The sequence below is a fragment of the Triturus cristatus genome, chromosome 1_2, assembly GCF_964204655.1.
Source record: "Triturus cristatus chromosome 1_2, aTriCri1.1, whole genome shotgun sequence".
Taxonomy (NCBI): domain Eukaryota; kingdom Metazoa; phylum Chordata; class Amphibia; order Caudata; family Salamandridae; genus Triturus; species Triturus cristatus.
The window spans coordinates 740,963,131-741,107,309 of NC_140580.1; positions in this window are offsets into that span (position 1 = coordinate 740,963,131).

Genomic DNA, 144,179 nt, shown 5'->3' on the forward strand with positions numbered 1-144,179 from the left:
ACAGCATTATAATAACCATAATGAATCTTAGTTAACATAGAGATTATAAAAGAATAAATAAATACAAATGTTATAATAAATATGCTGTATGCAGAAGGGGAATACATTTAAAACAGAGAGGAAAAGGAGGTGGAGGGAAAAAAGGGTGAACAATATATTATGACTCTACAAAAACGAAATATGAACAGTACCTATATCTGATCCTAGATATAAACACAGTATCATGGTGGAGCCCAAGTCTCTCAGTTGCCAGCACTCAGTGATGCACCTGTACCAGCCACCATTCCATGTTTGATCCATTGTCACTTTGCTGGATCTTTACCGCCAAGGAGCTAGTTTGAATTGAAGACTCTGCAGCTGCGACCATCATTGGAAACATTTTCTCTGGTGGCGCCATGCCCCTGAGGTCAGGCTACAAAGAAACAATGAAGTCAAGTAAACTGGCAAAGGTTCAGGTACATAAGTGGGTAAGGAGAAAAGCCATGCATAGCTTGTATTATTAAACAAACTACTTATTGCCAGTAGCGGCCCGTGGAGGGAGTTCCGTGGGGCGTTGGGCGGGGGAGGGGCTGGGTGGGGGTAGTAAACACCGGAATATGGATGAACGGAGATAAGTAAACAATAAATAAATTAAATGAATTTTGTTGCACTCGCTGCATCGCAAAATGCGATGAAGCGCAAGCAACGAAATTCATTTTATTTATTTAATTGTTTACTTACCTCCATTCATCCATATTCCGGTGTTTACTACCCCCCACCCTGTCCCGCCTCACCGCCCCACGGAACTCCCTCCACGGGCCGCTACTGCTTATTGCATTACGTTTTTTATACAGCACATCTTCAATACATTTAATAAAACAGCTACCTAATCAGAAAACACGTACTGGAATATTACACGTAAAATCTATCTGCCTGATGACTCACCACCTTTCCTCTCATAAAATAATCTAGAACTGGAGTTAAGAGTATTAAACCATACATCTTGTGTCTTTAGGTTTATCACTTATAAGTACACAATTGCACGATACTCCACTTATCAGATAAACTATCTTGTGTCATGATCACCAGGTTTAGAGTCCTTTAGGAGCTCCCTCTGGAAATCCAGCAAGATCCAGAATTGCTCGCAAGGCCGAGGAGGTCCTGTGTCAGCCATTTTGTGAGTCAGTCTATAAATAGCTCAACACTCAATATGCTCAGAAATTCTCATGCTGAGATGTGAGATACAACAGATTTCTGATCCTGCAAGCCTGCAGGTCTGCTTCAGATCTCATCGGGGTTGAATCTTCTGACTTAAAGAACAGACCTCTTTTACATAAAGAAGCAGACTTAAAGGAAGCTGAGATCCTTTGCTGAAAAAGTCAAGGATTTTATTCTAGATTGTAAGAAAACATGGCTTTTCGTAGATGTTTGCCAACGTTTTGCCCCCATTTGGGCTACCAGATGCTCCTTTTTGGCTCTGACTGCGCACTGAAGCCTACCAACCAGGCTTCAGTGCCATTGCTCTATTCCTAAAACTGTTATGTGTGAATTGCCAATCCCAAATGACAAGAAATTTACCCCCTTATAAGTTCCTAGTATATGATACCAGTGGTACCCATTGCATGGGTGATAAAGGATTCCCCAGAGCTTGCAGCACTCTTTGTGCCACACTGAGTGACACAAATAAACCACTGACAGCAGGCCTGCCATTGCAGACTGAAGGAGCAGTGCAAACTCGACTGTGTACTCACCATGTGTGGCAAAGTCAATGCATTATCTCTGATATATGTCTGTCATTCCTAAGGAAGGCCTCCTAAAGACCAGGCGGCAGGATGCCTTATATTAAAGATGTGAACAAGTAAGTTCAAGCTTAAATGAGCCTATGGTGCCCTTTACAATTAAAGGACACTATAAGTGTCAGACTATATGGGTCTATAGGATAACATGAGCTGGCACTTGGACAAATTCTAGGTTCGCAGCTCCATTATGATACCACCTAAATATGTTGTGTTTATTATCAAACAATGTGCCTTCCCTCCTGAGGAGGAAACAACCCGGGCACATTTGCACCCAGACAGGTGGAAAATTAGTTAGTCAAGGAGGTGTACACCCCCAGAAAGCTAGCTATTCCTCCAGGGTGAGCAGTGTGCTCTGTACACTGAAATTACATTTCTGCCATCTTTAGGAGTGACAAAATGGAGGGTCCTGGGTAGAAAAGGTATCCTACACTCCCAGGATGTGGACACCTCAGGGTCGGACTAGTTTAAGGGACTAGCTGCCCATTAGCTGCTAGCTCCCATACCCCTAACTCTCATAAATCTAGGATTTAAGTGACACCCCTGTGACAAGAAGCTCAGTTCTGATCTAAATTGCATCAAAGAGGACACAAAACGGACCTGTGTCATCGACAAAAGGAATATGCACAAACAAAGAAGAAGCTACTCTGGACATGTGGCAACACTTCTTGGAACTGTATGAACGAGGCTCATCCTAGGCTAAAGGTCAGTTCCCCCAGACTGAGGGACCCCTAAGAGAGCTAGAAGCAAACTCAGACTCCTTTGGACTACTGGGAGTAGCTTCCTGCAAACTGCAGTTATAACATTGCTCAGGAAGTGAAGAATTGCAGGCCATCGGGCCCTCCGAGGGATCGTCCGAATCCAGATGGATTAGTGCATTGTGGGAACTGTGGTCCAGTCTTCCATAAAGTTTCAAGCCGCTACTGTCTTTCCCTGGGCCACCAATCATTGAAGAAGCTCTCAGCTGAGCTTACAGCTGCCAAGGCTTGTTGGTTGCCAGTCCAGTAATCGACCCCTCAACTCAATACTGCATCAAGAGGGCATTCAACAACACCTGTGAGAGACGTTGGCAATGACGCCGCTCTTGTGGTTATGAATCTTGTTTTCAGCAGCACCATGTAAAGAGGGAAAATCAGCTCTCACGCAGCTCCCATTCAGCAGCAGAGACAGCCAGGACAACTCTGCAGCCGGACTCCAGGGGCCAGGTAAAATTGAACAGACTGTTGTGGCTTGGTCTTGGGATCCGCATCACATTTATTCTGGAAGGACCAACACAACTCAACCTGCAAGTGACCGATTGTCACTAGTGGTTTTTCTCCTTGACCGCAATGTTAAATTTTCACTGTATTATTTTGCATTGGATTTCTATTACTGCTAAAATCTATAACTACATTTGTATGTATGCAAATCTGTTTATTTTGGTGTCTAAATTAAGATAAACATACACTTTATTTTTATAAATTTGTGATGGATTTCTCTTGAGCTGTGTCAATTACTTAGCGTCCATGTTGGTACTTTGAAATGTTTAACACATGTTCCTCTAGTAAAGCCTGACTGCTCTTTTCCACACTACCAGTACTGAGCTAAGGATTTATCAGTGTGAATCCAAGGACCATTTTTAGGGTATCGTGATAGTAATACATGGTGAGGACTAGCCCCCACACCACATAATACTCCACTTTCCTACATAGATGTAATGTCATCATTTTCCCAGTTGTAGAAACCACATATGGCCAGTACCAATATTTTTGACAGACATCAGTAGTCAAGTCAAGTCAAGTCAAAAGATACTTTATTCGGCCACTAAAAGCCATAAATGCAGACATTTAAAAAAAAAGACCCTTAATAGAAAATACAATGATTAAAAAAAAAAACACATGTACAATTAAATATCAAAATCACACAGGTAAATAAGCTAAGAACAACAGTGCAGACAAGTAAAGATAAAAGCTCATTATTAAAAACCATCACTGAATTCTATAATAAACAAATTACAACAGGTAAAGTGCTAAAGTAGTAAAACATTAACTCGGTAGATAGACTATGGAGTTGGCCTGGCGGGCACAGGGTGTAACATACAGTTCGCAAAACACAGTTAACAGACACAACCTGGCTACTGTTAAGACAACCTCTTCCTATGTCTTGAAGCCCCTATTAAAAAGCTCCCGACCTCAGGACAGACATCAGTAGTTGCATCGCTATATTAGAAGTTTGTGGCAACTCCTCTTAATGGGCTCAGGGACTACACCCCTGCCTCTCTCTCCCCCGTTTTCTTGGTCATTTGTTTTTATTATACTAAGAGTAAATGTTAATCTATTATTCAATCTAGGTGAAATTAAAATGACAATCTCCTTTGAGTCAGACAGCAGTCTCTGTCTCATAGCTGGCGCAGGCACACAAAGACAGCTGCATCAGCCTTCAGAGAGATATCACCAGAGCTTAAGAAGTCCCATTCCTGACTTTGGTGTCCTGGCACACGTCACAATAGAAGGTAGACATGGGCACTGCAGTCTTAAGCCCTGCAGTGCCTGTGGTTGCACACCAGCCTGTCTCCCCACCCATTACATAATTGTCACAGAGTTTGGAAAGGGTGTGGTGAAAGAGCAAGGACTAAAACCTCAAATCTGCGACTGCGCGGGTTTGAGGTTTCAGTTCATGCCCCAGCGCCGAAAGCTGAAAGGAGCAAGATTAAAGTGTGTGTGTTTATGGGTAAGAGTGTGTTTGTGAAAGAGAGCATGTGCATGTGGGGTGTTTTTTGTGTGTGTGTGTGTGCGCGCGCGTGTGTGTGTGTGTGTGAAGGAAAGTGACAGAATCAGTGGGGGAAGTCAGTGGGTGACAATGAGTGATAGAAAGAGTGAGTTTGAGTGTGAATGAATGATAGTGATGGAGAACGAGCGTGAGTGCTAGGGTGAGGAAAAATGCCATTGAGTGTAACTGTGAAGATGAATGACATTAAGTGTTAATGTGAGGGAGAATGACTGAGTATAACTGTGAGAGCGAATGACAGTGAGTGCCACTGTGAGGGAGAATGACTGAGTGTAACTGTGAGAGAGAATGAAAGTGAGTGTAACTGTGTGCAAGACTGAATGAGTCACAGTGTGAGTCTGTCTGAATGAGTGGGATGGAGTGAGAAACAGTGAGAAATATTTTGTCAGAGTGAGTCTGAATGAGTGGGACTGAGTAGGAATGAGTGACAATGACTGAGGCTAGGTGAGCAAGTGAGACTGAAGGAATCAGAGTAAGATTGACTGAGAATGAGTGAAAATGACTGAGTCAGAGAAAGAGTGAGACAGAGCGAGTGGAATGAGTGGGATTAAGTTGAAACAAGTGAGAGGGAGTCAGACTAGGGGAGCCAGAGTGAGATTGAGTGATAGGTGAGTCAGAGTAAGATTGATTGAATGAGAATGAGTGGGGCTGAGTGAGAATGAATGATATTGAAAAAACTCAGTTATACTAACTGAGAAAGAATGAGACTAAATTAATGAGTCAGAGTATGAATGAGACCATGTGTGACCAAGTGAGAGTGAATGAGTAAGAGTCGTACTGTGTGAGCCCTCCCCTAGCCCACTGAGAAGTCAGGCTCGTTCACGAGAATTTGCACCAAAGATTATGCCTCACCACTTTTAAAGGTCACCATCCACCACAGTTACAAGTACTGAAAATCAACTGCTAAGATGTGCAACTCAGAGAGCAATGAAAACTGCACATAAATTCTAAGGGGTCGATTACGATGGCGGGCGGACAAAGTCCGCCCGCCATCGCATTGGCAAAGGGACCGCCCGCAATAGGTGCAGCGGTCCTTCAATACCAATTACGATGCACCTGCCACACTGGCGGACGCATCCCATATTTTTACATTGCAGCGGGTGGTGCTACAAGCAGCCCACGCCGCAATGTAAAAATACATGTTGTGCATTTGAATGTACAACGTGACAGGCACCCTGCGGTGCCTGCCACCTTGTACATGCAAATGCAGGGGGGTACCCAAGGTACCCCCCACGTGCAACCCCCCACCCCCCCCGGGGACCCAATAGGCCCCCGAAGGCATTCACCGCCTGTCTTTTTGCGGCGGGATCTCCGCTGAAAAAGATAGGCATCGTAATTCCCATGGCGGTGCCTGCACGGCACCACTGCCATTGCCCCATTGTACCGTGTCCCGCAAGGACAATGAGAGGAGAAAGGTTTAAGGAAAATCCAACAAGCATAACAGACAACTAAAGACATCCAAAACATTTCTCTCTTTTTTTCTTTTTTTAGATTTTTTATTAGGATCCAGATGTTGCAATATCATAGATATAAATGACAGCTAAAGGTCTTCAATACAGATATAATTTCATATTATATAAATACAATAAATACACAGGGTGTAAAATCTTACGATGAGAAAATATCATCAAAGCAGAGAATATTATAAATACTATAAATGCAGTTGACTTAAAACCAGATTAAATAGAGGGAGAATAGCTCATATAGTACCTGCAATAGGGTAGGGGGAAGAGCTTAACTTATTTGATCCTCCTCCTTTTAAAGTACTCCTACGTCATCAGATTGGAAATATTGTCGCCAGAGTTTCTCGCATTTCCTGACTCCCCCGGTTCGTATTGCATATAGCTGTCTAATTTTTTTTAGCTAATCTTTCATTGAGGGGATTATCTGTGTTTGACAATTTTGGAGTAAGAGGGATCGAGCTACGGCTGTTGCAATATATACTAATTTTACCCACTTGTCGGACAAGCACGGTGCCCGAAGACTTTGAGCCAAGTAGTTGGAACCAGATTGACCCTCCAAACACCTACAAGATACTGAAATATTTCTGTCCAGAATCCCTGCATAGATGAGCAGTGGCTGATAACATGCGTCCAGTTTGCCGAAGAATGTCCTATACACCAGGGACAATTACCTGGGAGGGCAGGGTTAATATATGTCAAAAAGGCTGGGGTTCTATATAAAAGCCATTTAGAGCATCTGTCGCCATTTGGCCCCTCTTAACACACTAAAGTTTAATATATTAACTTCCTTCCACATTTTGTTTGTCATTTCAAGGCTTTCCTATTTGTCCCATTTTTTTATCACTTTTAGGGTGGATTCAGGGCCCTTACATACTAAAAGCATTCTTTTCCATTCCCCTGGCCTTTTCAAAGCACCATCATTATTTAAAGCAGACACCACCCCTCTGCTGCAGAGGATCTGACCAAGATCCAAATCAAATAGAACTTTATTGAGTATCCTAAATGAACCAGAGAGGAGAAAGTCATCCTGTATACACTGTCTTACTTCCTCTAAGTTTTGCCATCTATCTCCCCTGAGGAAGTCCGATATTTTCCAATATCCTGCTTTACCCCACTTTTGAACAATTTCAGGTGAAAGCTTCCCCCGGGCGCATATCAGCAGCAGCCAAGGATGTTGCTGCATTGATCTGGGAAATGGAATATCTCCTATAGAGATCCCCACACTTCCGGAAGAGCCACTTCAGGCTTTTATAGCGTACTCTTTTAGGTAGCTTAGTTGTCTTTAGTGCATCCCGAATATTAAACTCTTTAAAAATCAACTGCATAAAGGTATTTATAAAAAGATCCCTGAGTATCTCTGTGTTAAATCTAGACAAATATTGTGCAAAATAGACAGAGTAGTAATCTCTGAGATTGGGGAGCGCCAACCCTCCGTTCTCCCATGGTTCATATAAAGCGCTTCATACAATTCTAGGTGATTTTTTTTGCCAAATAAAAGATGAAAACATGAACTCTACAGCTTTAAAATATGAGGTGGTAAGGAAACACGGGATAGCCGAGAATAAGAAATTAAATAAAGGGAGGACTGACATTTTGATTAGGGAAACTCTCCCTAGAATAGTCAGAGGTAGAGAGATCCACCAGGAGAATACATTTTGTACCTTTATGAGAAGGGGAGAGAAGTTAAGGTCATACAAATCCTCAATTTTAGAAGAGAACCTTATGCCTAAGTATTGCTTCTGTTGGGAGTTAACACATACAGCCAAATCTGAAAGTACAACATCGGAAGTGCATCCACAAAGTATTATTTCTGTCTTTCTCTTATTGATTCTATACCCTCCCAATTTCTCATATTGAGCAAAAATCTCAAAGAGCATTTTTCGAGTCTCCTTCTGACTATCTAAAATTAGCATGAGGTCATCAGCACATAATTTTATCTTATCCATTTGTGGGAGTGGAGGCTGGATACTCTTATTTGCTTGGATCGCTCTAGCTAGTGGCTTAAAAAAAAAGGAAAAAAGGATAGGGGACAATGGGCACCCCTGCCTTGTGCCACGCAATACCTTTATTTGCTCCACTTCTACTGAGTTGATGATAACACTAGCATCGGCTTTACAATATATATTACATATAAGCCCCGTGATCGGGAAAGGAATACCAAATATGGTCAGGATATTAAATAAAGTTTCCCAGACCACGAGGTTGAAAGCCTTTTCTTCATCTAGCCGAAACACAAGTTCTTGTATATTAATCACAGCAAAGAAATCCAAAGCTTCTGCCAGATAGTGAGTGCTTGTCCCGAGCTGTCTACCTGCTCAAAAGCCGCTCTGATCTAAGTGAATCAAGCCCACGGCTATTGAGCTAAATCTATTAGCAAGCAGCTTTGTAACTATTTTATCATCTGTATTTAATAGTGTGATAGGGCAGTACGAATTAGGATCCTCAGCCTCCTTGTCGTTCTTCAGGAAGATTACAACATTTCCTTTAAAGAAAGAAGGTGGTATATCATCTTGCTGTAGCATTCTACAAAGATGGTTAACTAAAACGTCTGAAAAAAGTTTAAAAAAATTCTCCTGGAAATCCGTCCGGGCCACAGGCTTTCCCATTCGGAAGATTCATAAAGACCTCCATCAGTTCCTCTTTAGAGAAGGGTCGAGCCATATCAGCTCCCTCTTCTGTAGTTAAGACTAGAATATCACAATCTGTTAAAAATCTTTCTACTGAGATTCTATCAATTGACTGAATCAGTGAATAAATCTGTCTACAATAGTTTAACATGATTTCTCCCACTTTTTCTGAATCCCTACTTGTTATTCCAGTGATTGGACATTTCAGGGCATCTATCAGATTCTCGGCTACTTGTTCCCATGCCTGCCATGCTAATATTTTTACAGTAAACTTACTTTCTTCATACACTTTTTGAGATTGAATCCGGCTCAATGTGGCACATTTAGCATAGTATGCTCCACTCAATGCCTGTCTGGCAGCGTCAAACGCTTTTCTGTTAGCCCTAGATGAGTTTTTTAAAAACCTGTCATAGCTCTGTTGTACCTTTTGTTCTAAAATCTTATTTTGTTTTGTGGCTTTGAAGCTATTATTCTCTGCATCCTTGCTTATTATACTCCCTCTAATAAATGCTTTCATGGCATCCCAAACAATACCCTTTGTGCGGTCTTACCATTGATTACCAAGAATTCCCTAATTTCTTCTTTAAGGATTTGTGCCCATCCTTCCTCCTGCAGATATTGTTTATTTAACACCCATCGTCTAGGGCTCAGCAGAGATTTAATCACTTCGAACTCAAGCCTAAGCATTGCATGATCGAAGAACCCATTAGGGATAGGGGTTTGAGTTTTGTATTTAAGGCCTCGGGAAATAAAAAAATAGATATGCGAGAGGAGGTACAAAACCTCCCCGAGAAGCAAGCATATGCAGCTTTTGTGGGGCATGCTGCCCTCCAGGGGTCAATTAAAGCGAGGATATCCTTGAAGTTACTAATAATTCTCAGGGAATTTGGTTTTGCCTGCTTTTTTGTTTTGACCGAGGAATCCACTCTTGGGTCCTGCAGTAGATTGAAATCCCCGCCACTAATCAACTTTGCATAAGTGATTGAAGCAAATTCACATTCCGAGTAATGTTGTCTTCCACCGGAGCATACAAGCTAGCAAATGTTAAATGTTTTGCCCCTACTAGGCAGCTAACCCAGCCCCAGTGACCCTCTGTATTGCTAGCACTGTTAACCTCTTCTCCACCCACCCACTTTGACAAAAAAACAGCTGTGCTTCAATGAGAGTCTTGGGAGAATGAGAATCCTCTATATCCTGCCCAGTTTTTAAACATCAAAAATCCCAACAATTTGGCAGCCGGGATATGAGTCTCTTGGACTAAAATCACTGCAGGGTCCTTGGCTAAGATCCAGCTTTCTATTGCCCGAAGGTTCTTAACATTATTGAGCCCGTTTGCATTGTAGCACAGTACCTTCAGGGAGTTACTCACAATGATGTTTTATAAAAAAAATGGACTTAGAGAAAAAACAATATTCCCTATATTAGCTTCCTTCCCGCTGTCCGAGCTGCTTCAGTGAGATAGTATCCTTTCACAAAAAGAGAGAATACACCTCCCCCTTTTTCTCACCACCTTTATCTTGCAGTAAGCTAATAAAGGGGACAGATCCTCTAAGCTGATTGGAACCCCCCTTAGGCAAGGCTAACATTCTGTTCTACCTTCCTTACTGTATGAATTAAGTAATTGCAAATCTGGAGCCCTATTTATCATTCTTCCCACCTCTACCCCCCACCTAATACGTGCCCGTGATTCTCCCCCTCAACCCCCGCTTCTAAGCCGTGGTGAGTGGTACGCCATCCCACACACAGCTGACATGCTTCCCTCCCCCAAGTATCTGGCACCCTGGTCTTGTGCCCAGGTCAATCAGCCTACCCTTACCCCCCGCCATGCCAGAACAAATGATAGACCCCCCTTGAAAACATAGAAAACATAGACCCACCCTTACGCTGAGGTCCGCTGAATACCCCCTTTCCAATCAAAAATTATCTGAATAGGGCGCATCAACCTTTCCGCTATCCTTGTAAGATAATACAGTGCACCTCCACCTTAAAGGTCGACATTCAATCCATAGAGGGATGGGGATTCGCCTAGTATAACCATAATTCTCAGATTTGAATTACCAGAATGCCTTCTTGTCGCTTTCTGATCACTCACTCCTTACTTATGGCTTATCCGATATTTGCTGTAATAATTCCTGAGTCTCCAATACGTCATAGAATACATGGAACCCCAAGCAATCATTGCCTGTGCTCCTTGCGCCTTAAACAGATGAAGCATCTCTATGAATTCTTACCTCCTCCTAGCTGCTGTAGCAGACATATCAGAGAATATACGACAGAGAGGGATTTCAGAAGTACTAAACTGTTCTCTTTGATAGCTTTGGATAACACTAACTCCTTCAACCCTGTAGTCTCCGAAATTCACCAGGATTGTACGTGGATATTTTGAATTTGGAGGCAGCTGTGCAGGTACACGGTGGGCTCTTGTGAGTGTGAGATCACCAGAGTGTTTTGGGAGGACATTTTGTTTGATGAAAGTATTTGCCCATTGAAGCGTTTGCTGTCCCTCCAATCCTTCCGGGACCCCAACAATGCGCAGGTTAGCTTGTCTTGAATGATTTCCCAACTCCTCCAACTTATATTCTATCAAGGATTTCTGTTTCTGAAAGGCAGCTGTCTTCTCCTGTAGGCTTACTATTTGATCTTCTAATAGAGAGATCCTTGTTTCGGCCTCTCTTAACCTCTCTGGGATCTGGGCCACCATCTCCTCAATTTTCTTAAGACGTGTATGTAAGGCAGCGATCTCCATGGTCTGTGAAGCTTTCAGATCCCGTATTTCCTCCAGGATGAGATTTAGCATGGTCTTGACATCCCATTACCTCGTAGATGGGAGACCGCCCTGAAATGTGTAATTGTTTGGAAGAGGTGGATCATGTTGTGTCATTCCACCTCCTGAGTCTTCCTGCTCGGGAGCTAATGTTTCTGTGTTGTAGCTGGCTCAGTAGATGTTGTCAGTGGTTGGAATACCATCAGTTTGCCTCCGGAGGAGAAAGCCGGTAAATGTGACTGTGGCGACTGCGGGGACTGTAGAGGCTGCACCTTCTCGAGCTGATCAGTCACTGGAGCTGCATTTGATCCTGGACCTTTTTCCGTTGTCATGAAAATGGGGTATTATCTAACTTCTTTCAATTTTAAAGGAGCAGTCTCTAGTTTTAACATAGATTCACTTGATTCTTGAATTAAGATCTCAGTGGGAATAACTGATATAAAATCCGTGATGCTATCGCTCTGCCCGGGACTCATACTGATTGTCTCCACGCCCCCCTCCACTGGATGATGATCCTCACTAATATTTGCACCTTCTTCAAAGTCTCCAAGATCACTAGGGAGTGTGTAATTTTTCCGAGCCGAAGCTGTGCGAATAGCTCATGCTGTGGCTTGCCCCACTCTTTTCTTAGTCCGTTGGACAGGGGCAGGAATCTCAAAATGAGTTGTTGCAGAGCCAGAGGCCTTGGTGTGACTTCACATTTTCTAGTACACAATCCAGAACCCCCAAATGTAGTTCTTCTGAAAAATCCACTTTTTAAAGTATATCAGTAGTCCCCCCAAACAAGGCGCCGTCGTGGCCCTCCCCAGCGACCCTCTACCAGGTAGCACTGCCATCTTGCCAAAAATTAAGCAGAGCGCACGTCCTTACCCCCGATAAGAAACCTGGAGGCCGTCACAGGAGAAGATGAATCTTTTCTGCCTTCTAGGTTTGGATACTGCTGATATCCTGAAAAATGGCAGAAAAAAGTGAACCTCACTTCTCCATATAGCCTGATCAGCTTCATGTTCCTCACAGCCTTCACGAGCTGCTAAGAGCTCACGCCCACAGAGACTTTAATATTTGCTCAGCTGCAAGCCGTGGACTGACTCCCAGACCGTGGTTTTTCCCTGCCGCTTTGATCGCGGCCGACTTCAAAGCGTCACAAACTGAGAGCCGCAGGGGAGCCAGCAACCGCCATCCGGTGCAATCTCGGATTTTCAGCGTCCTGGCGTCCTGATGTGGTGGGGTGGAGTGTTAGCGCTTTAGCAGCCAACTGCCATTCCCCTGTCCGCTATTCCTCAGCATCCTTGTCCCAACATTTCTCTCTTGTAGATGCCCCATATATGTTTATGGACCTCTGTACAATCACGGAAAGGAAGTCACGCAGAAGCAACATAAAGGTGCTTTTTTGGATTAACAATGTAGTAGAAGATGTGAAAATGTATGGAATATTGTTGTTTTCTTCTACATTCCAAACACTAGACGTGCAGACTTTGCTCAATTTGTCTTCGACTTTATTTTCTCCCTGCTCTCTTATTGTCACTTGTTCCCCACAGGAATGTCCAGATTTTCCAAGTTACTGCCTGGTTTGTTGTACTAATATACTGTTGAGGTGTGCTTTTAAGTTCATGCCGTTATTGCAGGAATGACCAGAGCTCTAACAGTATTATTTGTGCAGAGGATGCTTTAAAGTGATATGGTCATTCTGAAAAAGAACATAAAGAAGACACTACATTAGTGGCATCAGAACATAAAGGTCTAGAAGGGCATAGCCTTTGGAGATAGCATTTGAAGCTGAGCTCTTGCTCATACCACAAATCAAAATGATGGTTAAAATAGTCTGCATGAAATGGTGTCCTCTCTCATTCAACCTGTCCACTGATTGAACCTCCCGGACTAATGGCTTTGGTACATATTGAAGGTTGTATTGTCATTTATACAGGGGGACTAAATAAACTCAGTAGCGTGGTCCCAATGTCACAGATCTGGGTAGCCAAATTACACATAAACCTAATAATTATTTAATTGATCATTAATTATGTAAATTGTGTAATTAAGATATTTTGTAAGTTATATGTCAGGTACGGATTGTTGGGTTTGTAGGGGTAAAGGGTGAGAAGGTAATTAGGTATGATTAATTTATTATTAATTAATTGTTATTAATTATTTAATTGATAATCAATTTTGTAAATCATGAAATTAGATATTTTTAAGTTATATATTAAATGCACGTTGTTGCATTTGAAGGGATTATGGGTGGGAAGTTAATTAAATATAACTTTATATTTGTTTCATTAATAATTAATTATGGAACATTTGAACATTTGAAATTATTATAATTTTTAAGATATATTTTAGATGTGTCTTGTTTAGCTTGTAGAGGTATAGAGTAGGAAGTTATTTAAGTTATAATAAATGCAAAAATAGTTATTTTTTAAAGTATGTTATTTATTATGTTTTGTGTTAATTGTGTTATGATTTTTCATTGTAAATATGATTATATTTGTTGGTTGTTACATTTGTGAGAATGTAGTGTGTTATTTTAATGATATTAATAATATTTGTTTTAATTAAAAAAATATTAAACATTGAAAGAAATAGGTTGTTTCATTGTTTTTCTTAATTTGATATATATTTTATATTTACATATTTATATTTTCTGTTATTTAATATTGCAAAAATATTTTATTTGTTTGAAGTGAACTGCTCTCTTTCCGCTGTTGTGTAGACAGGAGTGGGAATAGTAAGTTTTACCCCTCCACAATCCAGCATTTTCTGTACTGCTGTACAGACTGCAGTGGGAATAGTAAATTGGTACCCCTCCTGAGGCCAATGGTTTCCCTACTGTTGCACCGACTGGAGTGGGAATAGTAAATATACTATTGCTAAAATGTTATAGTTTTGTTCGAATTTATATTAAGTATATTTAAAATTATATTATTTTTTATTAGTAATGTTTGTAATATGTAATATATTTTTAATATAATGTAATATTTTATATTGTTTACTTATTATGTGAAATTCATTGTTAATTTTATGTATATATATATTTATTTATTTATTTATCACCCCGCAACGCACTGCTTATGACCTCACATATTACATCACTTAGTTCTTGGTCAGTGACATCACCAGTGACATCACTGATGGCATCTCAAATGACATCACTGATGACATCATCCGGCGAGTGTAAGTATTTTCTAACAGTTTATGATTGTTAAATATATATACTACCCTACTACAAAATTTAAATTACTATACTAGGTACACTACTACTGTGTGATACTGCTTCTAACATATATTATATGAATGGCTGTGTAAAGCTTACAAACTGTATTAAAAACAATTAATATAATATTACTAATTCCTAAAAATAATATAATAACTAACATATTAAATGAATTAAAAAAAAAATATTTATTAGAACCATATTTATATAAGCAATTTTGTTTACAACATTTAAAAAGCAATATTATATACCCCGTATGCACGTGCCGTACCCCCAGCGCGTACATACAGGGCTGGAGTGGGGGTACGGCACGTACATACGGGGCTGGGGTGGGGGTACGGCGCGTACATACGGGGCTGGGGGTACTGCACGTACATACGGGGCTGGGGGTACGGCGCGTACATACGAGGCTGGGGTGGGGGTACGGCGCGTACATACGTGGGTGGGGTGGGGGTACGGTCCGTACATACGGGGGGTGGGCGGTACGGTCCGTACATATGCAATGTTGGGGTACGCACCGTACATGATGACACGTACAATGTGGGTGATGGCATGTACGTCGCGTAGCGGGCCCCCTTTTCCTCGTGCATCGCGGCGTACTTAACTTTTCCGGCACTTTTTGGCTCCCGTAAAAATATAGCCGTGTGGAGTGCTGTGGGTACGAATCGCACTTGCTGGCCCGTAAAACGCTGCCTGACTCCGTGCGGACATCACGTACGCGCTGTCCAGGATCGGAATTGTATGTATTTTTTAGCCGTACGGTGTTTTTTACGATTCGTACGGAAATGGTATTTCTGTACGAATCGTACTTGCTGGTTTGTACGGTGGAATTCCCGGGTACGAGTCGTACAGAGAAAACGCTCCGTACGACCATTTGTACCCGGGTTTTACAGGATCGGAATCGGCAGCTAATTGTCATAGAAGCTATTTTGAGAGCAGTAGCGGAGAAATTACTCTTGGGTTTACCTAACAGTGAAGGAATGTTCTATGTTTTTTTAAAATATATATGGATGTAAACATTCTAAGACCCTATCCAGGAGAGATAGGATAGGAGACTCAAAACTGGCCATAGTTGATCTACATAAACATTTAAAAAGGCCAACTGCATGCCTCTTTCAAGAGTGACAATAATCCCCGTCAAATCAGGACAATCTATTTGCAATAGAGTATGGAAGCTGAAGAAAATCATTCTTAAATAAGATTAATAAACCACCAATAGCTCTCCCAGATTTCTCTGAGGGTTTAGCTTCCACACTCTGGTACCAATTACGATCCGGTAAAAACCGGGTACGAACCGTCGGTCGGAGCGTTTTCTCCGTCCGACTCGTACCCGGTCGTAAAACTTTACAAACATGGAATTACGATTTGCACGGAAACACCATTTCCGTACGAATCGTAAAAAACACCGACCGACGAAAATATACATACGAATGTGATCCTGGAATGCTGCGACGTGACGTCGGGACGCTTACAGGCAGCGTTTCACGACCCAGGAACCACGATTCGAACCGACAGCAGTCCGGACGGCAATATTTTCACGGCACCCAAAAAGTGCCGGAAAAGCGAAGTACGGCGTGAAACGACCAGAGTAGGTGGCCCGGTATGCGCCGTACCCCCCCCACCCCTGTACGTTCGAGTCGACCCCCCCCAGCCCCCGTATGTACGCACCGACCCCCCCCAGCCCCCGTATGTACGCGCCGACCCCCCCAGCCCTCGTACGTTCGAGTCGACCCCCCCCAGCCCCCGTATGTACGCACCGCCCCACCCCAGCCCCCGTATGTACGCGCCGACCCCCCCAGCCCCCGTACGTTCGAGTCGACCCCCCCCAGCCCCCGTATGTACACGCCAACCCCCCCACCCCCGTATGTACATGCCGACCCCCCCCAGCCCCCGTACATTCGAGTCGACCCCCCCAGCCCCCGTATGTACGCGCCGACCCCCCCCAGCCCCCGTACACTCGAGTCGACCTCCCCCCAGCCCCCGTATGTCTGCGCCGACCCCCCCCAGCCCCCGTATGTACGCGCCGACCCCCCCCAGCCCCCGTACGTTCAAGTCGACAGCCCCCGTATGTACGCGCCAACCCCCCCAGCCCCCGTATGTACGCGCTGACCCCCCCCAGCCCCCGTATGTACGCGCCGACCCCCCCAGCCCCCGTAAGTTCGAGTCGACCCCCCCCAGCCCTGTATGTACACGCCGACCCCCCCCAGCCCCCGTATGTATGCGCCGACCCCCCCAGCCCCCGTACATTCGAGTCGACCCCTCCAGCCCCGGTATGTACGCTCCGACCCCCCCGCGTATGTACACCCGTGTACGTGTCGAGCCCCCCGTGTATGTACACCCTTGTACGTGTCGAACCCCCCGTGTATGTACACCCGTGTATGTTTGAGTCGTACCCCCACCCGTGTATGTACGGTGCGTACCCCCAGCGCATAGCACGGGGGTACATACACGGGGGGTTCGACACGTACAAGGGTGTACATACACGCGGGGGGGTTCGACACGTACAAGGGTGTACATACACGGGTGGGGGTACGACTCGAACGTACACGGGTGTACATACACGGGGGTTCGACACGTACAAGGGTGTACATACACGCGGGGGGGTTCGACACGTACAAGGGTGTACATACACGGGTGGGGGTACGACTCGAACGTACACGGGTGTACATACACGGGGGGTGGGGGTGGGGGTACGACTCGAACGTACACGGGTGTACATACACGGGGGTTCGACACGTACAAGGGCGTACATACACGCGGGGGGGTTCGACACGTACAAGGGTGTACATACACGGGTGGGGGTACGACTCGAACGTACACAGGTGTACATACACGGGGGTTCGACACGTACAAGGGTGTACATACACGGGTGGGGGTACGACTCGAACGTACACGGGTGTACATACACGGGGGTTCGACACGTACAAGCGTGTACATACACGGGTGGGGGTACGACTCGAACGTACACGGGTGTACATACACGGGGGGTTCGACACGTACAAGGGTGTACATACACGGGGGTTCGACACGTACACGGGTGTACATACACGGGGGGTCGGCGCGTACATACGGGGGCTGGGGGGGTCGGCGCGTACGTGCGGGGGCTGGGGGGGTCAGCGAGTACATACGGGGGCTGGGGGGGTTGGCGCATACGTGCGGGGGCTGGGGGGGTCGGCGCGTACATACGGGGGCTGGGGGGTCGACTCGAACGTACGGGGGCTGGGGGGGTCGGCGCGTATGCGGGCACATGTCTCCATGGTTGATATGGGAGTTCGGTGCGGACGGTGTTTTTTCCATACGGTTGTAACATCGGACGCACGGGATGGATCGTAATTCTGCGGTCGGACTTCACTTTTCACATTTGTACGGTAAATCGTCCGTGGACATGTCGGACACATTTTCCGATCCGAGGACGTGTGGGGAATAATTCCCAATGCGATTCGTATGGACTGTTTACCATGCGAATCGTAATTGGCAGTTTGTACGGCACTTGTACGATTCGTACGGTAAAAAGACCGGATACGAGTCGTACGGGGAATTTTTTTACCGAATCGTAATCGGCACCTCTATGTGGTAAACCCATTTATACACATTTTTTCAGTGGCCCATGTCTCTTGGAACATGCACACGTCAAAGCTGCCAATATATAACATCCAATCAGAAACTATCAGCTTTTGCTTGATTCCAGCCAAGTTCCATGATATCATAGTAATACTTGCTTGGGAAACACTGTTGTCCTCGAGAATAAGTGTACTGGGGGAATTATGGATTAGCTCTAACATCATGGGGGTGGTGATACTATCATTCATGCCCTGAAAGTTAGCCCCAGAACAACTACAATTTATTTTTTTCAATATTACCAGTGAAAGAGGGAGATGTATTTTCTGGAGCAGGGCCATTCATCCTGCCACTTCTAGAAACATCTATATTCAGAGTGAAAATCTGCCAGAGGCAGTGTAGCAACACTGTGGTCATTATTGCCCAGCAGACTGACATTATAGCTATCACAGTTGATTGCTTCTACAGCATCCCTACTGGCTACACTAGTAGTAACTAAGGTGTTTTTCTAGTAGCAAAATGTTGCTCTGTTACATTAGGAAATCTCAGTCAATCCACTGTATTTAGGCTGGAAACATCGACAAGCACAGGACCAATAGTTCTGTGCCTGTCTGAACTAAGGGGGTGCATGTTAATGTCCATAGCTGAGGTAATGAATGGAGGAGATGCTTTCAGCCTCATTCCAGACATATTCCCCCTTTTAAGGGGTAAGGTTTGCAGTTCTAAATGAATACGATTTTTGACCAGCTGTTCTGAACGCAACATGACCAAGATATAATTGAATGCAGATGAATCAGACGAGCATTCCCTTACATGAATAATATTGGATCTAATCACTCAAAGACATTTACGCTTCACCCTTAACCAATGAATTACTTTATTTGTCAGTGCAACATTGTCCTGGAAAGATCCTGAATTTAGTTTAGGGACCTGGGTCATATAAATCGTTTGTCTGGAATTATCCGTGGAAGAGGCTGGCAGTAATTGCGTAGGAATATTCCAAAAGTGCTTGTTTGGCAGTTGATGCACTGATACATTCAGACTCGATCACATATGTATATTCCTCCAACCAGTATACTTCCCCAGGGCCATAGTATGATGAAAGGTCGATGTGTTGCAATTTGGAGGCAATAAATAGGGCTTTTTTAATAACCACTGAACTATTAAATGCACTGTTCGCTGGACACGGGTGGCGGGCCTGTAGTGGAAGATACAGAGTAGAGTCCCTTTTAAATTGGCTATTTACACGCTCCGATCGATAGGAAGACACTTCTTCCCCCAGAATTAGCCTTAATGTTAAATGAAGTGGCTCAGATGTGAGCTGAATCAAAATGACATGGTATGCACCAAAAATTAAATGCAATAACCATCTTGCTTCTACAAAGGCCCCTTCCTAAAGATGGCAGGGCAAATGTTATACTACTTCTGGCTGATGTTTGCGCTAAAATGACATTATATTTCTGCTAGCCATGAATCATCATAGGGGTGGGCGGAACTCGTGGAGTTTTACTCTGCGGAATTCCGCAGAGTTATGTAAAAATTCCTCGAGAATCCATGGAGTTCTGCCCACCTCTTATTTCGTTTGCATAGGACACACACAAGGGGCTGATAAGCCCATTGAGGGGCATGCATGGCAATAAGGGGCAAAAGGATAGCAAGTTGAGTATGCACTGATGGGTTTCTCACCTGTGATCCACAAATCACACACAACTGTGCATTAGCCTGCTGAGCAGCCGATGAGGGGGTTCATCCCGAGGGGTTTCTCAAGATGAGGTTCGCGTGTCTCATCTGGGTGCATGGTGAAGGGTTGCGAGGCTTGCACTTTCCTGTCTCGCGGAAACAGACAATGCAAAATCTAGCTGGCCTATGGAATGCCAATTTGGGATAACACATACATTGTCAGTCTGAAGAACCAGAACCTTTTGGACCTGGCGGCGCAGGGTACGCCTTAATCTCCTGGGTTCTCCTGCTCAGCTACACAGAGACACGGGACACTCTGTTAGGCGTTAGAAGATCAGATTTATTAGCTGCAGCTTGTACAGTTGTCCCAGAAGTACACAAGGTAGGTTCTCAGGAGACTGCCACTTTACTCTGTGGCGCACAAACTTTTATACCAGATAGATAATATATACATTAACCAAGTAGACACCCAGAGTATACAAGAAAGAGCCAATAAGGAAAGGTGGAAAATAGGACGGAACCAATAGGAGAGATTTTAAAACAAAAGTGTCAGATGACTCGAAGATACCTCTCCTCCAACTGTGTTTGTGACCCCTCCCTCAAACTAATTCATTAACAGATTTGTAACTAACTTGCAGGTGGCGAGATACGTTTGTGTGTGTTGGAGGACAGTTGTGAAACGAGAGAATGCTTGCAGAGGACAGTGAAGGCCAGACGATAAGATAAAGTCGGAAAAGAATAGTGTGAACCAACAGATAGTTGAGACGGGGATTAGAAAAACCAGACACGGATTAGTGTACTCGGCTAAACCTAACACCAGCTTTGCAAATAGAGGCAGAAAGACCATTGCGACACGAGACTGCAGAAAAAGCAGAATAGACTTTGTTCGCCGTGCTGCCTGAGTGATGGCAACACAAAATGGCGGCGGAGCACAAGATAGCGGGTCGATTCGATCGCGATCGGAAACGAAGTTCCTCAGACCCTCCTTTTGCCAGAACTCAGGCAAGGTAGACTCATGTTAATCTGAGTCAATGTCGATAGCCATGAGGTCATGGAGCTGTTGCTGTAACATCATTCTTATGTTTTCTGTTCTTGGCGATTTGGGCTTGGGGATGCACATAGTAGCACATAGCTCACAGATGGCGGGACCACAGTGCATACAAAGGCAGCAGGAGAAAATAATGGTCAAAATTATTCCGAGAAATGTCAATGCTTTCCAACCCCATTTGGACAGTAGTCCCCAAAACCACTCCGAAAAGGACCAATCTCCTTCGTCTTGGTGAATCGACTCAGAGATTATATGCAACTTGGAGATAGCTTGGTATACTGTTGGAGCGTCATTAGGTATGAAAATACAGCAACTTGACCCGATCAATTTACACACTCCACCACGATCTGCCTGAACAAAATCTAAGGCAACTCAATTTTGTAAGGTCATAAGACGGTCTGCCTGTAGTTCTGCCGTGATATTACTTAAGGCTCCTACAGTGATGTCTATTGTGGTCTCTACGACACGGACTAGTTGCCTTATATTTCTGCTGTTGGCCATTGGACCCCAAAAAGGAAGAAATCCTTTGAGGAAATCTCCTACCTCTTGTCCTGCTGTGTCTTTCAAATCAATAATCCCTCTGCCATAACTGTTTCGATGATAGTTTGTAGAAGCGGTGTATGTAGGGGGAAGAAGAAAAGCTATATAGCAGGTGCCAGAAAAACCCGTGGGTATCCATGTGTAAGCTCTATTGTGACAGATAAAATACGTGCCCTGAGACGGTACTAGAGGAGGCGAGTTCTGAGAGGAATAAATGTACGTGTGAGAACAGTTATTTCTTTGTATGGTGTCGGAAGAGCGATCATTAATTTGCAGACAGAAATTTCCCTGATGAGGAATCGTCCAGATTGGCGGAGATTTTCTTTGTTTGACTTTATCACTAAGACTAGTGATATAATGGGTAACGTTCCAATTTGTATACGCTTTACTTTCATCAATGGAAATCTTACTATTTTCCATGATTTTAGCCATAGCTACCATTCCCTTAACTAATGAGCTATGACTAAAGTCTGGACCACCAATATATGAATTAATGGAGCGTTTGAACTTACTTTGGTATGCATTAGAGAAAATAACAAAATAAGCCCAAGCGAAACCCTCGTAGGAGAACGGGAGAACTAAATATGGGATTCCTTTCTCTGTGGTATGTGGCATAAGTCCACACACCCAACAATCTGTCGTATTGACCACTAACTGGTGTTGATGTAACAACTGGACAAAGGAACATGGTGAAGGGTTGCGAGGCTTGCACTTTCCTGTCTCGCGGAAACAGACAATGCAAAATCTAGCTGGCCTATGGAATGCCAATTTGGGATAACACATACATTGTCAGTCTGAAGAACCAGAACCTTTTGGACCTGGCGGCGCAGGGTACGCCTTAATCTCCTGGGTTCTCCTGCTCAGCTACACAGAGACACGGAACACTCTGTTAGGCGTTAGAAGATCAGATTTATTAGCTGCAGCTTGTACAGTTGTCCCAGAAGTACACAAGGTAGGTTCTCAGGAGACTGCCACTTTACTCTGTGGTGCACAAACTTTTATACCAGATAGATAATATATACATTAACCAAGTAGACACCCAGAGTATACAAGAAAGAGCCAATAAGGAAAGGTGGAAAATAGGACGGAACCAATAGGAGAGATTTTAAAACAAAAGTGTCAGATGACTCGAAGATACCTCTCCTCCAACTGTGTTTGTGACCCCTCCCTCAAACTAATTCATTAACAGATTTGTAACTAACTTGCAGGTGGCGAGATACGTTTGTGTGTGTTGGAGGACAGTTGTGAAACGAGAGAATGCTTGCAGAGGACAGTGAAGGCCAGACGATAAGATAAAGTCGGAAAAGAATAGTGTGAACCAACAGATAGTTGAGACGGGGATTAGAAAAACCAGACACGGATTAGTGTACTCGGCTAAACCTAACACCAGCTTTGCAAATAGAGGCAGAAAGACCATTGCGACACGAGACTGCAGAAAAAGCAGAATAGACTTTGTTCGCCGTGCTGCCTGAGTGATGGCAACACAAAATGGCGGCGGAGCACAAGATAGCGGGTCGATTCGATCGCGATCGGAAACGAAGTTCCTCAGACCCTCCTTTTGCCAGAACTCAGGCAAGGTAGACTCATGTTAATCTGAGTCAATGTCGATAGCCATGAGGTCATGGAGCTGTTGCTGTAACATCATTCTTATGTTTTCTGTTCTTGGCGATTTGGGCTTGGGGATGCACATAGTAGCACATAGCTCACAGATGGCGGGACCACAGTGCATACAAAGGCAGCAGGAGAAAATAATGGTCAAAATTATTCCGAGAAATGTCAATGCTTTCCAACCCCATTTGGACAGTAGTCCCCAAAACCACTCCGAAAAGGACCAATCTCCTTCGTCTTGGTGAATCGACTCAGAGATTATATGCAACTTGGAGATAGCTTGGTATACTGTTGGAGCGTCATTAGGTATGAAAATACAGCAACTTGACCCGATCAATTTGCACACTCCACCACGATCTGCCTGAACAAAATCTAAGGCAACTCAATTTTGTAAGGTCATAAGACGGTCTGCCTGTAGTTCTGCCGTGATATTACTTAAGGCTCCTACAGTGATGTCTATTGTGGTCTCTACGACACGGACTAGTTGCCTTATATTTCTGCTGTTGGCCATTGGACCCCAAAAAGGAAGAAATCCTTTGAGGAAATCTCCTACCTCTTGTCCTGCTGTGTCTTTCAAATCAATAATCCCTCTGCCATAACTGTTTCGATGATAGTTTGTAGAAGCGGTGTATGTAGGGGGAAGAAGAAAAGCTATATAGCAGGTGGCAGAAAAACCCGTGGGTATCCATGTGTAAGCTCTATTGTGGCAGATAAAATACGTGCCCTGAGACGGTACTAGAGGAGGCGAGTTCTGAGAGGAATAAATGTACGTGTGAGAACAGTTATTTCTTTGTATGGTGTCGGAAGAGCGATCATTAATTTGCAGACAGAAATTTCCCTGATGAGGAATCGTCCAGATTGGCGGAGATTTTCTTTGTTTGACTTTATCACTAAGACTAGTGATATAATGGGTAACGTTCCAATTTGTATACGCTTTACTTTCATCAATGGAAATCTTACTATTTTCCATGATTTTAGCCATAGCTACCATTCCCTTAACTAATGAGCTATGACTAAAGTCTGGACCACCAATATATGAATTAATGGAGCGTTTGAACTTACTTTGGTATGCATTAGAGAAAATAACAAAATAAGCCCAAGCGAAACCCTCATAGGAGAACGGGAGAACTAAATATGGGATTCCTTTCTCTGTGGTATGTGGCATAAGTCCACACACCCAACAATCTGTCGTATTGACCACTAACTGGTGTTGATGTAACAACTGGACAAAGGAATTGTTGTAGTATTCAGTTCTTCTAATGAGTTCATGTTGAGGAAGGGTATGAAAGAGATGTGGGGAAACGGTAGAAGAAGACAAAGAGGAAGAAGGAGAGACAACTTTTTGCTGCAATGCATAAATAATCCAACCTATAAACGCCAAAACAATACACAATAATATAATAATACATAAGGTTATATTAAGACGACTGTACATTGATTTACAGGATTCTTTCTTCATTTCATTCTCTTTCTCTCTCTTTTGTCTTGTGTAGTTTCCATCTTTCTAATGGATGCTCACGGCAATCTTCCTCAATCACTCAATTATGATTATCTGCCATCCTATGACACTGCAAGTCCTGCAGGCCTATTGCCACTACTCAGGTCACAATTAAGACTCCCACCGTGACCCTGCAACCGGGACAGAATACTACACAACAGAGGAGAAAAAATCTTAAGAGTTCTTTTTTCTAGGTCTCAGATTATAATGTTCTCTTCCTGGAGTGTTCTGATTTTGGAACAATGTTCGTGGATTGGTTGTATCTAATCGACGATGCGATGGTATTGCTTCCTGCAAAATGTCGTCGTCCTCTTTCTCAGACAAAGTCCCATTCAGGTGTGCATCACTGAAAGGTATGAATCGTGGAACTTTTTCACTTTCTGCGTCACCAACACTCCTACGAACCCACTGATCAAAGGGTAGAGGCAAAGGTACTTTCTTGCAATGCACACCGTGAATCCAATTTTTCTTTCCCTCGACTTTAACTGCTGTTCTCGTGGTGAGCAGAACCATTCAGGGTTCTCTCCATCTGGGCTCCAAATGACCTGGGTCTGTGGAGGCCTCTGGCAAAGCACTTTGAACCTGTTGATGGAGAACACGCAATTTAGTTGTGAGATCATGCAGATAGTCAATCAACATTGGATATGGCAAGTCTGAGTATTTCTTAGGGCGAGGGACTCCCCATACGTTAGCCGGGCGTCCAAAAACTATTTTGTAAGGGCTAAGACCCAAATGAGAGTGTACTGCAGTTCTGGTGGACAGTAGAGCTAATGGCAAAGCATCTGGCCAATTGAGTCCTGTACTAGCCTGAACCTTTGCTAACTTCAACTTCAATGTACCGTTGTAGCATTCTACTAAACCCGCTGATTGTGGATGATTTGCCGCATGGAACTTTTGCTTGATACCAAGACCCGCACAAACTTTCTGCATGACTTGGCCAACAAATTCGCTCCCATTGTCACTCCAGACAATGCGTGGCAAACCAAACCTAGGGAAAAATTCTTTCAGTAGAATTTTAGCTGTGGATAAAGCTGTGTTGTCTTTTAGAGGGTATGCTTCTATCCATCTTGAAAAGGCACATACCACCACCAGAACATATTTGAGGTTGTTGCATCGTTCCATATGAATATAATCGATCTGCAACACCTCAAATGGATATGTTGGAGGAGCAAAGTGACCCGCTGGAGTTGGGGTTCCCTTTCCCGGATTGTACATCAAACAAACAAACAATACAATGTTTCACTACATTGTCTGCACATTTTGGGATTTGTCATTTTGCCACACTGGAGCAAGAAGTTTGCATATACCTTTCGCACTTAAGTGGGCTGGACCATGCGCCATAGTAACCACTGGAAGCACATAGGCATGTGGTAACAGCCAACGTTGGTGTTCAGATAATTCTACCCAACAACCCATCTCATCTAACATTCCTGTACTTTCTCTCCACGTGCTCAACTCTTTCTCCGAAGCCTCTAATCGGAATCGCTCGTACACTTTCCACTATATCCTCATACATTCCTCTCTCTCTAACCCAATTTGCAGGACCCGCCACATACATTCGACTTGTTGCATCTCTCGCTGTCTCATTCGCTACTTCGTCTGCAAATGCATTTCCTCGACCAATGTCATCTGTAATCTTTTTGTGTGGACTACACTTCACAATCGCTATTTGGGTGGGTAAGGCAAGTGATTCAAGGAGTTCAGTCACTAACTGACCATGTTGTATTTTGGTGCCATGTGAAGTGAGAAATCCCCTTTCCTTCCAAAGACGCCCAAAGCTGAACGCTACACCAAAGGCACATTGGCTGTCGGTATACACGTTCACTCTCTTCCTTTTTGACAAAACACATGCTCTTGTTAATGCTATCAATTCTGCTGCTTGAGCTGAATTATGCCTAATACGTGCTGTCTCCACAACTGTATGCAAAGTAGTTACAGCATAGGCTGAAGCTGTATCTCCATTAGGCATTTTAAAACAAGAACCATCTACCCATAGAGTTCCATCCGGATTCTCTAACGGTGTGTCTTTTAAGTCAATTCTTCCTTTCGTCTCTTCTTCAGTACGAAAGAAACAATCATGTTGCTCCTCAACACTTTTCTCATCTGGAAGGGGCAACAGAGTGGCTGGATTTAGGGTATTACATTGTTTGATGTGTACATGGCTAGCCAACAGCGTCAGCTCGTATCCAGTTAGACGAGCGCTCGTAAGATGCTGTGTTTTCGTTCTATTTAGTAAGGTATCCACTGCATGTGGTACCATGACAATGAGAGTGTTATCCAACACTACTCCAGCAGACTGTCGGATAGAAATTGCTGCTGCTGCTGTCGCTTTGAGGCAACTGGGCAATGCTTTAGCTACTGAGTCTAACGTAGCCGAAAAATAGGCACATGGCCGCTGTTTGTCTCCAAATCGCAGTGTTAAAACTGACAACGTACAATCTTCTCTCTCGTGAACATAAAGCGTAAAAGGCTTACTGTAATCAGGAGAACCCAATACAGGAGCGGAGCACAGAGCAGTACGTAAATCGGAAAAACTCTTTTGACACTCATCAGTCCATGGAAAGGGGTGAGGCGTATCTTTTAAAGTGAGGGCCAACAGAGGTTTGACTATCAGAGAGAAGTTAGGGATCCATTGCCTTCAATAAGAGGTGATACCCAGAAAGGCACGTACCTCCCTTTGTGTGGATGGCACAGACATTTGCGTAATCGCTTGAATTTGTTCTGACGTTAATCGTCGTCCCTCCTTTGATAGGAGATGACCCAAGTAGGTAACCTCTCTATGAACATATTGTAGTTTGGAGGGTAAAACCTTATGATTCAGATTAAACAAATGGCGTAATAATGCAATAGTGACATTTTTGCAAATCTCTTCTGAATCAGCAGCTATTAATAAGTCATCCATATACTGGATAAGAGCAGCACCAGTCGGCAAATGAAAAGTATCAAGATGACTTTTTAAAGCTTGGCTGTAAATAGAGGGACTTTCACAATAGCCCTGAGGTGCGCGCTTAAACCGGAAGCTTCGGCCTCCAAGAGAGAAGCCAAAAAGATCACTACATTCTTCTGCAATGGGAATACTAAAGAAGGTATTCTTTAGATCGATAACAGAAAACCAGGTCGCTGTAGAAGGTATCATTGTCAACAAAGCAGTGATATCTGATACTACGGGAAACTGTGGCACAACAATTTTGTTTACCTCCCGGAGATCAATCACAAAACGATATATAGGTGGCTGAGAAGGATCAGTGCGTTTAAGAACAGGAAGAATAGGACTATTGCATGTGTTACCTCTCGTTTCTTCAACTACACCTTTCCGAATCAAGTCATGAATGATTTCCAAAAGCGCTTTTTCACCTTCAGTAGAAATCCTGTACTGCGGAATGCGTGGCAATTCAACATTAGGCTTAAGAGTGACAACATAAGGTGGAATCTCAAGACAACCCACATCGTTCGGACCCGTGGCCCAAAGCGTTGATGGAAGAGAAAGCAATTCAGGTGGAAACTGATCCTTGGACAAATACATTGGAGAAGTCAGTTTCTGTCCTAAAGTAAGATGTACACCAGAAGGAGAACAATATATCGTAGTATGCATTCTTTTCAATAGATCTAGACCCAACAGATTCTCACCGCAACCATTCGTCAAAAGAAGTGGAGCTTCCAAATCATAGGGGCCAATTGTAATAGGCAGAGGGCAAGAAACTGGATTACGAACAGGGGCGCCAGAGAATCCTACAGAAACATTCGTTAAGCCAGACAAAGGTGCCCCAGGGAGTTTAGAATGAATGATAGAACTTCTCATCGCCCCAGTATCTAGAAGAAATGGCTCTGAAACACCCATCGTAGTGACGTTAACATAAGGTCCATTCTGATCTACTGGAACCGACACAACTCCCTTACTTTGTCCATGGCTGTCCTAGTTAGCATGAAGACCCTCATTTCCGTTTTCAACATAATAATCTTCATTATAATATTGCGTAGACCTAACATTTTGCTGATCAAAACAGTTCACAGAATTGGGAGAAGGAAGGGCACGTTGTTCTTGAGTCAACACACCTCGACCTCTACCTCTGTTTGCTGACTGGAGGCCAGCACGACCTCATGGAGCAGATAATGCTCCATTGCGTTGCAATAAAACCGGACAACTATTCTTAAAATGACCTTCTTCTCTACAATAGGCACATTGATTAGGTCCCAACAAAGGTCGCGGAACGTACGACTCAGGTTTTTGATACAACCTTTGAAACTGCGGAGGCTGTTGAAACTGAGGCTGAACATAGCGAGGAGGATAAGCTTGTTGCACGAGAACCTTCGTTTTTAATTCTTTCGTCTTTTTCTCTTGCTTTTCCTTCTCTTCTTTATCTCTGTTTTCATAATATTGTGCAGTAGCCAATATCTGGGCAGAAGAAGAAACAGCCCATGAACTTTCAGAGTCTTTCAATTTGTGTGACAGCTCGGGAAGCAAATTAAATACAAATTTGTCCACAAATAATCGCTGTCCACCTTCTGTAGCCATATCTTGACCACTGTGATCAATAAATGTCTCTTCGAAACGAGTGAAGAAGTCAGAGACACTTTCATCCTTCTTTTGTTTACATGCTGCTAATTTATCCCAGTTAACTCTCAATGCAGGCATCATAGTTTTCATTAATGTAATGATTCTACCAGGGAGTTCCGTAATCAAAGCTTCAGGCTTTGCACCACCCACTTGGTCTCTATCTGTGGTAGTTATAACATCCCAAGTGGCACCTAATTCCTGTACGTGATTCTCTTTGCAAATCTTAGCCCATATTGTCTGTGGAACTACATTTCCCATTAACATGTCGATATCAGCTAAATTCATGATGCAAGCATCAACTGTCTGTGATAATTCTTTGTAATAACCTGCAGGGTTCTTACGAGGATCTGGTAAAGTCTGCTTAAGAGCCAAGACTTCAGATAGTTTCCATGGAACATGTACCCATATACGCTGAAAATGAGCAGGAATAAGTGGTACGTTGCCTGCTGCTGGAACCTCTTCCTTCCATACTGGAGGAACCTCTCTCATGGGATAGTTTTTCAATGTCAGTCTAACCGACGGATAAGAATCAAGGAGAGCCTGAGAGAATAACAAGGATCTATAAGAAATAAGTGTCCTTATAGCTTTCTCAACCTTAGATCCCACAATAAGTCCTTTATCAAAATCTGCCTGAACATCTAACAGGTCTTGTGGGATCGGACTCGAATTCACATTTTCCCATTCCTTAATGAGAGTATCGCACATTGTATTAAAAACATATCTTTGCGTAGGCGCATTCCATTGTGAGAAAGTAGGCATAATGTCAGACACACTGTATTGAGGACCCTTCTTGATCCATTTACGTGCTAGAGAGTCTAACCTTTCTCGTTCTTCAAAATCTGGGAACTGACTACGAGACTGTCTTCGAACAAAAGCCGGAGACACACTTAAAGCTCCAAAGAAAGGAGATAGAATACCAGTAACAGTGTCTGTAAGACGTTTACGCACAGACGGAGAATTAGACATAAGAATTGGAGACAAAGTATTAGGAGAACTGACAGGAGAAGAACCGATAATTGCAGGAGGAGCAGATGGCAAAGGAGATCTAAAATCAGGAGATGAGGGCGAAGAAGTTGAGGTTAATGGTAACACTGGCAGAGGCGGTAATACTGAAGGAGGCAAATGCGGAAGAGCCGGAACAGGCGGAGGTACCGCTGGCTGCTGAACAGGCTGTAATAATTGGGGTACATTAGCACTTTGTGCATAGGGCGGAGGCAACCTCAATAAATGAGACATTAGGGGATCTTCTTCTATATCTTTCTTGTTTTCAGAAGGGGAAACAGGCAACACCGGATAGCATTTATCTATCGCCATGCGATGCTGTCTCTCTGAAATTTCAGTCGCATTATCAATTTCATCATCTTTGAATTGTTGAGCAGCCTGTATAATCGTCATACCCTGTACTTTCCTATCTCGTTTTGCTTGCTTAATTTCTTTCTGTTTGGCTTCCTTACGCCAAAGGCGAAGAGAGTCAAACATTGCCGGCCGGGCTTTTCTTCTGAATAGGGCTGCTTCCAAATTATCTAGCACATCGGGATCAAAGCTACCATTTTCTGGCCATTTTAGAACACCATCTTTCTTCGTGTATCGGGTCCATGCCTCGTTAAAGGAAATGGGGCCAATACTATGTTTCGAATAGAGCTTATATGTGGGAGTTCCAACCGAAGGAATCAGACAAGAGTCCTCAAGTCGGGAATCCCTATTACGACCAAAGCAACCAAATTTTCCAAACTTAGTCAGACCAGGCATCTCACGATTTTACCTGGCTGTTCACAAACTTCAAGGGAGTAAAACTCAGTTTACGCAGCACAAATGCACTTACCCTCGGTTTCGGCTATTGCAATAGTCGAAGACTAAGAACTACAAATACTAAGAAAACAAAGGACAAAAATTGTGGGCGCGACCCACGAAGATACTTAACTAAGGACGTCTTCTTACACCAACAGAGGCCCGTCTATCGTCTCGCCTTACCATACATCATCAAAGAAAGGGCCAAGGCAGGGCGGCAGTCAGGGCAGCGGTCGTTAGTAGCCGTCAGGAAGGAGTAACCGCGCTGCAAAAGACCTTCGCACCACTTTCGACATACAGGGGTCGTTTGATGTGGCTCGCGAACCCTCCGGAATTTTCTTGCGGGGTTCCTCACGACCTTCAGGCAGAACCGGTACCACTGAAACCGCCCCACGTTGGGCGCCAGTTGAAGAACCAGAACCTTTTGGACCTGGCGGCGCAGGGTACGCCTTAATCTCCTGGGTTCTCCTGCTCAGCTACACAGAGACACAGGACACTCTGTTAGGCGTTAGAAGATCAGATTTATTAGCTGCAGCTAGTACAGTTGTCCCAGAAGTACACAAGGTAGGTTCTCAGGAGACTGCCACTTCACTCTGTGGCGCACAAACTTTTATATCAGATAGATAATATATACATTAACCAAGTAGACACCCAGAGCATACAAGAAAGAGCCAATAAGGAAAGTTGGAAAATAGGACGGAACCAATAGGAGAGATTTGAAAACAAAAGTGTCAGATGACTCGAAGATACCTCTCCTCCAACTGTGTCTGTCACCCCTCCCTCAAACTAATTCATTAACAGATTTGTAACTAACTTGCAGGTGGCGAGATACGTTTGTGTGTGTTGGAGGACAGTTGTGAAATGAGAGAATGCTAGCAGAGGACAGTGAAGGCCAGACGATAAGATAAAGTCGGAAAAGAATAGTGTGAACCAACAGATAGTTGAGACGGGGATTAGAAAAACCAGACAGGGATTAGTGTACTCGGCTAAACCTAACACCAGCTTTGCAAATAGAGGCAGGAAGACCATTGCGACATGAGACTGCAGAAAAAGCAGAATAGACTTTGTTCGCCGTGCTGCCTGAGTGATGGCAACACAAAATGGCGGCGGAGCACAAGATGGCGGGTCGATTCGATCGCGATCGGAAATCGAAGTTCCTCAAGTCTGTATTTAGCCATAGGGCAGCACATAGTTAAACACCCCCCACCTCCCAGAGCCCCCTGAATCCCTGAAGTGACTGTCAGGAATATGGAGCCCACCTGGCGCTAAACAAGTGTCAGGCCATCAAGTATAATGGGGTTGAACTCTGTCCCTAAGAACCTGGGTGTATAGTTATGAACTTGACCCTTAAAAACTATGCTCAGTAAATAGCATTTTTTCACAATTCATGTCAGAATTGTGACATCCGACAGGACCACTTGTAGTTCAAAACAAGTATCAGGAGCTGATGGCACTCCTTGCACTCCTTCGGACTAACCCGTCCCTCACACAGATCTTGTTATTCAGTTCAGCGTTGCATGGACTGCACCCTAACCCAGAAATAACTAGGTTGAGTTGATAGGCAAAGGCCAGCTCTGATAGGGAAAGGCCAGTGCACTTTATACAGCGTGAGATGAAGGTATTTCAGAGAAGTGCAAGTGTAGCTGAATTTATCTAATTTAAGCAATCAGTCAAAATGTTTTTACAAACCTCAAGTATGGTGAATGATTCACTATGGTGATGTAATCACTTTGGAACTGAGAAAACACACATACATGTATCCCCCACAACCATAACACATATCGGCAGGCACAAGTCTCAGATCTTGAAGGCTGGACATTTTAGACATCACCAAATATAACAATCTTGAACTTTTACCAAAATGCCCTGAACATGTCACAAGTGTGCTATGTTGGGGGAATCTGGCAGGGCTGGGTTTATGAGTAAGCATTGGGTCATCACAGTCTTTATTGGTTAAAGTGAACATACAGGAAAGTAGAATGGGGCTGAAAGCATCCCTCTTGCACTCTGAAACATGCACTCTTGAAGAAATCCCCATAAGGAACATTTTTCACTACCAAACAGCCTCCCTCAACTCAGCGGCTAGGCTCATCATGGGCTCAAAAAGAAATTGTCATATTACCCCCGACCTTAGAGCTCTTAACTGGCTACCCTTTGAAGCTAGAATTCAACTAAAAATCGCCTGCATGAATCACAAAGCCCTACATCACAATACTCCAAGCTACTTGGCCCAGAAATTGGTGCTCTCCTGTGGCAACAGATCCTCCAGAAGTACCAGCAATCTTCTTCTGAAACCACAACGCTTTGCCAAAAAGAAGATATACAACCGTGCCTTCTCTGGAACCGCACCTAGGATTTGGAACGCACTTCCCCCGGAAACCAGACGGAATCCTTCTTTTACATCTTTTAAAAAAGAAGTCAAATCCTTACTTTTAAGGAAATTCTCATGAAACATTGCACATAGGGCCTACAACTGATGTTTGTATTACAAGATTTAATTATGTAATCATATGTTCTTTTTGTTTCCTACTTTCGACCCATGTAAAGCGCTCTGATACCCGCAATGGTCATGTTCGTGCTATATAAAACCTTCAAATAAATAAATAAATAAACATGTTTTAGGAAAGCACATCTATCTGCTACCCAGCCCAAAGCATTGTTCACTAAACGCTTCTAGCTCCGGAGTTCTGTCCGTTTAATCAATTCTCCATCTATATGGCACACACACAAGAATTGATATCTCACAAGCCTTGTGTCTCTGCAGCATATGACACACACCTGCAAAGTGATATCAAACAGACCTTGCACCCTGAAGTGTCTGGCACACAGCTGTGAACTGACCAGCCCTGGGATCCTGCAGCATCTGGCACACACCTGTGAAGTGATATCTTACCAGCCTTGGGCCCGTGAAGCATCTGGTACAAACCCGTAAAGTGATATCTCACGGCCTTGCATCTCTGCCACTACCCAGCATACACACGTGAAGTGATAACCACCAGCCTGGGTCTCTGGAGCCTATGGCACACACCTGAGAAGTGAGACCTTACTGCCCTTGGGTCAGTGCAGCATTTGCCACACACCTGTGAATTGATATTCAACAGACCTGGGGTCCTTGCAGCATCCAACACACACCTGTGAAGTGATATATTACTGCCATTGGGCCCCTGCATCATCTGGCACACACTTGGGAAGTGATATCGTGCCAGCATTCGGTGACTGCAGTGACTGAAAGTGATATCTCCCCAGCACGCCACAGAGTGCATTAAGGTTCACTTTTCTTCCATCAACGAAGCGTGACACAAATATCCAGATCCAAACCTTTAAAACGACATACTGGCTTACCTGAGACAAGCCAATGAGCCGGCTGCACCAAACAGGGCCTGTGGGTGGTAGGAAGGTGGGCTCTGCATCACAACTTAAGGAATGTACCTTTCTCAAGTAATCATCAGAGAAAATACAGCCGGTTCACAAGCCGAAAATGAACCGAAAGATGGAAAGTTGTCTTGATAATGGTGCTGAGACAGAATATCGAGTTGATCATGTCGAGAGTCTTCTCTTACCTCGCCGCCAAAACCTGGAACACCCTCCCAACCCACCTACGACAGACCCAAGACCTACTGGCCTTCAGAAGACTCCTCAAGACCTGGCTCTTCGAGCAGTAGCGGCACCCCCCCCCCCCCTTCCCCTCAGCGCATTGAGACCCTCACGGGTAAGTAGCGCGCTTTACAAGTACCCTGATTGATTGATTGATTGAAATATCAAGTTGGAAATATCGTGATTCAGAAATATCGACAGCAAGAATATCGTGGTCAAGAATATCGAATTTAAGGTAAGAAATATTGTTTTAAAAAATATAGAAGTCATTGATATTGTTTCCAAAAATATAGCTGTTAAAAATACTGATTTTTTAGTTAGTGTTATGTATTTTAGTTTATATTTTAAATGTATGTGATGTATGTTTTTTGTATAAGTATTTTTTAAATATAAGTGTTTAATTTGTAGTAGTTATGATTTTTATTTTAATGACATTTTACATTTTTTTGTTCCGTAGCCGGTTGTGGGTGTATTGGGGAATAGGGTGGGAAGTAATTTAATTATAATAAATTAATGATTAATTGGTCATTAATTATAGTAATTGTGTAATTTGTTTTAGGTGCAGGTTTTGGGGTTTATGAGGTAAAGCGTGGGAAGTCATTTATTTTTGAGTAATTGATATTTCAGTGTTAATTTATATTAATTCATTGATTGAAAATTAATTATGTAGATTGTTTTATTAATTTTAGGTGTGGGTTGTGGGGTGTATAGGGGTAAAGGGTGGGAAGTAATTTATGTTTAATTAATTATTATTTTGTTAATTTATATTAACTAATTAATTGGTAATTCATTATTAATTGTGTGATTTATTTTTAAGTGTGGGTTGTGGGGTTTATGGAGTAAAGGGAGGGAAGTAATTTATTTTTGATTGATTATTAATTAGTTGTTAATTGATATTAACTACTATGTTTAAAATTAATTATAGAAATTGTGTAATTACTTTTAGGCGAGGGTTGTGGGGTTTATAGGGGTAAAGGGTGTGAAGTAATTTATGTTGACTTAATTAATAATTAGTTGTTAATAAATATTAATTAAATAATTGTAAATTAACTATGGAAATGGTGTAATTAAATTTAGGTGAGGGTTGTGGGGTTTATAGGGGTAAAGGGCGGGAATTATTTATGTTCCATTAATTATTAATTAGTTGATGATTAATATTAATTATTTAATTGATATTTAATTAGGTAAATTGCTTATATTTTTTTATGTGTGAGTTTTACTTTTATAGGGGTAAAGGGTGGGGAGTAAATACATTTTACTTTATAATTAGTTCTTACATACTATTTATTTTTTAATTGATAATAACGTTTGAATTGTGTAATTAATTGTTTATCAGTTTAATTTTTTTATATGGTTTGGGGGAGTTATAGGTGTAAAGTGTGGGAAGTTTATTAATTTTTATGAGTTTTAATTAGTTTTTTATGTAATAATATTTATTTATTTGTAATTAATTATTTTAATTATATATGCACTTTATTTAAGTTTAGATGTGGGTTGAAAATTGTGTGGTGCTATAGGGTAGGAAACAAAAACAGTAAATGTATGTACTAACTAATGTTTATTTGTTTGAAAATTATTATTTATTTTATTTAATATAATATTTGTAGGTATGTGTCATATGCATTTAACATTATAATATGTTTCTTAAAAATTGTAATATTAAATATATTTGTATTTTAATTTTTAGCATATTTATATTTTTTATGTATTTTTAAATATTTTTGTTGTTAATATTTAGTTTTTTTATTTTGAACTGACTGGAGTGAGAATAATAATTGTTACCCCTCCGCAATCCAACAATTTCTGTTGCACTGATTTTAGTAGGAATAGTAAAGTTTACCCAACACTATCCAACACTTTCCCTATTGTTGCATTCACTCGAGTTGGAATAGTAATTTTTACCCCTCCACTATCCAACATTTTCCCAACTGTTGCACTCATTGGAGAGGGAATAGTAATTTTTACCCCTCCGCTATCCAACACTTTTCCTACTGTTATTGGAGTGGGAATAGTACATTTTATCTCTCCGCAATCCAACAATTTCTCTATTGTTGCACTCACTGGAGTGGGAATAGTAATTTTTACTTCTAATTTATAATAGAATGTTATTGGTATATATATATATTTCTTCTTGTGATCCTTCATCTTCAAGTATATATATATATATATATGTAATCTTTATATAATTTTAAAAATATAAAATCAATTACAAATAATAATTTACTGATTGTTTTAAAGTAAAAAAAATATATATATATATATAATATGTATGTGTGTTTAAATTTTTAAATTAAGTTTATTTGTTATATTTGTTAAAATGTATATTATGTAAAAAATATATATTATTTAATATATTTAATATTTTATTTTTGTTTTTTATATATATAGATATATAACAATCGATGATGTATTGTACAACTTTATTTTTAACAGCTATGCAGCTCTATGGCAGCTGCGTTTTGGTGTAAATATGAATTTGCTACATTTGCCACATAATCATGTATTATCTACAGCACAAATTGCAGATTTCAACAAAATATCTTTTTTCCTGGTTCAAATATATCAAAACCCGACACTTAGAAAACTTAACTGGTCACCTTTCAGATAATGATAACTGCACTTAGAGATTTAAGTGCAAATCAGATGGACCACATTAATTCTGTCAAGAACTTCTGATTCAAATTGTATAGAACATTTTCTTTGGAACTCCAAGTGAAAGTAGCGATGACAGCATGTTCCCTGCTGCTCAAAACTTTGTATAAAAAGACTGAAAGTAATCACCTAAGAACGCTAGTCGACCATGGTGGAGGCATATGCCAGCTAAAGGTTAGATTATGCAATTTTTTACGGTATTTGTTTAGCGCAAAATGCACCCTCGCGTAGAGTATGTAAGGGGGCCGAGGGCTGTGCACTGCTGAGCAATGTTTTGTAAACAGAGCCGGAAGAGGGAGCAGTCCCACTGTGTTTAAAAAACACTGCAGATTAAACTTTAACCTACATTTAACCCATAGAGGGACTGCTCCCTCTTCCAGCCCAGTTTAGAAACCAATCACTGCAGATTAATTCAGCCGACAAAGAGGCAGAATTTATGAGTATTTCTATGTTGCAAGAGTAATGTGGAATTACCAAATTCATAAGATTCCATTGATGGAATTGAAAATTGCACCCAGGCCTTGGTCTATGGTTGTCCTCCAATACAGGCTTGCCCATGTGGGAGGGAAAGCTTTTTCGTGTAGACTTCCCAACTTTGGAATTATCTTCTGGTGTTGCTTATGACCATCTAGAATTGGTAGTCATTTTGCAAAACGTTGACGTCCATTATGTTTATTTGACATTCGAATTGATGACAGTAACTGAATGTGGTTCTTTGCTCCTTTTTGTTTAATTTAAATTTTTAAATTTGTTATTGAGCAGAGCATCGAGAACATTTAAATAACATATGAACAAACATTAGCACAAATCAACCATGAGTTTAAATATTAAGTAAAATCAATTGATTCATCTTTCCAAACTGTGAACAATGGCAAAATAGAAGCAGAAAAAACGTTTTAAACATAGCTATCATATATATCTGTAGCTGAGTAATAAAGGATAATAAAGTGCCATAGTGCTAAAGTGCAAGTGCAAGAGTGCAAAACTACTAGGCTAAAGTGCTAGAAGAAGATATTTCTTATTCCTCCAAACATTTTAAAAATGATAGAACAACACCTAGGGACCTATTAGGATGGCGGGCGGACTGACGCCTGCCCGCCACCCTAGTGGTGCTGGGACCGGCCGCCAGTGGAGCGGCGGTCCTGCAACGTCAATTAGGATGCCACCGCCAATATATGCATGTCGCGCATTTGCCTTGCGGTGCCTGCCACCTTGTGCATGCAAATGCAGGGGGTACCATAGGTACCCCCCCCATGTGCACCCCCCACCCCCAACACCCTGGGGGGCCACAACGGGCCCCCAAAGAAAAGATTGCATGCCTTTCCATGGAAAAGCACTTCTCCTCCATTATAGTAATATGGATGGCGGTGCCTGCAAGGCACTGCCACCATATTGCTGTGCTTTTCTGCCCGGTAGGCAATCGGGCGGATTGCCTACCGGAGGTAAACTGGCAGACGGTCCTCCCGTCCACCAGGGTCCCCGCCGCCATCGTAATGTGGCGGGGGAAAAGTTATGCGGGCGGTACATTTTGGCGGGCAGATCGCCACCGCCATACGGGCAGTGGCGATCCGCCCGCTATACTAATCACCCCCCCTAGACTCTAATTTCAGAGTGGTACTACCCCTCTGTCAGATTTTCCAAATTACTTAAAAACTTCCAGTTCTTATTAAACTTCTTGGAGGCTCCCACCCAACTCGCATAGGCTTCTTCAAAAGCCTGCGCCCTTTTCATTTTATTAAACCATTTGTCGTAAGTGGGAACTTCCCTAGACCTCCAATTCTGGAGAATTAAGGAGCGGGCTACCAAGGGGGCAATAAAAAGAAAAATGTCTTCAGCTTTCCTTTAATTTGTCCTATCTTTACAAATTCCAAACAGGGCCTCCTCGACTTCCGTCAATATCCTCTTTTTAAATGCCCTATTTAGAGCTGAGAAGATCTCCCCAGAGAAAGGCCCCAATCTAGGACATGTAAAATAAATATGGAGCCAGTCCCCTTCCCCTTCCTCCCTGCATCAAAAGCATCTACCTAGGGTACCTTTTATAAAGTGCTTTTGGAGTGAAGTATGCCAGCCATCGAGATAAAAAAGCCATTCTTTTAAAATTGTCTGCTCTCAGGGCCTTACCCCCTCGCCAACATATAGCTTCCCATTCATTATTAGAAAAGGTACATTGTGTTTCACGGGTCACCCTTTCCAAATGGTTCTCTATCAATGGGAGTTGGCCCTGATTTCGTAGCAGACAATACCAATTACCTACGCCACTTAATTTTGCCCCGAAGAGGACTATCACGATTTATTTGGCGTATCAAAAACAAAATTGTTTTTTTAAGAAATGGATGATCTGCAAATATTTAAAAAAAGCTGGCTTCCTCTGATTTCCACTCCTCAACAACACCTCCTGCCACGTAATTACCCTATTCTGAATTAAAAAGTGTCTTAGCTCTCCTAGCTCACAGCCCTTCCAATTTTTCAAGTGGCATAACTGAATTTGAAGGTCGAATTTCTTGCATTCCCTCAATTTTAAGTAATGCAACCCAGAGAAGCCTGTCCCCTTGAAAAAGGATTGAAGTCCGGTGGAGTAGTCCTTCAGCGTCTTATATCTTGTTTTTTTCGGAAGTTTGGAGGTTTTTAAAAATATCGGAATCTGAGAACCGGTTTCCTGCACCATTTTATCCACAAAGAAGTTATCTTTTAACCCATTAGAGATCAATAAACCAGCTAGTAAATCTAAAAAAGCAGCTTCATAATATGTTTCTATATGCGGTATAGGCAGCCCTCCCTGTTCAATCATTAATTGTAGTGATGGGAGCTTGACCCTTGGTGCCTTTTCCCTCCAGACAAACTGTCTGATCAGAGTTTCCATCTCTTTGAAAAAGACCATAATAATTTTATTGGGTACGTTGATAAAAAGAAAAATGAGTAACGGAAGTATGGACATCCTAATAAGAGATACTCCTCCCACCAGGGTCAGAGGGAGTAAAAGCCACTGCTCTAACAAGCTCTTAATTTTACCTTGCATTCTTACATAGTTCAGATTATACATCTGTTGATATTGGTTAGTAACATAAATTCCCAAATATCTAATAGGGTCAGGCTTTACGGCTTGCACCTTGAGGTTGGCTGGGAGAAAGTTTATATCTGTATTCAAGACGAGAACTTCTGTTTTGTTTTGATTTATTTTATAGTCCCCAATTAATTTGAATTTACTAAATTCCCTCATCGCCAATTCCAAATTGTAATTGTTAGGCTTCAGATATAAAATAATATTGTCTGCAAAAAGCTTCAATTTGGCAATACCCAAGATTGGAGCCTTAATTGCTGCATTGTCTCGCATTCTAATGGCTGAAGATTCTATAAAAAAGGTAAAAAGCGATGGGAAGAGCGGACATCCTTGTCTTGTCCCCCGATTAATTTTTAATGTACCAGCCCATTTTGTATTAATTACCACCTGAGCCTGTGCCCCCTGATAAATGTTTCACAGCATTAAAATGACCTGGGGAGGGATACCGAATCTACAGTTCACCAGGTCGAACGTTTTTTCAGTATTGACTATCATAATACAGGCCGGGGTAAAGTTAGTATTACAATAGTCCAAAGCCTGAATTAAAAATTCAGTATTTGCTGCCATAGATCTTCCTGCTATGAAGCCGGCCTGGTCTTTGTGAATTATTAACTGTGCAGCAGGTAAAAAACGCTGCGCCCACACCTTGATTAAAATCTTATAATCTGAGTTGAGGAGGCCAATGGGCCTGTAAAAATTAATATCCTTCGGGCTCTTGTCCTTTTTAACAAAGCCGACAACAATTGCCTCTTTGAAAAACGAGGGAACTTGGCCACCGTTTTTAATTTAATTGAAGAGTTTTTTCAAAGGTGGAATCAATTCTTTTGAGAAAGCCTTATAGAATTCTATAGGAAACCCGTTCTCCCCACACGTTTTGGCTCCGGCTGTAGATTTAATGGTCGCCAAAATCTCTGAATTTTCTAAATCTGATTTCTAGCCGGTCTATCAGAGAATCAGATAGTCTAGGAATGTTAACTTTATCGAAGTACTCCTGTATAGTCTCTTCACCCACCAGATATTCCCTGGTGTAGTGCTGCTGGAAATGTTCCAAAAAGATCTGTGGAATCTCATCACTATTTGTTACTTTTACTCTGGTCTTGGGGTTGCTCACCTTCGAAACTAAAGCCGCTTCTTGTTTAGTTTATGTAGAGCTGGCTAGCAGTTTGCCAACCATCAGGCTATATTCGTAAACCTTTTGTTGGTAGGATCGGGAGCTGCTGATCTCATCTAAAACAAAAAAGTCTCTCAGGGCCTTTATAGCACTATCCAATTGGTGTGGATGTGACAGAATCCTCTGAGCCTGTGTTCTTTGCTCCTTGATCATTCTATAATTGATCTTTTTACTTTACTTATTAGCACCAAGATGCCACTTTAGCAAGTACTCTAGTTGTAAATCCCTGTTTATTTCCTTCACTCATTCTACTGATGAACTGTGGACGAGCTTTTGTCTGCAGAAGAGAGCAGAACTCCTTTATATGCATTTTGAACAAGATGGAAATAACTATTTCTTCTTTGCCATGAAAATGTTTACTCAGTAGTACTCATCTGCAAGGTTAAGTAACAGAAAGAGGTAACTACTGAGGCCCAATTATGTGATTACAGAGTAAACTGAAGAGTAAAGTCAAATTTGAAAGCAAAAGCTCAATGCACAGAATATAGGAGGCACAATTTATATTACAAGCAGTGTGCTTAAATAACTACTGCACTATTTGTATAGTAGATCTAACATTAAAAGAACAATATCAAACCAGGTAATCAAACATTTAATAAAATAGCTGAAATTATGATGATGGGGCTAACCCATTTGTGTTGCATTGTAGACATGTTTCATATTCTTGAGCACTAGGATTCCTTTTTGTAGGAAAACCAGTTAAAATGGAAATGTAGCTGGATGATAATACCTCAGCATAGATTTTAAATCAGAATATTAAGCATAGAATTTGCATTCTACATGAATATTGTGGCCAACATTTTTACAATCTATGTACTGTGAATGTAGGTACTGTAAGTATAGCTTTGCTGTTCTTATCTCCACATCCACAGAGGTGAAGTTAAGTACAATGGTGTAACAAAGCCCCCCTCTGCCCATTGCAGTACTGGGGGCCCGAGCTCCAGGGGGGCCCTCAGCACAGTACCCTGGCCAGAGCGCTCCTGAGTATGTCTAGAGGGGACACATCCATAAACTTTGCAGGGGCGCCCCCTCAAGTTTCGTTACACCACTGGTTAATTACAGTTAACTTATATTTAGCTATATAAACAACTTCATGAAATTGTGGTAGTTGATATTTTGGTCACTATAGTTTTGTTGGATGAAATTTCATCCATGATTTGCCAGTACTGATAAGACTAGACTCACTTCAGACATTAAACTGTGTGTAAACTAAGACTCTAGCTTAGCTCTACAAGGTTTTCTTTCAAGCCCACAGGTTTCATGAGCGAACTTAGTTCAATGCACCAGCAATTGAATGTGAAAAAACAGGTTGTTGTAACCCCACACAATCTCACTCAATACATAGTTGATGTGTCCGTGCTTTCTAGATTACTAACAGTCTCTAAACAGGGATTCAGAGATGCAGTGGTAATTTGAAAGCCCAATTGCGTTCTTTACGATGTCACACACAAGTAATGCACTAAGAAAAGGCACTTTGGGCCAGATTTATGTAGATGGCAGGCAAAGCAGCGCAACACCTAAAGATGCTGCTCCAGCATTGAGTGAAAATGATAGCAGTAGAGCACCATGACGATATGTTACTCTCCTCTCTCCCCAGTGCCTGCACACAATCAGACAGCAGTGCTCCTTGCACACACCTTTGCATCATAGTGCAAGGTGGTCTGCATGAGTCAAGTGTAGGTCTTGTACTGTAAGGGTACTCTTCTAGTACAAAATACAATGCTTAGACTAACTTTCAAACGTTTCTTACTTTATATGTGTGCTGTACTATGCACACATTCAACGTTGGAAAAGGAAGGAGAAATAAAAGTGTTTCTCTTTTTAACACCTGCCTTAAATTTGCATTTATTTGGTGCAAAATCCTGTCTACTATTGTTAGTATATAGGGTTTTGCGCTAAAGAACATGGGTGGTAGCAAGCAAACGCTCATGCACCACCCATGTAATGCCCCTCTGGTGAGTAAGGACCGTTTGGAAGTGGACTGGCGCAGACGGGCTTGCGTTTGACGCGCCTTCAGTATGCCGTCATCGCGTCCGCTCCCGGGCCATTAAGTAGGGGGCCGTGGCAAAGCGTAGCATAGAAGCTAGAACGCTGACTACAGAGAGCGTGAGGCACTAACAAAAATGGCCTCCTAACGTAAAGACCGTCAAATATTATATGTGTGCTAAATACAACCCCCAGCTTCGATTGAGACCACGATCAGGGCCACAATCAGAGCTAGAAAGAATAAAAAAACAGCGCCTACGCAAATGCGATTTCCTAAAAACTTAAAACATATAAAATTCAGTAATTCAAGATAAGGGCACCTTGCGTCACTCAAGGGCAATAAAAGCCCTGAGTAAATATAACCCTAGGTGTCTTATCAATGTGATTGGCTGTGCATCAGGTGTCCTGTCACCTGAGAGTCAGGTCAAAGGTGTGGCGGTGATCTGAAGCTATATCATTTCTTATTAATACATATGCCTAGAATTAGATGCAGATAGTTCATAGGCACTCATAGTCTTATCTATTTAGCTAACCACTTTAATTAGTTATGTCCATGTCATGCAGAAGTGATGAATCAGACTGGTGATCTTCGTGGCCTGTTTTCTCATTCTTACCCCATTCCCCTTACACTGGCTCTATTGATAACTAAGATAATGCAACTATGTTGGGTTGGTAGTGGATGCAGTGAAGTGTGGAAACATACATTACTCCCATTGGAATCCAAACTACAATGTGACTGCATTCTGACAGTTAACCCCCACTATGATCAGGGTAGCACTGGGCTTGACTACCGTGTGGTTATGAATGGAAGAACACCTCTAGGAGGCCTCCAGCTATGTCAAGTGATATAGGGCCCCTGGCTCCTGCTGGCTGCTTTCCAGCTATCAGGTATCATGAAGGTCCATATCTCACACACAGTCTCAGGCGAAGCTATCTGTTGGGTTAACATCAAAGTGTACTCCATTCCTTGTTGTGTGGTTTGATTGCTAACCACCTCACCTCCACATTGGAATATTTGTTTTGTATATTCGCTGATTGCTAACTATCATGTTGGTAGTACACAAAATACGTTAATGGGTTCATAGCTGATGACTCCTTCAGCCTACTAGCCAACAATTAGGTATTTTGAAAGTATTTATCTGATAAATCAACTATAGGATCAGGCTGTAGTCACTTCCTTGGTTATCATCAGCGTGTACTGCCTTACTGACTGGGTTCATGTTCTACTAACTTTCAGGGATAAAAGTAATTACAAACATTTTGCAGTGGAGACATCAGTAAATCAAGTCTCTTGTACTGTACTCTTAAGTTCTGCAACAATTATCAATATCCTTAATCTGCCAAAGGGACCTGTGTTAACCCATCCACGATCAAATCCAGGGGCCAGATTTACAAACATTTTGTGTTGTATTTGCGACACTTTTGTGGCACAACCATGACGCAAAATGCAAGTAGATATTTACAAAGCTATGCAAGCTGTTTGGGCTGCCTTGTGTTACATTTTGTTCTGGGAGGTGTTCAATTGGTGGAGCAGTAGCGTTCCTGTGCACCCACTCATGGATTTACCGAAATCCCAGATTTACAAATGTTTGTAAATATGAGATCACATGGAATCCCCCCGCCTCCCAGAGGAGGGCGTATCAAGGAGAAAAAATTATTTTCTTCTTGTTACTTCCTCTTTGTATGGTTCTGCATTCTGCAGCACACATAGAAAGAAGAAAATGGCTCAATGGAGTTTTTTGTGCAGGAAGGAGTCCTTTCCTCCCAAAAATAAATTTTGCTTGTAACGCAGGCACCCTACGTTGGCGCTAGACTGCCTGCAGTGCATCAGCGGTAGGAGAGAGCAGGAGTGTGCCATATCTTAGTATACACGGGACATATGTACTCTCTTTCTTTCACGAAATGCAGTGCAGCAAGTTGCTTTGCTGCAGAACTGGCATTTGTGCTGGTGGCCCCTGGTGTGACAATCATTTTAGGTGCCCTTCCCATGACCTCCCCCTTGGATTCCCTCAATACCACCCAGCAAAAGTGCCCATCATCACTCTATAGCCCCTCTCTCAAATACATTTAATTTGTTTTAAAGCCTGGTAAAGGCTGGCTTTACTAATCCACTGAGCTATCCACATAAAATACAGTTCTCTTCTTTGCAGCAGGTAAAATAACCCTCTGCACTACTTTATGGTGAGTCAAAATTGCCACTAGACAAAACTCTGATCTCTCTTTCTCTAGCAGGAACATTAATCACAAGAGTTATCTTCATATTTTTATTGCTTCCTGAAAGCTGGATGCACAAGGAACTCTACAGCAGGTGCTTTTAAATCACGGGTCCCACTGTTCTAAATCCGCCCCCCACTATGCAGCACTGTGTTGCATGAAAGGTTAGTGGCCCCCAATTTCAGATAACAGAAAGCAAAGCCTGATCTCTGATGTCCCGTTCCTCTTCCAGAGACTGGGTTTCAGGACCTGAGAGTTCTGGCTCTCGAGAGACAACAGTAATCCCGGCAGCCATGTGAAAACGTGCAAACAAGGCAAGTCAAACCAGGATTTATAGCTGAGAACTTGCCGCTCACTCCATTCCCTCCAGTTTCCAAGACCAGGAAGTAGTGAAAAAACTGAAACTAGTGAAAACCCAGTGGTGAGCTTTCAAAAGCAGGTACTTATTTGTAAATTTATCACCAGGAAAGTGCTTATATTCTTTCTAATTACCGTCTGGGTTGATACGGTAAAACCCCTAATTTTGCATGGTCTAAAGACAATAGCTTTTGAGTTTTAACATATGTACTCAAACCATCTTCAAATTAATCATTTAATTTGTTTTTTGTATGGATTAATGGTGATTTAACTTGAAATATTTCAGTTACATTTCTCTTGGCACAAAAAAAACTTCAGGTCTTTTGATTTAGCAGGAGTTATTTTTCATATCCTTACTAAACAGGTGAGGGAGGAGAGCTTTTGGAACAGATTGAGAAATAAAATGATGATGGTCCAGGGAGAAGTTAATGATAGGGGAAAGCCATTATAAATTGAAATCATAGAGGGCGTTGTGACAAGGCTAAACTTAGGAAGAAAAGATATCTTTTTTAATATGCAGATTCAGAAGAACAAAAAAGTATCGGGCCGAAAAGATATAAGATATTTTTGGCAACAGCTAGTCTGATTGGTGACAAGAGGAGAACAAGCATTGGTAAAGCCAATAGGTCTCGTCTATGCTAGAGCTATTGGCTTTACAAATATGTTTTAGCTATGTTGTACACTAGAATGGCTCCTGTTTAGCATGACTAAAAGATAGTGGGGTAAAGGAAAGTGGCGTTAAGTGGAGTAGAGTGAAGTTGTATGGGGTGGCATGGAGTGGCGTAGAGCAGAGTAGAATTGATTGAAGTGGAGTGTCATGGAATGTTGTGGAACGTTGTGTAGTGGAAGGGCCAGAGTGGGGTAGAGTTGAGTGGCATAGAACGTCGTGGAGTGATGTAGAATGAAGTGGAGTAGAGGGTGCTTTGTTGGGTGGAGTAGAGTGTTGTAAAGTCAAGCAGGTTAGATTGTCAGAGGGTGGAGTGACATAGAGTGGAGTAGTGTAGGGGAGTGGAATGGCATTGAGTGGAGAACAGTGTTGTAGAGTGGAGTGGCATAGAATGGAGTAGATTAGAGTGGAGTAGTTTGTTGTAGAATAGAGTGGGGTAAATTGGCATCGAGGGAGTTGCGTAGGGCATCACACAGCGGAGTAGTGTTGTAGAATGGAGTAGAATGTTGTAGATTGATGTGGCATTGAGTGGAGTAAAGTTTAATGGAATAGAGCAAAATAGAGTAGAGTATCATAGAGTGTAGTGTGCCAGAGTGGCCTAGATTGAAGTGGCATAAAGTATAGTGGTGCAGAGTAGCTTTGTGTAGAGTGCAGTGGCATGGAATGCATTGGTTTCTAGTAAAGTGGTGAAGAGTGCATTGGCATATAGTGCGGTGATATAGAGTAGAGTGGCATAGATAGCGGTGAAATAGGGGCTGATTGTTTCAGAGTAGAGTGAATGGGTGGAGAGTGGAAAGTTTCCGGGTAGAGAGGAGTGGTGCAGGGTAGAGTTCAGGGCTGTAGAGTAGAGCGGAGTAGAGTGCAGTGTTGCAGAATAGAATAGAGTGGTGTGATGCAGAGTGCACTGGCATAGAGTAGAGTAGTGCAGAGAGCAGTGGCACAGAGTACAGTGGGACAGAGTAGAATAAAGCGACATAGAGCGCAGTGACGTAGAGCATAATGGTGTAGAGTGGTGTACAGTGAAGTGGCATAGAGTACAGTAGTACAGAATAGAGTGGAGCAGAGTAGAGTACACAGAGTGGTGAGCACAGAGAGCAGTGGCACAGAGTACAGCGGTGCAGAGAAGAATAAAGTGGCTTAGCCTGCAGTTGCGTAAAGTGCAGTGGTGTAGAGTGTTGCAGAGTAGAGTATAGTGGCATAGAGTCCAGTGGTGCAGAGTAGTTGCCATAGTGCATTGGTTTAGAGTGCAGTGGTTTAGAGTAGAGTGGCATGGAGTAGAGTGGCATAGAGTGGCACCGTATAGATTGCAGTGGTGTAGAGTTCAGTGACAGAGAATGCAGTTTTGCAGGGTAGACTGTTGTAGAGTGCAGTGGTGTATAGTAGAGTGGTGTAGAGTGCATTGGCATGGAGTGCAGTGGTGTAGAGTGGTGCTGAGTAGAGTGGGGTACAACGCAGTTGGATTGAGTACAGTGCTGTAGAGTAGAATAGAGTGTTGTAGAGTGCAGTGGCGTAGAGTAGAATGAACTACAGTGCAGTGTTGTAAACTTTCACAGAGTAGATTATAGTGGTATAGAGTACAGTGTTGAAGGGTAGACTGGAATGGACTGGGTTGGTTTTGAATAGAGTGGTGTAGACTGCATTGGCATGAATTGCAGTGATTCAAAGTAGAGTGAAATGGCGCAGATTGGAGTGGCATTGAGTGCAATGACGCTTAGTTCAGTGGCGTAGAGCAGATGGTTTCAGAGTAGAGTATAGTGAATTAGAGTGGAGAGTAGATTAGAGTAGCATAGAGTGGATTGACATAGAGTGCACTGGCATAGAGTAGAGTGGTAGAGAGTAGAGTGCCATAGAGTGGAGAGCAGTGGTGTAGAGGTCAGTGGCGAGGAGGGCAGTGGTGAATAGCAGAGTAATGTAGAGTGCATTGGCATAAAGTAGTGTATAGTAGAGAAGCGTAGAGTGAAGTGGCATAGAGTGGAGCTATGCAGAATAGAGCGCAGTGATGCAGAGTGGAGTGAAGTGGCACAGAATATAGTGGTGCAGAGTAGAATGGAGTGGCGTAGAGTGGAATATGCATGGTGTGGTAGCAAACTGCTATTGCAGACAACACATCTTCAATTGAAATAACCATTACATTTGCACAGACACACAGTTTTATTGATAAAAGTATACAGCGCACAATGGTGCCAATTACGATCCTGGAAAAAACGGGTACGAACCGTCGGTCGGAGCGTTTTCTCCGTCCGACTCGTACCCGGTTGTAAAACTTTACAAACATGGAAGTACGATTCGCACGGAAACACCATTTCCGTACGAATCGTAAAAAACACCGACCGACGAAAATATACATACGAATGTGATCCGGGAATGCTCCGACGTGACGTCGGGACGCTTTCAGGCAGCGTTGCACGACCCAGGAAGTACGATTCGAACCGACAGCAGTCCGGACGGCAATATTTTCACGGCACCCAAAAAGTGCCGGAAAAGCGAAGTACGCCGCGAAACGACCATATTAGGGGGCCCGGTACGCACCGTACCCCCCCCTAGCCCCCGTAAGTACGCGCCGAACCCCCGTGTATGTACACCCGTGTACGAGTCGAACCCCCCGTGTATGTACACCCGTGTACGAGTCGAACCCCCCGTGTATGTACACCCGTGTACGAGTCGAACCCCCCTGTGTATGTACACCCGTGTACGAGTCGAACACCCCCGTGTATGTACACCCGTGTACGAGTCGAACCCCCGTGTATGTACACCCGTGTACGAGTCGAACCCCCCCGTGTATGTACACCCGTGTACGTACGAGTCGAACCCCCCGTGTATGTACACCCGTGTACGAGTCGAACCCCCCGTGTATGTACACCCGTGTACGTACAAGTCGAACCCCCGCTGGGGGTACGCACCGTACATACACGGGTGGGGGTTCGACTCGTACGTACATGGGTGTACAAACACGGGGGGGTTCGACTTGTACACGGGTGTACATACACGGGGGGGTTCGACTCATACACGGGTGTACATACACGGGGGGTTCGACTCGTACACGGGTGTACATACACGGGGGGTTTGGCGCGTACTCACGGGGGCTGGGGGGGTTCGGCGCGTATGCAGGCACATGTCTCCATGGTTGCTATGGGAGTTCGGTCCGTACGGTGCATTTTCCATACGGTTGTGACATCGGACGCACGGGATGGATCGTACTTGCGCGCTCGGACTTCACTTTTCACATTTGTACGTAAAATCGTCCGGGGATGTGTCGGACACTTTTTCCGACCCGAGCACGTGTGGGGAAATTTTCCGAATGCGATTCGTATGGTCTTTTCCCATCCGAATCATACTTGGCAGTTTGTACGCTACTTGTACGATTCGTACGGTAAAAAGACCGGATACGAGTCGTACGGGAATTTTTTTCCAGGATCGTAATTGGCACCTTAGTGTGGAAATGTCATCACCTAGTATATTGATTTGTTGTGAATGTATTAAAAATGTTTTTAAACCACACTTCAGAACTACCCAAAATTTGCTACATTTTTGCTGACATATTCTGAAATATCTGCACAGTTCAGTTATAGAAATTTACATTTTGTTGTGTGCAAGGAAAAAAAAAACTTTGTACAGCCTTCCTTGAGCACTCCCCAATTGCCAGCATGATTGTCATTGTCACAAAAATCCTCTCACTTTGAAGTCAGAGAAAGAAAAGTAAACACCAAGCTCCCTGGAAGGTAAAGACTGACATTTGAACTCTGTCTTTGCACACTGAATGAGACAAGATAAGAACAAGATTTAAAGGTCTGTTTACAAAAAGGAATACTATAAATAAGGTTTGGGCAAGGGAAAGGACAAAATCAATATGGACAAACTAAAACAAATAGAACCAACAATTAGAAAGCAAGCAAATGTGAGTTACAAACCACAAGCCAATGGTAAGCAATGAGCAGAAAGCAATCCCAAGGAAGCTTTCCGTATGTCCAAGATGTCAGTAGCAAACCAGACAGCTGTGCTGTATGGTAGGCTTCGACCTAAAAATAAGGACAATCCAAAACCATTCCTCTTTCTTCTATAGAGCTGTCACAACTTCTCTCTCTGTTTATGTCATTCCACTTGCTCTTCCCCCTTTGGGGTTTTATAGTCAATTTCAAGGAAAACAAACTGCAATTGTCTAGAGCTCTCAGAGGTCAAGGTGTGAATTAACTTCTGTTGGTGATTCCACTACAGTGGAGAAAGGCTAAACCTTTGACTATCTGAAATGATTCCGCTCTCTGGAGGTCCACAACCATTCAAGTCTTTATATCAGTTTCTTTTTTCCCTTGTTGTTTAAGTCACCTCAGGCAATACAAACAACAAACACATGGATGACACACGGATGATGGGCCTGATGATCAAGCACTAAGGTAGAAATCAAGCACATCATTAATTATTTCCCACTGGCCAACCTATTAAATTACAATCTATGATTTGCCAAAGCATAAGCCAGTGGCCACTATGAATTTGAAAACTGCATCTGAATGGGTTACCTGCATAGGGTTGTCACTTTTGAAAATATTCTCTCCTCCTCCCTCTCCTCCTGACACAACCTTGCTCTCCACCTGACACACCCTTGCCCAACCCCAGCCACCAGGAATAACACTACAAATGCGTTTAACAAGCACAGTTGACACGAAACGCAGATGAAGTCAAGTATTTAAGGGGGTGACACCATTATGGTGTGTGGGAAATTAATACTTTTTTAGAGGGTGAGAGAGGTTTGAAAAGTGAGTAATCCAATAAAGTCAATGGAGGCATTTTGTTAAGTGGGCGAATCCGCCAAACGCAGGTGAGTTGACAGGTATGCAGTCCTGACATCAAACACTTCCTATCTAGACAACGCACACATTTTCAATCACTCATACGGGTTCCAGCCAGCAGTTAAATGGGACAAAACATGCAAGCTGTGGTCTGCAGTTTATGGTGGTAGGTATATTGTGGATCTCTGACGAGGTCTAACTCAATAACATTTTATTTGATGTGATTTGGTGGTAGATACTAACTATCAAAATAACCCCAAATAATAATACTAAAGACTGGCTGCGTCAGTGAGGCATGGACCTGACTACCTCCCTGCACCCCCACTTATACAAACAAACATATTTGGGTTTAAGTAAAACTGAAAATAAAGTATAACTAATTGCCAATCGTGCTGCATGCCTGTTTCTTGATTCAGCTAATAGTATGAACTGGCTCATGGAGGATGCTTACTTCTGATGTGGGAACATTGTGCCCTGGGAAAGATGTAAACCTTCAGAGTACCCCTCAGAGCCTGTATTATTTTGATATGCCAGCTGCATTCACATTACCAGCTCACAGTTTTCTTTAGGACTGGAGACTTTCAACAACCTTAGCAGGTGCACAGACATAGGGTGACAACACGGAGAAAAAATGTTTAAAAAAAATAACATTAAGCAGTTACCTATGTGTGTTGAGAGATTTATTGGCCAGAGAAGCAATTATTGGCCGTGACCCTAGTCAATATTTACCTTACAGCTCAATAAATCCTCACCTTCTCTAAAACGTAAGTCAATATTTGGACAACATTTTTTCAGCATTTTAATTTTCTGTTAATTAGCATCTTTCATTTAGTGAAATATGTTTTTAAACAGGCGCTGAGGCGCATGGGATTTTAATAAAATAGGGTTTCATACTCGTGATGAAAAATACTGAAAATTGAATATCATCATTTTAGCAGCCCTGTTTCACAACGAATTGTTTATTATAGGGATATTTTGTTTTAGAAGGAATTTACGATATACAAGCCACAATATTTTACTATTTAGATTGTGTTAGGGATAATTAAATTATATTTGTATGAAAATAGCCTTATATTTCTTTAATATAACACAGCATTTTAAATATAGGCGATGCCGTAAATGCAAACAAGCATGGTTGGGCGGTGGGGGCACATCACACCGTGTTGAAGGGTACACAGATGTGTCACGTCAGTACTTCCTTTCGATTGAAATATATGCTAAGTTTACAGTTTTCGATGAATGCACAGGCAGGGTCGGACTGGCCTAGAGGGCAGTCTGGCAGTGCTCGAATGGTTTATCTGGCAGACCTGTACCTGGGCTGTGTGGTTTTTGTTGTTTATGAGTCTGTTTTATTATCTGGTGGGTCGGATTTTGTTGTTGATTTCTCTGCTATTACCGCAAGCATTGCATGAAGCAAGCACACATGCTTGCAGAATCTCATACCTTGCAAAATACCTGTACAGCTTGTTTAAAACTGTCCTGATCTGCAAACGTTGCCCATTTTTTTTTAACTACGTGATCCTCTAATGGGGAGCACTTTTATTTTGGTTTCCGGGCCTATGTTCTGTCCCAGTCATATCCTATGCACAGGGCCAGACTGCACAACTAACTAACCAGCAAAATGAATGTGATGGCCAGGGCTTCGGCATCACAGCAACATACACCGTAATGTGTGAGCTTTTTAAATTACCATCGAGAGTATATCACCACATTCTGAGTATATTGGATCAGATGCACAAAAAAGTCTGCTTGCGATTTTCTAATTGCGAATATTTTTGCGATTCACAATTAGGAAATCACAAACACCCATGTACAAATGTGTCTTAGACACATTTTGGGCAGGATGTACCACCATGACAATTTGCGACTCGCAAATTGCGCTCGATTGCGTGTCGCAATTTGCGAGCTGCAAAATGTAATGTACAACAGTGTCTGAAGCACTGTTTGCGATTCCCAATGGGGTCACAAATTGCATGCCTCATGAATATTAATGAGGCACTTGCAATTTTCTACCCCATTGGGAATGGATGGCCCTCCCAGGGATGATCACCTGCTGGGCTCAGCAGACCACCATGTCTGGAACTGCTTTTAAAAAAAGCTGTTTTTTTTTAAATGCAGCCCGTTTTCCTTAAAGGAAAAAGGGATGCATTTAAAAAAAAAGCAAATAAAACGTTAAAAAACTATTAATCCCTGAGTTCAAACAACCCTATCTGTCATACTAGAACGTCAAATAATCAATCAGAAATCGCATTAGTGCATAAACCCATTGCACTACATTAATGCCCTCTCTTCTGCTGCGAGGAGAACTGTTCTTAAATCATTAAACTCAAAATATAACTCTTGCTTTTGATCTGAAACTGAAAGGCTAAAAGCTTAAAGCCTGTACGAATCGGGTAGGCAACTACTACACATTGCTGAGAAAAAACACATCAAAGCATAGTATCAATCAGATAACATAATACCATGTTGCTGTATACACATGAAGCTGATTCACGAGCATTCCCACTGTGAAAGTGTCCTCGGAAACCTTGTGCTCGGGCAGGGTAGAAGAGAGTTCCTCTCTGCCTGTCTTTCCAACTGGAGGATATTCGTCTACTCTGGCCTTGTAACGAGGAGCCTGAATCTTGTGAGTGTCTGGCACAGCGGCCCGGGCTCGATCAGCCTGGGAAAAAAGGTTGAGTTGGAAATCTTTTTCAGTGTTGCCTCAGTTTGTCGAGAGAAGTAAATGTATTGACAAAGTTAGCAACCACCTTAACAAAAAGATCTCCAAAAAGAAGGCGTCCGGCGTGGGACCAGCTTCATTAGTAGCCAACAAGTTTTAGATCAATGCGAAGGAGGATAGAGCAGCGCTGCTCAGAGGACAAAGCGCAGTTAGCACTGCCCAACATTCAAATCGCTCATTGGGTCTAACCAGCCAAGATATCTGGGCTAATAGGGGTACCATTGTCTTTTGCCAGGAAAGCCAAATCTAAACTTTTTGCCAAAGGTCCAGAAATATCCAAAGGTTTATCCTGGAAAACCTTCCAGGAACAATCAGTACCTTTCCTGGGGTTGTTAAAAATTTCCCATGCAGGTGGAAAGTTGCCACCTTGCACTCCAAGGTAGGGCAGGGACATTCTAAGCACAAACGGCTCCTGACCTCCTTGGGTAAAAGGTTTACACAGTCTACATTGTTTGCAGGCTATGGTCTTGTGGGAAGGCGTCCAATCTGTGAAATGCGATGGATAATATCATCTGGATTGAAGGTGTTGTGCAATAAAGAGGACTGAGAGGAACCTGATGGGCCCTCATCTGCCAATGTGTCTAAATAACTCTTCTTAGTGGTGGGTAACCAAGATCTAACATCCACCTCATCAAAATATTGTGTATCCCCATCCAGGGGTTCAAAATCTAGAAGGGACACAATGCTATCAGGATTGTCTCCAGACACATCTTCCTCAAGAAAGGAGGCCATATAAGTTAGGTAAGCTGATTTCAATTGCTCTAAGGCGTCCACCTTTGATGTTGACTTGAGGGAACAGATTTATGCCCCGGAGGAATCAGGGCATCTTGAGGTACCCTCAGGGGCATGCCTTCAAAAAAGGCCTGAAGATTCTCAGCCAAGGGTCTCAAAGATTTTATAATGGTCCCGTGGACATAATTATGTATGACTTGAGGTACAGCCTCTTTAGCAGGACCCATAATAAACTCAGAAACAGATTCCTGTGTCAAATCAACAGACAAGTCAACCAGAGTAGACCTAGACACAGGGTAAACCACAATGAGCAGAATCAATTCAAGCCCCTTCCATGGAATCGGCCTAGTGTAATAAAGGGCACAACTTGAGTGTGCTACAGGCAAGCCTGTTCTATACAGGGGTGAACCTGGTAAGGCAACAATACTCTCTGCTATAAATGTAAACCAGCTTGTAGAATCACTGGGGTGTGCAAACCCAGTAAGTGTAGAAATCTGAAAAAACACCTAGATCTAGCGGCTGTAATGAGCACCAATGGAAGGAGAAGAAACATGACATTCACCCACAGGCAACCACTTACCTTCAATAATTATTGCAGCCCTTTCCATGCGTCAAGGGTTAATAAATTGTTGCAGCCCTGGCAGGGCATCTCACTCAGGACATGAAAAAGGGAAGGCCCATTTTATTGCCTCAGAGGGAGGATCCCAGATGCGGTCATAAAGACAACACACTGGAGAGCGCAACCAGCAGCAAGATGCAAGGCTGCTGAGTGCACGTAGTGGTCAGCAGGAGCCGATGAGTCTAGTCTCAGGCAAAAGGATAGGACTATTCAAGCTTTGAGCTGGTAAAAGCCAGAAGCATTTTGAGATGAGCACTGCTCGCGTCCGCCACCAAAAGTGATAGCTAAAATAGCAGCGACACAGGTGGGGCTAATGCTCACCAGTGCGGGCGGAACGGCAGTCATTGCCGACAAAAGTCCGTGCAATCAGGAGGGAAACAAAAAGCAAAGAGGCACTTTGAAAAGCACCCCGTAAGTGACACAGAACTCTACGAAAGCACAAAGAAAATACTTAACATGGCCTCCGAGTGGCAAAGAAGAAGCAGTGTTAATGTAGTTCAATGGGTTTATACACTGATGCTACTTCTGATTGGTTATTAAATGGTCAAATACGACATACAGGGTTGTTTGACTTTGGGATTTGTAGTTTTGTTATGATATATCCAGGTTGCCTGTTTGTTTATATAGAGAATGCATATTCTGAAACCTTTAGTCCTGACATTGAATCCCAGGTCTACCGATGGAACACTAAGCACCACTCCTGTTGCAGCGTATGAACAGGAAGTGAGGGAAGTAGCAGTACATGCTGTAGTGTAGGGCAACCTAGGGAAAGAAGGATGGGAATACAAGTATTTCAGAAGTAAAAGAATTATGTACCAGAGACGGAAAAAAATAAAGATTAGACTATGGCAGTCTCCTAATCTATGACATCAGCTTGTATGTAGTTAAAACACAAAGGGCTATAAACAGTCCATGGATCTCAAAGCATTATGACATTCAGCCGGTCCATTGCACCCACTAGTAGGGCACGTCAATGCAGTGTCATCAGGCATTAATATCCACTTCACATAGTAATAACTAACCTTTTGTAGTGCTTCACATAACAGTTGTTGTCCTCTGTAATCACTGTTCATAAACGTTGTTCCTATAGTCCAGCATAATGATCATTGATTTACTGAGCTCATAAAGGTGGAAGTCTGAATTGGTTTGGCCAGGACTCTAACTTGTGATCTACAACTAATAGGAATGCCCTCAGTAAATGTTCAACTCACTGAGCTATCTTGCCACAATATAACCAATTAGGTCATGAGTGCCTACAGTGCCAAAACTGTTTACATAATGTAATCATGCAGTTCCTAAGATACTAACTGTTTGGGTTAGTTACACTTACAGCTTTCCAATAACCTAGTCACCTCCGCATACACAGTGAGCACTGACCAAACACCTTTATGGCCACACCATTCTCAACATCATCACTATTCAAGCAGGGGGTTGTTAAAACTCAACAAATCAATACCAGGGCTTGTACATGGTTTGGTCTTGATTGACCAGACTTTGCATCCAAGGATTGACTAAATGGATCATGAACTTAGTATTTAAAATCTCATAAAATCTGTAGACCATCAGTTTCTGAGCGCCACTCAAGTGAAAAAAAATAGAAAGTTGTGTACTTGTTTTTGATCCCAGAACAGTTACCTATTTATTCATATTTTTCCCGATTATTCCAAAGGTTTACTGAATTTTAGAGGATGGTCTTCCCACTCTCCCAATTGACAGCATAGCTAGCATCACAATTTTCTCAAATGTGCACGGTGATTAATAAAAAGAATGGTTGTCTATTACTAGTAATAAGATTGGAACCGTTGCCATAAATTGACCAACCTGCAAAGGTGTGCCCATTGAGAAACGAGAAGTCAATATAGCCCTAGAAAAACATAAGCAATGTTTAATTTCAAAATATGTTAGCAGTATGTGCAAGTAGATAGATAAAGCAGAATGTATTTTATTGGTCTATCTTCCAGCGCCCACGGCTTCAACAGCCAGTAAGTAACACATTAGAGACTACAAACACAGTTGCAATATAGAACACATACAAGAACACACATCTTTTGAACATATCTTTCTTTTTTGTGATAAACCAACACACACATAAATAAGAAATACACACAACATACGGGATTTCATAAAATCGAACTGCAACGAAAATGCATGGTAGCAACAAACCCTTTATTTTATAGGTAGATTAGACACACATGAGGATTTATGCACCATCTCAGAAAGACCTGAATGACCATCTTTAGAGTCTGTTTTAGTTACAACATTACCTTAGCGACCGGTGTCAATATCAGTTTATGCCCTATTGTTAACCTCACTTTGACCCTCTAAATTATGCAATAGGAAAGCATTATCATTCACCTGTAATCAACTATGGACCTTATTTCAACAACTCCGTTTTTACCACCTCTGTTGTCTTGACTGACGATGTCACCTTCCTCCAAATGAACTTAACACACTTCACCAATTCTGTTTTACACTTCTGAGGTCCCTCTCCTTTTCTCCACCTTTGTAACCACATTGGAGCAAGCAATGTTTGTCTGCCTTCCTCTTGCAATCATCAAAGGACAAACACCTGTTTTGCTAGCCTGTGTTTTGCGGTAAGATTGAAACATGGAATGTGGTACTTCTAACAATGGGATACTACATGCCATGGCTCATTCCCGAGAGTCACCCACAACTACATTGGCATGCTCTACCAAGCCATTGCTTTGAGGGTGATGAAGACTCTCCCTGCTGTTTTTGATGCCTGACTCCATAAAGAGTTGTGCGTTTCATGGGAAATAAACAGAACTCTATAGCCTCAAAGAAGTCCCTTTAGGAGCCCATCCATTGAAATAAAACATTAGATAAAGAATCATAAATTTTGTACCATTATGTCTCACAAATCTAACCTTAATGCACTGAGAATTGTGATCTATTGAGCTCCACAGCTGACATGTTGTCAAGTAACAAAACTTAATAAGGTCTCAGAAAATCAATTCCTAATCTTCACAGGTTTCTTTTGTAAAACACATTTCAATCATCGGTGACTTTCAGCCTTTGTCATTACCCCTTCAAATCTCCATCAAAATATATTTTTGATTGCATTGTTTTTTACTTGCATTTTTGTAAAATGAGCAACAATGAAGGTGGACACTTCCACCCTCAAGAGACAAAAGATGAATGAAAATAAAGAAAAGTAAACACCAAGATATTTTTATCTCTATGTCGTGTTCTTTACTGGGCAATCGGAATAGATTACACGTATCTCTAGGAATATCAAGAGTTGCTTCTCAGTCCTTTGGAGAAGACACTTTCTCTATGGTGTTCAAAAGTCCCAGTCTGAATCAAGCCCCGGATGCACTACCTCAAACATATGCACACACTTGTCTACTCTCAAATTCATGCCTCTTCTCCAGCATTCTGAATAAATCATCTACCTTCTTCTTATATATCAATAGATTTTCTCTAAAACTGATAAAAGCAAAGTACCCTCTAAACCCTCTAAACCCTTTAAGGTTTTTCCCATGATATGCACAAAGACAGCTGCTGCTGACACAAGTCGAAAATACATCATTGCAAACAAGAAAGCTCTATGCAGATTAATAAAAGCAGTGAGACTTAATGGTTTCTCAGTGTGAAAAAATCATCTCATCAAATTTTGGTAGTGGGTGCATGTATGACCTGGCAGACACTCAAAAGTTAATGCATTACACAACTCTTGGATTCTCTTACAGGTGATAGCTATGCCTGATTGCCACACTTAATTTACTTGTAAGTCCCTAGTATGTGATGCTGCATGCTATCCAGGGCCTGTAAACTACATGCTACTAGTAGGCCTGCAGCATTTGTTGTGTCACCCACTGAAGTAGCACTTTAAAACTTGTCCCAGACCTGCCACTTCAGCCTGTAGAGCAGTTATAATAACCATTTCCACCTGCCAAAATAAACATTTTGCGAGGTCTAAAACTTCCTTTTTAATATATATAATTCACCACTAAGGTATGAATTGAAGTAAACGGAATTGTGAAGAGGCAATAAAAGGTATTTAAAAGAATGCCAATGGCCCTGCTAACAACTCAAAACTCACCAAGGTTGACAGTTTCCCTCAAAAACAACCTCATTACAAATATCCATTTCCACTGTAACAATAAATATAACATTTGGTGGAAAGTCATACAAAATACATATATATAGAAAACATTCTTAAGTTAGTATTATAATTTTCTTAGGGATTTCCTTAAACATTGTCATTTAGCTTTCCTAAATCAATCCTTATCAAAATCAAAATTCATAATTATTTCAAACGCTTATTGTTCAAGAAAGAAATCACATTACCATGAACAAATCTAATAATACATCAAAAAGTATTGTAAGAATAGTTTCATAAGGGCTGTAGAAAATCCAAAATTCAAGTGTGCCAAATATTTTGATGCATGCTGGCAAATTTGATACATTGCCAAGGTAAATAATTCCATAATGCAGCCAACATATGTTTTGTGGCATCGCTGTCTGCAGCTTCTTCAGGGCTGTCAGAAATAACTACAGGAAAAAACAATTTGCCAATGCTCCAAAGGATTCCAAATGGCATACTCGAGGTGTAACAATGCACTTGACATTATTCTAATTAGATATAAGGTTCTAACACATATAGATTTTCAAACTCAAAAACAGTTGTAAGATAAAAACGTTTCTCAGTCATTGTTAATGGCAAACATACACCAAACATCCATTTAAAAAAATGCATTTGTTAATTCAAATTTATTACAATCATGCTAAATTGTCAAATGTCCTGTAACTAAATGAAGTATATTTCATTACACATCTAGGGTCCTTTATCTCACTTAGGGATGATAATTGGTGTGACTACATGCTGCCACCAATAGTATCCCATTGTAACATTTAATTCTGAATGGATTGGCACAAGGTTACTAAGTGTGAATAAGAGGCCGCACATTTCAAACACTTACCTAGATCTTTTTTGACAAAGAAATAGCCTGTAATTAGTGAAAAGCACTCTTCAGTGTTGAAAATGAACTTTGTCACCTTCTCTTGTAGTGATGATCTCAAAAGAAATGGCTCTGCAAACATATTGAAGAACAAAAAATGAAAAAAACATGAATAATCCATGAGACACAATAAAAGCAGTTGTTACCTTAACCAGGCATCTACAGTTGTACACTTACATTGATATAAATTGAAAGCTCAATGCCTAAGCCTTTCTGGATGATCTGACCAAAAAAAGATACCATAAAAGCAGATGATACCTTAATCAGGCTTCTACTGTTGCACACTTACCTTAATATTAATTGAATGATCAAAGCCTAAACATTATTGGGGATTTGAACAAAATAACATATACAAAAATACAGAAACAATCATTAATCAAGCAAATACACAAATGATGAAATATTTTCTGTACTTCAAAAACATGTATTTTTTTTAAAGTCTAGGTTGGAGCTATTCTAAGTTACATTTAGGCCACTCATTGTCCATACTACAGCCTATTTGATTCACTTATACTGCTTCCCTCTAATCAATCTGAGGTTACTAACTTAGGGGTCTATTAGGATGGCGGGCGGATCTCCACCGCCGGGCCGGCGGTGCTCACCGCCGGCCTGGTGATGGAGACAAGCCCGCCATATGTCCCTGGTTCACCCCCTGCCATATTAGTATGGCATGAGGGCACCGCGGTAGACGGGAAGACCGTCCACCGCTTTTCCACCGGTCGAAATATCGACCGGGTGGAAAAGGGACACCGCCATCCATATTATGGGGCATTTCTCATGCCTTTCCTGCTACGAAGGCCCATTGTGGGCCCCCAGGGGGTTGGGGGCTGTACCCCCCAGCATTGGCATGGACAAGGTGGCAGGCACAGCGCGGTGCCTGTCACGTTGTGCATGCCAATGAACCACGTCCTTTCACAACATTGTGGCGGGCGGTGCTGTGAGCACCGCCCGCCACAATGCTGTGAATGCGGGATGCCACCGCCACTGTGGCAGTTGCATCCTAATTGATGGTGTGGGACCGCAGTACCACTGGCATCCGGTCCCGGCACCACTAGGGTGGCGGGCGCCATCCTAATAGACCCCCTGATTTGCAGCCTCCAGTTTCAAATCCCTTCACATTTACTGATGTTTTAAAATTCTCAATTTTATATTTTGCTTCTTTATTTACATGTTCTTAATAATTATATTAATAATATTTTGTTTTCTAAGCAGTCAAGGGCCCCTGAGTAACGTTTGCGGACCCCAACGAGTCCCCATACCACAGGATAAGATCCACTAAACTAGAGGAGATCTATAGACTCATATTTTACCTACCAATTCCTCTTCGTACACCTCTACCTCATGGATGATTTCCCAGAGTCCAATTATTGTTGGTCCATATTACGACCACTTTTATAATGTCACTTCTTCCTCAGAACCTCCAGTAAGCATTCAAAATTAAATAAAGTATTTTCAAATAGCCATAATGGCTAAGAGTCCAATCCGATCCCTCACACTGTCCGAATGGAAAGGAAAACTAATTACCTCTAGCCCTCACCAATATTTGAAGCACTGAATTATGGTGGAAAGAAGTGGACTCAAACGCTCAGCCTTTAGACTGGAAAAATAGCTACACATATGACACCAATTAACTTGAAGAAAACCATAATCCACAAGTAGAACCCGCTGTCATATTGCGATAGTCAAAACTAAATAATTATAAATCCTCACTGGAAGGTGTCAGAAAGAAAAGGGCTCAACTCTCTGCTTTTTAACACGTTTCAATCTTTAATACGCATCTTAATTCCCTACTCTAGCCTCTTTACAGGCAATATGAGCAGAGTTTCCAGGATACTTGTGAATTCAGCATAAGAACACATTCTAAATTCTCTAATAGAACCTACTTTCACATTTTGGTTTCCAAAGCAAACAATTATGACCCCCTCACTGTGATGTACTATCCCAAGGAGGAAGCGCATTCTTCACATATTGACATAATTCAGTCTCTATTGAGCACATCTTTATTCTCCACTATATCCACTATATCCACTATACGAACAATAAGAAACAAGTGTACTCACTTTTTGTTAACTACACACAAGAAAACAAAAACATTAAGCAATCCTACAACTTGTCTTCCCAAATTTACAATAATGGACCACTCACTGAAATATAGCAGAACAAGGAGGACTTGAACACTAGGCCTGTTGCCATGATTTCAATCCTTTATACTCACATCTTTATCCCGTGCTCTATTCTCTTATCTTATAAATGAGTTTCCATGTTCCAATTAAGTTCTATATTGGCAAACATTACTTGCAGTGCATTTTGTTGGGATGACCAATTACTTCAATTTGCCCACACCAACAAATAAATTAATCCTATTGGTAGAAAGTGAGAAATCATGTAAAGGTATCCAAATTACAGTCTATAGAAGTGTTTAAAACTAACTGCTTGCGGAGAGCTCTGCTCCCCCCGAAGAGTGCGCAGAGATTTACCTACTCCGCTTTAGTAGGCAAATCTCTGCACACTCCGCGGCGGAGCGGAGATGACCAGCCCCCGCCTCCCACCCACCCTATTAACAGTTACTTACAACTGGTAAAAAACGACATTAAAGTAAACATAAACACCTTACCTTGGCTGCGGTGTCCCCGCAGAACTGCATGTTATCATCTCTGTGGCCCTCTGCGTAGCCCTGCTACGCCCACTACACCCTGGCTTACTTAAAACCTTCATGTTCATGTCAAGCCACAAGCGCCTCTTGCATTCACACTCAACGACCCAGGAGAGCAGGATGCGCAGCCATCTTGAAGAGTGAGCAGCAGCCGTAATGAGGCAGCGTCGGCGAACTAGTGCCTCTCCAGTGCAGACTTATCTGTGTCTGATCTGCTGGCATGTACCGTCAGGGCCAGACTGGCTACTGGGCGTTTTTGTTGCTGGGGTGGCAGGGCGGGGTCCAGGTTCATGGCTGAGGGGGCTGATTTCATTGCTGGGGAACTGCAGGCACTTCTAAATGAACAATACAAAACAAATAGCTTTAAGAGGGTATTGTTTTAAACATTTGTTTTGCATTGTTCATTAAGAAAAGCTCAGTAGCCAGTCCGGTCCTGTGTACTGTGTGTGGAACATTGTGGGCCATGGGAGGACCAAGCAGTTACTGTGGGGTTATTTTACCAGCCAGCCTTCTTTCCAGAATCACTCTATACGGATTCTAGAGAACTATGTATCAGCCCAGTCCAAGATGTCTGACACATTTCTGTTCCAATACTATTCAGTTATGGAGGTGTTTCTGTGATTCTCTTTCCTCTTCCTGTTCAGCGCCTGCTTAAGGGAGGGTTTATCTAATATCCAGTGCATCTCAATGCTTCAAACGTTCTTGTTGTATTCTCTCACTCCTGGATTCAGCTTTCTGCAGTTTTCAGCTTCAGCTTTTCTTCCATTTCATCAACCCTTCAAGTTGTTGTGCCTGTCTTGTATTGTATTGTATTGTATAGTGCATTTATATAGCGCAACTATCACCCAACGGGTATCCTGGCGCTCAGAGACAAAGGTGGTAGGAGCGTATTGAGTAGTCAGTTCAGCTAAACAAGGGGTTGCTGTCTGTTCAAGGCGAATAACCAAGTCTTGAGGCCTCTTCTAAACCCCATCAAGGATCCGGCTTCACTGTTTCTCAGCCCGGCTGTCTCTTCTTGTCCACTGTGCCTTGACAACAACAGCTCCATCTTCTCTTCAAGATTTTTTGCCTTCTCATTTATTTCTCTTTGGCGCTCCTTCTGGAGGGTGCAACGCTGCTGTTACCACGCAGGTAGGTAACAACACGGTCGTTACAACAGCCGCATTGTTACCATGCGTGGCTTTACATCGCAAGTCGTTTCTACGACTTACGCTAGGTGGCGTGCAACACCAGGGAATGTGTTGGATTTTAAATCCAACACATTCCCTGATGTTGTGCTAACTGGAGTAGGAATAGTAATTTATACTATTCCTAAGACCAGCATGCCATCTAGCGCAAGTCATAGAAACGACTTACGATGTAAAGCCACGCATGGTAACAACGCGGTCATTGTAACAACTGCGTTGTAAACTACTGCGTGGTAATAGTACGCGTAGTAATGTGCTATATTCCTCTTCTGCTGGGCACTCACAAGTATTAGCGGCAATGAGGCTACCAGAAGGGGTCGCCCTTACCTCTGGCATACCAAGACTTGGACGATCAGCCAGCGAAACCACTTGGAGGATTTTACCAGACGCCATAGCAGTGACAGCTTATGCAAAGTCCAGTACTTAATCATCATAATAATCAATAAAACTTCTCACTAATAACATTTATTTGAAACTAAGTTGAGTTATGAACTATGATATAATTCAGATCAAATAGGCAAACACAACCAGTTATGGCATGCCCAGTCGATAAATGGAATACTTGCTTTTCAACTGCTATACTTTCTTAAGTAATACCATGGTTCATTTTCGTTATTTAATCTTTTCACAATGGCACCCAGTTTTCTAACCACCAGACTTCCTGTTTATGAAAAAAATGTAACTTTATCATCTTTATCTTCCCTCTCTTATTGACTCTGACATGTTCTATACTATCCCTCACATTCTCATATCTTTAAGATCTGAAAACTGATGCACTGTATTAAAGTGGTCAGCAACAGTCTCCATTCTTTTTCGCTCTAAGGTGGTCATGCCATCTAGTTTCAAGATTATAATAGAGGAACCAATATATAACTTCTCACAAATGCATTGAAAAAAATAAGCACAATCTTTTGTTTTACAGGTCATAAATGATTCTATTCTATATTCTTTCGATGAGTTGCTTGTTTTAAATGCTTGAATTCCATTAGGAACATATTTGCAACAAATACACCTTTGACATATGTAACAATCCTTTGATTCTTTGGGAAACAACTCTTTTCATTAGTTCGTTTGCCATAGTTATTAATGTCACTAGTGTAGGAAGGTGGAATCTTATGTGGTGATGCTGGTTAGTCGTTTCACCATGCAATACTGACTCAAACCCCAAAGATGGTTCCTGGATTCAAACTAATAAATCCTTAGCTCAGTCCTGGTAGTGTCGCAAAGTGTAGCCAGGCTTTACTAGAGGAACATGTGTCAAGCATTTCAGAGTACCAACATGGGTGAGAAGTAATTGACATGACTCGAGAGAAATTCACCACCAATTTATAAACATTGAGTGTATTTTTACCTTAACTTAGACACCAACACGAACAGAATAGCATACATATAATTGTAGTTATCTATGTTTCAAGCACTATAAAATCCGTGCAAAAAGAATACAGTGGTTCAGTATCATTGCAGTCAATGGGAAAAACGACTAGTGACAATCGGTCACTGGCAGGTCAAGTTGCGTGGTACCCTTGCAGGGTAAAGGTTATGTGGGTCACAGGTCCAAGCATCGACAGTCAGTTAAATTTTAGGAGCCGGGGTGCATAGTTGTCCTGGCTATCCCTGGTGGTGAACTGGAGCCACAGGAGAGCTGTTTTTACAGCTGAAATGGTGCTGCAGGGGTACAAGATGCAAAAACACAACAACGGGGTGCTTACTGAAATCGGTTGAAGGTGGGGTGGAGTTCCTTCTAGGTGCAGCGCCAAGTAAAGGGGTCGGTTGCTAGACTGGCGACCAACAAGCCTTGGCAGTAGTAAGTGGTGGAGAAAGTTACTTTGGTGTCCAGTGGTCCGGGGGAACATGGTAGCTGAATGTAACTTTGCGATTCTTCGGATCTGGAGGGTGTTTTACCTCTAGTTGGCAGGGACTAGGGCCACTAGAGTGTCTGAGGGTGATTCAGGCTTCCACAGAGGTCCCTCTGTCTGGGAAAACCGAGAGATAGCCTAGGACAAGTTTGGATCAGGCAGTTCCAGGAGCGTTGCCACAGGTGCGGGGTATCCCTCTTTTGCGCAAGTCCTGTTGTTGCAGATATGGGTCTTGTCACCTATTCTCTTTGGTGCAGGTTGTTCAAATCTGAGGTTCTGATGTCAGGTGTCTCACTTAAATCCTAGATTTAGGGGAGTTGGGGATGTGGGAGCAAGTAGCCAATAGGCTGCGTGCCCAACAGTGGTGCACCCTTGAAGCTCACCACCTTGATGTGCCAATTCAATAGCCTGCCTGAGAGGGAGGAGGTGTGACCTCCTTCCTGCCTAGGTCTTGGTTCCTGACTTCTAGGAGTGATCTCACTGCCTGGCAGGAGGTCAGAATCTTGTCTTGGTGGCAGCAAGGACAGGAAGTGCCGGCTTGCCAGCCAGCCAGAGCACAGAGAAGCTGAGGTAACCAGGTTGACAACCTCTAAGGTAGCCACCTGGGTAAATGCCACATCACCCACGACACAAGATTCATGTCAGAGGTGAGAAGGCATGCTGTTTGATACCAAAAATGACATATTTAGGCGGTATCATAATGGAACTGCCAACCTCAGGTTTGCTCGGGTGCCAGGTCAGGTTATCCCACAGACCGTCTATCAATTATAGTGTCCTTTAGTGGTAAAGGGTACGATAGTGTCATATAAGCTTGTACTTAAATGCCCACACCTATGATATATGCACCCTTCCTCCTGGGATTTAGGACGCCTTTCTTAGGATTTACTGACATGTATCAAAGATAATGCATTGACTTTGCCACCAGTGGTGATGGCAGAGTTGAGTTTGAGCAGTTTACACTGCTCGTGCAGTTTGCAATGGTAAGTCTGCTGCCAGTAGTATATTTGACTCATTCAGGGTGGCACCAACACTGCGCAAAGCACTGAGGACCTCTTTACCACCTATGCCCTGGGTACCACTGGTATTATATACTAAGGACCTATAAGGGGGTTAAAGTATTTGTCATTTGGAACTGCAAATTCATACATAACAGTTTTAGTGAGAGAGCACTGGCACTGTAGCCTGGTTGGCAAGCTTCAGGGCACTGTCAGAGTTGAAAACTAGCATCTAGTAGTCCAAATGGGGGCAAAAAGTGGGGGGACACCTACAAAAGGCCCTGTTTTCTTACAACTAAGACTCAAAAAAGCTTGTAAAGTCCTTGCTTTTCAGTAAGTGATCAAGGATATTCTCATGTAGATTATACCAATTTCTCTCTTCTACACTATGCCAGTGCGTAAGTAGATAATTTTCAAATCCCTCTGTATCACCTTCAAAACTCTTAATGACATCAGTCTTGAATACCAGAGACAAACATTGAGTTGAAACTGTTCATCTAGAACCTTGTGTTCATCATCAGCATGCAATGTCATGGTACCTAAAATCAAAAACGCTAACAGGGACGGCAAACATTTTCTCTATTCCACAGCAAAATGATGGAACTCTATGCCTGTCTCTCTTAGGGCCAGTACACGCCTTTATGCTTTCAGGAAAGGCCAAAAAACATGACTTTTTAATCAATGATCCCTTTTGGGACTATTACTCCATATGACATTGTGTCTTTGTGTTTCTTTTCTAAAGCAGGTAGTGCCTAGATGCCCTTCTTCAGTAGTTGTGCTAAATAAATAACAATTTCATTTCATTCACTAATATCTTCATCACTTTTAAGAATATTTAAATGTTGTGATAAATTTTATGCTACTTCATTGTGTTTTTATTCTATGTGGTGATGAATCTAGTCTTTCTGCACTCTTACTTTTCCCCTTCCACGATTTTTCCTCCGAAAGTGTCTTTGATGTGCAGTTTTAAGAATTTTCTCTGGATAGCCACTCTCAATAAAGCGGATAATTGCAGACTCTTCACCTTTCTAGACATTTCTGGTTCACTACAGTTCTGTTTAAACCTTAAAAGCCCCCCATATTGTATGTTGTTTTTCTCACTATAGGGATGACCCGAATAATAATGAAGAACACTGTAAGTGGATGCATTAAGAAAATGATAATAATAAATTGGGATTTTTTAAAATATGTATATCTATTTTATGACTCTCTGTCAAATGTAACATTTATTGTTACAGTGGAAATTGACCCCTAAGGTAAGCCCTAAAGACCCACAGGGCAGGGAGCATTATATTTGAGAAGTAGGTCATGGGTACTTAAGTTTTACTTGTCCTGGAAATGAAAACCTCCTAAAGTTGTATTTCACCACTGCAAGGCCAATCAATCCCATTGACTAACATGAGGTTACCTTAGTTTATTAAATAAGTGATAACTTTTCACTGGGACCAGACAGAGATATGCTGTTCAGACTCAAACAAATTTTAATTTAAAACACTGATTAATAGTAAAATTGAATTTCTAAGCCACAATTATGAAAATACCACTTTTAGAAACTTGTCATTTTCTTGTCCTAACCATTTGTGCCTTCTGCCCGTGTCCTGGATCACTACTGTGAATGGCTCTGCTGTTGGGGTTTGTGGATTCCTTACAGATAGTAACACAAAAGGGAGCAGGTGTGGGTATGATGGGCCATTCAGCCAGAATAGTTTGGGGCAGAGTTATACACAGCCCCACTTACATTTTAGAGGATTTAGCCACCACCACACACAAAATAACCTAACTCTAATCTTTTGCCACTAAAGACTGCTTGGAGTTTTGACATGGGAAGAGAAAAGCTTTCCAGAACCAGATATGGGGGTTAGTAGAGGGACTTCTCCCACTTCAAAGGCTGGCACCAGGTATAAATATTAGACCTCCTGAGCCACTCTCTCTAGAGAACTGCCCTGCTGCTTGAGGCCTGCCTTGTTCCCCAGAGGACTGCCTGCTGCTACCAGAGGATTGCCCTGCTACTTCAGGCTTACCCTGTTTCCCAGAGTGCTTTTGTGGTGCTTAAGGCCTTGCCTGCTCTCAGAGAAGAAAGACTGAACCTGCTCCCTCCATCCTCCAAGGGCTCCAAGGGTCAGTTGGCTGACCTACAGTTCTGAGCAGCAGGGATACAGCAGTCTCTAGAGGCCCACCTGACCTGCTGAAACTGGACCATCCTGGACCTGCAGCTGGACCTGCCTCAGCCCTGCTGGCCTCAGCTAGAGTGAGTCCCTGATCTGCAAGAGACACCTCCCCAGTTCCTTGACCCTAGGCTGGCATTAAAGTGCACATCTCCTCATGAAAAGGAGAAATCCTGATGTTTTGGACTCTGCATGACCATGAACGGGTCAATTCATGCTGAAACTCTTGTGGCCATGATGACTGCCTACGTGAAGCTTCGGTGAAGTCGACCCTTTAAGTTACAGCAAACACCAGCGAAGACCAGCAACACAAGATCTGCACTTAGCGCTACAGCAACAATAGTCGGCAGAGTCTACCAATGTGAAGGTCATGCAAAGATTGTCCGCAATGCCCAACTGGAGTATCGCACTACAGCGCCGACCATCGGTGGTGCCATGCCTGCTCTTCATGCCACAGCGACAACCATCCAAGACACTCTACCTACTCCTTGCGGCCTCCACCACATCAAACTGGAATTTTCTCACCAGACATTTTCATTGAGACTAAACTGGCCTCTGTATCCAACCTGTGCTCCATAGTGGTCAGTGACTTCCCCCGGTTAAGCATGACCAGATGAACATGAGTGTTAATTTCTGCTTTTAGGAACTATACTTACCTAAGACTTTGGCATACAATATCTCCAGTTCTACTACAAATAGCCTTGATTCACACCAGATTTACCAAGCCAAGCAGGGTCATGCAAGGCAGCTTGGTTAATCCCATCTGAGTTTTACACCACCCTTGCATTACCTTGCATTGTCAAGGGCGACGCAAAACTTTATTAAATATGGCCCACTGTTTTTACTCATTCACCCAGGTTCTGTATAAATGAAACAATGACAACAGCAGCTTGGGCACGTTTTTAACCTGGTGGTCATGAGACCAAGTGAAGGGCGAGTAGCACTCTGATAATGGGGACCTGACACATTTTTCCATAGTGATAGATACATAAGCATTCCTGGCTGTTTCATTTGTGACGTGGTGATTGACATCCTTGCATGCATTGGAGCACACAAATGATGAGAAGCCCTTCCAGTTGGAATTGCAAGCCGACAGACCTTTGATGGTTGCTTAAGCACGGTGTCTCCTAATGTTTTAACAGCACCCACTGCGGCATCTCTTTAAGAAAGTTGACACCCCTCCCCCCCTTTTCTTAAACCAAATGTAAAGTGGTCAGTGCTCCACCCTTACTATCTCAGTGGAAAGGAATAGCATTTTGCTTGGGGTGTAAGAGTCAGAAGTTCATCATTTGTAAATGATTAGTATTGACCAGTCATGGCTGGCATGACTTGCGACTGGGGGGGGGAGGGGAAGTTGCATGGGGGTGGGGGGTCATTTTCAATAAATAAAAATAATAAAAGTTAACCAATTCGGGGCCAGAAGCATGAATTCACAGGATTTTAATGGTGAGAATCTAGATTTACATTTACTGAGATAAGGATTTATATTGTTCTTTATTTTAACAAAGGACTGAAACTTTTTGCAAATACTGGGGTCAAGATTTGAGGACCAAGGGTGTGACTTGCATTAGGCTTTCCGGCCCTTCAATTTACACACATATTCTAGTCTGAGATGGGGGTTTTTGGTTAATATTTAGGAAGGGTGGCATTTACGAATAAGTATTTAATTAGATATGGACTGAAACTTTTTGCAAATACTGGGGTCAAGATTTGAGGACCAAGGGTGTGACTTGCATTAGGCTTTCCGGCCCTTCAATTTACACACATATTCTAGTCTGAGATGGAGGTTTTTGGTTAATATTTAGGAAGGGTGGCATTTACGAATAAGTATTTAATTAGATATGGACTACACACATTAAATTGTTCATTGTTTTCAATTTCAATTTACACTGTTAGCATATTTTAATACACAGGCTCCGTTTTACTTGGACTTTGGTGAAGAATATATGCTTAACCAAATGAAGTAGGATTCAACAATCAGCATATTTAAGCTGTTTATTTTGATGAGGTATGTTTATTGTTACTTTTTTTGTCTTCAGCAATTAAAATGTGCAATAAGTAGGAATGGGGAATATTGCGCTTAGGGTGGAGGTTTCAGGATAATTGATGTACATGATAGAATGTCATATAGGCAGGATATTCTCGCAACCTATAAAATTAGCGGCACAGTAATATTAGCATTTTGACCAGATTAACTTGCATAGTATACAAGTTCATAGAAACAGTTTTTAGACACCAAGAACTGGATTGTGATTTTTTGTTTTATTATTTTTACAGCCCTGATGATGTCCTAGGAGGACGAAACGCGTAGGCTGTATTTGAGTTCATGACCATTCGTTTGTGAGAAAGCATCTAAACTGGATGAAACAAATCTTTGTATTGGATTGAATCTATCATATTGGATTAAACATTTTTCTATTGGAATTTGAATTTTTGTGAAACTTTCTTGAAAAATAAAAAATATGGACCATAATATTGGATTGAAGATTATTTTGTGAACTTGATGCTCCTTCCATCAATCTTTACAAAAAATATTAACTTACCTTCACCGGTCCAGTCCTGCGTCGTCACTGCTTCTCTGCTCCACACAGGAAGAAGGCAGCTTCTCTCCCATCCTCTACGCCAATCACAATGCTACAACAGCAGCGTTGTGATTGTTTGGGACGCCGACCACACAGGTGTATATGGTTTGGTCGGCCCTGGAGCCGACCAAACTTTCAGCACCCTCAGAGTTGGCAAGCCACTCTTTCCCTGCCCCAGAGCAGGACCGCCCACCCGCCCCCCTACCCCCAACCGAACCCTTCTGCTTTCTCACAGTGCGAGAAGCAGAAACATGAAATGGTATTTATAATTAGGGCTCCCGGTTTTCCGTTTTTACGGATTTCTACATATAAATACAGACGGAAAACTATTTTTCCTTTGTCTGTATTTATATTTAGAAACGGAAAAATACTAGTAAAACTGTGCATGGATGAGGTCGCCTTCTGGCATGTGCTAATCAGCAGTGAGAAAGCACACCTCGGGCGCACGTTAAGCCTGAGGTGTGCTACAATCTAGTCACTCGCTTCAAAGACACTCACTTACAGTGCACGTTACGTTAAAGGCAGACGGCCCATTGTCATTCTAAATGTGATAATCATCTGCAGTTAGAATGACAATGGGCTGTCCACAGCCTGTGCGAGGTCGGGGAGGGGCTGTAGCATCCCGTGCAGTTCCAAAGAGAAGTGCGAGCTGGCTCCAAGAACTTTTTGACTCCTGGGGCTTATCGCAGCTAAGCTCCCCGGGTGCTCTGATAAAAACTGAACAAAGCAGGGGCCTTGAGAAAGCGGACACCGGCCCATTGTGCCTGCTGCCACCAGGCCCTGGTGCGGGGGTGCCAGGAGCTGTTTACACAGGAGCTGCGGGTTCACGCCTCGCCCTCCAACAATGGACTGCCAGGGACGGGCATTCCTTCCTGAATTCGATGTCATGAGAGGCAGACAAGGCCCGATCTGTTCGGGGAATGCCAAGTGGTTCCTCCCCGTGAAGAAAGGCCTCCCTGGGCTGGATCGAGACCCAGAGAGTGAGGCGTTCTCCTTTCCACCCCTTGCCATGGTTCAAAGATACGGCAAACACAAACTACAGAGATGCGTTTTCCAGCACCGAGTGTAACGTGACAACAACGTATTCATTCATATAGCGCTTGCTGTTTCAGGTTTGCAGCTTCGCAGAGCTACAAATAACTACCGCCACTAACACTCAACTATATCTTACTCAATTTATTGGACTCAGAAGGATGAAAACCTGAGGCTGCTCGGCCGGGATTCATACAGTGTTGCAGCGGCTGGACTCTCCACCCCCCCCCCCCCTCATTTGTGGCTCAAGCACTAATGGCTCCTCAGGAGCTCCCCATTACTTTCAGGTCCATGGAAAACGTGTACACATCTGCCCAAGAGCACACTGCACCTGTTGAACTAAGGTCGTGACCTGTTTCCCCCTCACTCCTGCAGTACTTGCAGCACCTCGTCTGTGAAGGTGTTGTCACCCAGAACACATTTTTGAGGGCCTAGACTTACTTTAATCCAGAGCAAGATATGGACAGGCTGAAAACTGAGAAAGAAGGAAGAGGAAAGTAGGACAACAGTGACAAGAGTGAGACAGACTAGAAGTGCAGATGAGTGGGAGAATACCGAGACTAGAATGTAATAGAGAAGGAAATATCCTTTCCCCAGTCAGAGTACTGTGGGGAACTTGTGGCCTTGTGTCATTTGCCAATGATGTTCACTGATAGCCCGACATAAATCAAGTACATTAATCGTGGGGGGGGTTGGTACAGAAAGGCCTGTATCCTTTTGAGATGGTTCCAGTCCAGCAATTAAAAATCAGTGGGGGTTCGACGTTGAGAGCACATCCAGTTTAGGAGCTCTGTAGATTTTAGCACTTGCTCGGTGTGCTCAGGGCTGTTTGATTTTATTTGTAATCCAATGACAAGCAGTTTAAAAGAGAACAGGGGCCCTGAATGAACTATGGCTACCAAAGCACCGGTAAGGAAACATTAAAAAAAAAATTACTATGAAAAATGCAGCTGTTTTTACTGTGGGAATTGCAGCTAATGTATGTAGCATGGCACTCGAAAGTTGGATCAATTAATACTGTGATACTAACAAATGCAATGCATTTCTTGTATATTATAGAAGTAGTGCAGCACTAAGTTTACTCAATGCCTTCAACTTCAAGTGTAGAAAGGCATTTTATTTTCGCGTGTTTTCAATTTACATAAAAGTGGAAAAACACTAGCTGTAGCGTCGTCTTTTGCGTGTGGCGAAAATAAATGTGGATAAATACAGAAGAAATACCCAAAAAATAAATACAGATAAATACAGACGGAAATGGCAAAAAAATAAATACCATAAAACTGGGAGCCCTATTTATAATACCATTTTATGTGTCTGCTTCTCACACTGCGAGAAAGCAGTGGGGTGACACTTCTCGCCTACATGGAGAAGCCGCCCCTGGTATTGACCCTCCTCAATAAAGAACACAAGTGATGGACAATAGCTCATTCATGGAGGAAGAGAGTTTAGGTTCAAGGTATTACTTGCTGCCTGAAACCTGAGAATTATAATTTTTCTCAGAATATCAGCATAAAAGCCATTCTCCAAATCAGCATTCTTATACCCAATGTACCTATACTAATGTAACAGGCCTGATATGGAGCTTTGTGGACTGGTTAGTCCATCACAAGCATCGCAGATATCCTGTCTGCGTTATTACGAGCGCATTATATCCTATGGTACTTGTATTATCCAGCAAGTTTTAGACGGAGTACCAGTCTGCCAAACTCTAAATTAGGCCCATAGTATTATCATAGATTATCAGAGTAGGTTTAAAGAGCTTTTGGCTACCAGTTTCCAGCACTGCCTTTACTCTCTCTTTTTTAGACATTTGGCAGTATCTTGGAATCCTTTTCTTAATGCTGTTTCCACTTCAAAACCATTTCTGCATAGTCACTTCACCTAGGTAGCACTTATATCCTGGAGTACAAGGTAATTTACTGCTGCCTGCAAACTTAGGGGTTGATTTAGAGTCTGATAGAGAGGGCACTCTATTGCAAACGTGATATCTTAATATATATAAGAGTTCCGGCGGTTTGGTGGAAAAACTTTGGTGTAACTAAAAACTCTTTGGTAACGCCGGAACCCCGCTTACCTGCAATGTGAGCCTGATCAACTTTGTTGAAAAATGCGACTTTGCTGGATATTGCCGCCTACTTAGACGGAATCTACAGGCTCTATTTCCAGGAACAGCGGCAAGGTGTGGGGATCAGAGGAGCTGCCTACCACCCCCCCGTAAACAACAAATGGCAGAGCATGAGAAAGGAGCAGGCACCGCCCACTGGGGCTAGTACTTACCATGGTCGCCTGTTCCGGACGGACTTGCAGTGACGAGTTTGTCTATCCTGATTTGCCCGCGATGCCTCAGCCAATCGAAGAGGGGCATTGACGATTCAAAAGGAGGGCGGGAAAACCTGTAGAGATTAGCGGCATCTGAGGAAGTTTGTAAAACGAAACGCGTCATGCCGGAGGTCTAATAAAGCAGCTTTCCGTGAAACCCCGTGTGTGCTCGACTTCTTGGTGAATGCGAGGAAGTTTTGGTTTGATGTTTAGAGTGCAGCCATCAGCACTCGACGAGCGCCCATCTTCAAAGAGTTCCGGCGGTTTGGTGGAAAAACTTTGGTGTAACTAAAAACTCTTTGGTAACGCCGGAACCCCGCTTACCTGCAATGTGAGCCTGATCAACTTTGTTGAAAAATGCGACTTCGCTGGATATTGCCGCCTACTTAGACGGAATCTACAGGCTCTATTTCCAGGAACAGCGGCAAGGTGTGGGGATCAGAGGAGCTGCCTACCACCCCCCCGTAAACAACAAATGGCAGAGCATGAGAAAGGAGCAGGCACCGCCCACTGGGGCTAGTACTTACCATGGTCGCCTGTTCCGGACGGACTTGCAGTGACGAGTTTGTCTATCCTGATTTGCCCGCGATGCCTCAGCCAATCGAAGAGGGGCATTGACGATTCAAAAGGAGGGCGGGAAAACCTGTAGAGATTAGCGGCATCTGAGGAAGTTTGTAAAACGAAACGCGTCATGCCGGAGGTCTAATAAAGCAGCTTTCCGTGAAACCCCGTGTGTGCTCGACTTCTTGGTGAATGCGAGGAAGTTTTGGTTTGATGTTTAGAGTGCAGCCATCAGCACTCGACGAGCGCCCATCTTCAAAGAGTTCCGGCGGTTTGGTGGAAAAACTTTGGTGTAACTAAAAACTCTTTGGTAACGCCGGAACCCCGCTTACCTGCAATGTGAGCCTGATCAACTTTGTTGAAAAATGCGACTTCGCTGGATATTGCCGCCTACTTAGACGGAATCTACAGGCTCTATTTCCAGGAACAGCGGCAAGGTGTGGGGATCAGAGGAGCTGCCTACCACCCCCCCGTAAACAACAAATGGCAGAGCATGAGAAAGGAGCAGGCACCGCCCACTGGGGCTAGTACTTACCATGGTCGCCTGTTCCGGACGGACTTGCAGTGACGAGTTTGTCTATCCTGATTTGCCCGCGATGCCTCAGCCAATCGAAGAGGGGCATTGACGATTCAAAAGGAGGGCGGGAAAACCTGTAGAGATTAGCGGCATCTGAGGAAGTTTGTAAAACGAAACGCGTCATGCCGGAGGTCTAATAAAGCAGCTTTCCGTGAAACCCCGTGTGTGCTCGACTTCTTGGTGAATGCGAGGAAGTTTTGGTTTGATATATATATATATGTATATATATATATATATATATATATATATATATATAAAATAAAATAAAGTAGGTAGTTATAGGTATAGTTAGAACCTATTTTCTATAGGAAAATCATTTTTTGTTTTCTCAATAACTTTGGCGTCGTTTGGCGAATAATCGCGAAATTTTCAAAACTAGTGGGGCACTCCGTTCAGCTTCAGCCTTGAAAGTTTCGGGGTGATTCGCCAAGCGGTGGCCGAGATAAAAGGGGGGGTCCCAAAACATGTTTTCTCGATGTTATTTTCCATAGGAAACTTTAGACACGGCTACAGCCCGAACTGCTGAACGGAATTATACCAAATTTTCCTAAAAGGTAGCCCTTGGTTCAGAAAGAGCCCTTTTTGTTAAATGGTGTAAATCCGTTCTGAGAAATTCTAAATATAGAGGTCGGAAAATCAATTTCCCATAGGAAAATTTAGACAAGGCAACAGCTCAAACTGCTAAACGGAATTACACCAAAAGGTAGTGCTTGGTTCAGAAAGCGTCCTTTTTTTTAAATGGTGGAAATCCATTCAGTAGTTTTTGAGATATTAAAGGAAACAAATCTTTATATATCTTGGCGGGACCTAACTACACAAGCACAAGCTTGGTTCTAATTGGCTGCCAACACTTCAATCCCGGAATTGTTGGCAGCCATCTTGGTGCAATGCTTTTTAGGTCTCGCCTATCGATGCAGCACATGTGCTGTTCACTACACAAACACCACTGCACTGCCCTAATCCCTAAAACACTACCCCCTGCATGACCCATTACACTGCCCGAACAACATTGCACTGCCCTAAACAATAAAACACCACCCCCTGCACGACCCCCTACACTGACCGAACACCACTGCACTGCCCTAAACCCTAAAACACCACCCCCTGCACGATGCCCTACACTGCCCGAACACCACTGCACTGCCCTAAAACCTAAAACTCCACCCCCTGCATGACCCCTACACTGCCCGAACAACACTGTACTGCTCTGAACCCTAAAACTCCACCCCCTGCACAACCCCCTACACTGCCCGAACACCACAGCACTGCCCTGAACCCTAAAACTCCACCCCCTGCACGACCCACTACACTGTCCGAACACCACTGCACTGCCCTGAACCCTAAAACACCACCCCCATCACGACACCCTACACTGCCTGTACACAACTGCACTGCCCTGAACCCTAAAACACCACCCCAGCATGACCCCCTACACTGCCCGAACACCACTGCACTGCCCTGAACCCTAAAACACCACCCCCTGCATGACCCCCTACACTGCCCGAACACCACTGCACTGCCCTGAACCCTAAAACCCCACCCCCTGCACAACCCCCTACACTGCCCGAACACCCCTGCACTGCAGTGAACCCTAAAACCCCACCCCCTGCACAACCCCCTACACTGCCCGAACACCACTGCACTGACCTGAACCCTAAACACCACCCCTTGCACAACCCCTACACTGCCGAACACCACTGCACTGACCTAAACCCTAAAACACAACCCCCTGCACGACCACCTACACTGCCCGAACACCACTGCACTGCCCTAAACCATAAAACACCACCCCCTGCACGACCCCCTACACTGCCCGAACACCACTGCACTGCCCTAATCCCTAAAACACTACCCCCTGCATGACCCATTACACTGCCCGAACAACATTGCACTGCCCTAAACAATAAAACACCACCCCCTGCACGACCCCCTACACTGACCGAACACCACTGCACTGCCCTAAACCCTAAAACACCACCCCCTGCACGATGCCCTACACTGCCCGAACACCACTGCACTGCCCTAAAACCTAAAACTCCACCCCCTGCATGACCCCTACACTGCCCGAACAACACTGTACTGCTCTGAACCCTAAAACTCCACCCCCTGCACAACCCCCTACACTGCCCGAACACCACAGCACTGCCCTGAACCCTAAAACTCCACCCCCTGCACGACCCACTACACTGTCCGAACACCACTGCACTGCCCTGAACCCTAAAACACCACCCCCATCACGACACCCTACACTGCCTGTACACAACTGCACTGCCCTGAACCCTAAAACACCACCCCAGCATGACCCCCTACACTGCCCGAACACCACTGCACTGCCCTGAACCCTAAAACACCACCCCCTGCATGACCCCCTACACTGCCCGAACACCACTGCACTGCCCTGAACCCTAAAACCCCACCCCCTGCACAACCCCCTACACTGCCCGAACACCCCTGCACTGCAGTGAACCCTAAAACCCCACCTCCTGCACAACCCCCTACACTGCCCGAACACCACTGCACTGACCTGAACCCTAAACACCACCCCTTGCACAACCCCTACACTGCCGAACACCACTGCACTGACCTAAACCCTAAAACACAACCCCCTGCACGACCACCTACACTGCCCGAACACCACTGCACTGCCCTAAACCATAAAACACCACCCCCTGCACGACCCCCTACACTGCCCGAACACCACTGCACTGCCCTAAACCCTAAAACGCCACCCCCTGCACGACCCCCTACACTGCCCAAACACCACTGCACTGCCCTAAACCCTAAAACACCATCCCCCTGCATGACCCCCTACACTTCCCGAACACCACTGCACTGCCCTAAACTCTAAAACACCACCCCCCTGCACGACCCCCTACACTGCCCGAACACCACTGCACTGCCCTAAACCCTAAAACACCACCCCTAGCACGACCCCCTACACTGCCCGATCACCACTGCACTGCCCTAATCCCTAAAACACCACCCCCTGCATGACCGCCTACACTGTCCGAACACCACTGCACTGCACTAAACCCTAAAACACCACCCCTGCATGACCCCCTACACTGCCCGAATACCACTGCACTGCCCTAAACCATAAAACACCACCCCCTGCACGCCCCCCTACACTGCCCGAACACTACTGCACTGTCCTAAACCCTAAAACACTATCCCCAGCACGGCCCGCTACAGTACCCGAGCACCACTGCACTGCACTAAACCCTAAAACACTACCCCAGCACGACCCCCTACACTACCCATAGACCAGTGCACTACCCTAAACCCTAAAACACGACCCCCAGCACGACCCACTACTCTGCCCGAACAACACTGCACTGCCCGAAACCCTAAAACACCACCCCTGCACGACCCCCTACACTGCCTGAACACCACTGCACTGCCCTAAACCCTAAAATACCAGCCCCCTGCGTGACCCCCTACACTGCCTGAAAACCACTGCACTGCCCTAAACCCTAAATAAACAACCCCTTGCACTACCCCCTACACTGCCCGAACACCATTGCACTGCCCTAAACCCTAAAACACCACCCTCTGCATGACCCCCTACACTGCCCGAACACAACTGCACTGCCCTAAACCCTAAAACACCACCACCAGCACGGCCCTCTACACTACCCAAACACCCCTGTACTGACCTAAACCCTAAAACACCATAACCCCCTACACAACCCGAACACCACTGCACTGCCCTAAACCCTAAAACACTACCCCAGCACGACCCCCAACACTACCCAAACACCACTGCACTGCCCTAAACCCTAAACCACAAACTTCAGCATGACCCCTACGCATCCCAAAGACCACTGCACTGCCCTAAACCCTAAAACACGACCCCCAGCATGACCCCTACACTACCCAAAGACCACTGCACTGCCCTAAACCCTAAAACACAACCCCCTACACTACACAAACACCACTGCACTGCCCTGAACCCTATACATCTACCCCCAGCATGACCCCCTACACTACACAAACTCCGCTGCACTACCCTAAACCCTAAAACACTTCCCCCTACACTACACAAACACCACTGCACTACCCTAAACACTAGCCCTAGCATGACCCCCTACACTTTCCAAACACCACTGCACTACCCAAAACCCTAAAACACTACCCCCAGCAGTACCCCCTGCACTACCCAAACACCACTGCACTACCCTAATCCCTAAAACACTACCCCCAGCAGTACCCCTACACTACCCAAACACCACTACACTACCCTAAACCCTAAAACACTACCCCCAGCAGTACCCCCTGCACTACCCAAACACCACTGCACTACCCTAAACCCTAAAACACTAACCCCAGCACGACCCCCTACACTACTTGAACACCACTGCACTACCATAAACTCTAAAACACTACCCCCAGCATGACCTCCTACACTACCTAAACACCACTGCACTACCCTAAACCCTAAATCTACCCCCAGCATGCCCCCTACACTACCCAAACACCACTACACTACCCTAAACCCTAAAACACTACCCCAGCATGACCCCCTACACTACCCGAACACCACTGCACTACCCTAAACCCTAAAACACTACAGCCTGCATGACTCCCTACACTACCCAAACACCACTGCACTACCCTAAACCCTAAAACACTACCACCAGCATGACCCCCTACACTACCCAAACACCACTGTACTACCCTAAACCCTAAAACATTACCCCCAGCATGACCCCCTACACTACCCTAACACCACTGCACTACCATAAACCCTAAAACACTACCCACAGCACAACCCCCTACACTACCAAAATACCACTGCACTACCCTAAACCAAAAAACACTACCCCAGCACAACCCCCTACACTACCCAAACACCACTGCTCTACCCTAAACCCTAAAACACTATCCCAGCATGACCCCCTACACTACCCAAACACCACTGCACTACCCTAAACCCTTAAACACTACCCCCAGCATGCCCCACTACACTACTGAAACACCACTACACTGCCCTAAACCCTAAAACACAACCCCCAGCGCGATCCCCTACACTATCCAAAGATCACTGCACTACCCTAAAACCTAAAAAAATACCCCCAGTACGACCTGCTACACTACCTAAAGACCAGTGCACTACCCTAAACCCTAAAACACTACCCTCCACACAACCCCCTACACTACCCAAACACCAATGCACTACCCTAAACCCTAAGACACTATCCCAGCACGACCCCCTAAACTACCAAAACACCACTGCACTACCCTAAACCCTAAAACACTACCTCAGCACAATCCCCTACACTACCCAAAGACCACTGCACTACCCTAAACCCTAAAACACAACCCCCCGCACGACCCCCTACACTACCCAAACACCACTGCACTACCAAAATAAACCCTAAAACACTACCCACTGTATGACCCCCTACACTACCCAAAGACCACTGCACTACCCTAAACCCTAAAACACTACCCCCCACACGACCCCCTACACTACCCAAAGACCACTGCACTACCCTAAACCCTAAAACATGACCCCCTACACTACACAAACACTGCTTCACTACCCTAAACCCTAAAACACTACCCCAGCAAGACCCCCTACACTACACAAACACTACTGCTCTACCCTAAACCCTACAACACTACCCCTACACTACACAAACACCACTGCACTACCCTAAACCCTAAAACACTACCACCAGCACAACCCCCTACACTACCCAAACACCACTGCACTACCCTAAACCCAAAACACCACCCCCATCAGTACCCCTCACACTACCCAAACACCACTGCACTACCCTAAACCCTAAAACACTACCAAGTGCATACCTGCGCCAACCAAAGCCCCCCGATTCTAACATTGGTGGCAGCGGTGAGGATCTACGGATTTGCATTTGTGGTGTCTGCGCAGTGATTACTAGCCATTGCACAGTGAGGACAGTCCAGTAGCTTGAGCCACAGACTTTTAATTTTTGCTTGCCATTTTTGCTTGGAGTCATGCCGGGCCCAAACAGCATAGAGAAAACAACATCGGAAGCCTCTGAAATAGGAGAGGGTGAATGGGATGAGTCAAAACTGGACAGCTACACAAAAAAACGAACTCAAGTACTTCTGCAAGAAGCTCAAGGTTCCACATGTAGGATGCAGGATCAAAGCAGATCTCTACAAGGCACTGAAAGCCTGGATTGAATCAAGGGGTGCAACTGAGGAGGTTGTACCAGTGGAACCAGCGGAGAGCGTTCATAGTTTTGGCAGATGCCTGTCGCCAGAGGAGCTGGCAGACAGACAGGCCACCAGGGATCATGAAATGAAATTGGCAGAGCTGAAGTTAAATGGCCAATTGGAGATGAAAATGAGGGAGCTGGAGCTAAAAGCCAAAAGTTTGGAAAACCCTCCCTCTGGTGGCAGCGCAACGCCGGTGCAGGTAGAGTCAAGGGTGTACATGCCAAAAGTTGTAGTTAAAGAGTATTTTAAGAATGATGACATAGGGCAATGGTTCAAGGCCTATGAGGTAGCCATGTCCTCCCACCGGGTCCCTGAGAGAGATTGGGGAGCAGGGCTGTGGGGGCGGTTCCTCAGTGAGGGGCAGGACACCCTCTTAGATTTGCCCTCTGAAGTCTATAACTCTTACCCCCACATGAAGGAAGCTATAATGACCAGATATGGGCTAATTCCTGAATTATATAGACAGAGGTTCAGGGGGTGTACCAAGATTGTTGGGAGTACCTATGTGGAGTATGTAACCTTTTTCTGCAGAGCACTGGATGGCTGGGTGAAGGGTAGCAAAGTGAATGATTACCAAGGTCTCTTTGATTTAATTGCATGGGAGCACTTGTCCCTTAATTGTTTTCCTGAGCTACGCCAACACCTGATCGATAGCAAGCTGACTAACCCTAGGAAGCTTGCTGAGGAGGCGGACCGCTGGGTCAGCACCAGGGTCCACAAGGGTCAAGTGGGAGACTCCGCCAAGTGTGGGCAGGGTCCCCAGCAGAAGAGTGGGGGGGGACAGGGTAAAACAGAAAGGGTTCCCAAAAGGCCCCCAAAGTAATACCCAAGGGAACCAGCAGAAAGGTTCTCAGCCTCTCCCACCCCCGAAGCAGGCAGGGGCCCGACAGTTAAACCTGTTCCCAAGGGGGCCCCACAATGTTATACATGTGGTGAGCTGGGTCACTTTGCCAGTGATCCCAAGTGTCGCCAGTATGTAAAACCAGCACCCACTGGTGCTTTCCCCAGGCAGGTGGTTACAGTAGCCTTTGGGGAGGAGGTAGAAGTCCAAGGTGGGTGGGACCCCGTGCAGATGACCCTAATCTCATTGGGAGACAGTGAAATGGTCCCTGAAACCTATGTTGTAAATTGGCTGCAATTGGATTAGCATTAGCGGAATCCATCTCGTATTTAGAGGCTATCTTGTCCATTTTGTGGAATCCATTTGTATTTCTGGCAGCCATTTTGCCTGCCATGTGCTCACCAAGAGCTGTTTCCTTCTTCACTGTTGTTTTCCCTTGTGCTCTGTTTAAAGGACTGGCTATACTTAGACTCTGCTACTCTGCACATGCGCAGAAGAGTCTAACTGTCCATGCATCTGTTTTTAGTCTGTAGCTGTCAGGTTGTTTCTACCAGAGTCAGCAACTGCTAGCTCCTCCTTTACTGTTGACTGTGCATTTCTGTATGACCATCTACGTGCATAACTCTTCTCATGTATACCTGTACCGCCTTTTTTCAGCCTCTGTGTGGGTATAAAAGGACCATGCTCTTTCTGTTCAGTGTGCTACTTCACTCAATACCGAAGGGTGCTGTTTGAATGTAGTTCCACCTCATGAGGTTTATTAAACTTTGTATTTTCTATTCCAGTTTCTCTGCCAACTTCTTCCTATTGGTCTGAGGACTCTGTGCAGAGAAGGGCGAACCCCTTGCACTGGTAGGCCTAGCTGAGGTCCACTTCTACAAATTGGCGCCCAACCAGTGGGACTCATCGGCAACTCGGAAGCCCAAAGGATTGGTCGCGACGAAGGATTGGAATCTCGCTCTGGATGCGAACGCTGCCCGATGAGACCCGAGTCTTGTCAATCATGGCGTTTTTCCTTTCTTTCTGATCTGACCATCCAGGTGGTGCCGGTTCTCGACTGAGATCTCTTCTTTTGACCCGCCGTGCAGTGACCATTTGGTCGATTTTAGAACTTGGCAGTTGGAACCTGGACACCAAGTGATTGGTAAGTGTCCTTTTGTGGCGCTTGCTGTTGGTTTTGACGCCTGGGATTGGTAAGGTAGTTTAGAAACACTTACTGTGGCTTTTGGATTGCGCATTTTGTGTTGGCCAACTTGGTTTGTTATGATATATATATATATAAGTTGCAACCTATATAGGCAGGTAATGAGGAGAATTTTCTCTATCTGAATTGATTTGAACGGCACATCGTACTAAAGGTACCTTAAGTGTTACTTTGATTATAATACTGCATATTCTGCACTATTTTTGGCATGCCTGTTTTTAGCACACTTCGTAGGATGTGTTGCTTTTGTAGTGGTACCAATTTGAGACTCGATGAAGCACAACCAGCCCCCCCAGAGGGGACGCCTAATAGGGATATGTATATTAAGCATGGTCTTTCTTCTATAATGTACAGCACATTATGGAATAAATACACTCGTAAGGATCCTGAGTTGCGTTGGCCTATGTATGGGTCATTTGATTTACGAAAGATTGAGTATGTGGAACAATGTCTGAGTAAGCGAAAGACTAGGCAAGATATGTTTGATTGTGTACGAATGTGGGAGAAAGAAGTGCGTGAACGAATGAAGCGTGAGCAAGCTTTGATTGAAAAAGAACAGCGAAAGAACATTTATGTGAAAGCATTAGAGCTGAAGAACAAAGAAATAAAAGAGTTAAAAGAGAGAGAAGATAGGGAGCTCAATTTACAGGTAACTGGCCAATACGCTGTTCGGCGGCCCCTTTATCCTATACTTAATAAACCACAAGATGATTCCTTATTATTAGATGGCCCTCCACCTCCGTATACTGTTCCGTCTGCCCCTCATGAGTCAGATGAGGACTCTAGTTCAGAGGAAGATAAGGCACGAGAAACTCGTTCTATGTTGACTGCTGAGCGTTCGTCCCAGCTCCGATCTGCTGCTCGTAAAGCAGTTCATAGCACTGCCCCTGCCTCTGAACTTCTAGATAGTATGAGAGGGTGGTATGAAAGGGAACAGCTGTATTTTACTGAGGTGTTTGCCGCAGAGGTCCTTGAGCTGTTTAGGAAATATTCTGAGGAGTTAGAGCCTGACGATATAGCAGATAATTATAAACAAATGTGTGATGGTCTTTTTGCTTTCCCCCAGGTGGCTGATACAATCAGGCGTTTGGTTAAACTGCGTGTTGATGCAGTCCGTTTGCGAGAGGAGAAAAAGGCTGCAGACGTAGCTGCACAGACATCTCAGACCGGCATGGCACAAGCTTTTACCTCCGGAACAGATAAGACTATGATAGTTCATGCAAAACCTATGCGGGAGGCCGCGCCTTTGTATGTTCCTCCTAAAGGACAGGGTACAAGTGATAATAAGGCCTCTATTGATGCGAAGGGTTATTTTATTTATAATTGGGTTTACACTCCTAGGAATAGGACGGATGTTATGGCACTTAAAACTGCATTGCCTGATCCGCGGAAAAATCCAGTCGCTTTTTATGAGGAAGTTGAGGGTGCTATTAGCTCTTGCACTATGACTTTGCCTGATATTGATTTATTTTTTGGATTGATATTACCACCTGATATGTGGAGAACTGTTCGTAAAATTGATGATCGTGAAGCTTTTGGGGCGTTATGGAGAGACTTAGAACAAATGGATGTAGAAAGGGAACCCGCACAGAAGCCATGTCAGTTAATTTTAGATCTTCCCGCAGCTATATTAGTTAAGTTAAAAACGATTATTCCCCCTAAAAAGATAGATTGGACTGTTTTAGCATCTTGTAAGCAAAAGGCAGATGAATCGGTCTTGGATTTCTTTACACGCTTTGAAGAAGCATTCCACAATTTTAGGGGCCAGTCATTGACAGATGACACAGGCAGACATCTGTTTGACGATAAATATGTCGCAAACCTGTTGCCAGGAATAGCTAGTCGCCTAAAGGCCAGTGAGAGTTCATGGACTACCTCTTCCCCGGTTTCTCTCTTGACTATGGCTCAGTATTATGAACGCCAGGAATTAGAAGCAAAGGGTAATCAGGATAAGAAGACTAAATAATTAAAAACGAAGGTGATGTTGGCTCAGGCTTATGGTCCGCCTTTTAGAGGTAGTGATAGAGGTGGACGTGGATCTTATGGTTCGTCTTTCTCTTCTTATACTCTTTCGAATTTGTCTGCTGACCAGTGCATGTACTGTAAGAAATTCGGGCACTGGGTTTCCGATTGTCCAGCACGGCGTGCTCAGCAGTGTACACGTGGTAGGGGACAAATGAGAAATCGTCCAGGATATTCAGGGCCTAGAGGAAGCACAGGTGATCGTGCTGGGTTTGATGTTAATATACGTGGGCAGGATGGGTTCAACACTTTTGATAGAAGGAACCAATATCAAATGTCTGACTATGTGCCATCTGATTCTCAAGATTCAACTTATGCATAGGATTGCCTAGGATGGGGTAAGGAATCAGTTGAAGTTCCAGTAGATCAGAGGGGACCCTATGTTACAGCAAATGTTTTGGGCTCCACTGATCAGTTTCTGGTTGATAGAGGAGCTACTCGATTGTATAGATTCTGTAGAGTTCCTCAAGGCTATACTGAGAGTCCTAGTATTTACAGTCAAGCATTAAAAAGACAACTTGATTCTTTCATTTTGCCTGAAGGAGTGGCTCTCATACAATATGTCGATGACATCTTGTTGGCAGCCGACACTCCTGAACAGTGTGAAAAATGTACTTTGTCCTTGCTGTCTTTTCTTGCTTCCCATCATCACAAAGTATCACGAAAGAAATTGCAATATTGTAGACCGAAGGTGACCTACTTAGGTCACCTTCTGTCTAAGGAGGACCGTGCACTCATACCAGATCGCATTCAAGCTATTTTAGACACACCAGTGCCCCGTACTCAGAAAGATGTCCGTGCATTCATTGGTCTTACTTCTTTTTGTAGGCAATGGATATTAGGATTTTCACACATTGTTAAACCCTTGCTAGCACTTTTGGCCAAAGATACTCCAATGCCCCTCCCATGGACAGATGAATGTGAGACTGCTTTCCGACAGTTACGACAAGCTCTTTGTTCAGCACCAGTGTTAGGTACTCCAGATTATACGAAGCCTTTTACATTATATGTACACGAGAAAGATGGATGTGCATTGTCAGTTTTAGTACAGACACACGGTGACAAACAGCGTCCCTGTGCATATTTTTCAGTAGTACTTGATCTTGTTGCTCGTGCGTTACCTGGATGCTTCCATTCAGTTGCAGCAACAGCTGTGTCAATACGTCAGAGTGAAGGGATAGTTTTGTCACATAAGCTGTCGGTGCTAGTACCCCATGCGGTTGATGCCTTTTTAAATCAGACGAAGACGCAGCATTTAACTAGTGCTCGTCTGACAGGATACGAATTGACATTGTTGGCCCCTCACATTACACTAAAGAGATGTGCGATACTAAACCCAGCCACTTTGTTGCCATACCCGGCGACTCAGTCTCAGTCACAGGAGTCTCATGATTGTATATTCCTTACTGAGGAACAGACAAAGGGTTGTGTCGATTTGCAAGACACGCCCCTTTCAAGTGTTGATGGGGAACTATGGGTTGATGGGTCCTGTTTGAAGTTACCAGATAGTACAACGTCAGCTGCATATGCAATTACAACACTTCAGACGGTAGTTGAGACAGCTCGTATTCCACAGAAGTCAGCTCAGGCAGCTGAGCTAATAGCATTGACACGAGCGTGTGAACTTAGTACTGACTTATCTGTGAACATTTATACAGACAGCAGCTATGCTTTTGGAGTGGCTCATGATTTTGGGCTACTCTGGAAGGAGAGGGGCTTTCTTACATCCCACGGGGTGCAAATAATGCATGGAGAATTAGTACATAATCTCTTGACTGCTTTAACATACCCGAAGAGGATAGCAATTGTTAAATGTAACGCACATAAGAAAATAATTGATAAGATAGGACAAGGCAATGCTTTTGCAGACCAAACAGCCCGTGGAACTGCCATGCAGCGAAGCACCACGTCTATGTACGTAGTGAAGTCACAGGCCGAACGCTGGCATGATACCAGACAGTAAGTGCTAGATATGCAGAGATCTGCTTCTGCAGAAGAAATTGAGCAATGGTCTAAGGAGGGAACATTGGATGATGAGGGCTGTTGGAGGAATAAAGAGATGAGCAAGTGGAGATTGCCGACAGCTTATTTACAACCTATGATTCATATGGCACATGGGCCGGCACATGTTGGAGCCTCCGCGATAACGAAATTGCTCACGCAAGTTTGGGAGCATCTAGAAATTGCCGGTACAGCTAAAAAGATGGTGCAGTCTTGTCTGATTTGTCTTCAGCATAATCCTGGTAAAGGGACACAAACTCCTACAGGAAGGTTTGCTACGCCAACCGCACCTTTTGAAGTTTTGCAAATGGATTACATCCAGCTTGAGCGCTGTAATAACTTAAAGTATGTTTTGGTAGTGGTATGTGCCTTTAGTAAATGGATAGAGGCATACCCTACGAAGGACAAAACAGCTCTCACTACAGCAAAGGTGCTTTTGAAGGAATTTTTCCCTAGATTTGGTGTTTGTAAACTTTTATGGAGTGATAACGGACCCCATTTTATTGGGCAAGTTGTCGAATATGTCCTGAAGGGGTTAGGGATAAAGCAGAAGTTTCACGCTGCTTTTCATCCACAATCAGCAGGGTTAGTGGAGAGGTATAACGCCACACTTAAATTAAAACTGGCGAAAATACTAGCCTCCACATCCTTGAATTGTCCAGACGCATTACCTTTGGCACTGTTGTCCATTAGATCAGTGCCACATTCGCGGTCTGGTCTTACACCTTATGAGGTGGTATTTGGGAGGCCTATGAACATTTGGGGAATTCCTAAACCACATCCCATACATGATGTGCCATGTGTATTGATGAGTGACTACCTATCACAATTGACTGACAGTTTGGTCTCTATTCATCAACAGGTTCGAGAAGCTCTTCCTGATAGATCTGCAGGTGAAGGCCATGGACTTCGGCCTGGAGACCAGGTGATGATCCGATCGTTCCAGAGGGCGGGCAGCTTGGAACCGAGGTGGCGCGGCCCGGAGCAGGTGCTCCTTTCAACGAGAACTGCGGTTCGAGTGACGAACAGGAGGAACTGGGTGCACTCCACCCACTGCAAGAAAGTGCCGTCTACCATGGTGGATCCTGTTGCTTTGATCGACCATCGGGACATCCTGGATACAGAGAAAGGCCAAGCCATATCACCTGACGAACCTGAGGAAGTCTTCCCGGACCACACAATTCCTGGAGTATCCCGATACCAACTGAGACAACGGAAAGAGCCTGCATTGCTGAAATAGACTGGCTGAGCAACCTCCCTGGGTTAGTGAAACGGAATGCCGATGTGGCAAGGGGGAGGATCAGTTCTGTATAGTGTAGCGACACCCGTCTTGACCCTCGGTGAAGAAATCAACGGCTGCCCAGGGATAAGAGCTCCAACGATTGTTTTCAACAATAAGCTGATCATGTCCACAATGAGATCAACTGTTGCTAAGAGAAAGATCATTTGTGCTACAGGGTTTGTTGTTGCTATGGTGGCTGTAGCAGTAATAACCTGGTTCGTTGAGAAAGTGGCTCCTGCTCGAGAACTTTTGATCACTACTACTCCAGTATCAGTTGAACACCACTACTTTACGCTTCCCTACCATGAGCAGAAGCATCGACAATCCTACTTAAATAATACCTTTATCCAGATGTTGCATCATACTCATAATGCCACAAATACTACCAACTGTTGGGTGTGTGGGATGATACCTGCACATCAAAAGAAAGGAGGAACGCCTTTTATTCCTCTTCCCTTTTCTCATAATGGTTCTTGTCAAGCTTGGTATGGGCTTTTGTTTGCATCTGGAAGACGCACAGTAGGCGGGCTTCTTTTTCGCCTCAATAAAGTATGCTATCAAGATAAAGATGGTTATCCTCAAGCCAAAGGGACCAAATGGGAATGGGAAGAGTATCAACGGGACAATATTTCAACGCCATATATCTTCACAAATATGAGAACTTTTACCAGTAATAAACAATTTGTGATTTCTGTTACTAGAGCTAAAGCAGATTTATGTGTAAGCAGTATTGGAAGAATTCCAGTGGGGAAAAGTGAATGTACTGTAATTCTGTCTATTGAAGGTATAAACAATAGCACTTTCATAGCCTCACACAATACTTATTTTATCTGTGGTAGCCACGGATATTATCAACTACCTGCTGGGTGGTCAGGCGTGTGCTATGTGTCCTTTCTATTGCCCCCTGTGTTTCTGGCACCTGCATCCTACCACCGGGACCTTAAATTATTCGACGATATCTCTAGGAATAGATACAAAAGGACAATAAGTGTTGACAAAGTAGACCAAACTGATACCACTCTGCAACAATACGTCGGTTTTAATTTAGGTTTGTTCTCCTTTGTGGGTGCTGCATTAAACAGTAGGAAAGTAAGACGATTAACTAGAGTTGTGGAAGCTGTTTGTTACAGTCTGTTGTAACAACTATGCCCAAACTCATCTGGAAGAATCATCTTGTAAAGAATAACACAAATAATGATTCGTGAATTGTTTTTTCCTGTATGTTTTGAAAGTTCTTTGTCAATTGCCAATGCTTGTTGATTATATTTGCAACAGTCTTGTGTGAGGAATCTCCATGCCAATGCTTGTTGAGTATTTAGGCAGTCTCATGTAGTGAAACTCCTCACATATTCAAGTATAAAAGACATGAAGCTTTATTTCTGCTCGTGTTGCTAAAAACGTGGGTCACGTTGTATTATTCCTGTTTGTGCATATTGGAAATGCACGGTTAAAGAACACTTTTTATTTTTGACAGTTGCAATCACGTTCCCTGATCACGTTCCCTACAAGCGGACCGGCGTTAGCCCCAACACGTGAATCACTGGTTCCTCCGCGTTTCAACCCCACCCTCCAGCCACTCTATTTAAACCCTTAGCATCCCTGCAAACGCGCTTACGCTCGTTTTTCTCCCAACACTTACCTGAAGGCAGAAAACCCTCCACGATCCTGCATCGGCTCTTGAGCTCCAGCGAAGCTTCCGGTCCGGTCTCCAAAGTCTTCCCTCGTTGTCACGGAAACCTCTCCAGCTGCTCTTTCGAATATCAGGAGTCACACGAACAGATTTCCTACGGGGAAAAGAAAGCAAACAGAGAAAACATTCAGGAAACAGTGAGTAACCGGCTGGCTACTACAAAAACAAACTGTAAGTTTCTTGAACATCGTTTTATCTCAGTTTTAAAATAACAAAACTTTAGTCAACTCATTTCTAAAAATATACTTGGCCAAGTGTATAGGACTTTAGTGATTCAACAAGCATAGAACAATGCAAATATAAAAAAGACTTTGCTTATCTGAATTCAACTGGGATCTTTCTCAGGTGTAGCACAACCGCCTCATCCAAGTCACTAAAGACACAAGAAAGAAAAGACAAGAGAGACATCATTGTATTAATAATTTATTGGCAGGCTACGAACTATTAGTAGTGAGTATCTACAAGCAAAATTAATCATTGTTCAACAAAACCTTTGCACAATCAGAAAAATCAAACAATTTCAGCTGATGTTTCCTTCTTTATCATTGCAGATGAGTGTTCTACATTGTATTCAGGTGTAGATCAAACCTGACTCAAACAAAGGTATAAATGAATGTAGATATAGCATATAATCTTTGTAAATCTTATATTCTTTATCCTAATTTCCTGTTGTTCTTTATTTAACATTAGAACTGTGTTCAAAAAGAAGACAGACAGGAGAACGTAGAAGCACGCTGAGATTGGACGTGTCTTTTTGTTTATTATTTTGTCCCTATTCCCCCTTCCCTTAAGGATTTAACTTGGGCAAACTGTGTTAAACATTCAGTTAAATCCAGGGGAAGTTCTTGGGGGAAGTCGAGAGCAATCCACACATCTCTCAAGTTGAACATCCTGCCTTTCAGGTGAGTGAAGGTTAACAGAAGCGTAAGCCTTCACAACAATTAGGTTCTCCTTGAGAGATATGGATTCTGGTACAGAAGGTATTGATGGACAAGAAATGGCACAAGCGCTGGCAGATGATGTTGTACAAAATCAATCCTTAGCAGAGACGTTACATAAAATGCAAATTGAAATTGAAACCTTGAAACATGAAAATACTGTATTAAGGCAGGAAGTTCTTCGTTATAAACCGAGAGATTCCTTATGGGGAAATCCTGTTTTGTCACAACACTTGGACCCATCAATGTTTGGTAGTAAGTCTAAAGTCTCTAAAGTAGTCACGAGTCCTGATTCCAATTCTTCACCGGTACAAGTAACTGTGGCTGTTCCTAATGTTGTTCCTTTGGCAGCCCCGGAACGCTTTTTTGGCAATTCTAGTAAGTTTACTGTATTTCTTAGTCAATGCCAATTACATTTTACATGTAAACCACAGTTGTTTCCCACTGATGCGACTAAGGTAGCCTTCGTGCTTTCCTATTTGGGAGGCACAGCTGCAAATTGGTCTATACCATATATCAATCAAGATGATCCCATTCTACATAATAGGCAGTTTTTTAAAAACACCATGACTAACTTGTTTGCAAAGCATACATATGTACAAGCCAGTGACAATGAGTTGCTAAATTTAAAACAAGGTAAACAAGATTTGTTAACTTATGTAACCCAGTTTAATAGACTTTTGACAGAGACTCAGTGGCCAGAGGAAAAGCGCACATCATTGTTTTACAGAGGTTTGCGTGATGACTTAAAAGATGCCTTGGCACATATAGTGGATCTTCCTGATGAATATTCAGATTTTGTAGAGATGGTGGTCAAATTAGACCGTCGGTTAGGTGAAAGAAAGGGTGATAAAACCCGATTTGAACCAAGATTTTTAGTATCAAAAAGTGATAGAAAGGAAAGTGATACTAAGGGATCTGAGTCTGAACCTATGCAGATTGGGACTATTAAAGGACCCTTATCTGTAGAGGAAAAGGATAGAAGAAGAAAGTTAAACCTTTGTTTATATTGTGCAAAATCCGGACATTTTGCAAGAGAATGTCCTATTAAACCTAAAGGCAAAGAAGGTTAACTCTCTAATCACAAACACCACAGAGCAGGAAAACTAAAAAACTCGTCAAGGAGGGGGGTCTCTTGCACGAGTAAAGAATCTTTCTTGACCTCCAATGTTTCCACTAATATGGTACCAAGAATACCTCGACATTTCATGATACATGCAGTTTTGATAGTTAGTACCCATGTGCGGCATTCCCTCCCAGTCTTATTAGATTGCGGAGCCACTGGGAATTTCATGGATATCAAGATTAGGGGTGGGCGGAATTTGCGTAATCGCGTTACGCAAATCTCCGCGAAACGGTAAAAAATCTCCGCGGACACGCAGAAATTCCGCGAACAGGCGGAATTGCATGTTCGCGATACTTTTTTCCTGTTCGCGATCGCTGTTTGCGTGCTCGGGGTGAAATATCTCGCGAACACGCATATTGAGAACGCGAACAAGCAAAAAATTTCGCGAAGTCGCGGAACGCAGATTTTTGGGCAATTTCGCGTTCTCCGCGGAACGCAAAATTACCCAAATTCCGCAAATTCCGCGAACGGAACGGAATTTACCGCCCAGGCCTAATCAAGATGGCAGAAAAATTACAGATACCTACTGAGTGGAAAACTCAACCTGAGTCAGTGTGTGCAGTAGATGGATCAGCTCTATCTTCTGGAATGATCACCAAGAGAACGACCCCCTTGATAATGGTATGTCAAAATGGACATACGGAAAGAATAGGCTTTGACTTAATTGATACACCTACATTTGGGTTAATTCTAGGAGTACCATGGTTAACTCAGCATAATCCTAGAATTAATTGGGCTTTAAGAACGGTAACTTTAGATTCCACTTTTTGTCGTGAGTCTTGTTATCAAGAAGCACTCACTGAATCCATGACAATTTTACATTGTGCAGCTGCACAAACACAGGTTGTAAGTATACCAGTTGAATATCAAGAATTTCAAGATGTTTTCGACCCAGTAAAGGCTGGCTCTTTGCCGCCACACAGGTCGTACGACTGTCGAATTGACCTCATACCTGGAGCTTCCCTGCCTAACACAAGAGTTTATGCTCTCACAGTAGAGGAAACTAAATATTTAAGGACTTATCTAGATGAGTTATTGGCTTCAGCGTTTATAAGGCACTCTACCTCACCTGTATCCTCGCCATTATTTTTCATTCCTAAACCTGATGGAAGTCTCCGCGCTTGTATTGACTACCGCGGATTAAATAAGGCCACAATAAAGAATAAGTATCCATTGCCTTTAATACCTGTGCTCTTAGACCAATTACGTCATTCTACAATATACACAAAATTAGACTTGAGAGGTGCATATCACCTTGTTAGAGTCAAAGAAAATGACGAATGGAAAACAGCGTTTAAAACTAAATTTGGCTTATTTGAATATACAGTGATGCCTTTCGGGCTATGCAATGCACCTGCGGCATTTCAATTTTTTATCAATGAGGTGTTACATGAATTCCTTGATGTTTGTGTAATTGTGTATATCGATGATATACTTATCTATTCAAAAACAAGAGAAGAACATGTGCAGCAAGTTAGAGCGGTATTGCAAAAATTGTTGTCAAACCATCTTTTTGCTAAACTTGAGAAGTGTATTTTCAATACAGATACTGTGGATTTTCTTGGGTATTGTTTGTCTCCAGCAGGAATAATGATGGATGTAAAAAAGGTAAATGCTATTAGGGAGTGGCCAGAACCTACAACTGTAAAGGAAGTACAAAGGGTTTTAGGTTTTGCCAATTTTTATAGGCGTTTTATTCCTTGTTTTGCTGAAACGGTTGTACCTCTGACCCAATTGTTACATAAAGGACAAAAGTTTGTATGGTCAGAATGCACAGCACAGGCGTTCAAAACACTCAAAGAAAAGTTTACCTCTGCACCGCTATTAAAACACCCAGATCCAGATCTTCCATTTTTTGTAGGGGCTGATGCTTCACAGGTGGCAGTGGGAGCAGTACTATCTCAAAGAGACATCCAGGATGGTTAGCTACATCCTGTAGCGTACTATTCTAAAAAATTGTTACCTGCTGAGCAAAATTATACTGTGGCAGAGAGAGAGCTTTTGGCAATCAAATTGGCTTTTACTGAATAGAGACACCACCTGATGGGCACAAAATTCCCTGTCACTATATTTAGTGATCACAAAAATTTACAATTCTTTAGTTCTGTAAGAGCATTGACACGCAGACAGATGTGTTGGCTGAATTTTTTTAGCGCCTTTGATTTTGTTATTACATATCGACCAGGTGCACAGCAAATTCAGTCAGATGTCCTATCTAGGTATGGGTACACAGCTGATTTGAAAAAAGAAGGAATTGGCCCCCCCATAATTCCTCCACAAAAAATTCTGGCTCCAATTGTACAACAAGATTTTTTTAAACAAATCAGGGAAGAACATTTTAATGTAACAACACAGGAGTGGTTAAAAAATCCTCACAATACTATACAAGATGGTTTATTGTACCATAATTCTTTGTTATATGTGCCAACTAAGAGTTTACAAGAAAAGATTTTAATCTGGCATCATGATTCACATTTAGCAGGGCATCCAGGATCACAAAAAACCTTGGAAAATTGCAAAAAACATTTTTGGTGGTCTTCCATGATCGCAGACGTTAAAAGGTATGTAGATTCCTGTCCAATTTGTGCAAGAAATAAATCTGTACACAAAGCACCCATGGGGTTATTACAACCATTGCCAACTCCTCCGAGTCCTTGGCATACAATCAGTTTGGACTTCATAGTTAATTTACCTAAGGCAAATGTGTATACCACTATTTTGGTGGTAGTGGATTATTTATCAAAAATGGCACATTTTATCCCTTTGGTGAAACTCCCTACTGCTGCACAGTTGACAGATGTTTTCATTAAAGAAATAGTGAGGTTACATGGTTTGCCAACCAAGATCCTTTCGGACAGGGGGAGCCAATTTACCTCAACATTTTGGACCAACTTAGGAAAAAGTCTAAAAATGGACATAGCTCTTTCAACGGCCTTTCACCCTGAAACTGATGGCCAAACTGAAAGAGTTAATCAAACGTTATTGCAAACTCTACGTTGTTTGATGGCAGAATTCCCCACTGACTGGGATAAGGTATTACCTGTTGCAGAATTTATTTATAATAACAATGTGCATTCTGAAATAAAATGTTCTCCATTTTATTTTTTACAAGGGTACCATCCACAAGCATTACCTATTTCTGTGATTCCCTCTTTAACACCAGGGGTCACGGAGCGACTTTCCAATCTACTAAATATACAAGCAAAAGCTATGAAACATTTAAACAAATACAAAGACTCTATGGAGAAGCAAGCAGATAAACGTAGAATAGCTCCTCCATTATATCAGGTAGGAAATAGTGTTTGGCTTTCTACAAAAAACCTAAAGTTGTCAGGACCTAGAAAACTGATGCCAAGATACATAGGTCCATTTGTAATTGAAAAAATCATTAATCCAGTAACTGTTAAGTTAGACTTACCCCAAGAATATCCTGTACACCCTGCTTTTCATGTATCCCTATTAAAACCCTATAATCCGCAAACCAGACCAGAACCTCCACCCCCTCCTATTCAGGTTGACGGGCATCTAGAATATGAAGTTCAGAAGGTTTTGGATGCAAAGAGAATGCGGGGTAAATTGTATTATTTGATAGCCTGGAAAGGTTTTGATGCTACTGAAAATTCATGGGAACCAGCATCATATGTTCATGCTCCACGACTTTTGAGACAATTTCATTTACGTTACCCCCTCAAGCCTCGTCCGGTGGGGCGGCCTTTGAGGGGAGCGACTGTTACAGTCTGTTGTAACAACTATGCCCGAACTCATCTGGAAGAATCATCTTGTAAAGAATAACACAAATAATGATTCGTGAATTGTTTTTTCCTGTATGTTTTGAAAGTTCTTTGTCAATTGCCAATGCTTGTTGATTATATTTGCAACAGTCTCGTGTGAGGAATCTCCATGCCAATGCTTGTTGAGTATTTAGGCAGTCTCGTGTAGTGAAACTACTCACATATTCAAGTATAAAAGACATGAGGCTTTATTTCTGCTCGTGTTGCTAAAAACGTGGGTCACGTTGTATTATTCCTGTTTGTGCATATTGGAAATGCACGGTTAAAGAACACGTTTTATTTTTGACAGTTGCAATCACGTTCCCTGATCACGTTCCCTACAAGTGGACCGGCGTTAGCCCCAACACATGAATCACTGGTTCCTCCGCGTTTCAACCCCACCCTCCAGCCACTCTATTTAAACCCTTAGCATCCCTGCAAACGCGCTTACGCTCGTTTTTCTCCCAACACTTACCTGAAGGCAGAAAACCCTCCGTGATCCTGCATCGGCTCTCGAGCTCCAGCGAAGCTTCCGGTCCGGTCTCCAAAGTCTTCCCTCGTTGTCACGGAAACCTCTCCAGCTGCTCTTTCGAATATCCGGAGTCAAACGAACAGATTTCCTACGGGGAAAAGAAAGCAAACAGAGAAAACATTCAGGAAACAGTGAGTAACCGGCTGGCTACTACAAAAACAAACTGTAAGTTTCTTGAACATGGTTTTATCTCAGTTTTAAAATAACAAAACTTTAGTCAACTCATTTCTAAAAATATACTTGGCCAAGTGTATAGGACTTTAGTGATTCAACAAGCATAGAACAATGCAAATATAAAAAAGGCTTTGCTTATCTGAATTCAACTGGGATCTTTCTCAGGTGTAGCACAACCGCCTCATCCAAGTCACTAAAGACACAAGAAAGAAAAGACAAGAGAGACATCATTGTATTAATAATTTATTGGCAGGCTACGAACTATTAGCAGTGAGTATCTACAAGCAAAATTAATCATTGTTCAACAAAACCTTTGCACAATCAGAAAAATCAAACAATTTCAGCTGATGTTTCATTCTTTATCATTGCAGATGAGTGTTCTACATTGTATTCAGGTGTAGATCAAACCTGACTCAAACAAAGGTATAAATGAATGTAGATATAGCATATAATCTTTGTAAATCCTATATTCTTTATCCTAATTTCCTGTTGTTCTTTATTTAACATTAGAACTGTGTTCAAAAAGAAGACAGACAGGAGAACGTAGAAGCACGCTGAGATTGGACGTGTCTTTTTGTTTATTATTTTGTCCCTATTCCCCCTTCCCTTAAGGATTGAACTTGGGCAAACTGTGTTAAACATTCAGTTGAGTCCAGGGGAACTTCTTGGGGGAAGTCGAGAGCAATCCACACATCTCTCAAGTTGAACATCCTGCCTTTCAGGTGAGTGAAGGTTAACACTGTTACCAATCAGACAGCTATGGCACTCGGGAACATTACGGAGGAGCTGCAAATTGCAAGGATTGTAGCTCTCCAGAACCGAATGGTCCTAGATGTGGTTCTGGCTGATCGAGGTGGTGCATGTCGCATCATCGGTAGCAGCTGTTGTGTATTCATACCGGATCACTCGCCTTCAGTATATGACGCAATATCAAAGCTGCATAAGATTGCTGCAGAAATTCATCCAGAGACTGGTACTTGGACTCTGGCTGGATGGGTTTGGACTCTCGTTTCTGCTTGGGGCTGGAAGTTACTAACTATCCTGTGTATAATTATTTCAATACTTTTTACATGCTGTGTATGTATCCAATGTGGTCCAATGCTTTGCTCTATTTGCCTTTCTGTCTGTATACCTGTCAAAAGGAATATTGCAGAGACAAAGGCCCAACAAATGTTGAATAAAGAAGTGGCCGAAATAATGCTAATAGATGTACGGGATGCATATATAGATTACCTCAGAGGAACAGATGTCTTCAGCTAATGCTAAAAGGGTCGTCTGTTGTAAATTGGCTGCAATTGGATTAGCATTAGCGGAATCCATCTCGTATTTAGAGGCTATCTTGTCCATTTTGTGGAATCTATTTGTATTTCTGGTAGCCATTTTGCCTGCCATGTGCTCACCAAGAGCTGTTTCCTTCTTCACTGTTGTTTTTCCTTGTGCTCTGTTTAAAGGACTGGCTATACTTAGACTCTGCTACTCTGCACATGCGCAGAAGAGTCTAACTGTCCATGCATCTGTTTTTAGTCTGTAGCTGTCAGGTTGTTTCTACCAGAGTCAGCAACTGCTAGCTCCTCCTTTACTGTTGACTGTGCATTTCTGTATGACCATCTATGTGCATAACTCTTCTCATGTATACTTGTACCGCCTTTTTTCAGCCCCTGTGTGGGTATAAAAGGACCATGCTCTTTCTGTTCAGTGTGCTACTTCACTCAATACCGAAGGGTGCTGTTTGAATGTAGTTCCACCTCATGAGGTTTATTAAACTTTGTATTTTCTATTCCAGTTTCTGTGCCAACTTCCTCCCATTGGTCTGAGGACTCTGTGCAGAGAAGGGCGAACCCCTTGAACTGGTAGGCCTAGCTGAGGTCCACTTCTACACCTACTTGGCCTCCAACACTAAGAAATATGGGCAAGTGGTGACCGTCAATGGGAGGAAGGTAGAGGCTCTTCGAGAAACAGGCGCCAGTGTGACTGCAGTGCGGCAGCACCTGGTATCTCAAGAGCAGGTTGTACCCCATGCCTATTGTCAGGTTGTCAACGTTGACAACACAGAGAGTCGTTGTCCAATGGCTCAAGTTCCCTTTGAGTGGGGGGGTCTCTGGTACTCTGCAAGTGGATGTGAGAACTGCCATGCCTGTAGACAGTCTCCTAGGAAATGATTTGGAGAGCTCCCCTTGGGAAAAGGTGGAGAAGACAGCTCACCTGCGGATGGTGGGTTTACCCGACTGGGCGTGCGTGACCACCCGGTCAGTGGCAGCCAGTAGCGGTGTTCAAGAGATCCCGGAGCCTGAGGGAGAGGCCCAGGAACCGGCCTTAGGGAGAGGGCGCAGGAGGCACGGGAAACCGGCCCCTAAAGTTCCCACGGCCAAGGAGGAAGCAGACCTTGAGGGGGATGCCCTGGAGCCTACCGGGGAACAGAATGCCGAACTGGGGGACCTGCCTGAGCTGACCCATTGGCAGCAAGAAGGAGGCCCCTCCAGGGAGGAATTCTGCAGGGAGCAGAGAGAATGCCCCTCTCTCGTGGGTATGCGGCAGCAGGCTGCAGCCCAGGCCAATGGTGATCAGTCCGGTACACATTTCATTTACTGGGAGAATGGCCTCCTGTATTCCGAGCCTAAGGTTGCTGAACCTGGGTCAACCCGTGCGCTGGTGGTACCCCAGAAGTTCAGAGCCTTCCTACTGGGGCTGGCTCACGATGTGCCATTAGCAGGGCATTTGGGGCAGGACAAGACCTATGAGAGGCTTGTCACCCACTTTTATTGGCCTCAAATGCACAAGAGCTCAGATGCTCATTGTAGGACCTGCCAGACTTGCCAGGCAAGTGGTAAGAGTGGAGGGAAGCAAAAGGCTCCACCCCAACCTTTCCCTGTGGTCAGTACCCCATTCCAGCGAGTGGAGATTGACATTGTGGGGCCACTGGACCCCAAGACAGCCATGGGCAACAGGTTCATCCTGGTCTTGGTGGACCATGCCACCCGGTACCCTGAAGCCATCCCTCTGAGGACAACGACGGCCCCCGTGGTGGGACGGGCAGTGATGGGAATTTTCTCACGAGTGGGATTCCCTCTGGAGGTGGTGTCTGACAGGGGCACCAATTTCATATCGAAATATATTAAATCCCTTTGGCAAGAGTGTGGTGTAACCTACAAGTTCACCACCCCTTACCACCCCCAAGGAAACAGGTTGGTTGAGAGATTCAACCGAACCCTAAAAGGCATGATTATGGGTCTTGAGGAACCCATGAGGCGTAAGTGGGACGTCCTCTTACCATGCCTTCTCTTTGCGTACCGTGAGGTGCCACAGAAGTCTCTAGGGTTCAGTCCCTTTGAGCTTCTGTATGACCACCCAGTACGAGGACCTCTTAGTCTGGTCAAGGAAGGCTGGGAGCAATCTCCCAGGAAACCTCCCCAGAATGTATACAGTTACATGCTGGCCTTCAGGAACCAGACTAGGCGTTTCAGGCAACTTGCTGAGGCAAATCTGGAAGCCAGCCAGGAGGAAATGAAGCGGTGGTACGACCAGTATGCCACTCTGGTTGAGCTTCAACCTGGACAAAAGGTGTGGGTGTTGGCCCCTGTGGAGCCTTGTGCACTCCAAGGCAAATGGACCGGACCCTTTGAGATTGTGGAGCGCAAGAGTCCTGTCACCTATTTGGTGGACCTGCAGTCTCCCAGGAACCCCTTGAGGGTCCTCCATGTCAATCGACTAAAGCCCCACTTGGAGAGGTCCGAAGTGGGCATGCTCTTGGCCACAGATGATGGGGCGGAAGAGGAGTCCGAGCCTCTTCTTGACCTCCTGGTAGCCTCAGAGCGAGACGGGTCAGTGGATGGAGTTAACCTCTCACCCACCCTGACCCCTGAGCAACAGGATGACTGCCGCCAGCTGCTGGGGCAGTTTCCTGACCTGTTCTCCCTGGTTCCTGGTGTCACAGATTGGTGCATCCATGATGTGGACACAGGCAGCTTGCCTGTGAAGCACAAGGCTTACAGAGCCTGCATCAAAGAGGAGGTCTCAAAGATGCTCGTTCTAGGGGTGGTTGAGTCCTCCAGCAGTCCTTGGGCCAGCCCAGTGGTCTTGGTCCCAAAGGCTGCAGCACCGGGTGCCACACCTGAACTCCGGTTCTGTGTGGACTACAGAGGACTCAATTCAGTCACCAAGACTGACGCACACCCCATCCCCAGAGCTGATGAGCTCATCGATCGGTTAGGGGCTGCACGGTACCTCAGCACGTTTGATTTGACGTCTGGGTACTGGCAGATCGCCTTGACTGATGGGGCCAAAGAGAGGTCCGCATTCTCCACACCAGATGGGCATTTCGAGTTCCGGGTTATGCCATTTGGGATGAAGAATGCCCCTGCCACCTTCCAGAGGTTGGTCAACCAGGTGTTGGCGGGGCTGACCGAGTTCAGCGCCGCCTACCTGGATGACATCGCAGTGTTCAGTGGCACATGGAAAGAACACCTGCACCACCTCTGGGAAGTGTTGATGGCACTGCGCAAGGCAGGCCTCACGATCAAGGCAAGCAAGTGTCAGATTGGGCAGGGTTCCGTGGTGTACTTGGGACACCAAGTGGGGAGCGGCCAGGTGATACCATCCTGGCTTGGAAGCCCCCAAAGGCCCAGACAGAGGTGAGGGCCTTTTTAGGACTCACAGGGTACTACAGGAGGTTTGTCAAGGGGTATGGCAGCATTGTTGCTCCCTTGACAGAGCTGACTTCGAAGAGGCAGCACAGGAAAGTGATCTGGACTGACACCTGTCAGAAGGCTTTTGACACCCTGAAGACTGCCATGTGCACGGCGCCCATGCTCTTGGCTCCTGACTTCTCCAAAGAATTCCTAGTGCAGACAGACACATCAGAGCATGGTGTAGGGGCTGTTCTCTCACAGATGATTGAGGAGGGCTGGGACCAACCTGTAGCCTTCATTAGTAGGAGGTTACTTCCACGGGAACAAAGGGGGAGTGCAATCGAGCGAGAAGCATTTGCTGTGGTCTGGGCGCTGAAGAAGCTATGACCCTACTTGTTTGGGTCTCACTTCCGGGTTCAGACAGACCACAGGCCCCTCAGATGGTTGATGCAAATGAGGGGTGAGAACCCAAAACTGTTGAGGTGGTCCATCTCCCTACAGGGTATGGACTTTACGGTGGAACATCGCCCTGGCACAGATCACGCCAATGCTGACGGTCTGTCCAGGTTTTTCCGCCTTAGTGAAGAGGAACTCCCTGGGGTAGGGTAGTTCCCCCCACATTTCAGCTGGAGGGGACACGTGTTAGACCTGGCACCTTGGCGTGAGTCTCCCTTCCACTTTTTGCTGATGTGCCTCATTTGTTTTGTTGGTGTTAGCTGCTCAGGGCACTGTGCCACTGCCAATCAGTGCCACAGTGCAAGTGCTCCCTATGAAAAGTGTATACATTGATTGGTTTCCATGTTTGGCTTATTTGGTTTACTATCAGCCCCTAGTAAAGTGCACCAGGAGTGCCAGGGCTTGTAAATACAAATGCTGCTGATGGGCTTGCAGCACTGGTTGTGCCACCCACAAAAGCGGCCTAGTAAAATGTGTCTAAGGTCTGCCATTGCAGAACCTGCGTGCAGTCTGGTACTGTCATGCTGACTGCGCAAGTGCACCTACTTGCCAGTCCCTAAACCTTCCCTTAACTACATATTAGTCACCCCTATGGTAGGCTCAAGGGCAGGGTGCATTGTAGGCATAAGGTAGGACAGGCCCTGATGTGTGTGGCATGTCCTAATAGTGAATTACAGCCATTTTCGTTTTACACTATTGAAAGGCTCTCCATAGGCCAGAATGGGCTGCTGGAATTATTACATTCTATAATCCCAGCGGACTCAGAGAGCATGGTAGAAAGTCAAGTTTAGTATGCCTGAACTCAGAATAATAAAATACTTCTTTTAGTAAAGTTTATTTTAATATCCTGTGTTTGTAAATACTACTTTTAGAAAGTTAGTATTTACTTGCCTAACCATTTCAGTCCACCTCTGCTGTGTGTGTGTGCTGCCTAGTTTCAGTGAGGGGCAGGGCTGGGGAATTCCAGGAGACAGGCTGGCTGCCAGGTGGTGGGTAGAGAGATTACACCAGGATGGGTGGGAGGAGTACACCTTGACTCTGAATAGACCTGTGCTCTGCCACCACAATGCTGGCTCCGCCCCCTGTGGAGCGGCTGATGTCTCTGCCCTGTGCACTGAAAGGAAGGAGCAGAGTCACCACAACAAAGTGCTCCAAAACCAGACTGAGCCAAGCACAGGCCCCCTGGCCACAAAGAACAAAAGAAACTGTGTATAAAAGAAGGAGCCCTGCTCCTAAGAAATCAGATCCTGTTTATGCCAAGAAGAACCTCTGCCCGAAGAGAAGGACCTGGGAAAGCTGCATGGAGGAGTACTGTCTCTAAGCCTGAGAGACTGGCCTGTGGTGGGTGCCTTGCTGCCAGAAGGAGAGGAAAAGACTGAGAAAGACTTTAGATTCAACTTGTGCTTTGTGAACAATCTCCAAGGGCTTGCTTGTGAACTTGCCCCCTGAACTGCGCCCCAGGAACAGTGAGCGGTACCCCTCCCTGGAAGAAAGGAAGCTGCTGCTGGTGAATTGCCTTAACGCTGACTCCAGAGAACCTGTGTGCCCCATCCCGCCGAGCAACGTGACTCCTGCCCGACTGTGCTGCTGTGAGCACCGTGACGGCCTGGCCCGCCTGGCCTGAACAAAGTAAGCTGCTGCCCCCTCGAGCCGGAGCTCGCACTGTAAGGAACAACTGTCCATCTGAGCAATGAGCCTCTGTGGCCCCCGAGCCGTAGAGACCACCGCAAGGACCGACGACACCCAAGTTCGCCGCTTCTGGACGATGCCACAGCGATGCCACAGAGCCTCGTGCTGAGTCCCCGCCCGCGTACCGTCAACCGTGTGTCCCGTACTGCCCTGTACGCCATCGTCCCCGTATGCCGGCTCACACGGGAAGCGTGAGAGTAGTGGGGGAAGCATTCCAAAGACTGTGCGACCCGTACCAACAGCTGTACGACCCGTACGGACGGCGCTTCGACGCGCACTGACCCCCAAAAGGTGCAGATTGCACCCTAATCGTGCACTTTGAAGAACTGTGGCACCCTTAAGCATTGCAACCAAGTAACTGGACCCATATTTAAAAGTGAAGACTGTAACTAAAGCCTGCTTGAAGAAACCTATATAAAGAAGCTTTATTTTTATAAATACAGTCTGGTGTCTCTGTGTGGTGATTGTTGTGGGACATCCTAAATGCTTAACCTTATGTACTCTAGAGTTTAGCCTGACTGCTCGCGCCACACTACCTAGAGGCTGAGCAGGGGTTATTGGCTGAGAGTAATCCTTTTCCCTGACTTAGGGGAGAGGGTCCCTGCTTGTCGCAAGTGCATACCTGCGCCAACCAGAGACCCCCAATTCTAACACCCCTACACTACCCAAAGACGACTGCACTACCCTAAACCCTAAACCACTACACCAGCACGATCCCCTACACTACCCAAACACCACTGTACTGCCCTGAACCCTAAAACACCACCCCAGCACAACCCCCTACACTGCCTGAACACCACTGCACTGCCCTGAACCCTAAAACACCACCCCAGCACGACCCCCTACACTGTCCGAACACCACTGCACTGCCCACAACCCTAAAACACCACCCCCAGCAAAACCCCTACACTGCCTGAACACCACTGCACTGCCCTGAACCCTAAAACACCAACCCCAGCACGACCCCCTACACTGCCCGAACACCACTGCACTGCCCTCAACCCTAAAACACCACCCCAAGCACGACCCCCTACACTGCCCGTACACCACTGCACAGCCCTGAACCCTAAAACACCACCCCCAGCATGACCCCCTACTCTGCCCGAACACCACTGCATTGCCCTGAACCCTAAAACACCACCCCCCTGCATGACCTCCTACACTGCCCGAACACCACTGCACTGCCCTGAACCCTAAAACACCACCCCCTGCACGAAGCCCTACACTGCCTGAACACCACTGCTCTGCCCTAAACCCTAAAACACCACCCCCTGCACGACCCCTTACACTGCCCGAACACCACTGCACTGCCCAAAACCCTAAAACACCATCCCCAGTACGACCCCCTACACTACCCGAACACCACTGCACTGAACTAAACCCTAAAACACCCCAACCCCCTACACTACCTGAACACCACTGCACTGCCCTAAACCCTAAAACACGACCCCCAGCATGACCCCTACACTACCCAAAGACCACTGCACTGCCCTAAACCCTAAAACACGACCCCCAGCACGACCCCTATACTACCCAAAGACCACTGCACTGCCCTAAACCCTAAAACACAACCCCCTACACTACACAAACACCACTGTACTACCCTAAACCCTAAACATCTACCCCCAGCACGACCCCCTACACTACCCAAACACCACTGCACTACCCTAAACCCTAAACCACTACACCAGCACGATCCCCTACACTACCCAAACACCACTGTACTGCCCTGAACCCTAAAACACCACCCCAGCACAACCCCCTACACTGCCTGAACACCACTGCACTGCCCTGAACCCTAAAACACCACCCCCAGCACGACCCCCTACACTGTCCGAACACCACTGCACTGCCCACAACCCTAAAACACCACCCCCAGCAAAACCCCTACACTGCCTGAACACCACTGCACTGCCCTGAACCCTAAAACACCACCCCCAGCACGACCCCCTACACTGCCCGAACACCACTGCACTGCCCTCAACCCTAAAACACCACCCCAAGCACGACCCCCTACACTGCCCGTACACCACTGCACAGCCCTGAACCCTAAAAGACCACCCCCAGCATGACCCCCTACTCTGCCCGAACACCACTGCATTGCCCTGAACCCTAAAATACCACCCCCCTGCATGACCTCCTACACTGCCCGAACACCACTGCACTGCCCTGAACCCTAAAACACCACCCCCTGCACGAAGCCCTACACTGCCTGAACACCACTGCTCTGCCCTAAACCCTAAAACACCACCCCCTGCACGACCCCTTACACTGCCCGAACACCACTGCACTGCCCAAAACCCTAAAACACCATCCCCTGCACGACCCCCTACACTACCCGAACACCACTGCACTGAACTAAACCCTAAAACACCCCAACCCCCTACACTACCTGAACACCACTGCACTGCCCTAAACCCTAAAACACGACCCCCAGCATGACCCCTACACTACCCAAAGACCACTGCACTGCCCTAAACCCTAAATCACGACCCCCAGCACGACCCCTATACTACCCAAAGACCACTGCACTGCCCTAAACCCTAAAACACAACCCCCTACACTACACAAACACCACTGTACTACCCTAAACCCTAAACATCTACCCCCAGCACGACCCCCTACACTACACAAACACCACTGCACTACCCTAAACCCCAAAACCCTTCCCCCTACACTACACAAACACCACTGCACTACCCTAAACCCTAAAACACTACCCCCAGCATGACCCCCTACACTTTCCAAACACCACTGCACTACCATAAACCCTAAAACACTACCCCCAGCACGACCCCCTACACGACCCAAACACCACTGCACTACACTAAACCCCATATACTCTACCCCCAGCACGACCCCCTACACTACACAAACACCACTGCACTACCCTAAACCCTAAAACACTTCCCCCAGCACGACCCCATACACAACCCGAACACCACTGCACTACCCTATACCCTAAAACACTACCCCCAGCCCGACCCCCTACACTACCCAAACACCACTGCACTATCCTAAACCCTAAAACACTATCCCCAGCATGACCCCCTACACTCCCCGAACACCCCTGTACTACCCTAAACCCTAAAACACTACCCCCAGCATGACCCCTACACTACCCTAACACCACTGTACTACCATAAACCTTAAACACTACCCACAGCATGACCCCCCTACACTACCAAAATACCACTGCACTACCCTAAACCATAAAACACTACCCCCAGCACAACCCCCTACACTACCCAAACACCACTGCTCTACCCTAAACCCTAAAACACTACCCCCAGCATGACCCCCTTCTCTACCCAAACACCACTGCACTGCCCTAAACCCTAAAACACTACCCCCAGCACGACCCCCTACACTAGATAAACACCACTGCACTGCCCTAAACCCTAAAACACTACCCCCAGCACGACCCCCTACACTACCCAAACACCACTGCACTGCCCTAAATCTACCCCCAGCATGGACCCCTACGCTACCCAAACACCACTGCACTACCCTAGACCCTAAAACACTACCCCCAGCACGACCCCTACACTACCCAAACACCACTGCACTACCCTAAACCCTAAAACACTACCCCAGCACGACCCCCTACACTACCCAACCACCACTGCACTTCCCTAAACCCTAATACACTACCCCCTGCGCGACCCCCTACACTACACAAACACCACTGCACTGCCCTAAACCCTAAAACTCTACCCCAGCGCGACTCCCTACATTACACAAACACCACTGCACTACCCTAAACCCGAAATCTAACCAAAGCACGACCCCCTACACTACACAAACACCACTGCACTACCCTAAACCCTAAAACACTACCACCAGCACGACCCCCTGCACTACACAAACACCACTGTACTACCCTAAACCCTAAACATCTACCCCCAGCACGACCCCCTACACTACACAAACACCACTGCACTACCCTAAACCCCAAAACACTTCCCCCTACACTACACAAACACCACTGCACTACCCTAAACCCTAAAACACTACCCCCAGCATGACCCCCTACACTTTCCAAACACCACTGCACTACCATAAACCCTAAAACACTACCCCCAGCACGACCCCCTACACGACCCAAACACCACTGCACTACACTAAACCCCATATACTCTACCCCCAGCACGACCCCCTACACTACACAAACACCACTGCACTACCCTAAACCCTAAAACACTTCCCCCAGCACGACCCCATACACAACCCGAACACCACTGCACTACCCTATACCCTAAAACACTACCCCCAGCCCGACCCCCTACACTACCCAAACACCACTGTACTACCCTAAACCCTAAAACACTACCCCCAGCATGACCCCTACACTACCCTAACACCACTGCACTACCATAAACCTTAAACACTACCCACAGCATGACCCCCCTACACTACCAAAATACCACTGCACTACCCTAAACCATAAAACACTACCCCCAGCACAACCCCCTACACTACCCAAACACCACTGCTCTACCCTAATCCCTAAAACACTACCCCCAGCATGACCCCCTACTCTACCCAAACACCACTGCACTGCCCTAAACCCTAAAACACTACCCCCAGCACGACCCCCTACACTAGATAAACCCCACTGCACTGCCCTAAACCCTAAAACACTACCCCCAGCACGACCCCCTACACTACCCAAACACCACTGCACTGCCCTAAATCTACCCCCAGCATGGACCCCTACGCTACCCAAACACCACTGCACTACCCTAAACCCTAAAACACTACCCCCAGCACGACCCCTACACTACCCAAACACCACTGCACTACCCTAAACCCTAAAACACTACCCCAGCACGACCCCCTACACTACCCAACCACCACTGCACTTCCCTAAACCCTAATACACTACCCCCTGCGCGACCCCCTACACTACACAAACACCACTGCACTGCCCTAAACCCTAAAACTCTACCCCAGCGTGACTCCCTACATTACACAAACACCACTGCACTACCCTAAACCCGAAATCTAACCAAAGCACGACCCCCTACACTACACAAACACCACTGCACTACCCTAAACCCTAAAACACTACCACCAGCACGACCCCCTGCACTACACAAACACCACTGCACTACCCTAAACCCTAAAACACTACCCCCAGCACGACCCCCTACACTACACAAACACCACTTACTACCCTAAACCCTAAAATACTACCCCCAGCATGACCCCCTACACTACCCAAACACCACTCCACTACCCTAAACACTAGAAAAGTAACCACCACCCCATGCCCAATCCCCCCTTACCTCTCACTCCTCGTGGTTCCTCTCTCCTCGTGGTTCCTGCTTCATGTCGTCTCTGAGGGGTGGTGCACGTCGTTGTGAGGAAACGGAACAGCCTCTGTTTCCTTACAACGACGTGGATCATCTACATTTTTTTTAGAACTCATGGTCATTTACCATACATACCTTTACAACAAAATTCATTGTAAAGGCATGCGTGGTAAATGGCCATGCGTTCTAAAAAAAAATGCGTAGTAATGACTCCGCGATGTACAACGCATGCGTGGTAATGCATGCGTTGTAATGGTATCGCAAAGTAAAAAAGTTGTTGTAACGGCTGTTTACCGATCGAAGCTGGCCCCTGTTCTTCAGTGAGTGGTTTATTTGATAAATTAGGAGGAAGGAATGTGTTTTTTTTTACCGAAAAGTGCATTCCCGGCTGTTGTATTGTGAAAGTGTCCGCGTGGCCTGGTTTCACTTCTGGTGAGAGAGTGGAAGAGTCTGTTTGGATCTAAAGGGGTTCTGCTGTTGGACGGGGCCGGCAAGAAGCGTCATCAGAAAACACAGCTAATGGAAAGCGTTGTCCCCGAAGTGTGGAGAAGTGCCATGAGAGGTCAACGAGTGTGCATGCCACCGCAGTATGACCGTACCGCGTGACCCATGTGCCGCCTCCAGTGTACGGAAGGCAGAAGTGGCATCCAACGCAGGTCTTCTTGAAGACCGTTGGAGCACTAATTCTACATTTTGGAACTAGGGAATTTTAACCTTGTTGTTCCTGCCAGATACAAAGAGAAGATCCTGTGTTATTCAGTACCCTCGTTACCTTTTTTGTGGGTAGTGGTGCTTGTCACTTCGCTGCCCCGCCGGTGCACAAGACTGGGCTCCCCACCTCGTGTGCCATCTGCAGGGCCTCTGCCCTCGGATCACTGGTTTCGGTTTCTGGAGTGGCAACATAAACAGTTGCTCCCAAAGGACTAGCCTGAACACTTAGGTGAATATCCCCTGCGCCTGCATTCCGTGGAAATTCTTTCCTAGCTCTCCCACGTCGACGACAATGTCATAATAGCACGGCTCCTCTCGGGACACCGTATGACGTCATAGGAGCCATAAGAGGACCTCGTCAGCGTGCTGACGTCAGTTCCACCCATTTTTTCCATGCCACCAAAGTAAACAGGTGGACCGACACATTTTCACATGTATACATAGTATACTAAATATATATACATATATATATATATATATACAAATGCATAACCAATAAAGGCATAAAGAAATAGCAACAGATCAAGCATTTCTCACTATTAAAACATAAGCATGATTAAGACATATTAAAAACATTCATGCCCAACAGTAAAAGCATCTTTTTGGTAGAAACAGGTAGACAACGGGGAGGCGGGTGGGACAGTGAGGAATCCACAGGCAGATACTGTATCCACCAGAAAAAGCGTTACCGAAGGTAAGTAACTTGCTCTTCTGATGGATACTTCTGCCTGTGTGTTCCTCACCTTTTGAATAGAATCCTCAAGCCGTACCTCACCCGGAGGACGGTGTCCACCTGACTAGACCAAATAATCTGGCAAAACAGACCGAGCAAAATGGCCATCCCTCCTAACCTCCGAATACAATAATAATCGAATAATTTTTTGTCAAAATTATATTGAAAATAATACTTTAAAAAATACTTTTATTAATACATTTAGACAAACACTTAAAGGAAAACTTTTATTTATAATTAATTTAAAGATATTTCATACTTTACAAACTATGCCGAAGTCGCGACCCCAGCGCGACTTTTCAAAATGGCTACCGGAATGATCGCAGCCATCGTGTAGGGCGCGCGAAGGGTGCGTGACTTCTGTATAATATCAGAAAAAAAAAAAGAATGAATATCGTTTTACTAACTAAAAATTATTCCCAATTTTTTAAAATATATATATATGTATATATATATATATGTATATAGAAAATAAAAAAAAACATAGGATTGAGGTACATTAGACTTACAAATTTTCATTTAAAAAACCTTTGAAATTCACTGGAAAAACCATAGGTTTCAGGCATGTTATAGTTAGAAATTAGCATTTAAAAAACCATAGAAATTCACTGAAACAACCATAGGTTTCAGGCACGTTATAGTTAGAAACTAGCATTTAAAAAACCATAGAAAATTACTGAAAAAAACCATAGGTTTCAGGCACGTTATAGTTAGTTGGACATTTCACTCGTACAAAACCATAGAAATTGCAGCGTTATAGTTAGTTCAGCTAACTATAACTCGCGCCCCTGCAATGCACTGCTGATGACGTCACATATTACATCATTCATGACATGGTCAGTGACATCACTGATGACATCACTGATGACATCCCAAATGACATTACAGAGATTTATGAAGTTGAAAGGTGAATAGGTGATGTACATCGCGAACAGGTCAAATCCCATTACTCTTGCCCCACTAAAAAACAAGTGCCTGTTTCTTCATTAGCAATTTACTGTATTCACCTTGCTCATTATGTAATGTGCTGCAAAATACATTTTACAACCCATCTCAATATATTTTTCATATTGCAAACTACGTGTGGCTACCGCTTGATTTCAATAGAAGTTTGTCAACAGTATGAGCCCAACTTAGCACTGACATTTTTACAACAGATTCTGAATGATTTCTTTGACACTTAGATGAATAATCAGTGTTCAAGAAATTGGGAAGGAAAGGCAATAATCTAAAATGGCACAAGTTTGTGAAGTACCGACACTCACTGAAATACGTATTAATGATACATCAAAAGACTATATCAATTCCGTAAGAGAGCTGTTAAGCAATGTCCAACAATCCAATTTGCGGCAGCACACCGGTTTTCCTTTAAGGTTTCTCTTGGCTCTGTCTTGGTAACATAGCCCAAGCACCAAAGCTATAGTTTACCTACACAGCAGTTAAAGAAGATAAACATCTTCCAATTCATAACCCTTGGTTTACATAAGGTTACCTTTCCTTATCAGAACGGGTTAAACAGAACCCTGGCCTCTACTTGCACACAGTTTAGCACCAAAATCTTACAGGAAGAAACACAGCACTTTTTCCTAGCCATACTGTAGTATATCTTCAAGGAAAGACTGAACTTGTAAGCAAAGAAATGTAGACTTCCTTTATTCTAACCCCTGCATTGCTGGTTACATCCAGTTTCCAGCACAAATGGTCTCCAAGCAGAACTAACCACAAGGAGAACCACAAAATACATCATAGCATTTTATAGTTCTAGAACATAAGTAGTGCTCTAACATTAGCCCAAAACTTACTAGTAAAGTACAATACTACACAAACCCCCCTTAAAAGAAAGGAAAACAAATACAAATTAATTGCAGTCAAACATTTCTAAACACTTGGGTTTCTTGACAATCCTTCCACTAGAAGTTTTAATTACATTCCTGTCACAGGTAGGTACAACAGAATCAGAAGGACACAGTAGATTCTCATCCTGCACAGGTATGGAAGTGGGCGAAATATCTTGAGTATCAATGATTTCAGGCATGATATTACAACTGTCCAAATCAGCACTGCCCGAATTTTGAACTTCCAGATTATCTTGAGTAACATTATAAGTATTCACCCACCAAACATTCTTGGTTTTACCGTCAACACTTTCAATTTTTCTGTCAAATCCAGACTTAACTGGTGCTAAATGGCTAAAGTGCCAAACTTCACCATTATGTAGTACAGCTGTGCTATTCACAACGTTAACAACTTCCCTAGGTTCACTGAACGTGCTATCTCCCTTGGGAACCTTCTTAGCATTTTTTAGACGAACCCATTGACCTTCACACAAATTTACTTGCTTGGTACCATGCTTTTGATCATAATATAGTTTGTTTTTCTTCTGAGACTCATTGATGCACTCTCGCACTTCAGGCATGTCACACTCAACCATGCCACTTCTGTACAACTACCCAGGGTTAACTTTGGAATGAGTAATTCTGCCTCTCATCAAAGAAAAGGGACTTTTACCAACAGTGCAATGGATGGTACTCCTATAAGCCCAAAGCAACTTCTTCAACTCCTCATCCCATGACAAACTACCCTTATTCGCTTCTTGGAGAACCCCTTTAATGCTACGGTTGGCCCTCTCAACAATGCCATTTCCACTCGAATGATACAATGCAGTGAACTTTTGCTGAATATCTGAAGCAGATAAATAATTCTTCATTTCAGAAGACTTGAATTGCACCCCATTGTCAGACAATATAATACTAGGGAACCCCTCTCTTAAGAAAATGTCATCCAAAAATCGTATTACAGTTCTTGAGTTGATCACTTCTACCACACGAACTTCTAACCACCTGGAAAAAGTGTACACAAGAACTAAAATGCACTTTTGCAACCCATCTTGCCATAACACAGGCCCCATGAAATCCATAGCAACTACTTACCATGAAAGTTGTGTACAGACTGTAGAAGCTAAAGGTGGATTAAATGTTTTAAGGATTTTATCAGAGACTTCACACTTGATGCAAGATCTAACACATCTTTCTACCTCCATGTCCACTTTGGGCCACCAAAAAAGTTCTTTCAATTGGAGTTTGGTGCGTGTAATGCCTGATTGTCCTTCATGACATAAGTCAAGTATTTTACTTCTTAAACTCTTAGGAGGAACTACTTTATCACCACGTAAAACTAATGAATCACACAAACTGAATTCATCTAGTACCTTCCAGAAACCCCTGAGCCAATCTTTCACTAACTTCTTGTCCATACCACTCCAACCAGTCAAAATTAACTGCTTAAGTTCAAGTAAAATTAGGTCAGAACTCTCAGCTTCAATCCATTCTTATTTCCTGTAACTACTTTGGGTTTTATCAAAAGATACCAAAGCAACAGAAAAATCATTCCAAGAATTTCTGTCTATTTTAGTAAAACGTAGAGACATATGATTTAAAAAATCTGCAGTAAAAATGTTTACGCCAGGGACATATTGTATATCTTACATGAAATCCTGTAATCTCATGGAGAGCCTGGCAATTCTTGCTGTGTCATTGGTCAAACCTTCAGTAGTTAATAGTTTAGTTAGGGGCTTGTGGTCACAACAAAGGATATGTTTTCTGTCCCATAGAAACTTCCTGAAATGCTCCAGTGCCTAAACGTACGCCAAAGTTTCACGTTCTATTACAGAATAACGTTTCTCAGCAGGAGTAAGGGAATGGGATGCAAAGGTAATAACTGTTTCTTTATTGTTACCATCCAACTGGGTTAGAACACTACCCAAACCTTTGCTGCTAGCATCGGTGGTGATAATGGTATTCGCAAGAGGATCAAAACCTTGAAGATTGGGTGTTTGTGCAATCGCTTTTATGATTTCTTCAAACGACTGTTGACAAGCAACACACCAATTGAATTGTACTTTGTTTTTAACTAAAGACCTCATGACGGTTGTCTCTGAGAACTTTCAACAAATTTAGCATAAAATTCTGCAAGCCCCATGAAGGATCTGAGATCAGTGATGGCATTCACTAAACTAGTTTTAGGTCTAATACCTAAAAAACTAACTTCATGACCAAGATAAGTAACATTCTTTTCAGCAAATCTGCATTTAGAGATTTCTGAGGTCACACTCTTCTCTTGTAGGATTTTCATCACTTTCCTTTAACGTTCATCATGGATTTTCTTGTTAGCTCCCATAATCAGGATATTGTCCTGGAAAAACACTACTCCTTGCATATCATCAAACAACTCGTACATGAGCCTTTGAAAAACTGCCGCAGCAGATGCCAACCCAAATGGCATGCGGTGAAATTGAAAGCAACCAAATGGAGTGCAAAAAGCAGTAAACCATCTACTCATGGGATGCAGAGAAATCTGATGATATGCGGAAGAGAGGTCAATGGTTGAAAACCATTTAGCAGCTTTAGTTAATGAGAGCATCTCGTCAATTCTAGGAAGCGGGAACTGGTCTATTATGATGCTATCATTTAAATATCTTAAATCAATACGCATGCAAATTTTTCCATTGGCACGTCTGGCAATCACAATGGAAGACATCCAATCAGATGCTTCTACAGGTTCAATTATACAAGCATCTTGTAGTTTTTTAAGTTCTTTCTTTACTTCATCTCGTACAATAAGAGGAATGTGATGTACCTTATGAATTTTGGGAACGGCTTTGGATTTAACATGAATCTTGTGTGTAAATCCATCTAGTTTCCCAATACAGCCACTAAAAACTTTAGGAAACTCATTCAAAACCCATTTTTTTGTATCTTTAGCATCACACATAACCACAACTTGTTCAGAGCTATTAGGATCAAGGATGATACTCAATGAACGTTGATCCTTCCATCCTAAAACAGAAGGTCCATCGGCAGCTAAATATAATTTACACAATGCCATCCTGCCTTTGAACTCAAAAACTAGAGATCTATACCCCACCATTTCACTTTTTCTCCAGTGAAACTTTCCTGGATTAACATCAGTAGGTTGTAAGTATGAACCAATGGTATTAGCAAATTTGTCTTCCCAGATGGATTGAGCAATAATGGTAAATAGTGAGCCAGAATCTGCTGCAACTTGTAGAACTATACCACCCAAATAGATCATGCACAATGGTTTGTTACTATCATCACCATTAATATTTACAACAACATATTTCTTTTCACCAGCGGAAATGATAACAGAATTCTCAGGAGACTCATCAGATTCATTACCAGATAAATCTGAAACATTATTCGTAACACAAGTGATGCAAGTCTTCTTGTAACGTTTCCTTCTACACACTTTAGAAAAATGACCTGCTTTCTAGACACTTAGCAGTTTCGCAGGACACCTGTCAAACTTTGCAGTATGCGATGTACTTCCACATATATAACACACATAACCAGAATGACTGTTTAGAGTGTTCTCCTCCTTCTTCGAGTTGACATTTTGATATGTCTTTTGGTATTTAAATGTAGGAGTTTTCCCTCTTTTATTGTCATTGATCTTATTAACTGACACAGCATCATTAGAAGGAGTTACAGCTTTAGCACATCTTTCAGACAGTTCTGCTTTTTTGACTAAAGTGATGATATCCTTGGGCCTTGCCTCACCTTCGATCCAAAGCCTGTGCTAAATATTTTTATTCTTGGTACGCATGACAGCTTGATCTCTGATCATATCATCATGTAATGAGCCAAATTTGCATTTAATGGCTACATTTTTTAATGCAGAAACATAGTCTTCAATAGACTCATTGGAATCTTGTTTACGTTTATAAAATGTGCGTCTAGATACTGCTACACACACAACTGGTGAATAATGATCAGCAAGATCAGCAACAGCTCATTTGAAAACATCAAAATCTGCACTTCTTTCCACTTTCTGCATTTGGTTGTATACTCTGAGACCTTCAGATGCTAAACAGTGCATTAAAATTCTTTTTTTTCTTTCAGGTGACATGACACTATCGTTGTCTTCTAAGGTAGCGATGTAATTGACAAAATATTCTTTCCATTCATGCCATTTGACAATTGGTTCTCCTGGGCAGGTTAAAACTTCATTGGGATTATTAAGGTTAATGCTGACATTCAAAGTCTGTGTAGGACTCGGTGCAACTGACGTTGTGCTGGCAGAATTCCCCTCCATTTAAAAATGTAAAAAGTAGAAAACATGAGTAACGAGAAAATATGAAAGAGAAAAAAAAATGTTCTGACTACGGTATGTGAGCCAGATAGTATCCTCTTTAAGTAGCAGCTGAAGTAGAATGAGCGATGACAGCTGATTGCCGAGCGATGGTAGACAGCTGAAGCTGAAAGTACGAACGAAAACCAAAAAAAAACGAGAGATGTCCACTAGAGGTTACGCGGCGTGACCTTGTAGGCTTTGACGTACACTGGCAGGAACTTGAACTTGAAACGCACAATGATGGAACGCACAAGGAGAGTTTCAGAATGCTCGTCCTCGCGCTCAATGGAGACTGCGCGTGGAGCAACGGAAAACGGGGATTTGACGGTAAGCACGCAAAGCGCAGCAATGACAGGAGAGAGAAAAGGGAACATTTGACTCACACGCCGCAGGCGGAGTTCCCTCGAGGAAGTTTCTTTCCTGTTACTTCATGTGGATATAAAAATTAACACACATTGTAGAGATCCTGAACATCAAGGCGCGGTGGAACCAGAATCCGTGGGTTGGCTTGTTAGAAAGTTGGCAGGGGTTGGCCATCAATTGTCTCCAAAAATTATGTGGTATATCTTCAAATAGAGACTGAACTCGTAAACAAAGAAATGTAGACTTCCTTTATTCCAACCCCTGAGTTGCAGGTTACATCCAGCACGAACGGTCTCCAAGCAGAACTAACCACAAGGAGAACCTCAAAATACATCATACAATACTATAGTTCTAGAACATAAGTAGTGTTCTAACATTAACCTAAAACTTACCAGTAAAGCACAATACTACATATACCTACATATATCTCAGAGCAGGTGAGATAAAGTTAACTTAAACATTCCATCACTTACCTTGACAACATGATTTTTATACCTGCCTAGTGATGTTTTTCAGTAATACATTCTGCAAAGGCCATGCAATGGAAAATCAACCACCTACCTCAACAAAAACGAGTAAAGTCCTTCACCACACCCATACATATACATAGCATTCCCCAAAGGTCTTTATCTGAATTACATTTGTATATCTTTGACATAAACCAATACAAACCATTAGTGGGGTAAAACGTATTTTCATAGAGAATTACTAGGCCGAGTTTGGCGAATAAGATACTCCATCAAAACGTGACTGATATCCGGTCAGGTGTATTTCAAGTGCCATTGGATATAATGCACTTGTAATAAGGTGGACGAGGTATCCGCCATATCTGTGACTGAGTAACCCACCCACCTAAGTCTAAATCAGGCCCTAATTAATTAATTCATATATTCCTTTTAAATGTCGTGGGGAAAGAGTTCATGCTAATCTATATAATCATTTGTTGACTACAACTTTAATGGAGTCAATAGCTTGGAGGTTTCCACCTCATATTTTTAAATGACAACATAGATATTTGTGCTTTTCTTTTGCAGCCTATATGATATCACATGGTATCTCTCAGGGAAGCTGTGGCTTTATCGGCAGTTAGACAGATGTCTATTAATTCTTTACATGTTACATCTTGACCTCTTTACTCAAACTTGAAAATTCATCAAGTCCAATTTTTCTACTTCATAATTCGCCCAATTTAATAATTCATCTTTGTTAGCCCTGACACCTCGAATTACCCTCCATTTCCTGGTTTGCGCCTCTTAACGAATCAGTCTTCTATGAAGTATGTAAGAAAATGTCTCTTTTTCCATGATCACCACCAAAGTTTTGGACGGATACTACTGGTTTTTCAACTCTGTGACTGCCCTGAGACTTGCTGACCTGACCTCAGTGCCAGTGCTCTAACCCCTAAAAGTATATGTTAGATTAGCCTATGCCCCATTGACATAAGTTAACTTATTTTTGAGTCCCTAGTACATGGCACCAGGGGTACTAAGGGCCTATACTTTGAAGTGTCCCCTCAGGGCTGCAGTACTTATTTTGCCGCCCTGAGTGTAACAGAATAACACATGACTCTCAGGCTGTCACTTCAGACTGGTAGGGCAGTTTTAAGCTGCTAACTTGACTTTGCTATTTAAATTAATGGCAAAATTCAAATGTCTCTTTTTTAATATATATCACCCCTACAGCAGGCCTATCGCATCCTAAGGCAGCATGCTGTAAATGAGAAGCAAAGCATGTATTTTTATATTTCCTAACAGCAAAATCTCCAAATTGTCGTTTTTGCTGTGGAAAAGCTAGCAGCCCCATAGGTGAGTACAGGGTTAAACGTATATAACTCAGCTGTGCAACATTCTGAATGGGACTACTAAAGTAGGAACTTCAAGATATCAAAATAATCATTACATTAAACCCAACTTGATGTGCAAGTCAAATTTAATGTAACTTTTAAGTAAAATTGTCACTCTGTGGAAATATGGATTTTTCTAGTCAGTTATGTCCCCTATCTTGGACCCCAACGGTTTCATGTATAAATCACAAGTACATGTATGTTTCCTCCAGTTCCAGTTATGAAGACGCAAACACATGTGCGTCCATCGTCAACATGTCCTCTTTCAGATCCGCCATGAATGGGCCGGATATTCTATTCCTAAGTATGAAAGGCCACCGGCTTTATATGGTTCACTTATCCCATTTTACAGTTCAGACGAGTAGGCCCTGATTCTGCCATCAAGCCTTTCCTGCCTTCTGCCTCTGAAAGCTCCAGTCCGAGCTCGCATCTGTACCCATGAACTTTGTCCTACTCCCTGCGCGGCTAACGGTGCCTGACTTCAGCCTGTTGCCTGCCAAAAACTGTATTTCACCTTCAAGATTATCTGCTTTGCTCCGCTCCCTATCCAATGCATTCCTGCCTAGTAGTTTAAATAAACATTCTTTCAGCTACCGAGCAAAAGGCCCGGCTTCTCTGTCTTCATGCAAGTAATTCATAGTCCTGTTAATATGAAAGATTTCGGCCCTCGCATCTAGTGTAGACACTTAGACGCTTGTACACGCACTAACAGTCAGTATAGTCAGTATAGAATAAGATTCTATCGTAAGAAGACCTTTCTTTCTGGATAACACAGTTCTTTAAACATAGGATATTAGATATGATTTGGGATTAGGTTGACATAACCCCAGACTTCTGTCTCCACATGTAGAGCTAAATGTCAAGTTCCCTTCACCCCCTAGTTACACGTCAGTCACACGTCATGCTGCTGCGTGCGCATCTCTGCCAAGTATTTCTGCTGACATTGCGAAATTCTTTCATGGAACCACCCATTTATGACGTCATATCCAATGACGTTCTTTAGTTACACCCAGTTACACCTACTTTAGTGACGCATGTATGTTCTTATCTTTGCTATCAATTGTTACGCCTCCTGCATTTGCTTCACTGTAATGCCTATTGTATAAAAATGATTACCTGTCAATAAAGTTGAGTCTTCACTTCCTGAACCTTCGTGGTGATGGAATATGGAGCTCATCAATTTAAATTGATTATGGAATAAAGCCCGTTCCGAACCTCTAATACCACGGATTCTGCCTCTTATTTTACTGAGCTATTGTTATAGATTTTCCGCATCAAATTAAGTCCCGGTAATTAAATTATTTACCACATGAATGGCGCCCGAACAGGGACACTTTCTCATCTCACGAGCCGGCGGTGCGTTGCAGGCCCGGTCTCCTGTCACAGCTGGACGGACAACAACGCGTACCCACAGGATTTCCTGTATCTCCCTCCTGCCGAGCGGGGGTAACTGAGGCTGCGATCAACACCCAGACGAGGCGGTGAGAAGTGCGAAGTATCCCGACCAGAGCCTAGCTGAGAGAGCAAGATCCGAGGTATACAGAGGCCCACCAGTTCCGAAGTCCCGAAGCTCCGAAGTATCGAGTCGAGTCCAGTCCGGTCCGAGTCCAGTTCAGTTCAGTTCCGAGGCCTTCCGTTCCGAGCTACCCGGTGAGTACCATTGTCGGGGAGGCGTTCTGACGTGCACATAGGTTGTGCCGGTCAAGACGGGTTTGGGTACACAAATCCGGTCTGCACTGTTTCAGCAGTGTATCTGTACTGTTTAGCAGTATATCAAGTATGTCTAGTATATGAAGTCAGAATTATCTAGTTAGTATCGAGTATTATGCTTAGTGAACGGCCATCATTGTTGTTCATTAAATGTTAAATGTTAAATGTTTTAAATATGTTCTGCATATTGTGGTATGAATGACTGTTCATTATTGTGTCTCGTTGTATTAAACATGTTCAAAATTTAGGTATCAGATCAGATCAGTTCTCAAAATGCCGCTCTTTTCGAAACTAAGACAGATCAAAACTAGAAAAGGGTTACTCGAAGAAGCTGTTCCCATTCCTCCTAGGGACACTCCAGGGTACTTTATGTATCATAAACATGGCCTAGACGCCATATTATTTCTTGATTTATGGGTAGACTACACCAAGGAATTACCAGAAAGTCAGAGGTGGCCCGCAGCTGGGACCTGGGATGCAGAGTGCATCGTGAAAGTAGAGGAAGAATTATGGAAAAAGAAAGCTAGACAATCACAGAAAGACGCCATTGAATTATGGCGTAAAGAATCGTATAGACGTACAGAAAAAGCACGTAGACAGGAAGAGAAGAGTAAGGAAAATTCAAATAAAGTTCGAGAAAATATATTAATTGAAGAAGGTACTCGAGTAAAATCAGAACAAGTAGACAGACAACGAAATGCCCTTATGAATGGTATGTATCCTCTCCTGGCCGAAGGATTACCTAAGGCTACGCCGGAGATACCGAAAGACTTGCCACCCCCATTGTTTCCGATAAAGGTACATCCCAAAGGACATCCCAGAACCGCAGAAGATGTTTTTCTTTCCTCTTATTTAGACGACGCAGCTCCCGAGTATACTAATGCTGCGCCACATAGACCGCCTGCAGAGGGGGTTCAACGTCAAGACCATCTTCCGTCTGTACCTCCGCAACAGCAAACTCCGACACAAGTTCAGGCAAGCACATCTGCTTCGACATCTGTATCCACACCTATAGTTGCTATGTCACGTTCGACGAATCCTTTCACATCCAGCACCCCAGGTGGGGCTACCGGAGGTGCATCAAACATTTTTTCCACGCCACCCAGAGTAAATAAACTTTCCTTTCAAGAATTAGCTCACCAACGTACGCCCAAACTAGTAACTCCCAACACGCTCAAGGAACTTCTAATAGACTGTAGATATGACCCGGTGCCCGGAAAAGGGGACGAAATGGTGCTAGCATCATTACGTATCCGACGAGCTGCTATATATTTAGGGAAGCTACCAGGAATGACTACGCACTTAGAAAATATATATCACTTTGTCCAGTCAGGACGAGATTCCGAAAGTATTGACAGAGCTATGGAGTACCAAAAAGTGGAAATACAGGGGGAACTGTTACGTTTCCTCATAAATTGTGTGATTAGAAATCAAGACCGACCAGGGGTAAATCCGAAAGAAATGCAAATTCTTACCACATGGAGTCGGAATATATCAGAGGGGAGACATGATAAACGATCATGTATAGTAGCTATGTGCCGAAAAATCCGCAAAGAAATAGAACGAATACACGAAGACAGATTAGCAGTAGACGAACCTGAACAAACCGAGGAGGAGGAAGAATAGAACTGCCCACAGGACAGTTAGAAACCATGGCCTATGTAGGTAGAGGAAGATCTTGCAATAATACTAGATGCTTCACTGATCCGATACGTCCGGTACGTCCAGATAATAGCAGAAATTTCCAAACTCCTATAATAAATATAAGGTCCCCCGAACATTCGTTCCAAGCCGCTGACAACCTACTCCGAGAACGAAGGGGTTATCATATACTCGATTCTATGGACGAACAAGAATTAGCCAGGTCAGCCGTTCATTGGGTTGACAGTCCCGGAAAATATAGTGATGATACATTAGCACACACGTTTTTGAACCTCGCTCCAGATGAACAGCGTTTAGCTGGTACCTATATGATTCAACAACTCCTTATATTATATAAAGGCCAACACTCCGATCCTGGTCCATTACCTGATATATTGACTAAATTACTCACGAATAAATGGAGAGGTTCAGGTACTGAGTTAATTAGAGAAATACTAGAATCCAGAAAGCAGTACATTCTTTTTGTATGTCCCGAACATGTTTCACTGCCCATCAAGGAAAGAACGACGTACTATATGGATAGACAGAATCCCTTACGCGAAGTGCACCCGATAAAAGGTGAGGACAATGAGTTTAAACGTGTGTTTGTATACACACCCATATCTAAAATAGAACTATTGGAAATGAAGAAGGTGGTACCCAGTCATGACAAAGACCCAGCGGGTTTCCACCGTGAAATTAAAGACATGTTGCTCATGGGAGAGTATACCTATCCAGACATTATGACAATATTGAAGGTATTAATGCCTGCGGGCATTTATGAAAAACTCAAGGAAAAAGATTGGGAGGTGGGAGACCAAAAAATAGATTGGACCGCATTAGAAAACGAGGAAAAAGCCCGAGGTCCAGGTGCAGGGCTTGGGGAGAAGACCAAAACACTACCAGGTGTACTAGTACAGGTACTGCCACGTTTATTAACTACGAAAAAGGAAGACTGGGGTGCAATATCAGCCTGTAAACAAAAGCAAGATGAAGACACTAGTGATTTCTATGCCCGATTCGAAAAATGTTTTGGTATAAATAGTGGAATAAAAGCAAGTAGCGAATCGTATCCACATCTGTTTGTGACAAAGTTAGTTGAAAATTCTTTGCCCCAAGTTAAGAATAGAGTATTGAAATTCGAGAGTACCTGGCAAGGTAACACTCCGTCACAAATGTTACAAATGCTACAGTACCATCACAATAGAATTAGAGAGGAACAAGAACATGAACAAAGACGCATGAAAGACACGAAAATGAAAATGCTAGTTTCCCAGACAGTTCCAGCTGACGGTCATAAAAAGGGTATGACACAGTCCAGTGTTCCAACAGGTCCTGTAAAAGGAATGTGCAACTATTGTAAACAGCCAGGTCATTATGTACACGATTGTCCAGTTTTAAAACATAATATCACCATAGGTAATACTAAAGAAAGACCACGGCCGCCTAGACAGGATCAGAACACACAAGGAGCTCCGCAGCATGCACAGTCCATGTCAGCTCCGCAACAGTCCATGCCAGCTCCACCACAGCAGCCTATTGCTGCCACACAAACAACGACACGACAGATGTACCAGACCGCACAGTATGACTATCCTGATTATCAACGATACTCATGAAACAGCCTAGAGAGGGAACTTGGCTTACCCCTTATTGAGGTCCCTGTAGATCAAGAAGGACCTTATGTACACAGTGAACTATTAGGCCAAGATAGAAAATTTTTACTTGATACAGGGGCAAGCCGAACAACAATAAAACGTAGTGAAGTTCCAGGGGCACCACTCTCAGGCTCACAGAATATTTCCCTTGGGTTTTCAGGAAAACCTATCGTTAACGAAGTATCACAGCCTCTTCCACTTACGATTGGTCCTTTGACACGAACTACAGATTTATTGCTTACTAAATCATGCCCAGAAAACTTGTTAGGTATAAAAACTTTGAAAGCTCTAGGAGCTATAATATGTTGTTCTCCGGAAGGAGTAAGATTGTTTTTACGTGATTTCAAAGGGCACTATGTGTCCCGAGACATGGATTCCCGACTACAGACTTTACCCACACATTTATGGGCACAAGGCCCTACAGATGTTGGTTGCATGAACATTACACCATATCGAGTCACTATAAAGGCAGGAGTGGTACTACCACGAATGCGACAATACAAGTTACCCCCAGATGCTGTAGTGGCTTTACTGCAAATCATTGACGAGCTTATTGGCCAAGGAGTGGTTGTGGAGACCGACTCCAATGTATGTAATTCACCGATAATTCCGATTCTTAAACGAACTGATCCAAAGGCTCCGCCAGTATATCGATTGGTTATTGATCTGCGCGAATTAAATAAATGTATTGTACCACAATACCCCGTAGTTCCAGACATTTCTTCATTACTGACAGCTATTGATTCCGAAGCAACATTCTTTACTGTAATTGACCTCAAGAATGCCTTTTTCAGCGTCCCAATAGATCCGGAAAGCCAATACTTGTTCGGATTTAGTTTAAATGGACGAAGCTTTAAATTCACACGCGCACCTCAAGGATTCACAGAAAGCCCCAGCATCTATAGCCAAGCACTGAAACGAGAACTTGACAGTATACACATGCCAGTCAACACTGCCCTGCTTCAATATGTCGATGATCTGCTGATCACCGCTAGAAGCGAACCTGAATGTGAAAAAGCCTCGCTGACGGTTTTACATTTCTTGGCCGAAAAGGGGCACAAGGTGTCCCCTTCTAAGCTGCAATTCTGTGTCCAGCGAGTTGTTTACCTTGGTCACTCGCTGTCCAAGGAGGGTAGGCAGCTTACACCAGATCGCATCCAGTTAATAGCTAACATGCCAATACCCAAGACACAAAAGGAGGTGCGGGCTTTTATAGGCCTCACTTCATATTGTAGGCAGTGGATCCCTCAGTATGCATTTCTAGCAAAACCACTCATTCAATTGACAACACAGGAGGCAGCCACATCGACTGTCCTCCCTTGGACTCAGGAACATACACACGCTTTTGAAAGCCTAAAGAAAGCTTTATGTCAAGCACCTGTCCTAGCAACACCATGTTACAGCAAACAATTTACGCTCTTTGTTACAGAACGCGAAGGTACTGCTTTGTCAGTACTCACACAGGAACAAGCAGGATCACACAAACCGTGTGCTTATTTTTCTAGTACATTAGATCCCGTAGCTCAGGCTCTGCCTGCGTGCCTGAAATCAGTGGCAGCAACAGCTTTAGCAATTAGACAAAGCGATGCCATAGTGTTAGGACACCAACTGACAGTACAAGTACCACATGCAGTAGAGGTTCTCTTGAACCGCACACAGACACAACACTTGACTATAGCACGACTCACTGGTTACGAGTTAACATTGTTTCAGCCACATATAGAAATCAGACGTTGTAGTACATTGAATCCTGCCACACTGTTACCAGTAAACGGAACAGACCCACTTGCACATGATTGTATTGAAGTTATCACTATCACGACGAAACCTAGACAAGACTTGACAGATGTCCCATTGTCAGATCCAGACCTGACGTTGTATGTAGATGGTTCATGTATGAGAACAAGTACAGGAGAGTTAGTGGCCGCGTATGCAGTCACAACAGACACTGAAGTCATTGAAACAAATCGTATTAATACCTTGTCAGCTCAAGCAGCAGAGCTCATCGCTCTGACACAAGCCTGTATTCAAGCTACGAATAAGAAAGTCAACATATATACTGATTCACGTTATGCATTCGGAGTTGTACATGACTTCGGCGTGCTGTGGCGAGAGAGAGGTTATTTAACTTCCCACGGTACCCACATCCAGCACGGACCCCTTATTCATGCCTTACTAGATGCAATACATCTACCTACTGCAATATCAATTATGAAATGTAAAGCTCATACGAAAGTTACTGATATCATTTCCCAAGGCAATGATTTAGCTGACAGAACAGCTAAACAGACTGCTCAAACCCACACGTCTGACATGACAAAGACAATAGTTCCGACACCAACACATTGCATGACGGTTAAGGATCCCGCTCTTGACGTAATCGACATACAGACACATGCTACACCAGAAGAAATAAAGAAATGGACTGAATTAGGAGGGACCCAAACGGATCAAGGATGGATGACGAAGGAAAAATCTGTGTGGTTCCTTCCTGATTCAATGGTCCAAGTTATCATTAACACTGTACATAGTCCAGCGCACCTAGGAGAAAAAGCTATGCTAGACAGCATTCAACACATTTGGTTCAACAAACATTTACGAGCAGCAGCTAAACAAAAAGTCCGTACCTGTATGATCTGTTGTCAGTTTAACCCAGGTAAAAGCATTCCCGTAGAACAGGGTGGATTTCAGCCTCCTGATCACCCTTTTGAAGTCCTCCAGATGGATTATATCCAGATGGAACGATGTCGAGGATTCAAATACGTTCTTGTAGTTGTTTGTGCTCTTTCCCGTTGGACAGAGGCATACCCGGTTTCAGATTACACTGCCCCGACTACTGCCAAACAGTTAGTTCGAGAATTCTTCCCACGGTACGGTTTACCACGCGCTGTCTACTCAGATAACGGCCAGCCGTTCTCCTCCGAACTAATGAAACACGTTTCACTTTTGTTAGGCTATCAGTGGAGATTCCACTGTGTCCGACACCCCGAGGCAGCAGGTCTCGTGGAACGACATAATCAAACTCTGAAAATTAGATTGTCCAAAATATGTAGAGAGAAAGGTGTCGACTGGGTAGTAGCCCTACCAGTTGCACTCTTTTACATGAGAATGGTAGCGCACTCTCGAACAGGGCTATCCCCTTATGAGGTGATCTTCGGTAGACCACCAAATATGTGGGGGACGCCTATACCACGAAAAATAACTGATATTGACTGTAATATGCTGACAGATTACCTGGCTTCCTTGATGTCTGCACTACAATCTTGTCGTTCACAGGTAGCTGCAGCCTTTCCCGACAACACCGAGGTGAAACCCCATGACGTAATTCCAGGGGATCTAGTTCTAGTGAGGAACTTTGATCGGAAGTCCCAGCTGGATCCTAGGTGGAGATCGCCTCAGCTCGTGTTGTTAACAACGAGGACAGCCGTGAAGATCGAAGGTCGAAAAGGCTGGATACATTCAAGTCATATCAAGAAATTTCATGGACTACCATCTGATATAGAGACTAAACCCTGTATTTCTTCACCGATTGACTCAAAGCTTCCTTTGGTTGAACAAAATAACTCAGAACAATATAGACTAAACCTTAGGTCTAACAAGTCAGGCAATTTGATTGTTTAAGTCCTCTCCAAGGTGAATCGGTCGAATTTGTCTCTGACATGCATCAATTAGACCTGTATAGAGAAAGCAACAGAAGGATCAAGTTGAAACGACATGCGTACTGTAAATCACTGCGTAGTCATTGCACAGTGACGTTATTAATTTTGTTTTTCCTAAGTCTTTTAATAATTACTGCAAGTATATTGTTGCACACATATTATCCTATTTCTAAACATGTTCATAATGTTACTGCTGAACATTCTTTTAGTGAATTTCCCCCGCATGAGTTATCATATAGATTTGCGCTGCGCAACAACACTTTTATTAGTATGTTACATCATTCCCATCAGGTTAGCAATGCTACAAATTGTTGGATATGTGGCCGACTCCCTCCCTATCAGAACTATCAAGGAATTCTGCCTCTCTTCCCATATCCGTTCACACACAATGGCTCCTGTGGAGCATGGTTTAGTTTAATTAATTCCCTAGATTCGAATTCCGTAGTTTATCAAGACAACTGGGTATGGGGAAACTTGCACTTAGTTTTACTTAAAGTCTGCTACCCTGACAAGGAGGGACTTCCCAAAAGAACAGGAACTGATCTAGAAAATGAAGTGTATGGATTAGGTAATTTTACGCTCAATCTCTTGATCTTGAATGTTGAATCTGAAGCTGCCCCAATTTTGCCCGCTATGTCAGTATTTCCAGTTAAAGGTGAATTATGCATAAGAAAGAATGGCTCTATACACATGGGCCACAGTAAATGCACCACTGTAATAGAATTCAGTGATCAAGGCAAGTCTACATTTAAAGCTTCTCGCCATTCCTATTTTGTATGTGGTCAGACTGCATACATACGTTTGCCACTAGATTGGGATGGTACCTGCTACATCGGATTTCTTTTGCCACCTGTTTTTCTAGCTCCTCCTGATTATCATAGAAATACTCATTTAGTACACAATAGAGAACGGAGAGATCTCCCAATAGTCGATTACACTGAAACAGCATGGGAAAAATACACAGATTTCAATAAAGGTCTTTTTCCCTATATAGGTACAGTTACCAATAGTAAGTTGATACGTAGATTAACAAGAACCCTTGAAGCAGTAGTGAATGAAACTATTTCCGCCTTAGGCAATTTAACAGAAGAGCAGTCTGCTATGCGGATTGTTGTGCTCCAAAATCGTCTTGTCCTTGACGTCATCTTGGCCGATAGGGGCGGAGCTTGTAGGGTCATCGGATCAAACTGTTGCATTTTCATACCAGAAAATTCGCCATCTGTATATAAAGCCATAACTCGCCTTCATAAGATTGTAAGCCAGATACACCAGAATCCAGGCACCTGGACTTGGTCCGGTTGGTTTTGGAGTGTATTATCTACCTTTGGATGGAAGGTCCTATCCTTCCTAGGTATTGGCTTTCTCATACTATTCAGTTGCTGCTTATGCCTACAATGTGGACCAGCGATCTGTGGTCTGTGTGCCACATCGTGTATTCCACCACCAAGATTTCATTCATCACGGAAGAAGAAAGAAGAACAAATGATGCTATATGAACAAATCGATGGATTAATGAAGATTGATATCTCTTGACGGGCAAGTAGGGGACAAGGAGGGAATGTGGAAATATGGATTTTTCTAGTCAGTTATGTCCCCTATCTTGGACCCCAACGGTTTCATGTATAAATCACAAGTACATGTATGTTTCCTCCAGTTCCAGTTATGAAGACGCAAACACATGTGCGTCCATCGTCAACATGTCCTCTTTCAGATCCGCCATGAATGGGCCGGATATTCTATTCCTAAGTATGAAAGGCCACCGGCTTTATATGGTTCACTTATCCCATTTTACAGTTCAGACGAGTAGGCCCTGATTCTGCCATCAAGCCTTTCCTGCCTTCTGCCTCTGAAAGCTCCAGTCCGAGCTCGCATCTGTACCCATGAACTTTGTCCTACTCCCTGCGCGGCTAACGGTGCCTGACTTCAGCCTGTTGCCTGCCAAAAACTGTATTTCACCTTCAAGATTATCTGCTTTGCTCCGCTCCCTATCCAATGCATTCCTGCCTAGTAGTTTAAATAAACATTCTTTCAGCTACCGAGCAAAAGGCCCGGCTTCTCTGTCTTCATGCAAGTAATTCATAGTCCTGTTAATATGAAAGATTTCGGCCCTCGCATCTAGTGTAGACACTTAGACGCTTGTACACGCACTAACAGTCAGTATAGTCAGTATAGAATAAGATTCTATCGTAAGAAGACCTTTCTTTCTGGATAACACAGTTCTTTAAACATAGGATATTAGATATGATTTGGGATTAGGTTGACATAACCCCAGACTTCTGTCTCCACATGTAGAGCTAAATGTCAAGTTCCCTTCACCCCCTAGTTACAAGTCAGTCACACGTCATGCTGCTGCGTGCGCATCTCTGCCAAGTATTTCTGCTGACATTGCGAAATTCTTTCATGGAACCACCCATTTATGACGTCATATCCAATGACGTTCTTTAGTTACACCCAGTTACACCTACTTTAGTGACGCATGTATGTTCTTATCTTTGCTATCAATTGTTACGCCTCCTGCATTTGCTTCACTGTAATGCCTATTGTATAAAAATGATTACCTGTCAATAAAGTTGAGTCTTCACTTCCTGAACCTTCGTGGTGATGGAATATGGAGCTCATCAATTTAAATTGATTATGGAATAAAGCCCGTTCCGAACCTCTAATACCACGGATTCTGCCTCTTATTTTACTGAGCTATTGTTATAGATTTTCCGCATCAAATTAAGTCCCGGTAATTAAATTATTTACCACAACTCTGTTGCACAAGTTTTCCAGTGGTCATTCACAGATGCTGACCATAAAATTGCCCTTTGCCGTCCTTTGGATGGGTGTGAACAACACCCACGAAAGAAAACAATGGAGGGCAGGCATGGGAAGAGGTTTTTCCTACCTCTAGTAGGAAGCCAAACAAGGTGTGAGCCCAAAAGATGTGCTTCAAAGGGGAAGCTGCCTTTGAAGGGCAAATGGTGAGAACACATAAGAGGGGCTACTCTTCTGTCCTTGTAGACCAGGTTGACATCAAGTACAGAGAGGTGAGAACAGCAGTTGGCAAAAGTTTTTTCCTTGGGCGTGTAGGACACTAAGCTCCCTACATAGTGAGAGGGATCCTCCCATCATGGGAGTGGGCACAATATTTCATTCTGGGATAGATAGATGGATAGAGATACAGAGAGATAGAGAGATAGATAGATAGATAGATAGATAGATAGATAGATAGATAGATAGATAGATAGATAGATAGATAGATAGATAGATAGATAGATAGATAGATAGATAGATAGATAGATAGATAGATAGATAGATAGATAGATAGATAGATAGATAGATAGATAGATAGATAGATAGATAGATAGATAGATAGATAGATAGATAGATAGATAGATAGATAGATAGATAGATAGATAGATAGATAGATAGTCATCATCAGGTGGCGGGGACTTGTAGCCAGTTGGCTAGTAACTGCCACATCCTGATGGCCCTTTCTGGGTCTAAATATGGCATCCCTGGCACCCAGACCATGCCAGGACTAGAGAGAGGACCAAAAAAGCACTGCCCTGCTGTTCCCTGGACCTGGCAAGAGAGACTGCACTCAGGACTAGACTGCACCTGATGATCCGTGGTCTAGCAAAGAGAGGATAGTACTTGCGGTGCCTGGCTTGAGAAAAAGTTACTCCTGAGCCCCAGACAGAATAGGTGAACTCTAAAAGTCAGTTGACTGACTTCCTGTTACAGCACCACGGCCTCAAAAGCTGAAGAAACCTACCTTCGCAAGTCAGTAGCCAAAATTGTTTGATTGCCACTGACGGCGAACGTACAGCCTGGGAGACCAAGTCCAGATGTTCAACATTGTACCCGAGTCTGCTGGACCCAGTAGAGATGTCGCAGTGCAGTTTGGTCATCCAAGGAGGACACCAATCTTCACAAAGTGAACCATTGGTTTTGTTGCTGCCGGAGACCAGCGGCAACTGGACTTTTACTGGACCCACCAAGACTTCGAGGGACATCAACCCCTGTAGTCAAAGTCGCCCCACTGGTACCTTGGACCAAGGAGTAGCCCCAGGAAGCCCTACGTTGACTGCACAATATCCTCAGCATCCTACAGCATCTTCAGCTTACTGTATTTCTTGCATCAGGACCACTCCATTGAAGTCTGTGGCGTTAAGCCCATAGAGCTTGTAACTAGACTGGCAAGTGCTTTGGTGACAAGGTAACTGTCCTACAACTCCTTACTAGTCCCTTGATCTGTTCATTGTCAGAGTTGGTCGCCCAAAGCTGTCCAGAGTATTCAAACACAATTCTTACCAATGCTTGTTGACATTTTGGGTGAAAAGCTGTGATTTACGTTTTAACTTGAAAATCTATATTCCAGAATCCTCTGGTCAATTTTGTTCATTTGGTGTTTAAAAATTCATAAAAATAAGATCTATTTTTATAAATTAGTGTTGGGTTTCTTTTGTGTTGTGTGATGTTCTTATTTCATTGATTTGGTACTTCTAGATTCTTTACACTTGTTCCTTTCTTTAAGCCTGACTTCTCTAGGCCACAGCTGCCCAGTGTTGAGTTAAAGTACAACAAATGAGCCTGACTGGACCCAGTCTGGTATTTTGAGCGTATTACACAGTGAAGTACCATAACCACACCATATATTAGACATTTTCCTCACAAAGCATACCTCCCCCTTCCTGTGTATTAATTTTGACTACTGTCTGCCTCATTATTTTTGCAAATACTTCCCTCTTTTCTGTCACAGGGTTATGAAGCAGAGGTTGGGTGGTCGTTTTTCCAATTGCAGGAAGAGGATAGACAACACTGCGGACCATCCAACCTGTTGTAGGAACCTTATAACTATGTTGTTCTCTTTCTGTGATGTGTTACCATTGTGTGAGCTGTGCAATTTGGTGTTTTCAAATAGCAACCAACCATTATAAGAAGATTCAGTAGACTGTGCTTTCATTGAAACAGAGAAAAATGTCTTATCACAGCAAATTCACATAACACTTTAGGTTGCCACCCATGGTTTATATGATATATTCAATTCAAGGGTTGCAGCCCACTGCCTGGTATGAGAGCTCGCTTGGTGCACCACTCCAAGCCACAGAACACGTACTGGATCTCGCTTTGTCAGGGGCAGGCAGAGGCCTCTGCACTCATCATAGATAAGTGTCATGCCAGGGCCAGAATAAAAGTCAGGATATCATCTTCACATGCAGTCGGACACTCAGGACAGGGGTATAAGCCTGTTCCAATGTTGAGAACAGTCTCTTCCCAAAACCAAGCCATAGACTACAATGCGTTGTAGAAGTAGGTAGCTCAGATTTCTGTCAAGCTGAAAAACATCCATGAGTGTCAGTTATGTTATTTACTTTATTTCAATAGAATATTTGAATGCAGGGGGTCTTTGTGTATGAAGGTGTGATGGAAGCATTTGTGGAGCAGTTGTGGAGATTATGCCTGTACGAAATGAAGTGTGGGGTAGAACATATTTAGCTCAAGAAGGGTTTAAAAAAGTGTTGTCCTAAGGATCCTGTCTGGTTTGTGAAAGAACCCCAAGTCAATAAAACAGCAAAGAAATGGATCCCATGGTTGGTGTTGTTGGGGAGAGGGTTGAGAAGAGGAGCCTTGGCTGTAACCAATCGGTCTTCATTACACATTTGGCAAGTGGGTAAGCATTGGAAAAATAGCTGTTTGCGTGTGTCATATGCAGTCCTTTATGCAATATATTATCCCATTTTTATTTTTAAATCTTTTTTTCAAAACTTTATATTTGTAACTTTGCTGACGGGCTTCAATGGTGTGTCTGTACTGAAGCACTTCGCGTTTCCAAGAGGCCTGCCTTTTGTATCCTCTTTGTATCTCTAGTCTTGATATGCCTTACTGCAGTTGTTCGTCGTCAGTTTTCATTATCCATAAGCAATCAATATTTCTGGGGAAATCAGGGCACAAATAGATTAGGTGAATATATATGGTGAGAAAACAGTAAACCATATATTAAAAACTTGTGCTACTTTGAGGATAGAAGTTAAAATGAGTAGTTTACGTGTTCATAGAGGGTGTTCTTAAGGAGGAATGTATATCAGCCTACCCTTTTTCAAAGATGTCTGAGGAAAGTCACTCTAATAGCAGTTAGATAGAGGTGAACATTGCAGGATTGCAGAAAAGGACTAGTAGTGGGGGGTAGGCGTCATAGCTGGAGAGGAGAATAGAGGAGTGCAGGCAGATTAAGCCCCATTCCTTAAAGCAGTTGCCTCATTCAGGTGCAGTGGAGCGAGGAGAATTGTAGAGTGAAGTCCTGCGGGAGTGAAAGGGATTTGGAGACCAGTGCATGAGTAGACTCTGGTGAATCCTGATCCGCTAGCAACATGGCAAAAAGAAGTCTGCTTCACATCTGACTGTACAAGCCAGCAGATCAGCGTTCCTAAGTTAAGGGGGACTAATTGGCAGAAGATGCGAACTAGGCAGCCCCAGAAAACAATTATTCACTGCCTGCTCAGCAGCAGTGACTGCTCCTAAGAGAAGCCCCAGCCTGCAGGCTTAGCTGGCACAGGCCTGTGATTGAGACTGCTGGAGACTTCCGGTTGGTGTCTGCCGGAAAGATATTAAGCCACATGGGTACAAGGGAGCATTTAACAACCTTCACCCACACCTCTCAACCTTTCAGGAGTCCAAGAAGGGTCAGGCTCAGTTCTTTTGAAGGGCGAGCCTGCGCCAATGATGGAAAAGGAAACATTTTTGAGGAGTGAGCAAAACGTTCAGGTTGGTGATCCCACTGAACTGTAAGAGAGGCCTATTTTGCTTGTTTAGAATACAAAGTAGACTCAAAAGAAGGTGAAACCCTCCCAATGACGTTGAGTTGAGAGGTGCACGTTCATGGAGGACCACCATGCCAGAGGAATCGAGGTGTCAGATCAGCAGTTGAAAATCCCTCTAGGAAGGTAGAAGGAGCAACGGGCAAAATCAGAGGACTGAGGATGCAGTTGAGATGCTAAAGCATCCAGGCTAAAAGCATGATGGAAGGAGGCACCAGAAGGACCCATGAAGCCCTCCATCAATCACACTAAACGCTTGCCTTGAAGGAAGACAGAGTGCAGCTCCTGTGTGCCAAGTGGACGCCAAAGGAAGAATGAGCCATCTTGGTTGAAATGAGCTATATTATTGAATCAGACTTAAATGTGCTGGCGATTCAAAGGTCTGTATTCTTCGTAATTTAAATTCCGATTCTTGTCCAAACAGTAGGCTGCTCAGAGATCAGAATTCTGAGTTGTGCTGTAGTTATCTCTCTGCCACTGTTTTCGAGGGACAGATTTCACCAGGAAAACTTGGCAACATGTATTGAAGGTGGGGAATGATTGGCCTCAGAAACAGACAAAGCTTATGGGTTTTGGTTAGATAAATACCGAAACCGGCTGTTATTCCTCATTCTGAGGTGGGTGACTCAGAAACGGAAATATTTATTCCACCTAGTGAATATTCCTCCATAGGGTTTCGTTATTTACCAGATGTAGTAATGCACTACCCCAAAGCTCCCTGCTCGTCATCAGGGCCAAAGAAGTAGACAGACAGATGAGAGGGTGAGGATTAAAGAACAGGAATTAGTAGGTTGGGAGGAGCCCCGTGAAGTGCTGCTCCCTGACTTAGTTGCCATCAAAGTTAGCCCTTTAGCACGTCAAGTTATCGAGTTTGAAATTTCGTTTCCTGGCTAAGTTTTTTTTCTTGCAGATTGAATCTTTTCAATGAAACACAACACTGTGTTCAGATGATACCATCTCCATGCGCAACTTTAACATTTCGAACTTTAAAAGTTGGTGTAGAATTATTTTTTAGTTCAAGATTGTAGTTTTATTGTTGTTTGTTTATTCTGACTTTACATTCTGAAGTTAAAAATACATTTCATATGAATGTTTCATTAATAAAAACCATAGCCAGTACAAACTCAAAAAAATAAAATGAGAAAGGTAGTGCATTGTAGAAGGTACCGACCGAGACAGCGTTCCTACGCATTCTCCCTCTCACTGTTCATCAGATAAGGCCTGTTCGGTGCAGGCCTCAGACTTGGCCTTGTTGGTACCTTCAGTTTCGTGATATTTGTTCACCTAATTCCTTAAGACTCTTAACATTTGGACTGTGACAGTTCCAATCTCACTGGCAACCACTGCCTACTATTTCTCACAGACGCCGTCTAAGTGATGAGAACAACTCTTTCAAAAACAGGAAATTTGTTTTATCAATTTCTGCTGATAATCTGAAAGGAGTCAACCAGCTGCTAAACTGCCGAGGCTGTGAAAAGATTGGAGTCCCCTAGCAAGGTCATCCCAGACGCTGAAAACGCTGCCCCGTGGGGGGCTGGCAGTGAGGGATCTTGGCGAACAGAACATTATATTACACTTTATGAAAAAAAAACATAGACAAGCATATCTGCAGAGCTCAGGCTGCACTGCTGCAGGCACAGCTGTGCTCTGCGCATTGGTTGCTGTGTGAAGAACAGATGCTAGAGTCTTAGGGGCAGATTTGCAAGGACCTTGCGCCTCATTTGCGCTGCCATTGCATCACTTCTGTGACGCAGCGGCGGCGTAAACCTTGCGCCACATTGCGCCCTATTTACAACCTGACGCATCTAGGGAGATGCGTCACGTTGTAAAGCCCCGCGCCACATGAAACCTGCGTCAGGTTTCATGTGGGCATTCCCTCGCAGGTACGCCTCGTAAACGTGATGCAGTGAAATCTACAAGGTTTCACTGAGTCACTTTTACAGCCATGCTGCGTCAAAACCCTGCGGCTGCTTGAAGCAGGTGCAAGGAGTGATGCAGCATGTTAGGCGTAGGCGCACCCGAGCCTTGCTGGAGCCGCGTCGCTTGCGACGCAACTCCAGCAATGCGCCGCCTTTATGACGGGGATACGACACGCATCTGCCCATCCATGCACCACGGCTCGCTGCATTGTAAATGCGGCGCATCAGTGGTGGCGCACGGGTGGTTTTGCACGTGTTCTGGCTCATCCCTGCTGATTTGCAGCGATGCGCCGGACCTTGTAAATTTGCCCCTTAGTGTACAAGTGCTACTATGTTAAACTGGCCTTTAACTGGCTTTTCAACACGTGCAGTGGTAATAACTTCACACCTCCCTTCTGCCGTTTGAAAGCGCTATAGCAACATTAGTATTCAATTTACAGACTTAAGAAGCCACAAGGCTGAAACTGATTTGCCAATATTCGAAATAGACTATTTCGAATCTTAGCAAATCAGTTTCAGCTATTTCAAATAGTGACATTTACATCCCTGTCAGTGTCAGCAGCAAGCCTTTGCTCAAAGGGCCGTCCGGCGCTTGACTTTTAGAAAGCTTGAGATGAAGGGATGCAAATGGAAACATCTCGAAGTGTCAAGACTCTCTGCTTTCAATTAAAAAGTCATGCAAGGAGAACAAAGTGGTGTAGTATATACTAAGGGACAGGTACTACACATCGACTCAACATATAGATTTATTGAACTATGATTAGACTACTAAATGCTTGTTCGTTCCACTTCTTTCAGGCCTGTGGACAATACTTGCAGACTGGCAGCTGGATCTCCAAGAAATAGGTGCCAATGTATGCCCAGCGGATTACCCGGTACCTTTGAATAGACAACCAAGATTCAGATGCTCAGTTGCAGGCAACATGGAAACATTACACAATAAATTGTCGGATCAGTGCTGTCACTTTGCACATTAAATTTCTGTCTATAATTGGAGGCTCTACGACTTCTTGTACACAGTAGCAATAATAGTACGCAGTGCGCCTGTTGGAATGAGCCCAGCGACCACCCGCATGTTTGACGACGAATCTGAGCTTAGGCACTACTGGCTCTGGGAGGTGTGACACTGTCAGGGGAGATCCAATCATAGGCGCTGGAAGCAGGGATGCGAGGGTGTTGTAACACCCCCACACTGGAGTTTAGAACGTGAATCAGCACTAAAGGATGCCTTTTAATTTTGTGTCAATCATGTCACATTTGCTGTGAATTACAAGATAGAGGTCAAATGTTAGGATTTGTTTTCTGAGAAATTGTTGCTTATTTGAAAACTGGTGTTTACTTTTTATTTGAAACACACAAAAGGTGATGGGAGGAATAACTGCAATGTATCTAACCACTGGCGATCGATTGGGGTAGCATCCCAACCCATCGTTCTTTTGGTCACCATGTCACCTCAGTTTGGACCCAGCCATATGCAAATCAATCTTGACCCTGCTCCTAATGGGAACAGTCCAACCCGAACTGCCAGGCCAGGTCCTCCCTGAACCGGAAACAAGCATCCTGGCACCAATTTCGGGGGTTTTCACCCTAAGTGGTAAGCGTATGCCGAGACATGGGTCCCATGCTCACTACGCCACCAATTTCAAGCTAGCCTGGCTGAAGCGGGGTGATGCCCCGAAACCGGTCCCAAGATGCTTATTTTCAGGTCCAGGAAGGATCTGGCCTGGCAGTTTGGGCTGGGCTATTGTCATGGGGAACAGGGTCAAGGCTAATTTGCATATGGCTGGGTCCAAACTGGAATGGCGTGGTGAACAAAATAGCAATGGATTAAACCCAGATCCGTGACTAGGGGGGTGAATGCTTGATTTGTTTCACATTCGGTCCATCATTTTTGTGTATTTTACTGCAGCAATGTGACATAACATGTCTAATGTTGCATTTTGAGGCACACAGATGTTTGTCTTCCTGGTTGGCCTCGTAATGCTTGATGATGCCGTGACACAGTCCTTGCTTTTTAGCTGCTAGCCTTACTAAAATAAATGTACCTACCATCCAGTGATTCTTGACAAAAAGAATATCTCCCTGACATGGGAAATTTCAACAGTGCTAGGGATTCTTTTTTGGTTTGCCTGAGCATCAGCAGCATTTTTGTCTCAAACAAGCTCATTATCCTTAGATAACAGATACTCACCTCAGAACTTGCAGCATATCAACCTATGCTCAGAATTTCTGGCGTTTGGAGAGAGAAAGAAGCAGCCTTCAAATATGATGCAGGACTTTTAAATTTGGAGGTATCAACACAAAAATAAGTGCATCTTTCCAGGTAAATACTGCAGTCAATAGTGACCAACATCACATAATTCTCACCATCTGTATGATGTCATGGTGATTGCAGGCATTTGAGTTTGGCACCTGTGAATATGTTATTTCTTTTATATACTCCTTCAGCCAACCATAGGTTATTGCTAGGATTTCATCTCTTTTGCTCAAGATGAACACATATGGGGGTCAGGCAGCTACACACCCGCTTGTTCACTCACGTGACTGCAATGGCTGTGCCCTGGAACACTTATTTTTTGTTGGTGTTTCATCTTGCTGGTCTTAGGCAGGCCTGTACAAACTGGTGTAGTCCAGTGGGAGTGACCACAATTGAACTCTCACTGATACAAAGAAGAGTTTGCTGATCTTAATTAAACAATCAACAACATAGGCTTCAGTGGCCCGTGCAGGGGGGGAATAAATGTAGATCCACTTTTACAGTCTATCTCAACTGCAATCTGCAAACTTGGGTCCACATTCTGATACTTAGAATCCAGTAACTAGGATTAATGCATGCCCTCATGTACACACCAAAATGCTGCTTACATATCTTTTAAGCTTGGTGGAAACAAGGGAAGAAGCCATAACTGACTGCATTGATTTACTTGGAAGAAGCTGTTAACCACTTCCAACCTGGTGTGCTGGAAACACGTTCTCTTGCTTCCCTTAGTTAAGAAACCTAATGCAGACCCTAATATCTTGAGTAATTATAGACCCATCTCTCTTTAGCCTGCTGGGGCAAAGATGCTTGAGAAGCTAGTGAATAGGCAATTGTCTAATTTCTTGGAGTTTAACCATCTTTTACATGATTCCCAATCTGGTTTTAGGTCAGGATACAGCCCCGAATCAGCCTTGCTGGAAGTATGAGAGTTTATCAAGGAAAATCTTGATCAAAACTCTGCGAAAATGGTGGTGCACCTTGATTTATCCTCAGCTTTTGACACAGTTTCCCATGAGAATCTTCTGTGCAGGCACAGGAAACCGGGAATCCAAGGTCAGGCGTCATCTTGGTTCAAATCTTTTGTGAAGGACAGGACACAATCGGTTTTGTTATCGTCCTTTTCCTCCTACTCAAAACCTTTGGATAGCGGAGTGCCACAGTGCTCAACGCTGAGCCCCGCGCTTTTTAATATCTATCTGGAGCCTTTGGTGAGCATAGTTGAATCCTGGGGCATCAGGGTGATTTCCGACGTAGATGATACCCAGATTCTCCCATGTTTATACAAGAAGGACTTCCTGGCCCTTAATTCCTTTAAATTGTGTTTACATTCAGTGGGCAACTGAATGAACACTAATTGTCTTTAGCTTAACTCGGATAACACAGAGGTCCTCTTTTTTGGAACTAAGCATTACCCTGATTCATCTACCTGGTGGCCACTGGAATTGGGGCCTGCTCCATCCCCTGCCTCAACTGCTAGAGAATAATATGTGATTCTGAACTTTCATTTGCCTGCCAAGTTAAAGCTGTATTGGCCACCCGTTTTGCTACTCTTAAATACCCATGGAGAATGTTGCAGCTGATGCCCGAGGACACCAGTAAGACAACTGTTCACTCTTTAGTGTCATTTAAACTGGATAACACCAACATTTTATACCTTGGCCTGCCTACCTGCCTGCCTGTTTATCACAGCATTTGCAAAATGTGCAAAATGCCGCAGCTTACCTGATCCTCAAAATTCCAGTACATCAATCAGTAAAACCCCACTTACGACAGCTTCATTGGCTGCCAGTTGCCCTGCGAGTCTAATTTAAGGCTCTTATCCTGGCCTTTACAGCCCTGGATCATAAAGACCCTGTATAACTAAGGAAAATAATCAAGCAGTATTCTCAATCTAGGTCCCTGAGATCTAGTAGCCACAAATGTCTTCAGAATCCTTGGGTGCACAAAGCAAGAAGGGGTGGAAGATCGTTTGTGTACCTTAGGGCTAAGCAATGGAAAGCCCTTCCAGTTAGCCTCCAGCTAGCTTCTTCAGAATCTATTTTCCGGAAAAAACTGAAAAAGTTTCTTTTTAACATCACCCTGTAACGTTCTATCTGGGCCAACCTTCTGTTGCTAGCGTCAGGACGCTCCTTTGGAAGCAGCCGTCCGCTTTATAAACTCTTTGTATTGTATTTTGTGTGGGTAAAATGATCTGCACCACATAATTATTGGTTATCTGACACTAACCATCAGTCATATTTTGTCTGAACATGGGATTGTACTCACCACCGTTACAAATAGTTCAGCTTTAGATGGGCTCTCATCTCTGACAGAGTCAAGTTGTCCAGATTGGACCCGCAGACTAATCTGTGGCAAACATGGATTGCCTTATGTTACAAGGTATCGGGGGATCCCTAAAAATGGTGGTGTAGATGGTGACAAGGGGTGTCTAAAGGCAGAGGTTGGTCAAGATACACTTAAACTGGCAAGAGCGTGAATAATTAGGGTAGGGATCTAAGCAGGGACTGTTGAAGGTATGTAAAGGGCTTAGTCTCCAAGCATAGGACTTTTTAAATGGGTGTGGGCTACCAGCAGGGAATGGGCAACAACTTCCAAAAAGTGGCAGTTTATCATTGCTCTCAGAAGGCATGGGTATTTCTAAATGAAAGCAGCAACACTGAAGTTTCCCTGTTTTAAAATTTAAAAACTTCACACCTTGTTAAGCTTGTGAAATTTAAAGCAAATACTTTAATTTGGGATCCACCTGACTTAGCATTGTTAGCTGGCCCCAAACTCAAAGTTTAGTGAGCAACAGCAATACAGATCTAAGTCTTTTTCATAATACAAATGGAACTTGCCTAGACTCCTATCTCAATCTCGATATTGGTGTAGTCACCAAGGAAGTTGCTGTGATCATGTGTATGAGACTAAGTAATACTCTGATGTGCTGAACTGCCTTCTGGGGTAGGTGCCATATGTTCAGTTTCTAATTCAATCTTCTTCAGTTTAATGACATTATTTCCCTATCTTGCTATTTCGACTCTGTTTCATCACTTTCTCCTTAACCTTTGTTGCATGAGCTTTTCTAGGCACAGTGGTTCCTTTGAAACAATCTTCCCTAGCTCTGTGCAGCTCCATCTAAGTGCAAACAAGGTACATGTTATGAGTGTAAGGACCGGTGTAGGATTAAGGAGATGGTTAGTGGTAGAAACGAAATAGCAGGCAAAAGCAGAAGAAAGGTATGAGCCACTAAGTCTATCGCTAATGGAGCTACACCTACTACAGTCTCTACAGTACTCAAGGGCTGGATAGCCAGCCTCATTAGCTCAGCTACTATAACTCATTAACTCATGCATTCTTGACCTCCCTTCCTCTACAGACTAATCTGAGTTTATCAGTGGTCAAAAACTCCTACTCAGGTTCTTCAAAGGGGTGACTGACCACCATTTTACTAAACACCTAGTAGCGTGTGTACTCAGTAATATTGGTGTTTATTTAGCGCTCTCTGAAATCTGAACGGGTGTCACTTCAGTTCCTTGTGGCTGAGGGAACTCAGGGGCAACTGGTGACATTTCATAAAGGTTATTAGCAGTTACTTCTGGAACTCCAGCATCTAGATACTGCTGAGAGCTCATTAAATTGAATGTACAGCCTTTAACTGTCAGGACTGTAGGAAAGTAGGATCTGCTTCTTATGGTTACCCCCACTTTTTGCTCGATGTTGCACTGTTTTTGACTAGTCTGACTGGGATCCTGCTAATCAGGACCCCAGTCTATCTGCTTTCTTCTTTAAATTGTTATGCATGTACTTTGGTACACTCCTGATTGGATACTGGAGTCTCCTTATAAGTCCCTAGTATATGGTACCCATGTACCCAGGGCATAGGTACCCCAGAGGTCCCCCACAGGCTGAAGCATGTATTATGCCACCCATGAGGGGCAATGCAAAATGGAACTACTGGTCTGCTACTGCAACCTGTGTAAGCTGGTGCTTGCACCACTTACTTTAGATATAGGTTCATTATATCTATAGGTCACTACACTTAAAACTTATAAGTCACCCCTATAGCAGGCCTTATCAATCCTGAAGGCAGTGAGCTGGGATTTTAGTGAGAGGGTGCCCCTGCATGAGCTGACCATTCTCCCGGGTTGTCTGTGACTCAGCCGGACATATATAAGGAGAGGTGCATTATAACCTTTCGATAAATGCTATCTCGAAACCGGCTGCATAGAAACATATCGTGTTTGGTATCAAACACCTTGGAATCATACATCCACATCGGTAACCAGTGTGGGAGGTATGATTCCACCCTTCTAAATCGAGCTTCGTGAGGTCACTGGTCTATCCGGTGCCAGCCTTCTCGACCCGGTCAGCACAAAATGTATGCTGCAGACCAGAGGCACATTTCTGCCCTCCTGCTGCTGAGCCAAGCTGGAGCAGAGAAAGACATCACAATAGGCATCCTGTCACAGGGAGGTGGAACCACCTCCCAGACAGGATTTAGTGTGTTGGGGCTGGAT